Genomic DNA, 144179 nt, shown 5'->3' with positions numbered 1-144179 from the left:
TGAGGTTCTCCAACCTATGGGAGAAGCACTTGACCTAGGGAAGAGGCCCATGAATTTCTGAAGGCAAGGGGAATTTGGGATCTAATCCTGCCTGAGAAGGCAGCAGGCAACTCTGCTCAGGCCACACAACAGCTGCACAGACCTACCATGCCCCATCTCCTGAAGGTATGTGCACAGCTTCTGGGCAACTTCAAGAACACCGTATCTTAACTCAATATATAATCTCTCTCAGGTTAGGACAGTTTTGATTGATGGCAAGTGTCTCAGTTAAGGTTGCTGTGCTGTGATAAAACACCATTTCCAAAGCAGCTTGTGGAGGAAAGGCTTTATTCGGCTTGCTCTGCCATATCCTAGTTCATCGCCGAAGGAAGTCAGGACAGGAACTTAAACAGGGCAGAAACCTGGAAGCAGGAACTGATGCAGAGGCCATGGATGAGTGCTGCTTACTGGCTTGTTCTTCATGACTTGCTCAGCCCAGGGGTGGCCCCACCCACTGCTCCTCGTCTTCATTCTCTGCAAGCTGAGAATTCAGAGGCTCACACCAAGACTTTGAGAAGGGTCCCTCAGTCACATGCAACCTGGCCAGTGTCCCTAGGGTTATCCTGATGTCTGTTGGAGCCTCACTGCCATGCCTGCACCCATGCCATCTGCCCTACATGGAGTCAGCCTCTCCAGCCTTGCCAGCAGTAAGCACTGCCATGCTATGCCTGCCGTTCCTTAGGAGGGTCCCTGATGTCCCACATAGCCCTCTCAGGTCTCCTTCCTGTTAGAGATGTTTACATTTTATATCACACACACATATACATACACATACACACACGCATACATATGTACACACACATGTACATACACACACGCATACATACGCACACACGTGTACATACACACACATAGACACACACATATATACACACATATACATACACATACACACATACACACATACACCAAAGCAAGTCCCTGGGTTTTATTTTAACCTATCAAGAATGTTTGTGCAAATCCAGCCCTTTTGTTAAAAATATATGATTACTTTGGAAAAAAGTTTATAGCCAACCACCTTTATTTGCAAAATCTTTACACACGCAGACACAAGTTTTCCTCAGCCTCGGGGAAACGCAATCCTATAGTGATGTGGTCTGCTCTGTCCCTCTGCCCTCACCTTGAGAATATTCTGGAAGCAGGTTTCCATGGCTCCCGTTTTCCTCTCTCTTCCCTCCTGCCACAGACCTTCCCACCGTGTGTGGTGCGAGGGCTCCCTCGTGCTTGTGTTACACAAAAGCAGACGTGAGAAATGAACAACGGCTGCTTCACTAGAGGTGGACACAGGAGGAATTTAGTTGGCTTCTGAGTTTGCAGGGGCTTAGTTCGCGATGGGCACAGAAGGAAGGGAGATCTCAGATCTCACCGAGTCAACCCACTGGCTTCACCAACACTGTTAGCACATCATCTCCTGTGGGCACGAGTTAAGCAAACGCAAGGAGGAAGTTACTACCTCTTCCGGTCCTGGTAGTAAGCTGGACTCTTCTGCTTGCCTTTACAGCCTGCTTAACCTTTTTTTTTAAGAGCCTATGTGTGACATTGACAACGTGGCATCTAGGACTCCCAGGATGGCTGCATCAAGAACTACAGGAGGGCAGCCGTGACATTAGAGCATCCCCCATGACGGTTATAATCTCCACCACTAGGGCTGGAGAAATCCTGGGGGTCTCCAGAGCACAGCCATTTATCAGTCTCCCGGGCCACCTTCCTCGATAGTCCAAGCTTCTGCCACACACCCCCTGTGTGTCCTTCCTTCCTCTACGTGGTGGCTTTCCAATCTTTTTCTAATCAAGTCTAGCCCGACCAGCACACACTTGCAGGAGTGAAATAAAACTTGGTAAAAAACAACACACTCTGATGAGCGATTCCCGATGGAAATCGGCAAGTCCTGTTATGACAGAAAGAGATGGCTCTGTCCTGCTCCACCCCGTGACTTTAAACTGCTCGTTAGGACTCATTAATTTGATTTCACAACCAGCTAATGGGTTGCGACCTGCAGTTTGCGAAATGCCCTGTCGTCTGCAACCTGGAAGCGGTGGGCAGTGCCGACACCAGCCTCTGGCTTGTCTCTGCATCTCCTACCGTCTTTCTCACAGGATTCTCTGTCTAATCATCCCACCGTGCAGGGATTCTGCCATCACCTCCTCCTGGTCTTAAGTATTGTTTCATCAGCCCACCCAGCCCCAGGTCTCTGTGCCCAGCAATCAACCCACAGATGGCACCTGCCTGACCTGGTCCCCCGCTCCTTGACCTGAGATGCAGAACCCATGTTTTCCTTCCCCAAAGCCATGTGTGCCTGAAACGCATCCTTTACTGTGGCTGGAGAGTGAGGCAATGCTACCACAGGGGACACAGCCACGCTCAGACCTGGACGATGTGGCAGTGCAGAATTCTCTTTAACTCCGTATTGTATTTTCCAAGTTGTTTCCAGTGGATTGTGCTATTTCTTGGAAGTACAAAGGAAACTAAAGTTAGGATGAGAGCAAAATAAAATACGATCCCTACAGCCTATCACTCTGTCTATCTCCTTTGGTAGGAGCCCCGCTACATGTGGCCTTTCACAAGGGGTATGTCATGGTGTATGTGCTTGCTGTCTAATGCCTGCCGCTAATAGCACAGGCACCAATGGAGCCTAGATGTGCTGGTCCCACACTACACTGGGGCTCCATGCCACAAGGTCATCACTACCACCAAAGGCCATTTGTGGGAATCCCTAGCCTGCAGGATTGTGTCTGATGGTTTTTTACCTTCAGTGTACGATCAGCAAATCCCACCCTTGCCCTTAAACAGAGCTCTGCTCATCCATTCTCTCAGCGGACTTTTCCTCCAGCAACTTCCTCACCAGAGAAGCTGGCAGTAGCGGGGCTACCTTGACCTCCTGTCCAATGGGAATGCTTGGGGTCTGGTGACACCAAAATTGGGGGAGAAGAGGAACGGTTAGGCAGATATCTCCTCTTTCACCAAGGGAGGGTGGCCTGGCCAGTGACCTAGGTAGAATCTAATCTGCTTGCCATAGCGGCAGCTTTTCTCTCAGAGATCACAGTGATGATGCCGCCCTGGGGCTCACGTGAGATAAATCTTGGAGGCAATGTTGAGTGAAGAAGCCAGCAGGACAGCCCAGTGCAAAACAGACCCCTCACTCTCTACAGCTGCAGGAAGTAAGAACCCCTCTGCTGCCAAAGCAGTCCATGCAAACTTTGACTACCCTGGGGGAGAGGGGAAGGAGTTGGAGGAACAAAGGCAGCTGCTGAAAATGAATGGGTCTATGTCTCCTAGAAGTGGCTCCAGGACAGGCATGCGGAAATCTCATCAGCTGGCTCTTGGTACCTGAGAAGCTTCCTCCGGCTTCCGTTTTCCCCTCTCCCAATATGGCAGTCTGTGAGAAGGCTGAATTCTTGCTGACAGCCTGATGTAGTTAGTGTTCTCCCCACCATCGTGCTCAGATACACTGCAAGAGGAGAGGGAGGGACAGCCTCTCTCCTCGCCGGCCCTGTAAGGAAGCTGAATGTGCCTACTCATGAATGAATCCTACTGGACAACACCTGGCCCTGGGCCCCCTGTGGGAGGACCTCACCCCCTGCCCAGAAGCTTTCTGCTTTAACGCTGCAGGTGCAACCTTTAAGAAATCACTGTGCCCTTGGAACATTGCCTCTCCCTCCTCCCAAATTCTCACTAAAATCACGGTTGGGTGTGGAATGACGCCCCACTGGGTAGTGAAGATGAGAGCTTGGTAGTTGTCCTTCATGTAGCTCCTGGGGAGAACGAGCTGGGGGAGGTTTTAAGGAGAACACTACCCACAGATCAGGAAAAGCCCCCTTTCCCCAGTATGTACAAGAGCCTGAGGCTGTGATGTGGGATTTCTTTTTGACTCTTTGGGGGCTTCCCCTTAGCTCCCAAATAAATACACAGAGACTTACTCTTACTTATAAATGCCCAGCCTTAGCTTGACTTGTTTCTAGCCAGCTTTTTAACTTAAATCTTCAAGTTTCCCTTTAACTATGTTTCGCCTCTGAACTGTTTTACCTTTCTTTATTCTATTTCCCTTTGTTTCCTTCTTACTCTGTGGCTGGCAGTGTGTGGTTAGGTTTCAGGTCCCAATCGGTGGCTTAAGTTACCCATTAGCCCATTTCTCCCATGTGACCATTTGCACTTACACCTTATAGCTCCTTGGCCCTCCCTCCTAGACAAGTGATTCTCGTACCCGTGTGACGGCCTGATGTGGCATGCCAATGCTGCCATCGCACCTAGCTGTCCTGGAAGGAAGAAGGGATGGACAAGTGCCACTCACAGATGGGTCCTGTTGGTCAGAGCCTCACCCTGTGGTCCTCTCTATAAAGAAAGCAGAGAACTTATACGTTTGCTTAGCAGAATGTGAGCATCCTAGGAAGACAGGTGGGCTCTGGAAGGGACAGTGTATGTGATATGGGAGGGTGATCCCCCCCCAGCTTAGGCTGGCAGGAAATGACATCACATGGTTACGCAAACAAAGAAGAACTTGCCTGTTAGAAACACAAACCAAAGTTTTTCATGGTAGAAATGACGTGACGCCCAAGATTTACTTAGACTAGCAAATGCATGAGCCGTACTTGCAGAACGAAACAGTAGGTCTTTTCACAGGTCACAGGATTTGTTTCCTCCTGTCTAGAAGATGCTAGATCTGTTTTTCTCTGCTGGAGCCCCTCCAGTCAGGCAAGAACAGCATCTGTATAGACAAGACCTCCAGACTCCCTGCCTAGAGTCTGCCAGACATCTGACTGGGGCGGGAGTGAGGCAGGCGGCAGAGAAGGCAGACGTGCTTCTGAGCACTGGGCCGGCCTGCACCCAGGTGGGATAACAGTAGGTAGTGCGTAAGGGTAGGTAGTAGGTAGGGCAGCAAAACACAGCTGGTAAACTTGGGAATTAAAAAAAAATCCAAACAAGTGCAAGACCTGAAGGTGGCCACCTAGACGGCTTTGAGGCTGTGTTTGTTATAAAGAAAGTGTATCTGATTTAAAAAAAAAAACTATTAATTTAATAAAAAGAAAACAATAAAGTGATCTGAAAAAGGAAGTCTCGCCAAAGCAACAGTTTCTTTTGCATGACAAAAGAAACTGATCTTAAAAACAGAAGGAACAGCACAGGAGTGACAGTCACTGCTGGCCCAGACCTCTGCCACCACCACTCTGCAGGGTTTGTCAAGGACACAGGAGTCTTCACAACCAGACACCAAGCACAGTCACCCAGCCCTTGAGACCCAGGGCTCCACAAAGGCCCATGCCTGGAGTGAGGTGCCCCCGGGTGGAGCACCGGCTCGCAGCACAGTTAGGTTGCCGTACAGCGCCAATCATCCAGCGCAGGCTCAGGAAGGACCTGTTGTTAGCCCCGTGCTTTTCCCAGATTGCCGGGCTGCTGGCAGCTGGATTCCTGGATCCCGTCTGCACCACCCCTTCTGGCTCCTGCCGCGCTCAGAGTGGAAACACAGGTTAAGAGTTTAACTCTTGCACGGTTGGAGTTTAAAAATGAAGTCTGGCAAGTGATTAAACTAAATTGCAGACCTAATTGCTTTCACTTAAAACAATATTAAGGCAAATGTGATATTGTGTTTAACTTGGAGGAACGGCGCCATTGGCAGCGGAGTCCAATTCTGGTTCTTCACAAGGGAGGCCTTGCCCTGCAGACGGCTCACGCAGAAAGCGTAAGGGGCTGAAATCCTAAGCGGTATTTCAGCTGGAGCAAATGGCCGGCCTCAGCTGTCCGCAGGTGGCGCAGGGATGACTGCTGACCGTGATGAAGGTGGGGCTTAGCAGCAAACGTGTGGGCCGTGAAGGAAAGAGCTCTGGAAGATTCCAAAGGACACTTAGGTCCAGGCAGGGCTCTGGAAGGAGCCGGGAACACTACGCAGAATTACAAACGACTCGAGGCTTCTATTCTTAACCATCGTCCTCCACATTTTGCAATTTTTATGTTCACTCCCATGTCAAATTTTATTCACGGTTGCCAAAACAGCTGTTCACACAGTGGAGATGAGGCCCTGGGGTTTCGCCCCTCCTAGCCCGCCTACAGTGAGGCAACAGGCCCCTGCACAGGGTCTTGGCCACACCCAGGAGTGCTGCAGAAGGAGTGGCCCCGGGGACCAGGCAAGAGTCTCACTCATGGAAAGCCTCCCACAGCCCCGGGGCTCCGACCTACAGTGCAGCCAAGGCTTCTCTCTTCAGTGGTCCCACGCTGACTGGAAGAAAGAAAAATATGAGAAGGCTCATTAATCTGGGCCCTGTTTTATTGGTCCTTCTATTTCACATTTCCAGTTTGGAAAATACATGTTTTATGTGTTCTAGGCACCTCATCACTGGCTGAGATAGGATGAGAAACGAAAGGAGGGGGAAGGAACTTTTGCAGTCGAGAAGACAAATGCTGCTCAATTGCTACTCGCCCAAGACTCTCCACCGAGTCTAAATTCAATGGTTTAGCCTCAGCTCCTCCGGTCTAACTTCAGATGTGGGCCTCTTCCGCTGGTGTCAAGTGCTGGGTGCCAGGTGCCCTCTGCTGCTGCCGGCTCCAGCTTGTGTTCCATAGAGCACTCTCCTCCTGGGTGTGGAAGGAAGTAGATGTGCAGGCATGGTGGGTGGTTGGATGGGAAGGTTTGCTGTACAGGAGCACGCTGAGTGAAGGTTTCGAATGGATCTCTGTGGGAAAGCACAAGCCACAAAGCCTAGAGAGGACCTTCCCTGGACAAGTAGATGGTGTGACATGCACTGTCTGAGCATGGCCTCGGTTTCCCAGAGGAGACAGTAACAGTCACCACTCCGTTTTGGGTCGGGGCCATGGCCCTAGCACAGGCTCTGGTTTGGCCATGGTCTCTTTCTGCAATGGGCCAAGAAAAGCTATTTCCATTGAATTGTGAATCTGGGTTTACTGTGGCTGTGCCTTGAACAGCAAGAAGCCAGGCTCGGGTACGTGGGGTTTTAACGTGCCCCGGCTGTGCTGGCCTGTCGCCTCTAGCCACGGTGATACTGCTAATACAGTACCAGCAGCTGGAAGCCATTCAGTCTTCTAAATCGGCATGAGAAGATGGAGAAAAAAAAATCCAAACCTGCCCGTCTGCCCCATCCCACAGCTGTACTCACGACTCAGTGAGACTGCCGCCCAAACAAAGCCACCTCCCTGGCGCTGGCTGGCTGACAAGAGGAAAGAAAGGAGATTGCTGTAAGCCCCAGGTATTTTGGTGAGCTGGAAGCTGGCTGGAGCGGACTTGGGCGCCAGTAACACCTCCAGCTGGCGGGTGTACTTGGCAGCGGTCCTCAGAAAGGCACCCTGGAGAACGTGGGACGTCCTTGGGCCAATGACTTTCCGGCTGCCCAGTAGGAGCCGTGTAGGAACCTAGCTCCAACATGGGCCAGCACAGAATTTCCTCAGTGGGTCCTCTGCTCTCCTGAAATGATAGCGGAGAGAACAACAGAGAGCCTGGGCAGGGAGCTGACCACTCGACGTACTAAGAGGCTAAAGACATGGAGAAGCCGCCTCTCGGCCTGTGCCAGCTGGACTTAGACAACACCCCCCCCCCCAGCTCCTCTACCCTACTCTCACCCCTCCTCTCCACTTGTGAATATCCAGCATTCCTACTTCAGAGGCCAATGACACCTTGGGAACTGGGCCACCAGAAGAAGAGAAGGCGCCAGGATGAGGCCTAGGGATAGTGATGATGATCATGGCAATGCTGTCAATCATGGTGGAGCTAGAGATGGCGGTGACCATGGAGATGGCTGTGATAGGGATGGAAATGGTGATTTGCTGCTGCTGCTGCTGGTGGTGGTGGTGGCTGTGGTGACGATGGTGGCTGTAGTCATGGAAGTGGTGGCAAGACTATCATGATGGTCAAAACCGTGGTAGTGGAGGTGGTGACAGTGGTGATGGAATTGGAAGATAATGGTGGTGATCGTGGTCACAGTGGCAGTGGTGGTGGTTACAGTAGTGGCGGCAGTGACGGCAGCGTTGGTGGTGGAGTCGGTTGGGATAGTGGTAGCAACAGTAATGGTGGTGATGATGAAGGCGAGGATAGTGGTGATGGAAGGAATGGCAATAGAGGCCTGGCAGTAGTGATGGTAGCAATGGCGGTGGTGATGGTCATGGTGGCGATGGTGGTAGCAGTGACAGAGGTGGTTGTGATGGTATGGTAGACAAAGATGTGGCTGTAATGCATACGGCGGTGATGGTGGTTAGAATAATGGTGAGGGTGAAGGGGGTAGTGATGGAGTGGCGACCAGTGAAGATGTTGATGATGTTGGTACGGTAACTGGTTTCTGTTGGCTCGATGTGGATAAAGGCAAGTGCCACCTGTCCCTCTTTGTGTGCTCCCCATGTATGGATCTCCACATGTACCAGCATCCTGTTGTGTGGGCAGCATGGCGATCAGCCGTCCTCTCTACTCTCAGTCTGAGAGAAGAACCTACAGTCATTGACCACACACGAGCACCTACAGTGTAATGTGCACACCTGCCTGGGGCTAGCTACGGCTATAAATTCTGTGTCAGATTTAGAGATTTAGAGTCACATAAAAAAAAAACAATATAAGATGTCTAGTAATTTTCACTTTGATTACAGATTGAAGTGTTAATGTCTTCTTGGGATGAGTTAAATAAAACAAAAAATTAAAAGCATTATTTATTTTTACTTTTTAAATGTGGCAACTAGCAGACTTACAATGGATATGTTTGTTGCTTCCATTAGCTCTCCGTCAGGCTATGTGTGTGCCGAAGTTGCTATAAAACCTTCTCTGCCTGCTGAGTTTATGGGCGTTGTGTCTAATCCCCACAAATGTGAATATGGGTCACCAGGAGATCTTCACAGTTGATATGCTGAGTGATACTGAATTATTGGGGTAATGCACTTGACTTGGTGTTTTTCTGTTGTTTTTTTTTTTAAAAAAAATGTCAATAATACAAAACTTCAGGCAGCATATGGTCTAGAAATAACTCTTTGTGCAGATTCAGAACCAAATGCCCTACTTGCTTCTGAGTCTACTGTGGCCTTTTGCACGTGTGAGTTCATGTGGTCATGCGTGAGCAAATGAGGTGGCTCTAGCAGTAGTGAGATGTCCACTGTTCTCAAGTGCTGGGAAACTACAATGGCTTCTGGGACCCAGGGCAGAGTCAGCAAGGCTGTTGACGTCATTGCTCTGCCTTTCAAAGTCTGGACTGGAAGCCTGTAGTATCTCGACTTGATGGTTCTTTGCATTTGGCCATGTGCTGTGATGGAGGGAGTGATGGAAAGCAATGAGGAAGCCAGAAGAGGCAGGGCCACCAAAAGCAGACCTGCAGAAAGCCCCCAAGGCGGTCAGGATACCCCTCCTCTTCTGTAGAGGACCAGCACCCACCCAGTACAGTCAAAGTGATTGTGGAATCGGCTATGGTTGCTGATCCAAAGGTGCATGGCCAGGAGCTGGTCCTAGGTTCACACGGACATACCCATTCTGCTATGAGCTTGGCAGGCTTGTCACTGTAGGAGAACATTCTCATGATGGCCATGGAAGGCTGCATGCTTGTAGCTACTCTTCATTCCTTCATCGGGTCTCAGACAGGAGGACCCTTCGTTGCATGTCATGATGGGCAAAGCCTTGGGCACTCCTTTCCCCCCTTCCATCACTTCTGCATGCTGGTGGTGTGTTTGTGCCAGGTTTAATAGAGAAGTATACGAAGACTCCCTCAGATGACCTAGACGTAGAATGTTCTGGTCCTAGACACATGCCTGCTTCATTCTTCACAGTGTCCAGAGCCTTACAGCTCAAGTCTCGCTTACATCAATGCATACATGTGCTCCCTTTATCCTTCAGGGTCCCACTGAAAGTCACATCAGCCTATTTTACAGACAGTAGGCCCACTTTCCGATTTGAAATGTCCAAGTCAGGTTGGGTAGCCACCTACAGTTCCACACTCACCAGGAGGGACCTGGATTATACCAGGGGCTGCACCACCCACTCCACCACATGACCTGCCAGGGAGGGTAGAGCTGGGGAGGACAGAGTCTCTTTCACAACCTCATACAAAGCCAGCTGTGACAATACTTTGTGTTCCCGTGTCTGGGCCCAGTGCTGTGAGAGACAGTATCTAGCAAGAGTCCCTCAGAAACAGGAAGAGCAGCGTTAGAAGAGGGTCCCAGAGAGCCACCTGCCCAGCACCAGTGAGAATGCCCGGAGAAGGCTCCATCTGTGAAGGGAAGTGGCTTTACCAGACCTTAGGGCCATTGTACGGGGATTCTGCACTTCCAGCCTCTGGAGCCTCACGAAACCATGCCTATTGTTTATAAACCTTCCATACTATGGTACTTTGTGACAGCTCCACAAAGGGACTGAGACACAATCAGCAAGGGTTGTGCACTTGATGCTCACAGGGCTGTACTTGAAGGCTTCTACCATCTCAGGGGTCAGGAGCACTTCCTCAGCCAAGGTGACAATGGCCAATGAGGAGGTTTCCCCCTATCGTTAACACATGACTTTCAGATGAGCTGGGTTCTGCATATGCCATTGGCCATGGCATGAGAAGCAGGGTGACTGGAATCCTCAGCTCTAACTCCATTCCTCCCAGAGCCAGCTGTGGGCAGTTTAGCAAAGGGCTTGTATGCCCCAGCAACCAACACGTCTCTGCAGACAGAAGATATCCACGGGGGTGGAGGGCTGGCTGGGGAAGAAAGCTTTGGAATGACCTGAGAACAAACATAGAACTGTCACAAGAAAGGTCACAAGAAAGGAGATGTGACCAGAGTCATGTGTAGGCCATCAGGCCCTACATCAAACAGAAAGCCACAAAACTCAGGAGGACCAACTTAAATACCCAGAGGCAATGCAGATTTGGAGACTCTCGGTGTGTGGCAAACCAGATCTGTGTTTCTGTTCCCTCAGTGTGATTAAACAGAGCATATAATGTACATGGGTCTCATCTGAGGCCAGGTGCAGAGGGAGGTTCACCCTAGGTTGCATGTCCATATGCTGGGGACCAACAGTCTCTTTCCTGAAGGCCCTGCAGATGAGACAACTGTCCTACCCTGGGGACACAGTTTGAAGGAATTTCCAGTGGTAGGGTCCCTTCCACCTCAGTCGCCTGTGTGTCAACTCTCGGGGGCATGGTAGAGGGATGGGACATCACACAGGGCCAGTGGGAGCTCCCATGGACACAACAAACAATTTCCCTTACCCAATTCTGCTGCCTGAGTTCCTACTTCTTTGGGCCTCTGAGATGCTACCAAGTAGAGATCTACTTGGGACAGATAGGATCCTGATCTAAAAGCACAGAATTACCTGAGTATTAAGACACTATCAGCCTCTCACACATTAGCTAGAATAATTCTGCTTGTTGGCCTTTTCCCAGCTCTTCAAAGCCAGCTACAGTGTTGGTCTGGGCTTTCAGATGGATCCAGGGCCAAGCTGGAGGGCTGTGCCTAGCCTATCAGATTCTCATGGGATAGGAAGCCTGGCCCCAAGATACCCTGCTTGGAGGGATAGACCTGAGCTCATGCTTACAAAAGAAGATTTGGAAGCATGTAGCTTATGGTGGAGAAAGTGTCTCTCCAGTGGTTCATTTTGGGGGAGTACCCTTTATTACCCTGACCTGTAAGGAAATAGTATCTGTTGTGTGGAACTGAAGCGGTTCTCATGGAGGCCAGGAATAAATTAGCTTAAGTTTCTCTCCAAAGTTAGAGACTTGAGGCTGGGCATAGTAGCACCTGCCTGTAATCCCAGCAGTTGAGAGGCAGAGGCAGGAGGGTTGGTAATTTAAGACCAGCCTCAGATGTGGTAAGTTCAAGGCTAGCCTAGGCTACATGAACCCTTACCTTTAAAGAAAAAAAAACTAAAATAGAAAGACAAAAGGGGGAAGAGAGAGAGAGCAAGAGAGAGAGAGAGAGAGAGAGAGAGAGAGAGAGAGAGAGAGAGAGAGAGAGAGAGAGAGAGAGAGAATAATTGGGGTAGCAAGTGCATGCGCACAAGGCATACAACATACGACAATCACACACAGAATCTACTCATGCTCATGTTCGGTACTTTCAGGCCCTCCTGTCCCAGCTTCCTCCCCACCGTGTTCCAGGTCATGCTTTTTCCTGCCTTCATTTTGGTGAATCTACTTCCATGAATCCAAAGGATGACAATGACCTGAGCTATGTTTCACCCATAGGCTCTTTCCTCTTCCTAAGCAAACATAATTCAGTGATAGAAGACTAGACTTGCCAAGCATGTGTGAGGCCCTGGATCCCATCGTTGATACAGGAGGAAGAGAAGGGGGAGGGAAGGTGAATGGGGAGGAACCGCTTCAGTGGGAACAGGATGCAGTGTCACAGGGGGCAGCTGGCGCATATATAGGACAATGGCCCTGGTCCCATCCCTGACCTCTGATGAGCTCACAAGCCCTACCCCTGATCCCTGGATGGGGTATCCATCCCACTGTTCCTCATTAGCCATCTTTATGTTGATACAAAAACACACTTCCTACCTCAAATATGAGCCCAGGAGCTTAGGTTCAGATCACTCCAAATACCAACTTCCAGTGTGGTACCAGTTTCTCAGAGTCTTTATAGTCACCGAACAAAGGAAGACCATAAGCGCACATTTCAAATGTGTTCGTGGAAACATCAGGAAGGCAGGTCACAGAACAGCAGGGAAACCTCTGGAACAGGCTGATCGGCTATCAGATGATATCCTTCCTTTAGGCTGGTGGAATCTAGTAGTTAGTACATTCCAAAAGGATTTACCTAATGGCCTCAGTTAGGGTGAACCCAGAGACAAGCAATGAATGAGTAAGAGATCTAAAAATAGTACAACATAATTTGGTTCCAAACCTGCAATAATCCAATTCTCTATAACCACAAACGTTTCTAATGGGTCAGACAGATTTTTGGATCGTTTGTACAGGTAGGACTTTTTTCCCCCTCTGAGAACTCCAATTCACACTTCCAATTCTCAGACAAGGGTCCCCACTGTGTTGTGTTCCCTTGAGAGTCCTCCATCTCTCTCAGGGAGCCAAGAGAAGTCAGTCTAGGAGGGATCCCTAGAGCTGCAGATCCATCCCAAGCCTTCCAAGAGTAAGAGAGTAGAGGGTAAGTGCTGCACGGGATACTGCATGCATCTCTCTACACAGAGGATGCTGTATCGGGGTACCACACAAGTCTACTATGTGGGGGTACCACACAAGTCTACTATGTGGGGGTACCACACAAGTCTACTGTGTGGGGGTACCACACAAGTCTGCTGCGTGGGGTACCACACAAGACTGCTGTGTGGGGGTACCACACAAATCTGCTGCATGGGGTACCACAAATGTCTGCTGCATGGGGGTATCATACAAGTCTGCTGTGTGGGATCTTGCAGGCAGGCCTAGACCCATGCAGGCTGCCTGGCTCCTCAGTCCGGGACTCAGAACTACTTGTTCCATGTGATGCACAGTTGCGGTCCGGCCTGCCAGACGGCTGACCTCTGATCCTTGCTATCCTGCAAGTGTCCAAGAACAAACCTGGATCATCCTGAGAGCTGTAGGAACGTCAAGTTACTACAAACCGGGTGACTTAAAACAGCAAACCAGTAAAACATTTTTGTAGCTTTCCTCTTTATTTTAAAGATCTCACTTTGTGGCTCAAACCCTCTGCCTTAGTTTCTCAAGCGGCTGGAACCACGGGCTTACGTCACCAGACCCCAGATTGACACTCACAGCCCAAAGCAGAAGGGCAAATTAAGATGTGGGCACTGCTGCACTTGGATGCACTAGGGACGTCATCCCTGCCTGCCTCTGTTTGGATGGCTACCAGTACTGCTTGGCTTGTGGTCACCTCATCCTGGCCTCTTCCTTATCATCACACAGAAGCTCTTTGAACCCGTGTCCATCTTCATTAGACACTGGTCGCTGGCGAGGGCCTTCCATAGTAAGCTGATTCTGATACATCTGCAAAGTCCATTGCTGGAGTCTGCACTGGGCGTTTCCAAGTTCTTGGCATCTTGTTCAAAGAACTGGAAAAAGTACGCCCTGAAAGCCAGGAGGCAAGGGGTTTTATTCAGAAGCAAAGTGAAAGTACAGAGCATTTAAGATGCAAAACAGCAGCGGGCCCTGAGCAAGATTTTCCCATGAGCTCTAGGTTACTTTTCAGGACTTTTTTTGGGGAAGGAGGGGTGGTTGCTAGGGGTGGTTGCTAGGGGCAGGACTGGGGATTTTTCTGCTCTGATACACTCATGAGGGACACACTTGGGTGATGTAACCCTTTCTTCACTCACCACACAGGTCCTTTCCCATAATGCATCTGATTTCAATATCATGTATGCACAGTCATGCATAGCCATGAGATGCTAAACGGGGGGGTCCCTAAAGGTTCACTCAGAGGACACAGGTCATCTTTTGAGGCATGCGCCTAAAACTAGTCCACACTGGCTCAACAGACTGACTCTGGTTCCAGGTTCCATTCCAGGCCATGTTTAGCCACAAAGGAGATGTAATTAGGGGTTACGAGGGTATTACTAGGAGCCGTTGGGGTCGAGTGACCAGTTGTTTTGTTTGCTAGGTATGTGTGTGTAACTTGATGGAGGTGGGGGTTCCAGGTTGCTAAGCTATCCCCACAAATTGTCTGCCTCAGATCCTCCTATAAGGAAACAGGTACCTGAATTATGGTGTCTACGGGCCTGCGTGGTAGCACAAAGACATGATTCAACCTCCAGCAGCATCCTTACAAGTTTTCCTAGTACAAGAAGCGGGGACTAGGTTGCTTTGATGTTTAAGCAGTCTCCTCCGGCTTGAAGCCTGGGGTCCCCAGTCACTGTCCTCCAGAGGTTTATCTACATACAAATGGTTTCACTCTGGCTGCCAAGAAATCTGACAGCCCCCTCAGACTGTGATTGGAATCCCAGGTGGGCTGAGGGCTACTGGGGCAAGCCCAGTGCCATAGACCCGCCCTCTGCTTGTCAGCCATGACGGCCAGGTGCAGGTGATGTGGCTGGCCCACATGAACACACCTAAGTATTGCCCATAGCTTCCTACTTTTTCAGTTCACAAGCTTTTGCCCTGGTGCTGGAGGGTGCTCTAGGCCACCAGGGAAAGGAGCCACCGTCCAGGTCTCATGACAAACATTTGCTTATGTGCTCTACTAAAGGATGGCTCCTCTCCAGCAGGGTACTTCAGTAGGTAAAGGCACTTGCTCATAAAACTGACTTCCTGAGTGTGACCTCCCCAAACCCAGATGGTAGAGGGAGAAAACTGGCTCACACAAGTTGTCCTATGGTCTCCCCCATGGATGGTGTGGCATGCGTGGATCCTCTTCACCACACACACACACACACACACACACACACACACACACATTCCCTATACCCTAGGAATGACGCAATGCGGTATAATGCCACCAAGATTCTTTGCCACATCCCCTGCCTCAGTGGCTTACTGAGATGGGCCATATGAGGATTTGACTTTTTGGTTCTACTAAGTGGACCTCAAATCTCTGAGGAGCGGCTTCATTAAGAGTTAATTAGGAGAGGAGAGGGGAACTAATAACACAAATGAAGTATCTCGGCATTAGTTCCTGTGGCTAAGACTACACCCAAACCACCTCTGAGGGTCAAAAAAGCTGTTCTGGGGTACTCCTGTATCTCCGCACACTGCATAGGCCCTCAGACAGGCTTGGGCATAGCAAGGCATTAGGAGTGAGGCATAGACAGGTGAGACCTCTTTAGATGTGACAGACATTAGGCAGGTGAACTCGGGGTTCCCTCAGACACTTCATACTCTTTTAAATGATCTACCCATAGGCAGCACAGCACCCCAAGAATGAGACACTATGATATCCCAGGGCATCATCTGGCCTTCCTGAAGACATGTAGTATATTCCTTAAGAGCCTTCAAGCTCAGGACAACTTCCTGGGGATTACGAGCCATCCCACTCTTCAGAACATCCCACTCCAAGAAAGTAAGCATTCAGAGGGCTCTAGAAGTACTGGCCCAAAATACAGGGGGCAACTGTGGGAGGCATTTCCCTCTTATTCTGATGGTGCAGGCTACTCTGTAAGGGCTTAAGAGACAGGGTTGCTGGGCTCATTCATCTGAAAAGTCCTAGCATGCTGAGCTGGCACTGGTAGTGTAGGGACACCAGGGGATTCCAAGTGACACATGGTGACAATGGATCCCAGATCTCACAAGGACCACAGTATGGAGGGTAAAGATACAACATACCCCGTATCCCAAGGAGCAGGCACCTGTGGAGGATGGGGACATGCGAGAGTTTCATAATCTACCCAAGAACGAAGGATGAGAAGCTGAGAGCCATACTCCACATTTCTGTCCCTTGGTGGCGTGACATTTGCTAAAGAACTCCTGGCATTGGTCCTTGAAGCAAAATGGAGGAAACTTCCATTTCCAGTGTTTAGAAACTGTGCGCTATGATGCGGGTTCCCTGGACTACCTGGAACGTTAAGGCATACTGACCTTGGGACATTTATGCTACATCCCTCTATGCGGGTCTACAGTGTGGCTTTCGCTTCCCCATTTGGTCCAAGGGCTACGTTCACCATTGGTGATGGGCTCTGCCCCTGTGGATAGACAGTCTGGGGCCTCTGCCACTGATCCAAGAAGGTTTCAGCCTCACAGCACTCTTGGGAAAAGCTACCTCCTTCCCAGTAGGTGTCTGACGTCACATCTGACGTCCACTACAAAGCCAGTGTTTGCCCCACGGAACCATGGGAGTCCTGTCAATGAGGCCGCTCTGGTCACCGCTTCTCTTTCCAATCTTGCCAGAAGTCTCAGGCCTCCCATGGATCCTGTTCCCTCCAAATTGTCACCTCCGCCCTTTCTGGGTAATCCAACCTCCTGCTACCATGATCCTCACTGCCTGCATTTGATGTGGTCACAGCACACCTGGCAGGCCACCTACTTCAGCTCCTCCAGCAGGCAAGAAGTTCAACCTCCAAGTTCCCAAAACCCACAGCATAAGGCTCAGAATGCAGTAAACCTGTCTCCAGTTCTATGAAGTCAATGTTTATTAAGCTTGTTTTGGAGCCAAACCGGTCTCCTGCCACGGAGCTGAATTGCATATAGGCTGCAGCGGAGCCGGCTCAGACAGCCTTCCAAAGAGGTGCGAGAGGAAGGCAGGCGGGAGGCCCCGCGACTGGGCTCCAGGGCCCCACAAGTGCGGGCCAGGGTTTTATTTGCTAAGCAAACCTGCGCAGGCGAGCCTGGCCCCTTCTCCAGGGTGAGGCCCGGCCTGGACGTGAGCATCGCAGGCTTTCTGTTTTGTTTTCACCAGAGCCTGTCTCCAGCCTTCCTCGCCTGGTTTTATGTAAACTCTGGGGCCCTGCTGGCTGAGAGCGGGTTCTGTTTTTTTCGGCAGCCCTGTGGCTTTTGGACTCAACAGACTTGAAATTAGTTCATGGCGACCCAGACACACATCACAGCTCGGAAACCACACGGGAGCTATGCTGCGAAGGCTGCCGCACCTCGAAGCAGCCAGAATGAAATTTATAACAGTGACCTGGGCCTTGTCAGCCTCATGACAGTGTGTAAAGTGAGTCGCTGCTTACTCACCAATTTGCTGGCGAGGCCGGTGGATTAGGAAATACATCAAAGGTCAGACAGTGGGAGTACGTCTAGACGGGCTATTTCAGATTCGACACTCCTTGTGTTTCTTTAGCAACCTTTGCAAACACTGATTTTTTAGCAATGTCATAGAGTTTTGCTCACTTCTGCAGTCATAGAGACCACTCCGAGTGACAAGCACCGCATCCAGTTCATGTGTTTCTGCAGTGTCCCCAAGTTCCTCTATTTAGAGACAGCAGGGACGGAAGGGTAAGTCCTGCCCAGCCCTCCCAGGGTCAGGCTCCTGGAGAGGCCAGGCCTCCAGGATGTTCCAGGCCTACGGCCAGAGTGCCTAAAAGAAGTGACTATGTTCCCCCGGGACTGTGAGGGTAAGCCTGGTTTGTCACGGTTTTTGTCAGCCCTCACGAGTTCCATGTAGGGTTTTCTGAGGGCAGAGGAGCATCTGTGAGAATTGACCCATGTGACTTTGAGGTCCACACCCTTCCTACCTTGAAAGGATGTGGGGAGGGTGGAAGGGTGGAGAGATGTGTGAGGGAGAGTGGCCTCCTGCTTGAGCGCCCTGGGATTCCCAGGACGACCCATCTCTAGGGTTCTGAGTCTCAGGGCCGTGGGGCCATCGCTAGGACATAGGTGGTCGTAATGACTGGGTGCTGTGGGTGGAAGGCCAAAAGCTGCTCCTTACTCTGTAGTACTCCAGCTGGCAACACAGGGTGTTTCTCATTGGTGAGCTTGCTGAGGGTGAGGAGACCTGGACCAGAGAGGCAACCAGGCAAGAAAAGGGGGAAAACCTGGCCAGCAAAACTGAAGCACGGGTTTCCCATCTGCGTTAACTCTTGTTCCCTTTTCTACTCACCCGCTCGGGATGAGCTTACATCCCATTGGCTCTGGCCCACCTCTAAGGGAGCTGCTGTAGTCCAGGCTCTGGCAGGCCAGCTATTCCCGCCAGTCCCCAAACCAGGCAGCTGTCTGCTACAGGTGTAACTTTGTCATGGGTGGGAGTAGCAAGAAAGGTTAAAGGAAATGGCAGATACAAACAGTAGAACCTGGAAAAAACAGAAGAAAACAAAACAGGGGTGCAGGGCAAGAAGGCATCCCAGGCCTGGAATGGTGGTTCAGTTCTGCAGTTAAAAGAACTGCCTGCTCTTCCAGAGGACCAGGATTTGGTTCCCAGCACCCATGTGCCAGCTCACAACTGTCTGTAACTCCAGTTCCATGGGATCTGGTGCCCTCGTCTGATCTTCACGGTACCAGGCACACCGGTGGTGCATAGACATACATGCAGGGAAAACACAGACATTTTTTTTTAAATCTTAAAGAATAGAAGGAGGAGGAGAAACAAGAGGAGGAAGAAGAAATGCAGTGGATAACATAATACTAGCTAGGTGCAGTGGCCCATGCTTAGGATCTTAGGGCTAAGCAGGCAACAAGATCACCACAAGTTCCAGATCAGTCAGGGATACACAGCAATATCATGCTGAAAGAGAGAGAGAGAGAGAGAGAGAGAGAGAGAGAGAGAGAGAGAGAGAGAGAGACAGACAGAGAGAGAGACAGAGAGAGACAGAGAGAGACCTGCATGTCAGAAAATGTTAAAGCAATTATGTGAACGTGTGCACTGCCCTTAAGAGAGAGTACCAGTTCAGAATGATCTACATATATGTACTTCCATGTGTGCACATGTGTGTATGGCTTGTCAGCATGTGCCAGTGCATTTCCACAACGCCACTGGCATTCTACTGGAATCCTCCAGGGGTTAGAAACAACCTTGTGACTGGGGTAGCAGCCTGCCTAAAGACAAAACCTCAAACCTGGGTGTCTTTGACTAGTACTGCTGACACTGGACCAGGAAGCTGCTGAGGTGTCATTATAGTTAGGAGTGTGGCATTTAAGGTGTCCTTGTGCTGCCCTGGACTGATTCCATAGAACAACAGCTATAGGGGAAATCATACTGTCTCAGCACTCTGACCGCTATTTACGGATGAAGCAACCTCTTCCTAGTGATAACCATTACTATAGCTCATTGCAGATGTCTCCAACGAACCCTGAACTCACCCCCACCAGGAGCCCCAAACACATAACACAAAAGAACCAACAGCCACCAAAAACGAGGGGTATGAATCCCTATATTCTATGTCCATCGGCCAGTGCTAACTCCCTGACAGCAAACTTGACAGCTACCTGGCTTAAACTGTATTCACCTGATAAAGTGTGTCCGAGATGGCTTGGTCTGCTATGCCTGTCACTGTATCTCCTGAAGTATCCTTTCCTTTCTTCTAGCCATGAGGACAAGACTGTTTTAACCCTCTGTTCAGAGCAACACACAACATCAGAGATCAAACAGCAAGAGGAAAATTTAGACCTTTAGGCTGAGGGCAGAGCTCTCCTTTCCCCACAGCAGGAACATAGCCAAGTCTGGATGAAGAACACAATGCAAGAGGACCACCTCCCCCAAACCCCATTAGAACTACTCTAACAGGAAATTCAAGATAAATAAATTATTCTGGCCCAGTACTCTATCTCCTTTTACACTAGCCCTCATCAAGGTAAACCACAGGTTATGGTTCTGAGCCACCCCAAAGTAGGGACTTCTCAAAGGAAGACAGTAAGACACAGCCTTCACTTTGGACACCTAAGGATGGGTAAGGAAGTACAGACAAGTGACTAAGCCTGTGAATGAAGGAAAGAGGATCTACAGCAGTGCAAGAAGCTGGAATCCCAGTGTAGCCCAAGGGCCAGGCCAGACCCTGCTCACCACTGCTTACCGCAAGCTCTTAAGACCCAGGAGTGTGAATGGGATAAAGGTGGAAATAGAGGGGATGGGGGAAGCTGGCATCTGGCCTCTGCAAAGACACGGGCAGAAGAACTCAGTGCGAGTGAGGTGCCAAGAAAATCTACCTGCTGTAGTATGCCCAGGAAGTTGGTCACAGGCATGGAGCAGAAGAGGAGAGCGAGCAGCTGTGGATGGAAATCCAGGGGACAGGGTACTGGAAATAGAGGGCTGGGAACATGCTCAGAAACAGGAGCTAGGAACAGAAGGCTAAGTGTAGGGGACTTAGACTGGGGGGCAGGCATGATGGGGACAGGAGGGAGGAAGAGGCATATGATGTGAGTTTTTTAAATAAACTTTCCCCCCAAACAGTGTGATTTTGCTAGTTCTAGGCCCATGTTCAAGTCTTTTTGGCTTGGATATAGGAGGTGACCCACTAGAAGATGTGTCTGGAAGACAGGAGGGCCTGTCTGAAGCTGGAGTGTCAGACTCATTTCAGAGCTAGGGACATATAAAAGGGCAAACCACTCCCAGTTTTCTTTAGGAAGAGTAATCGGGCCAATTAAGCAGTGTGTAGGTTCTGTCTGGAAGGGCAGTTTTGGCCCAGGAGGTCCTGGCATTCAGAGGAGAAGGCAACTATTGGTGTCCCTTGGACATGTGTGGATCAGTCCTTCTGTATGTGACTCATACCTGGAGAGCAGCTGGAGGACACACCCTGCTCCATGGATGGAAGGAAGCATCTGTTCGTTGGAACTGCTCTTGTGCCCCTAGGTGGGATAAGATGTGTCTGGGTGCAATATTGCCTGGGGAATACCGCTGCTCAGCCTTCCTGCATCAACTGCTGACGTTTGCTGACACAAAGTATCAAAGACGATTGTAACAAAAAAACAGTGACCACAGGGTAGGACCTGAGGCAATGGGCTCGTCCACAGCCTAGGCACCAGTTAGAGTTAACAGCTATTTAGGTTTGCAGAGAAGCCCCTAGTCCCAAGAAAGCTAGGACATCTGGTCGAACTCCCCTACCACTCATTTCCCATTGCTGCCTGATCCTAATGAGCCTTGTGTTCCTCTGGCTCCTGCTGGCCTTTTCTTACCACACAGCAGGAGCCATCATTGTGACACAGCGACTGGCAAATAGGTAGTAGCCATTGTATGCTGATGTACCCTGAATCCATGCCAAGCTCAGTTGGCACCCTTCTGGCATCTTGAGGTGACTCACTCTCAGAGCTCTCCCCGACTCTTTCCTGTAAGCACATCCCTAGGCCAACTGGCCTTTTTTTCTGGCCACTTGCCAGTTGACATCCTTTCTTTTCTAGGAGCTCCAGCCGGACCTGCTGTCCAGACAAGAAACCAAGCTTGTGATCTCAAGGCCTTGGGTTTCTGTAGTCTCCAGAACTATGGAGACTGTGGGTTATGATGTCTGTGGATGTCTTCCTGTTCCTGAGTCTGTTCAATGGCTGCAGAGCTGAACATGTGTACATACCACTGCCTGTATCACATGTTCAGCCAACACAGATCATGCTAGAAGGAGCTGCTTCCTCTCATTTGTGTGGCTTTCACCAAAGTAACCTGTTGCAGAGGCCTCAAGGAAGACATTCTCTACCTGACTGGAGCCTAGAGAAGATGCTCGATCTGAATGCTGGCTTGTTTCATTTTACAGATGTTGTGAGACATGTTGTCACCTTTCTTCCTTTTCTCCCTCTCTTCACTTGCTTCTGGAATGCACAGTGAGCCCTTGTTGCTTCTAAAACACCTATCTGCCATGAGTAATGGCTCCTACCAATAATCCCAGCAGGTGTGAAGTCAAAGGACCTCCAAGAGTTCTGGGCTAGCCAGGGAGACAGTGTGGAGACTCTGTCTCTAAAAGCAACAACAAAAAAGACCACTGGAACCTCACTCCAGTCTTGCCTGGGAGAAAGTGGAGCAAATCAAAACACCCAGGCTAAGATCCCGTAAGCATCAAAGGGAGGTCCCAGGCTCTGGGCTCCAGCAGGCCTCATACATAGTTCAGCTGTTTTTGAACAGAGCAGGTGACTGACTGGAGTCTGAATGAACCTTCCATTTTGTTGTTCTTGTTTTTTGTGTTTTGTTTTGTTTTTCAAGACAGGGTTTCTCTGTAGTTTGGGAACATCTCCTAGAACTAGCTCTTGTAGACCAGGCTGGCCTCGAACTCATGGAGATCTGCCTGCATCTGGATCACGAGTGCTGGGATTAAAGGTATGCACCACCACTGCCCAGCATGAATCCTTCCTTAAGGACACAATGGCTCCAAGTTCCCCTACCCTTCCTCTTAGTGGGGTTTGCCTTGGCCTTGTGCCCCAACCTTGTCTGGTCTCGCAGGTGTTTCCCTAATAAATCTGCATATTTAATCCTGCTCTGGGAAGGATCTGCCAGACAGGGCCTTGCAAATTACATTTACTGACAAGTGGACAAAGGGAAAGGGGTCTGCTCGTCTCAAGCACACCCCTGGAGGCCACAGGCAACATCAGAATGGCTGCCAGTTTTATCAATGATAGAGTGAATCCGTGTGAATACAGGGAGCTGGAGGTGCCCAGTGTGACACAGTCTCTTCGTGGGAAGCACGTGAGCTCCTGGTTTTGTAGCCTAGTGGCTTGCTGGTGTTCCATCTACCTAGCTTTGGCTCCTGCTCTCAGCATCTGGACCCAACACACCCTCATCCACTCACTCATGGGGAACTTTGGGTGTGTAGAGTGTTTCCATCGAGCACCACAAAGGCCATGCCTAGCTGAGCAGGAGGGCAATAAAGGCTCACGTTTCACAGCATGGCATGAAGGAATGGGGACAGTCAGGCCCAGAGCACCGGTGTGTGGAGGCACACTCTGGCACACCATGAGCTGGGCTCCTCTCTTCCTCCCAGAAGCCACAGGCCCGTCTTTCATCTCGTGCCTCCCAGAACCTGGTGGTTTGGGTTTCCCATGCCTTGGCAAGCTGCCAGAGGCCTCCATCCACAGGCCCAGGACTGGCTCGGGCACAAAGGAGCTCTGTTGGTAGAGCATAGGGCGGAGGCCCCAGCTGGCTCCAGAGGGGTCTGGCCCAGACCAGTATTGGCAGGAAATCACTGGCAGCCTTGGGTACCAGAGGGAGCACTGAGGGCGAGAGCAGCCTCAGTCAGGATTTGAGCCATGGCAGGCACTGAAAACCCCATAGCCTAGTAGCCCAGGAGGGGCTTCCAGTGAACAGCTGAAAGACCTGAAACACACATACACACACTATATACCACACACACATACACACACTACACATTACACACACTACACACACACAATACACCACACACACATGCATACATACACACACTACACATTACACACACACCACACACACATGAACACATACACACACTACACATTACACACACACACCACACACACTATGCACCACACACACAAACACACCACTACCACCAGCAGCACCACTGGCAACAACAACAGCAGGCTCAGAAGTCAGAAGGGGTGGAGCTGGTCCCCATAAAATAAATAAACATTAGCACTTACAGGGAACCTGAGCCTTGCTGGGGAGGGAGAAGCTAGTGGGTGAGAGTGTAAACATGTGGGAGATATTTGATCTGCTCCAGCAACAGGCACAGGCCCTTGGCATGTGCATCCCAATTACGGCCACGGTTCTGTGCTCCCTTCTCTTGCTGTGTGGGTGCAGTGTCGTAATGGAACTTGCCCCATGCCTCTGCCACTAATTAGCAGGTGACCTTAGGCAACTCCCCTGAACCTCGCTTCCCTTGTCTATAGGGAGAGGAATGATTAATGGAGACACCAAAGGGAGGGGTGGGGGCCCAGCCCCTGGGAAGACTCTGGCTTATCAAATGACCAAAGAACAAAGTGCAAAAGGGGGTGGAGGACTTCAGGGCTACACATCGTAAAGGTAGCCCCCATCTGGCGCTGTTGGTGAACCCAAGCCCCTTTGATACAGATTCTAAGGATCAAGGTTGTCTGAGAGACGCCAAGCCCCGCATCAGCTGGGATCTTGAGAGAGTGCCACTCCAACTGAGCCTCGGGCTGCTCCCAAAGCCTAGTGAGTTCCTTCAAGGACTAGGAGGAAGCAGACTGCAAACCCTACTAAACTAGGCAGAAGAGAGGTAGGGGGCACCCTCCTCAGCTGCCCTCCAGAGCGCCTTAGCACCCACATCTTCTCTGAATTCACCCTTAATCAACATTAAAGCCATAAATGCGGTACATGATGAGGAAATGTCCTTAAAGAGCTCAGAGCTCATCATTAGTGACTGTCCCTGATCACAGCTGAGCTCTGCATGCCTCGTCCTGTGTCCTGCAGGTTCCCTTTCCCAACCCCCATAGGTAGCACCTTTGTGCCCAACATCAGAGGAGCCACCGTGGTAATGTGATGTCCTTAGTACAATGCCCTCACTGTGCCCTCACTGTGGAGTCCCAGCAAGCTGACTCCCGGACATTCTGGTCCTCCCTGATGGTGGAAGGCTGTTACTTTCTGTTTTCATGGGGGAATTAACGAAAATCAAATATGCATCTCCCTGTTCCATGAGATGCTCATGAATTGTGTCCTACCCTCGGAAGCTTGTTTGAGGACACAAAGCCTTCCGTTTCCTCCCCTCTTTCTGCTGCCTTCATCCTCTGCCTCCTGGGTCAGCTCTGAGGGCTGGGTGAGGAATTAGAAAGCCTTGCTGGCTAAGATGGAAAAAGTCCTGCACACTGACATATGCACGCTGCGGTATGGTTAATAGGAAGACAGTGTTTGGATGCTGTGAACTCGCTGTCTTTTCCACATAAAGTGAAATAAATGCAGAAGGTGAGTTCTATAGATCACCCCTGCCCAGCCCTTTCTGGAAGGGAAACTCTCAGGACCTGTCCTCAGACATCATCACTAACTCAGGTCGGAACAAAGACATGGACACACTCCTCATATCTACGTGTATTGTTTTCTCTCCAACTGTGTGTGCCTCCTTTCTGGGAGCTTGTGAAGCCTATGAAGTATGCAAGAATCACAAAGATGAGCAGAGTCAGACTCAGTGAGAAGAATGGGGCCTGTTCACGGGAGATCTGTTTACGTACCAGCTATCAGTAGTGACTACCCAGACCGCCATCTGTGCCGCTTCTGTGCTTCTGTACGGGAAGCCATGGTGTGGATGGCTGAGCAGCTGGGGCCAGTGCCAGAGTCACGATCCTCAGCTGGGGATCCATTCCATGTGCGTCTGATCAACTCAACCCCAGGAAAAGGTGTTGGGACTGACACCACCACACATGGGTAGCTGGACAGACTCCATGTGCTCCTTGCACGCATGTGTTCCTACCCTGGCATCAACCCCATTCCCTCCTGGTGCAGCAGGTCCTGTTTTGTTTTTCTTTCACTAGAAAGTGTTGTGCATGCTAGGCAAAGGCTCTGCCAGTTCACTCTGCTGCTGAATTCTGTTCCCTGAAGACAGAAGGCAGGTGGGCCGAGAGGGGAAGCTCCATAAGCAGCCCCTGGACAAATGGACATGAAAGCAAATGCATGAGGAATCGGGATTAAATGGGCAGGCTCCAATATCTTCAAATTAAAATGAAAAGATTCTCCATTGGCCTTAGCAGTCCGAGCACTGTTGGGAATCCCAAAGTCTCTTGAGACTCAAGGCAAACTCGTATCTGTGACAGTGACACGGAGTTGCCATCCCATTCCAGGTAGAAGTAAGGGGAGTGTGGAGAAGACAGGTGGGACCAAAGCAGTCCCCAAAGCCACATCTCCAAATTCCTCCCCACTGTCCTACAAACCAGCTCAAAGGGCCCGAGAAGCACATGGGTCAGCTTTAGTCATCACCACGACCCCACATTTCTGAGACCAATTTTATACCTCAGTTATTTTTCCATCACTAGAACCTAATGCCTGACATAAACAACCTGGGGGAGGGAAGGTTTATTTCGGCCTGTGGTTTTGGACACTTTAGGTCTGTTAGGGTGAGGAAAGACCTTCTGGTGATGCTCATGATAGTAGCTATGGTAGGATTCCACACACTGCAGATTACCTGGAAACAGAGGGGACCAGAAGCAGGGACAACACTAACCACTAGTACCCACTTCCGCTAACTAGGCCTTAAGGCTACGGAGTCTTCCAAAGCAGTACTGCCAGCAGTGAGTGCCCAAAATATGAGGCAAGAACTAGGACATGCCGGGTTCAAACCATAACAGTAAAGACAAAATAAAGGAGGGAAAAATAACTTGAGACTTCTGGTGTCCTGTTCTGCATGCCAAGTGTTGGGAAGTTGCCTCTGCAGTCCAACACCAAGAGAAAAAAAAAAAAGGTCGAACAAACTAAGAAGTCAGCTGTTTTTCTTAGAACCATGAAATAGATGAGGTCACAGAGAAACGGTTGTCCTAGTCATGAAGAAACAGGCAGGAAGTCACAGCTCACCCAAGCAGAACTCTCTCCAGAAAGTGAGAGCCAAGTTAGGAACCTGGACTGTGATTGACACCTTGGTGGAAGCTTAGCCTTGGAGAGAAAACTGGAGTACCTCGTCCTGAGGACACTCTTGTGAATTTCCTCCCGAGACTCTACCAAGTCCTTGGGAATGTCAGTGGAAAATCCCCTGATGCTCTGGCAGAGGGTGGGAAAAAAGCCATGCTGGCATACACCTGCGCTCTACTCTAAAGAAATGGCCTTCAGAGGAAACTGACCAGAGCCCAGACTGCTGGGATCCTATGAGCATCAAACCCACCAAGATGAAAGGAAGTGTACAGCTGGAGTTCCCTCTAGCCTTCCTTTTCCTCATGTTTGTGAGGTTCACAGTCCAAGATCACGGGATCAGTAGGGGTAGGACCACAGCCACCTAACTGAAGGCATGTTTATGGCAGCTTCTATCCCCTGTATATAAAGTCCTTCCACAAAAAAAAAATCTCAAAGTTTGAACCTGGCCAGGAGTATAGCTCAGCTGGTAGAGCACTTGCCTCGCATGGACAGAACTCTGAGTTCAATGCCCAGCATCACTGGGACTGAGTGTGGCGGTGCATGCCTATAATCCCAGCACTCAGAAGACAGAGTCAGAAAGATGGGGACTGCAAGAGATTCCTTGTGCACAAAGTTGTAGCATAGACTACAACAGCCTCTGTCTCAAAAGAAAAGAGATGAGGAGAATCCCAAAGCTCACAAAGGATGGACCACAGTTCAGAGAGACAGAGAAAGTCTGAGCTGCGGGCGGAGGGTTGCAAAGACCAGGCAGGAAGCATAAACCATGATTATGGATAAGATAGACGGCAGGTCAGGACGATGAGCAAGGAAGGCAAAGAGGCAGGAATTCTACGAAGAACCAAAAAAAATGTTAGACATAAAAACTGCAACACATGAGGATTGCCTCCAATAGACTTAATGGAGGACTAGACAGGAAAGCTCTGCACCTGAGCACAGAGTAACAGAAACCTTCCAACCAAGAAACATAGGAGGAAAGAGGGATATCCTGTAAGTATGGTGGGAATCCCAGACAAAGAAAGAGAAGACAAAGTATCTCAAAACAAAAATGTCTGAGATGAAACGCAGAAAACCCCACACAAGATAAATACAAACAAATAAAAACCCATATCTAAAAGCCCCACTTAGAGTATCATTGTCAAGCTTCAGGAGGTCAAAGGTAAAGAAAAGCATTGGGACTGGAGAGATTGCTCATTGGTTAAGAAAGTGGGCTGCTCTTGCGGAGGACTTGAGTTCAGATCCTAGCTCCCATGTCAGAGGATTCACAATGGCTCCCGGGGACCTGACAGCCTCTTCTGGCCTCCACAGGCAGCTTCCCTCATGTGTACATGTCTATACACAGGCACACACTTACATAAACACAATTTAAAAATAAAATACAAGTGCAATAAAAGAGGCAATGGAAAGCAGAGATTAATTTGAGTGGGTAATACTGCAGGAGAGAGAGCGAAGAGATATAAATAATATTAAGGATGTTTGAGAAAGTCTAGGGAAAGCGTATTATGGTATATGCACACGCACATACATATTTAATGGAGTTACACCATGGTGATAATGGCCCCAGCCAGCAAAGGCCACAGACTGTCTCACAAAAACCCTACTGTCCAACATGAAAAATCTCCATTCCAGTTATTGGTCAGGAGGATCTAAGAGATTCCCCAAAAATGCAGGCTAATGCCAATGCCCTTGGTTGAGTCCCAGAACTGGGAAGTGAGATCTCACTGCTGGTGGAGACAACACACAGTTTGGACACAGGACTTGGCAGAAGACAGATGGTACAGACCTGGAAGCCCCTCCTCCCTGAGGACTAGCTCTCATGGCATTAGAAGGTCTACAAGCTCTCAATGGAGAAAAACAACCAATTGTCCTATCTAGCCATGAAGCTTACAAACCACAATGGCTGGCCATTGCAGGGCATCCCGGTGGTGCAACAGTGCCACTTTTATCTTGTTGCTAATCAACATTTATCTATTTGGACTTAAGGCTGCCTCAGTAGAAGGCATTTCATGCCTGGAACTGTAAGCCTAGCCAACTCCCTGTGGTTGGTGAGATCATAGACCCTAAAGGAGAACCTACTACTGTCATTTTTAAAAAAAAAAAAATATAATTTCTAGTTGTATTCTAAATACTTTTCCTTATCCCCACAGGTAAGCATAGTTCTCACTCCTCATCAAACAAGCCTCATTTTATATCATATGGAGACAGCATTATAGGTCCACAGCTAGTCAAAACACAGAGAATAAGTGAGCACAGAGTACCCATCTCCAGCTGATACATCTGCAATGTAGCCCATATACATAAGGCTCGGGGAACACTGCAGAGGGGTAGGAATTCCCCTGAGGGGTGGAAAGATGTTAAGAGCCAGCAAACTAGGAATCCTGCTGTAGATAGTGTCTTCTAGACAGGACAGAGAAGCTGCACCCACAGACTCTCAATAACATGGTTATCTAAACAAGACTGGCACAGTGACAATACCGGATGGCATGCCCTCATGGATGGGGGGCATGTTAGAAGGTCCCATTCTTAGATGATGAGCTGCAGGCAACCAATGACTGCTGAGAGAGGAGAAATCGGTTGTTTAAAAAAAAGAGACTAATTCCCAACGGATTATTCAGTCCCAAGTGGTCGGCAGTAAATACATGTACATACAAGAGATACTAAATAGACTCAGGAAGTGGGTTTCTTGGGGTGAGCTGCTTGTTTTGTGTGTGTAACAATAATGATTGAAGAAGAGAGGTCATGATTCTGGGGGAGCACAGGAAGAGGTGTAGGGGAGAGGAGGCAGAAAAGATATAAAATCAGCACGCGTGTATGAAATTCTCAGAAAAAAAACTTGGAAAAAAGTAAATTAAATAAAATAAACCTTTAATGAGAATCATTCATATGTAAGCAAAATAAATGGCAAAGTGGCCCAGAGACAGAAAGGAAGAACTCTGGTTACTTTGTTACTGTGGGGTATTCAGCCCCATACAAAGCATAGTGGCCCAGAGACGGAAAGGAGGGAGTGTGGTTACTTTGTTACTATAGGGTATTCAGCCCCATACAAAGCATAGTGGTTCAGAGACGGAAAGGAGGGAGTGTGGTTACGTTACTTTGTTACTATAAGGTATTCAGCCCCACACAAAACATAGTGGCCCAGAGACGGAAAGGAGGGACTCTGGTTACTTTGTTACTATAAGCCCCACACAAAGCATGTGCTTGCAAACAGGATGAGATTAACGATAAATCTATACTGCAAGCCAGGGAAATTTGCAAAATTTTTTAATGTAGCTGATGTGCTAAGAAGGGAGAAAAAAACGAAGCAATATAAATGTCCCCAAACTACAAAAGTTAAAAAAGAATAGAAGGTGAAAATAGGGATTGGAAGCAAGATCGTGGCAACAATGACATGTTTACTCCACCGCTTCGTTGGTCACTTTGAGTGTTGGTATGTAAATGTATTGATTAAAAGAGAGGACAAAAATAAGATCTCCTGAGTCAATTGGGAGCATGGGGGTGTAGTGGAGAGGAGAGGAGAAGGGAAGTAGGAGGAAGACATGAAAGAACAGGATGGTCAAGTTGAGGGAAGGACAGGGAGAGAGAACAAGGGAAAATAGATCTTGATAGAGAGAGAGAGCCATTATGGGGTTAGTAAGAAATATGGTACTAGAAAAATTCCCAAGAATCCACAAGGATGACCCCAGCTAAGACTCTAAGCAATAGTGGAGAGGGCACCTGAACTGGCCTTGCCCTGTAATCAGATTGATGGCTACCTTAATTGTCATCATAGAACCTTCATCCAGTAACTGATGGAAGCAGATGCAGAAGTCCACAGCCAAGCACTGGGTCGAGCTCCTGGAGACCAGTGGAAGAGAGGGTGGACAGATAATATGAGCAAAGGGGTCAAAACCATGATGGGGAAATCCACAGAAACAGCTGACCCAAGCTAGTATGAGCTCACTGACTCTGCACTGACAGCTGGGAACCTGCAATTAGCACTGAGCTAGGCCCTCTGAGTGTGGGTGACAGTTGAGTGACTTGGACAGTTTGTGGGGTCACTGGCAGTGGGACCAGGATTTATCCCTAGTGCATGAACTGGATTTTTGGAGCTTATTTCCTATAGAGGGATACCTTACCCAGCCTAGATACGGGGGAGGGGAATGCGGGGGAGGCGCTTGGTCCAGCCTCAAGTGATGTGACAGACTTTGTTGAGTTTCCATGGGAGGCCTTACCCTCTCTGAGGAGTGGATGTGGGGTGGGGGTAAGGAAAGTGGAGGGGCAACTGGGGTTGGTAAGTAAAATAAAAAAAAAGATGTTTTAAAAAAGACAGAGATTGGGGTAGAGAGATGGCTCAGTGGTTAAGAATGTTGTCTGCTCTTTGATGGGACCCAGGTTCAACACCCAGCACCCAAATGGCAGCTCACTGTAACTCCAGTTCCAGAGAATTCAACAGCCTCTTCTAGTTCCTGCACAAACATACAAGCACAAACATACATGCAGGCCAAGCACCCACATATATATAAAAACAATTCTGGTTCTTCAAAAGGACAAATGAATCAATAACAATCTAGTCAGGTTGAGAATAAAACAGGAGGATATGAATTTAGTACTGAAGTGGACCATGGGACATCACTGCAATCCCATGAACACTGAAAGAATAATAATGAATTTCACGGGTATACAATTCTTATAATGTTGACTGTCTAAATAAAATAGACCAATTTATTATTTTATTTACTTACCTTTCTCTTTGTGTGTGTCACGTGTGCACACATACACATGCATGCTCACGCTCACAGGCACATTGCATCCCTCAGAGCTGGAGCTACAGGTTGTTATGAGCTCCTGACATGAGTACTGGGAGCCACACTCCAGCTCTTTCCAAGAGTAACAAGCACACTTAACCGCTGCTATCACCCCAAATTGACTAAGTTCTTGCAAGACGCAGTCTATCAAAATTCCTTCAGGAAGAACTACCAATCTCAGTAAACACATATCTATGAAAGAAATTGAATCAATAACTAATAACTTCACAAAAGAAAGTCTGACTTAGAAGAGCCTTCCAGTGAAATTTATGTAAAATTTTTAGAAATTATTCCTGTTCTCTTGTATCTCTTTCAAAATATAGAAGCAGAAGAAACAGCTCGACTGTGAAGTCAGCATCACCTAACGGCAACACCAGACAGAGACATCACGGCAGTCACAGCTAAAGACCTGCATCTCTCAAGGACACAGATTCGGAAAAGCATTAACAAACTATTATCGCCCACTGCCAGGAAGGATTTATCCTGGGGATGCAGTGCTGATCAGACACTCCCAAGTCAGGTAATAGAACCAATCACACTACCAACTAAAGAGGACAAATCATGTCTTCAAATCAATGTACTTGGAAAAACACTTGACAAGATGCAATCCCAGGAACTTAGTAAACCAGGAGACAGAGAGGACTTTTCCATGATTGACAAGGAATATGAAGAACTCCTCTAGCAAATAGAACATTCCAAGAGTGAAAACCTTGAAACTTTTCCACTAAAATCAGGATCAGGACAAGGAAGTGCTTTCCCATGGTTTCTTTTCAAGATCCTACTGAAAGCTCGAGCCAATGCCACAAGATAAGAAAAGGAAATAAATGGTATACTGATTGAAAGGAAAGAAGGAAGGAAACAGAGAGACCAACAAATGCCCATGAATATGAAGACTCAATATTGTTATGATATCAGTTCCTTCCAGCTTCCCTGTCTACAGTCAACATAATTATCACCAAATCCCAGCAAGTTATTTTGTGTAATATTGGCAAACCAATTTTAAAGTTTATTTGGAGAAGTGAATAACTTGGAATAGTCAACACAATACTTAAAGAGAAAGACAAAGCTGGAAAGCTGACCCTTCTCAACTTCCAGAAGTACCAAAGAATCACAATCATTGGGACAGCGTGGTATTGGTAGCAGAACAGATGGGTAGACCAGTGGGCCAGAGAATGTCTTGGGAAGCCTGAGATAAGGTTCTGTGCTCTTGCTCTGTGTTTCTGTGTGATGTGACCTTGCACAAATTTCATAATTTGCATACTACTTTAAAAGAGGTTGAGTATAGGCAGCTGGGGAGAGGAGACCCCATCATCAGTCACAGTGGGAGCACAGAGTCCCACTAGGAGAAAGACTGTGGAATCTGGACCCACTGCCTCTGGCTGCAGCTCTTGGAGACTCCATGGGTACTGGACTGTTCTTACTCAGAACTGTGTGGTGCTGTAACTGACCTTGGAAACTGTTCACTGAGGATAGCAAGAGCCATCTTTCCTTCTAGGAACGGTGTCATTCTTACATGGCACCAGGAGTTCCTGCCCACTGTTGAGTTGCGAAGGAGACAGCTCTCAGACACAAGGTGGAAGCAATGCCCACATTCTTACATACTGAGGGAAGTTTGTTCGGTTTTATTATTGTTGTTTTGAATCTAGACAATGCCCTCCTGTTGGTTCCAGGTCAGGAGACAGGTCTATGTGTGAAGTCTGTGCAAAAGACAGCCTCTCGGTGCTGTGTGGTCACTGTTTGGCACCTCAGCCGTGCAGCCTGAAAGATCCCAAGGGCTGGAGCTGCCCAAGAGCTGAGATAGGAGTCTCAGAGAACTGGGAAAAGGTCGCAGTGCAGGGGTGAGGGTGGGGGGCTTTTTCATAGTGCCGGGATGGGAGCATTCTCTCAGTGCGCGGTAGGGGAGCATACAAAAAGCATCTGGCATGGTCAGCAAAAATACCTAGAGGTCTTCAGAGTAAAAAGCAACATGTATAGAAAAACTTGGAGAAGAAAGGGGACCTAGATGTTGCTCTTTCTTGACTTAGATTAGCTGAGTTTAACAAAACTTACGCAGCACAAAACACTTTGCCCAAAATGCCCCGTTCTTTAGGAAGGTGCCAGCTATCTTCACGGTTCTGACCACAACAGCCTTGGCCTACCCCACCCACATACAAGGCCAAGAATACTTCCTTCTGCTCCTGGCTGTCTGACCTCACTAACAGAGTCCCTTGACCGAGTGGCACAGCCCACTTCCTGCCCTGTGGGTGCTGACAGAGAGAAGCAGGTCAGACATTGAATAGCTTGGAGGCTGGGCTTCTCTGGCCTGAGGCTGCCCTCACCACAACCTGTCCTTGTTTTGCTAGGTCTCAACCCTTTTCTGTTCCCTGGGAGTCCTCATCTGGGGAAGAGTACCCCAGAATGGGCAGGGTGCTGAGGAAACAGGGAGTCAAAGTTCACCCTCCTGCAGTTGGATTGCACTACCCATGGGGGGCATGCGTGCACCACTAATGGGGAGCAGGGTGGTGATGGGGTGGGAACAATTTTGGGGCTGAAAGGCATGTTAGGGTTAAAACAGAAAACTCAGAACACTGTGGATGTGAATTAAAATGACTGACAGCTGGATATGAGTTAGGCAAACGGACCACCCGGGCATCTCCACAGCAGGGCCAGGGAACATGCAGAGGAACACGTGTTAACATGAGCATCTCCATGGCAGAGCCAGGTGAACATGTGGAGGAACATGTGTTAACATGAGCATCTCCATGGCGGGCCCAGGTGAACATGTGGAGGAACACATGCTAACATGGAAATCTCCATGGCAGGCCCAGGTGAACATGTGGAGGAAGACATGCTAACATGGAAATCTCCATGGTGGGCCCAGGTGAACATGTGCAGGAAGACATGCTAACATGGAAATCTCCATGGTGGGCCCAGGTGAACATGTGCAGGAAGACATGCTAACATGGGAATCTCCATGGTGGGCCCAGGTGAACATGTAGAGGAAGACATGCTAACATGGAAATCTCCATGGCAGGCCCAGGTGAACATGTGCAGGAAGACATGCTAACATGGGAATCTCCACAGCAGGGCCAGGTGAACAAGCAGTGTAAGAGGCTTCCCAGTTGGCTTGGCTTGTGACATGTTCAGAGTATTACTAACCAGTAACAGTAGACTGTCACCTCGGTCTTGTCAGTTCCCACCACAGGTCCCAACTAAAAACAAACAAGCCCAAACTGGACATGAGCTAAGGGACAGCCCTTCAGGGCTGTGTCCACGGGGTGCCCAGCTCCAGCTGATTAATCTACACTGCAACACAAATGCCTAAGGCTCAGGGGAAACTGGAGGAGAGAGAGTATGAAGATTTTAAGAGACAGGGAACCAGGATATTACACTCATGAACTCATGAACTCTCAACATAGAGTTACCTAAACAAGGCCCGCATGATCACAGCCCTGGCTGACCACGCCAACATGGAAGACACCAGGCTCCACCTCTAGATGAAAACCCACAGGAAATCCATGGCTACTGAGATTGAAGAAACGGCTTCCTCCAGGGACAAGCTCCCCGATATGCTCTCCAACCCCAAGAGCTCAGCCCTAACGCATGAATCATTAAAATGACTCAATGGGTTGTGTACGGTTTTATGTGCATGCATACGAGTATGCATGTACATAAATACATACGTGCAGCATATATGTTTGACAATAATAATTAGAGGTAGTAAACTTGAGAGGAAGTAGGAAGAAGACGTGGGAGGGGTTGGAGAGGGAAAAGAAGCTATGGAAATGATGTGAATACAGTACTCAGGCTCCAAACTCTGGAAATATTGAAAATTAAATTTAAAAATTCACTCCCAAGGACACTCCCTTTCCCCCATTTTAATGACTCCAACAGGAATTTTAAACTAAGAGCCTGTAAAAGTGTGGCTCATACCTTTTTTTTTTCTTAAGTAGTAAAGGGAAAAGCCAGTTGAAGTAAACATCCTTCTACGAACAGCAACACCAGAAACACCTCCCAAGTTTGCCCAGTGGAGGCCTCCGTTGGGGAAACTGAGTCCCAGAGGACCACCTGACAGTCTGGCCTGTTTCTTTATTAACTTGCCTTTCAAACTGTCTTCAGAGAGAAGGCAGGACTCTCTCCCATGCCCACCCCACCTGAAGGCAATGTCATCAGCTAAGCAAAGTGCTGCCGGCTTTCCTGTGTGGGAGTCTTCTTCGGGGCCAGCCTAGGAAAGTGTCTCTGGGGGACAAAAGTCTAAGGACTGCCCTGTCTGCTTCCCATGTCCCAAGGCCACCAAGCAGACAAGCCTGTAGGATGGCCACAGAGGCTGGGTTCACTCTTTGTATTTGCTAACACCTTTGGAGAGACTTCGCATCCTTGGAGGGTTTAACAGCCCAGCAGGCGCCCCAACAGCTAGCTGAGAATGCCCCCTCTCTCCTCCCGTGAATTTACAGCAAAGTCCTGCTGGCTTGAAGCTGGCGGCTCCACCGCAACCCCTGTAACTTGCCAGGGATAGATAGCAACACTCACAAAGGCAGGGCTTTGTTTGAACTATGCCTTATTCTGAAAAAAAAATGAAAAGCAATTATATTTTAATAAATGTGGCTGTGCTTACAGATGGCACTTGGTTTCACAACAGAACCTGTATGCGCTGGCAATTAGCAGCCGGAAAATGAGCAACACGGAGCCCATTGCCGGGCCTGCGTGATGTTTTCATTACAGGAGTTACAAATCACCTATTAATCTTCCGCTAAACACACAGCAACACGCTCGCATTCCTCACCCCAAAGTCAGTTCTGTGAAGCCGCTTTAAGTAAACAAAACAGGATGCCAGGAGGCAGCTTTTCAGCACGGGATTCGTGGCATCACTGGATCCCCTAGTGTACTGGAAGATCAACCCACAGGAGCCAAGTGTCATGGAGTGGCTGAGACTAGCCGGCAGAACCCAGCCCACCCACAGCCTACCCAGAAGGCCAGTGTGTCTGGGAATAGTCGCGTCCACAGGGATAAGCAGCCTCAGAGGTACAGAGGGCTATGGACGGCTGCAGGGAACAGACGGAGCCCTGGGTGAACGTGTATTATTGACAAGGACCCCAGTGCCTCAGACCGGTGGAAATTTCCTTGGGACGAGACTCAGAGGAACAGCAAAGCCTTCCTCTGACCCAGTTATGAGTGTTTACAAATGTTTGACCAGTTGGTGCAAAAACTAGCAACGGCAGCTCCCTCCTCCAGATGCTGCAATCTGAGACTGCTCCCCTCTAGAGACCCCCCATAGAGACGAGCTAACCTCTCCTCCCAGTGTTGCTGAGGTTAGACCACTCCCTCCGAGCAGCCACGGCTCATCTGACCATAACTTTTCTGTACCTGTGTCTGTATCTCTGCCCTTTCTTCATTCCTTCATTTCCTTAGGCTTTCGGGACCAAGCTATGTAGGATGTGGCAGACGCGCCTGCCTGTGTACGGACGGTAAGTATGTATGGGGATGGCCAGTCCACCCAAGGACAGTTCAGTCTACTAGGTGATTTCTTGACCCCCTAGCAGCCTGTGTCAGAAGCCAGGGGCCGCTGGAACAGGCACACTACGGCGTGTTCTGCTCCCACCTTGCCACTGAACCAGCAAATGGTACAGATGTAGACGGGGTCTTCGGTTTACGAAGCCTCAGGTCCTGTACTCACACCCTGGCTTTCTGCCTCCTTCATCCATGCTACACATACTACTTACATGTCTGTAATAGGCCAGCAACAGCAGAAGATAATGAGTAGGCAGAAAGGAATGCCAGCTTCTCCTTCACAGAGCCATGGCAGCTGTAGATACGGCTGTCCTCACTCTAGCCCCTCTTCAACCTCCCACGAGCAGCTCCTTCAGGGACCCAAGGCCTAGCAAGCTCTGCCCTAGGCTGACTAGTTAACAATCAGGGTGTGCACATAGCCTCCTGCCCAGGTGCTCAGACTCCACAGCAGGGTATATCCCATGACACGTCCAGGCCAGAGGAGGGTAGGACACTGTAGGTCCTTCTGCTATTCACTAGCACGAAGACCAGGCTGGGAAGGAACACTGAGGATTTGAGTAGGAGCTCCCAAGCACCAAGATTGGATGCCTGCCCCCTCCCACACGCAGTGGTAACAGGGGGCCACCCTGTCCACAACTAGAGATTATGTGCCCCCACCCTGGCCCTAGGGGTCAGAATAATCACTCAGATTTCTCTCCCTGAGGTCTTGAAACACTGCATGTTTATTCACCATGTAGCCTGTACACCACAAGGATGCCAGAAGATTCAGCCTAGGAGGAAGGTGGCCCCTGGGTAATTACTCCGTCCTATAGGGTCCTGGGTCACCTCCAATAGACTGTCCCGTGAGAGAACTGAGCCACATTGCTGTATGCTCCCCTCCACCCCCACCCCAGCTGTGCCTGTTGGGAATTTACCTCTCGACCTCAGGCCCCACAGGGAGCTATAAGGAGTTCACACAGGGTCAATCCACCACGTTGGTCCAGGAGCAGCTGAGCCAAGGGAGGGAGCAAAGTCCATAATCTAATGAAGTTTCCCGTCTCTGGCCGCAGTGATCGCACGCTAAGAGCCACTCTCTCTTAATTAAGCTCAGCTCCGAATGCTTTTAACCACGCAACGTTCAAAGAAACATGTATCTTTCCAAATTAGCTTTGTATTTAAGAATGATAAGAGAGCGAGGGTGGTATTAATTAACTTACAGTCAGCTGTAGAACAAATTTGCCAGGTTCTTATTTGCTTCAAAGGGAGCCAACATTTATTAAAGCTAGAACAAGCCTTTAACACTTCCTGGGCACGTCACAGCCATCACCCCGTCCACTGCACAGCGTTTAGGAGCTGAGATGAGAAACTGGGGGTCTCGAGTGAAGTTCCTCCCCAAAGTCCAGCTAAAGAGCTGAGCTTCCCACCCAAGTATCTCTTGCTCCAAAGCCCATCCTATATTTTAGAACATTGTCAAGAATAACTACATTAGCTGCACATTGTTAAAGCAATACAATATAGGAATCTGTCTAAAATATAAGCTTTGAAAAGGCAGAATGAAATACTTTTTCAAAGAATGGAATTTTCTTTTTTATTTTCATTTATCTTTATTTTATGGATGTGCTTGCCTTCACTTATGTATGTTAAGTGTATCATAAGAGTACAGTGCTCACAAAGGCCATAAGAGAGCGCCAGACTCTCCAAAACTGGAGATGCAGATGGTTGTAAGGTGCCTATGTGTAGTGGCATGTCATTTGTATTTTAATTAAAAAAAAAAAAGCTTGCCTGAAGATCAAAAAAGAAAAACAGCCACACTGGCCAGTTTTATAGACCAGGCAGCAATGACACACATCTTTAATCCCAGTAGTCACACTAGTTGGCCATAGAAACTGGGTGGTAGTGGCACACACCCTCAATCCCAGCACTAGAGAGGAATATAAAATGGGTGGAGACAGCTCTCATGCACAGTCTCATTCTGAGATTCCTGAAGGCGGGATCACTATTTCGGTCTGAGGTAGAGGTAAGAGCCAGTGACCAGCTGTTTTGCTTTTCTGACCTTCAGGTTGAACCCCAATTTGTGTCTCTGAGTTTTTATTAATCGTGCTTCACATATGAGTGCTGGGAACTGAACCCAGGTCCTCTGCAAAACCAGCCTGGGCTCTTAGCCTCTGAGTCATCCTTCTATCCCCAAAGGATTGCAGTAGAGCAGGGTCTGTCTAAGAGAACTCGTCAGGTCTTTAGCCCTTGGCTGATGATGCGTTTGTTAAACACACCAATCTGGACAGACAGCACTCCACCTTGAAGCTGATCTCAGGCCTGGCCATCTGAGTGCACACAGAGACAAGAAGAAGCCCTCAGGAGGTCAGAGAGCGAGTACAGTAACTGAGGTATCCTACAACATGCAGGGTAAGGTACCATGTCTCCTTGCTTACCCACCAGAAACAGAAAACAAAATGCAGTAACCAGCTCAGCTTGGGAAAGATGGTGCTCAGGGGGAACAAGACTGCAATGCAGCCACCCCATTCACAGAGAGATGAGAAGGGAGAAGGTAACCAGGCTCTGTGGTGAGTCCAGCACCAAGCAAGTTACCACTCCCCTGCGCCAAAAGCTTCTGCATAGCCAAAGCTGAGGCAGCATCATACTGGAAGCAACAAGTTTTTGTTTTGTTTTGTTTTTGTTTGATTTGGTTTGGTTTGGTTTTTTTGAGTCAGGGTTTCCCAGTAACTTTGGAGCCAGTCCTGGAATTCATTCTGTAGACCAGACTGGCTTCAGACTCACAGAGATCCACTAGCCTCTGTCTCCTGAGTACTGAGTTTAAAGGCATGTGCCACCACCGCCTGGCTGGAAGCCACTCTTAACAGAGAAACACAGCACGAATATCACAAAGGAAGAAGAAAGAGTACACAGGGGTGATGAGGAGAGTGAGCTGGTGACCAAGACAACCCTCAGCCTGGAAGGGCTCTGGAACCTGGCGCATTACAGGAACCATGCCATAGCACAATGTCTTTGACACTCCAAAAGAGACAAACGCACTCTGTGCTCTCTGAGCAGAGTAGCAACAACAGAATCCATGATTAATGAGAGAAGCGTGCACTCAATTATACATGGCACCATTATTGAGGATTTAAACTTGCTTTCAAAAGAAATGAGCAGCCATACTTCCTACATGGTTCCAGAAATAGCCCCGTTTTTACCACCGCTGTCCCAAGAAAGATGAGAAGTGTCCTGTGAGGGAAAAGGGCTCACGATGACACTTGTCCTCACGCCTATCCCTAAACCGACGTCCTTGCCTGCAGTGCTCTGGGCCAGGCTTTGTAACCCATATTCCCTAGAACTCACCTCTCTAGCTCTGGCTGGTACCTGAAGCAGGGCACAGGCTGGCCAGGCAACTGTGTCCTTGGCAGTAGAGGCTGGGCTCCCAGGAAACAGTGCCCATTTCCTTCTCTTGGTGTTCAGCCTGGATTCCAGAGGAGGCTGTTTCTAACCTTAGACTAGACTGGGCTTTGCCTATCTACACCATCCTCATCCAGGCAATGAATGTGTGGTCCCTTCCACCCAAGATGCTCTTCATTTTGCCAAAGGTCAAAGCAGTCATTCATAAAAGCAGACTTTTCTTCTTCTCTTGAAGAGAAACTAAGAAGTCAGCTGAGATAATCTGGATGCTTGGCAGGGCTGTCCCAGCTTTAGGAGTCTACCAACCACTGCACTTCCCACAACTTCCTGGCATCTGAAGTGCTTTCTGCCCCACTCCAGGGAGCTGTGGCTCTCCTTCTCTCTCCTCCCTGGACACCTTGGTTAACTGGCACTGAGAACCCACAGCAGGTGGAACCATGTGGCTATGTGATTTTGCAAAATGTTATGTCCATCTTGGGGAGAACACATGCTCTGACTAGTCAAAACTACTTGAATAATGCCATCCACACTGATGGACATCTGCAGCAATCCACAGACGAAAGGACTGGGCTGGCTTCTTTTCTCATGGGTATGCCATCTAACAATTTCCTTGTGTGCTTGAGGCAAGCAACTGTGAGCTGTGCCTTTCCAAGACTGTCCATCAGATCTTCCTGTCAGTTACCCAAGATGTAAGAGTTCAGGCCCTCCCCTGGTCTGGAGATGCAGCCAGATTAAAGCCTCAAGTGAGGCCACAGAGTAGAGCCGTAGAGACCGGTGCTGTCTATGGCACTTGGTGCATGGTGTTTTTCTTTCACCTCTTCCCGTAAGAAGGTAACACTGGCTGGGGCGGGGTGGTGTTGATGGTCCACAGTCCCGGTATGATGATAATGCAAGTTTCCATCTAATGCCTCTCCTGGCATCTCTAGTGGGCCATCAAGGAAGATTCTGCCTCTCCAGATGATGGAACTGACAGAGATGTAGAGACGCGATAGCTAGGGTGAACCTAGTGGTCACATCCCAGGACTGCATGGTGTATTCCCACCCAACAGGCAATGCCACTGGCCGTTCAGACGTGCACACTGGGCAGACGTGTCTTCTGCGTCCTCAAGGATGACAGGTAAACTAGAGAGATCATCCATAACAAGACTAGAGCCTTCATAGACATGTGCTGCTCTCAGTCTTAATCAGACACGTCTTTGTACAGAGGGCAGCAGCTAATGGGGACTCATAATTGGTCAAAGCACTTAGAGTAACTGTTGCATTCTGAGCCCTGAACAGAACATCTATGACACCAGCTACATGCCCCAGGAAAGGTTGCATCAAAGGGATAGAAGGCCTGTAAAAGCTGGCAGATGAGGAGGCACGCTGCAGAGCACTGTCCTCCAGATGTGGCATGCTGTTGTAGTCACGAACCCATAGCAGCTGTGGCTCCTTCCACAGGGATACAAAAAAAAAAAAAAAAAAAAAAAAAAAAAAAAAGAATAAAAGCAAGGGTTCTGTGGTGGGTGGTGGAGGGAAGTAAAAATGATAAAATTATCATGATGCCCTGATAGCAAAAAAATTTAATAATTAAAAAATTTAAAGAAAGGGAGCTTTCAAGTAAAACATGTTGTTTTGGAAAACATGTATCTACTACTGCTAGCTTCCCAAAAGTTCCGAACTTTCCAAGGAAGTGGGCAGCCACTCTAAATGTGACTGATAGTCCATAAAGCAATGCATCACCAGCCAGAAACCCAGGAATCCAGTTTTTCCAGATGAAGAAGCCACTATGTCACAGCCACGGTACATGAGTCAGGCCAGGAGGCGTTCGTCGATGCGGACAGGAAAAGCGATTCCACGTGGCTTCTGAGTCCCCAGACAGCTGGCCGTGAGGAAGCTGCCCTTGTCAGTGCTAGGTGATAGCAAAGAAGACTTCACGGAGACACAGCCAAAGCTGTGCAGCTGCACAAATGTGCTGCCCTGTCCCAACCAAAGAAGCAGGGTGCGCGGTCTGCAGAGAAGCCAGTGGACCATAAGCCGGGCGAGAGAGACTCGCCATTGTCTTTGCTAGTGTTTGCTGTGTCTCATGGTAACCCTTAATGGAGTTATTTTCAAATGCTTCAGTAAGCCCATGCTCTGTGTATTGGTCTTCATTCTAATGTGACATAACCCACCAGGTTAGGGATAGCACTTGGGGCTTTCAACAGCACAGATGTCTTGACACCAGAGGGATGGAGACCTGCTGGGGACAGCGGCTAAGCACAGATCAGTTTTCCACCAGTTCATCTGGGCTCAACCTCTGGCCCACATGCTCTAAAGTGTGTTGGAGCAGTCTTGAAGCTGGGGCTGAGCTCCAAAGCCAGCACACTCTGGGGGCCTTTGGTGCGTGTGATGACCACCAAGTCCCCCACCCTCGTTGGAGTTTTCTCACAGACTTCTGCCAGCGTTCTTCTAGACAGGAAGTCAGGACCTCCTGTTTCTCTCATGTTGGTTCCTTGCATCATTACCCCCAATGGAACAAGAGATCTCTACACCTGGTCCTTCAGTGTCTAAGTTTGAGTAGAGCATGGCCCAGCAAGCCTCCATAGTGCCAGTTCTGACATTACAAACACACAAGAGTGTGACATGTAATGACTGACGAGCATCCAAAACCAAGAGACCTCTGGATTAGAGTGACTTCCAAAATCTGAGCTGCCAGAGGAGTGCGATGGGCCCCCATGGAAGAGCATTCACCTCAAGTAGGACAGTGTCTTTGTGTGGGCCCCTAGGGAAACGCAGCCTCATCTTGCTGGCCTCTCAGATTCAAACAACAGGAACTACAAGAGGTAGGGAAGAGGGAATCAGGAGTGTACTGCCAAGACACTTCGTGAGGTCCCCTGCCTAGGTCTTGCTTCCAGGCCCACCTTAAGGATTAGAGAATATATATGCATGATTGTATATGTCTATGTTTGTGTGTGAACATAGGTGTGGTTTTATGTGTGCAGATGGATGTGTGTACTTTGGTGAGAATATGGGAGATCAGGTATATATATGTTCGTGCATGCCTATGATTACGTGTGTGTGTATTGTATATTAGTGTGTGTTTCTGTTTGTGTATCATAGGTGGGTATGTGGAAATGTATGTCCCTATGCACGTGTCTGTGTCAATGTGTACTTGTGTGTGCACATGTCACATGTGAACACGTGTGGTACGGGGGTTGGCTGTGTCTCTGGGAGTCTGCCTGAGTATGTCTGTACATGTGAAGGGTGTTAATTCTCAAGCACGGTTTGGTATGCAGAACTAACCACTGTCTCCACGAGGCAGAGCCATGTGGCAGGGCTTTCAGTTGAGGCTCATAAATAATGTGTTGCTGATCAACACCTTCTGTCTAAACTGGATTGAGCCAGTTTCTTGTGGAAAATCATGGTTCAAATTCCATAGGCTCTGTCCCAAAGGTCTCAGATGTCTGGCCCATCCCTGTAAGGCCCAGAAAATATGTCATAAGGCTATTCCTTCAGGTGTGAGCCCAAGTTCTGCCATCTTGGAGCTCAAATCACTTCACCAGAGTGGGGTCACTGCCAGTCTGTGTTTTCACAGACCCAGAAGTGGTGGTTGGACTTGGAAGTTCCTCCAAAGAATTCAACCTAGCTTATCTGTTGTCATGGTTGTCATCTAAATAAAAAGTTACATATGTGCTAAACACAAAGCGACTCTCAGAAACATCCACGGCAGCTTAGAAGGAAAGCTGTATATATTTTATTTCATACAGCAATCGTTACTCATCTAGTCTGTCTTCCTCTACATCTTCTCTACATTTTTTAAATATCTTGACCTTACAAATGAAAGGAATTTGAACATTGCCATCTTTCTAAACCATGTCTTCTCCCTTCACTGAATCCCAGCGAGTTTAGTTCCTCCTCTCTCACCCTGTAAGGGGCCTGGCGTGTTCTGTGATTCCCTGGAGATGGAGAGTTGAGTTAGGAGACTGGCTGGCCGTCACACTGGAAACACAGGCTGGTGGGCACCAAGCCAGAATCTCAGTTGATTTACTGCATATTGCTGAGCCGCAAATAAGGACTTGTAATTCACAAAGACGTGAAGAACCCCAGGGAGACCATGCTGAGAGGAAGACATGCACGAAGTCTGTGCTGGTATGATCCCCTCCGATAAAGAAAAAACAGAAGGGCATCCAGGGAGGTAGAGACGGGGACCCCTGCAGTGGTGTGTTACATGGAACGTGTTGAATGGTGTTCTTAGGACATAGGCAGCTCACTATAAACGCATTTTTATTTTAAAAGATTAAAACACATATAGACTTTCATGATGTGCAACTGACCTTGGAATGCAAAGGACAGGTGGATACTAGGGAGTGGGGAAGGGCGGGACCAATGCGTGAAGAACAGAATTGCTCACTACAGGTCCCTGGAGTCAGTACATGAGAGTTCGGTGAGGACTTACTTCAATCTTTCTGCATGTGTGACTTTTTTTTTCAATAAGATGCCTCCTAAGTTTTGTTTGTTTCATTTGAAAGCTATGTGTAAGGCTGGGTGCACCATCCCACCAAGCTCAGCATCTCCTCCCCTTTCCCCACAAATACCCACTTAGCTCTCCACTGTAGTCCTGGTGTGATGCTGGAGTTGATGCTAGCCCTGGTTCCTAAAGTACTGTCCAGCAACACGGTATCCCCTTGCCTTTGATGGGCATTTTGATGGACCTATGCCCAAAATGAGTTCAGGAAGACCACCCCTTAGCTCTGGCCTCTGGTGCAGGACCTTCATGCTCATGACCCATGTTCTGTTAGAAACCACCAGGTAGTGACTGGTGGAATTAACCTCAGGATGGGTGAGAATACAAAGATCAAATAATCCTTGAAGCCTGATCCCCGTGAACCTGTGAGCTACGGTCAGCCCAATTGTTATGTGCCCCTACGCATGAGTTTAAATTAACAGGAGCCCTTGCTAGATACGTGCTGAAATTACAGTTCAGTTTCGTGCAGCCTTGAAAACTCTGCCAGGGCCAAATGAAGCACTAAATGGTACCTTCAAGGGGTAGGCTTCCTAGTTTATAGAATCTTACTGGTGCCACTTTATGGATGCCACTGGCTGCCATTTTTTATCATTTTTATTTTTCTGTGGTCAGAGCTGACTACCTTCAGGACTATAGATTCTTCACCAGAAATACAGTTTTCCTTTACGTACCTTAATTCTCTTTAAAAGGATGTTTACACAATAATAAAAACATCATTTTCCTGTTCTAATACAAGAGGCAGGCAATGGCTTATTCCTACCCGTGAGGGAGTTAAGACTGTCGGCCTAATCTGAGAGCTGGGCACTGGGACTTTCCTGTTGTGAGAGTCCCTGAGCAATGCTGACTGTCTCACCCACAGAGAAGCTATTTCTGGGAAAGAAGAAACAATCAATTCTCTAAAAAACACCCAGGATCCAGCCTTGCTTCCCCTTTCAAAGAAAGAACAGAAGTTTCCTCTTCCGTGTTCTTGTGGGAACCAATGCAGGTGCAGGGATGCGAGGAGCCCTGCTGGTGGTGACAGGGCCAGCCAATCTGCCGATGAATAATCCCCAGAGTCACCATGTGACAGCCTGAACCCTGACTGTCCACCATCGGTAGACAGTGGTTAACACTGCAGTGGGCTCTTCCCTCCTATTGGAACTAGGGGTGGGGGCCAATTTTTCTTCAACAAATATCAAGAAAAGCAAGACAAAAACAGGAAGGGGGGATCTGCAAGCCCCAAATCAAACATCTATAGTGTATGGAATGTTCCATTTATAGCACGTAAGATGTTTTATCTACATTGTATAGGATATTACTCGAGGAATGTCTTTTATGGATTCTAGAGATAGAGAAATAGTTCCATCAGTAAAGTGTTTTCTCTGCAAGCTTGAGGATCTGAGTTCAGACCCCAGCTGAAAAGCTGAGCAAAGAAACACAGGACCAAAATCCCCACACTGAGGAGTTAGAGACTAAAGAATCCCTGGGGCTTGCAAGCCAGTCGGTCTAACTGAATCGGGAGAATGGAAGGTTCAATGAAAGACCTTGTCTCAAAACTTCAAGGTAGAGAGAAACTAACTAAAGGAGACAATGTTGACCTCCAGATTCCACACAATGTGCACCCACTCACACATGCACACACGGTGGGGTCTGCAGTGTTCTCTAGCAGGCAACACAGGGGCCATTTCCAAAGTTTGGACGCTCATGAGATTATTCACATGCCAAGCAGCTAAGATCTGGAGTAGCAGGGCTTCCTGAACCTGCTCATTCCTAGATCTCCAAAAAACAGTGGTATTTCGGAGGCTCATTCCCAGTGTAGCCACAAGACTCTGGATCTTATTGTTCTTACCATATACCCAGAGGTAGAAACTTACAGAGGTAATTGTCAGTGTCTTCAGGAGCTCTCTGCAGCAGCTTCATCACAAAACACAGGGAAGAATCCATTCTAAATCTTTCAATAACCTCTAGGCTTGCCCACATGAGCCTTGCCCCTCCACATGGACTTGGGTGCCAGCACGTGAGTCCCAGCAAATTACACCCTGAGCAGTGACATGCAGTCACCATAACTCAACTCATTCCTCAACTGGGCAGGTTAGGGACAAATCTGCGATGCCTGGAGTCCCATACCACCATTGTTCTAGGAACGGAGCAGGGTCCGTCTCCTGACCACGGCCAGACAGGTCCCCTGCCTCTTATCTTTCACACAACAGCCTGCTTTGCCCATGAACACCCACTCTGCAACAGACTAACTGGTTGTGTTTCCTCTGGTTTTGAGCCTCGTTTTCACTCCGTTTCTTCTGGTTAAAATTTATTGGGTTTTGTCCATTTGTGTGTTCTCCCTGATGTGACCTGCCTCTCATCCTTTCTGGAGTTAGTCCAGATTTAAATCGTTTAGTCACATTAGTTGATACACATTCTTGTTGTCCCCACCTTGAGACAGTCACTTCAAGCTGTCTGGCCCTGTACACAGGTCTGGAGACAGATACTGCCCCATACTTCAGGAGCAGAGACTCCTTTGCTTGTACTCCAATTCACAGAAGGTCATAAAGATGCAGACAGCCTCAGTGGCTGAGCCAGTCCCACACCACCCCCCTCCACAGCTGGAGAAGAGGTAGCTGCTGCAGATCCCAGCAGTGCCCGCACCATGTACCCTGTGTTGAAGGCTGCCATCCGAAAGCTAAGTATAACCTATTACACTCATGGCCACAGCTGTCAGGGTCTAGAGAGTTCCACCCACTTCTGGGTCCACACTTGAGAGAAGCCCTGTGTTTAGAGATCCTAAGAGGCAGGTGGCAGCTGGCTGCCCCTGAGACTCCCGGGCCTGCTCCTAGGGAAGCTGCCTGCCAGTTGCTGTGTCCATTTGCTCAGCTGGCCATGTGGAGGCAACAGAGGGAACTAAGAGATGCCTGACTGGCGAGGTAGCAAGTGCAGTGACCGTCCAGCGGAGGCTCTCATTTGTCATGTCCAAATAAGCAGGTGTCACTCTTCCTAACGGAACCCGAAATCACAGCCTTTCTTCACGTCTCTCTTCTGCCTGATTCGTGACAGCCGAGTGGGCTAGCGAGGTTTCTGTGAGGTTATACCATCCTTGAGAGAAGGAGGGCTAGCTCATGAGCCGTTCGAGAGATTGGGGCACAAGGGAAAGTCTGGTAACACCAAGAGCTCCCAGGACAGGCTCACATGCCCCTTCCCGGACCACCAAGAGAGTGAAACTTCAGTAGAACAGACAAAACAACCTCCTAGCAGGCATCCAGTGTAATCTCGGGGCCCCCACCCAGCACAGGTGTACCCAAGGACTGTTACCACAAGTGAGCCCCAGACCTTGAGAACAGCAGAGGGGTGCAGCTTTCTTCTCTGTCCCATTGAGGGAGGCTGGTCACCTAAGAGACACAGGCTGGAGGCTGTTACCCTGTTGATCTTGAAGGATGCTGAGTGGACAAAGGGTCAGAAAACCCCAATCTAGCAGAGATCTCTGCTGTTTCTCTGCCATGATTTCTTTTTTGTTCTGTTTTGTTTTTGTTTTTCAAGACAGGGTTTCTCTGTGTAGCTCCAACTGTTCTGGAATTCACTCTGTGGACCAGGCTGGCCTTGAATTCACAGAGATTCACCTGCCTCTGCCTCTCAAGGGCTGGGATTAGAGGAAAGCACCACCCTGCCTGGTTCTGCCATGTTTTAACCATCCCAACAAGATCACTCTTGCCATGAGCCACACCCTCGGAGCACAATGGCCTACTTTTAGCTCCAAATATAGGAGCATGTCTCCATGCAAATATCAGTGTCCTTACCTGCATCTAACCAAAGTTTTCTGTACCTGAGGAACATCTCCATAGGCATTAACATCTGTGGTAGCACCTGTGAAGCCCCTGGGCAAGACTGCCTTTAACTTAACCTTAATGCTGAAAGTTCTGCTAACTGACCATTTGCTGTGGAAACCCAAACTATAACCAGCCTGGTATATGCCTACCATCACTAATAGAGGCTGGCAGATGGCCAGGCATCCAGGGTATTAAAATTACCTATTATTAATGGGCTGATGTTAATATGTGTCTTTAAAACAAATAGTACAGTTTTATGAATTTGAACGCTACAGAGCTTGGTGTGTATATATTTAGGAAAGTGATGTCATCTTGGTTAACTATTTATTCCCTTGATTAAGGTGAGGTTTCCCTCTTTATCTTTTCTGATTAGTCTGACTTATAGGATCAAGAAACAAAATCCTTTCATCTGTTGTCTACAAGAAACACATCTCAACTTTAAAGGTAGGCACCACCTTAGAGTAAAAGGATGGGCACAAGTATCCCAAGATGTGTTTCTTGTAGACAACAGATGAATGCATAATGTTTCTTGATCCTTTAAGTGAGACTGTGCCTTTTGATTGGAGTATTAAAGCCATAATATTTAAAGTTATTATTGAAGTGTGTATGTTAACTTCAGTCATGGTGCCCGGACTCTCTGACTCCTGCAAACACCAAGACTTCACCTCTAAGCCTGGCCCAGGCAGTCTTGCCAAGCCAGAGCAGCAAGAGCACAAGCAATGGCTCCAGCCTCTTGTCTGCCTCAGGACAGACATTCAAACAAACACTACTTTGTCAAGGAAGCTGGCCAGACTAAATGGAGTCCTGAAATACAGACAGCACCTGAGCAGAGGAAATACAAATACAACCAGGTGTGAGACGTGAAAACCTGAAGCAACTGAAGGAAGCAGGAGGTGTGGGAAGAAACCTTAAGCTCGCTGCCCAGATGGGCACCACAGCCGTGCAGCACGGAGCAAAGGCTGTGCTCTCATCAGAGCGTGCAAACACACACAAGCAATCCCTGAAAGTCAAAGTGACTTTCAAGAGCTGACACATGAAGGGAAAAGACACCCAGACCCATAGGGGAGAAGTCCTGAGCGGCCACGCATGGTTCAGACGGACATTCCAGAAAAGGCCCAAAGACGGAAAAAAGAAACCACCAACCCAGAAGCCATGAGAAATTTTATGGGACTAACGGGCTCGTCCCTTGGCAGGAAGACCTAAAGGGCTTCTCTATGGATGAAGACCACACACTCATTCTTTGTGGAAACCTACAGATCACCAGAGACAGTGGGACACACAGTGACTCTGAACAGCTCCAGAGCATTCCTGGAAGCTAGCAGATGTGGTATGACCTTACATCCCAGATACATCAACCGTCCAGACTGTCTGTCTAGCTCCCTGCAGGGCAGGACAAGGCTTATGTCTACATCTCCTGGAGGAAACCATGAGAGAAGAGGCTTTAGCCACACCCAGCGAGCCCAGGGAGCTGCGCACTAGTCATGAGATGGGAACATGACAGAGCAGGTTGAAACAAAGGCAGTCAAAGGGTGGAGGAGGGTTGAGGCGTTGAGTATTGAGATTTGAGGCCCGGGGAGTCTAGGCATAACGGGGGGATCTTTAGAGCAATGAGACTGGCAGGACATAGTGGACAGGATAAGGGAGGTTTTGGCAAAGAGGTCCATTAGTGCCTATGCAGAAAGTAACATGAATGGGAAAATAGAAATGCTCACTCCCAGAGACGGAAACGCCATTCTGTTTGCTAAGTATTTACTGTTTATGAGAGGATGCAGACGGGACAGGAAGAGTAGAAAGGAGTTGACCTTTGCTCTCCAATCAGGGGAAGGAACACATAGCATTCACCTTATGATACAGGCTATGACTGGGTTGCTTTTGTTTGTTTTTCATGCAGAGTCTTGCTGTCCGCCCTGCCCAAGCTGGTCTTGAACTTGAAATCTCCCTATCTCAGCCATCAGAGTAGCTGACACCTCAGCACTTGACTTTATGGCCAATTATTAGAGACCCCAACTGTTAGAAATGAAACAGCACAGACTCGGGAAGAATGTCCTAAAGGAGGAGCACTGAGGCTGCTGTTTGTAGAATGTTCCATAATAAAGACTAATCACAACATCCAATATGGCCCTTATGAGGGCCTGTCCCAGCAGAGGGTGTGGGCCCAGGATAAGAGTGTGTTCCTAGAGCATCATAGGCGCTGGCCGTTCCCAGTACAGGTAACAGCAACTTGTTTCTCATGCGGCTGTGGGGCCTTCGTGGAAACTGTGATTGTCCCCGCTGCTTTCTCACAGTCCCTAGGAATGGGAGGTGCTGCCTCCCTTGTGTAAACGTAACCGTAGTTTCAAGTCCTGCTCAGTCACAGAATTGGTTTAGAAAAAGCATCATGTGAACTTTGTGGGATCTGCAAGCCTTCTTCTGGGGCCACATCCTTATCAGCAAGGGGTTTAAAGTTCACAGTTGGGGCAGGAAGACACTTTCTTGAGATTCTCCAATGTGGACAAAGTGGATGTGGTGCCTCATCTTGGCCCTATTGTGCCCCTGGCATCAAACATTTGAGCACAATTCAAATTTAGGTTTATGGCTTGCACCCACCTGGAGCAACCACTTCGGGCAAATCACAGAATGTTAGTTGGGCATTGCCTCAGTTTCCTGGCGTAAGAAGTGAGAGCAGGTGCTTTAGGCCAACAGGAAATAAAAGAAGTTGTAGAAACAGGCAGTGTAAAGGCTTGAGCACTAGTCTGAGGCTTGGAGCACTGAGTCTGAGGCTTGGAGCACTGAGTCTGAGACCTGGAGCACAGAGAGTCTGAGGCTTGGAGCACTGAGTCTGAGACCTGGAGCACTGAGAGTCTGAGTCATGGAGCACTGAGAGTCTGAGACTTGGAACACTGAGAGTCTGAGACCTGGAGCACCGAGTCTGAGACTTGGAGCACTGAGAGTCTGAGACCTGGAACATGGAGAGTCTGAGACTTGGAGCACTGAGTCTGAGACCTGGAGCACGGAGAGTCTGAGACTCAGCCTCCCTGTTCTAGGGAGGGAACCAGGGAACTGCGTCAGGAAACAGCCTGTGCTTGCTGTCTTGAATGCTTTGGGGGCCATCTTCACCCAGTAAACTCATTGGGACTGACACTGAGTCACACACAGTGGATGGGTGCACCATGTGAGTGTGATCTATTGTGTGTATGTGCCATAAGCAGTTTGCTCAGGACATTGAAGTACTTCTTCCAGGCAGCACCTGGCCAAGTCATTCCATGAGTAAAGTTCCCTTAAGTCACAGGTAAAGCCTCCGACTGTGGCCTTTCACATCAGAGAGCTCTAAGGTAAAACTATTAAGAAAAGAAGACAATGTTTCCTTGGGTGTCTATGACCTTAAAAATAGAATACAAAATCAAGAAGTCATTTTCCTAATAGGACAACCTGTCGCAGGCTGGGGAATGAGCTGACTACAAGCCACATCCCATTGTGGGTGTCCTAAATGCTCGGGGCAGCCCATGTTCTCGGTTCTTGAAGGATCTGGTGCCCACACGGCATCGGATGTGGCATGCTGGCCACTGGTCTGGTCTGATGGCTGAGAGCTGCGGTGTCTCCCATCAGGTCTTCTCCTTTGTTCTCAGGAAACTCTGCAGTGGCCAGAGACTATTTTTACTTAAGAGCTGACTCACAGAGAATCTGGGCCACCTAAAACGTGCACTAGTGTGGCTTTGGTGGTGTGATGACACCCAGTCAAAGACTCTGCATAGCCAACCATAAGCATGCCACTCAAGTTCCCATTAAAACACTTTTTCTGGTTTCCTCAGAAAAAAAACAAGCCAGGTATGATCCAAATTTTGGGAAGCACATGAAAAACAGAAGGAAAAAAAACTAGGTGCTACCCACTGAAACGTAGCTCATGTTGGCATTTTATATGTGCACTTCCAAATGTGTGAGTGTGAAGATGTGTGTGTGTGCGTGTGCGTGCGTGTGTGTGTGTGTGTGTGTGTGTGTGTGTGTGTGTGTTGAAGTCAGACTGCCAGGGTCAGAAGCCAGCCAGAGCCTGAATGGACTTGGGTGAGATGTTTCTCTCCAAATGCTGGTCTCCCGAGTGTCACTTGGGAAGATAAGGGAACCTCTTTGTGACTTCAATGTGGATCCTACACATGGGTGCCTGCAGCAAGACTCAGCACCCAGAAGGTGTTTAACAGTTGATTGTAGAGCTAACACACACGCTGTATGGACACCATGCCTGGTCTTTGCACACAGTCTCGTCATATCCCATGATAGTACAGACTTCAACAGTGTGTGCATGCAGGCATGTGAATATGTACACCTTCTCATTTATATTTGAGTGAACATATATATGTATCTCTGACATATGGAGGTCAGAGGTCAACATCAAATATCTTCTCAGTCACGCTCCACCGAAACAGTGTCTCCCACCGACCCCAGGGCTCACTGCCTTGGCTAGACTGGCTGGCCAGTAAGCTCTGAAGATCCATCCACCTCCACCCTTCAGTGCTGGGGTTACATATGTGTGCCATACCTGGCTTTTTATGGAAGTGGTGGGCATTTGAACTCAAGTCATCATGCTATGATGGCAAATGCTTTACCAACTGAGCCTCCTCCCCAACCGGAAAACATAATTTCAACCTGTGACACTATTTCCTACCTGTTGGAATTTCATGCTGTTTCTAATTATAATGACACTCTTAGAATGCAGGGTAGAAGTACTGCTGTGGATAGAGCATGCATATGAACTTGCATGTGTTACACCAGCCCTGAGACCCCACTGAGGAGCATCCTTGGTGCACTGCCTCCCCATTCTTGCCAGCTCCCAAGGCTAACAGAGCTTCATATTCAAAAACAAAGCCAAGTGTTGGGCAGGGAGTTTGGGATGGAGGAGAGAATTTGAGGCAGGGTGTTGCTCATTCTCCCGGGAGACTGTTCCTGTGTCTGGATTTGTCCTGGCCTGGAGCACCTACCTCCTTCCCAGGACTCTTCAGGGAGCCCTCTCTCCTCAGACAACAGGCCTAGTCCTTTCGGGCAAGAGTACAGCAAGACACCATTCCTCGTGCATCAGGAACTCAAACAATACACAAGGACGCAAACCAAACCACCGAGCAACCTCCGCCTTTTGCCAGCTTTTTCTTCTACTTACTACGGACTTGGATCTTACCTATGCTGTCACATTTCTGACTTAGCTCCTGGTCCATTTTGATTCAGGAAATATACAAATTGTTAACACAAAAGGACAAAGGTAGTGGGTGTTAGAAGTGGTGACATGTAGTGGCACTCACCTGGCTGAGGCAGGAGAGACCTGCAGATTGAGGGACAGCCAAGGAAGACAGTCTGGGCTGGGAACTGAATGAGTGTGTTTCATGAGTACACGGAGGTCTAGTATGGCATGGGCCATCGCTGAGCTGTAGTCCTCTCCCCGTGGCACAGTTACCACCCTCAGAACTGCTGAGCCATGACTGTAACCTTCACAGAGTTCACAGACAGCATTGCATTATCTTGGAATTTGATAGGAGGTTAATACTGTGTTCCATATGTCTACTTAGACTTCAAACCTTTAAAAAATGTTAACATTGCAATGAAATCTAAAGTACTTTATGAACTTTCATAAGCATAAACTACCTGAAATAAAAAAGTGAAGTATAATAAGTTACATAAGAATTCATCACAAAAAAATCCAGTTCTATAAGAAACCTAATATGGCCCACTTGGCCGCAGTCCTCTGTGAGTGACCTGACCTTTGCCAGCATGACCGTCACACACCTGGACACCACAAGATGAATAGATGGAACCCAACTTCTGCATGAGGCGAATGTGCACCTACTCCAGCTACCAGCACCTACCCAGCACCCACACAGCTCAGCTCACCAGAGAAACAAGACCTACTCCAGGGAAAGAATTCCAGTCTGCTTTCCAATGAGGCAGCCAGAAGTCAATAGCATGAGGAGCAGCCTTGATACAATGTTAGGTCCCTTCAAATGCCCTTGTGAAATACCGCCTCTCCCCGTGTTTAGACTAGGTTTTCTTCCTGTAAGAACGCAATTACACACAGGTAGTATGTGTTCCTTCTCGCTCCACTCACCCTTAATCAACCAGTCACTCAACAGCTACTTACCACGTGCTATTTAATGTGGGCCTGGAAAAAATGCAAAAAAAAAAGTCACTTGTCCTCAAACTGTTTGTCATCAGGTAGACCCTGACGTGAGAGCAGAGTGTTAGGGGGCAGGTTAGAGGGGCATGCCTCTTTCTGGAGTACTGGGCATACCAGTAAGTCTTTATTTGTAAATACCTTCTTTATGCTTTCTGTGAATGATGAAACCGTCAAGAGCTGACTCTTCCACAGGCCCTTCCCTTGTGCCTGGCAGCCACGATCAGGGAGTTGTCAGCCAAGCAAACCTATGACTACCAGCCAGATTTCCCTTGTGACACCCAGATTGCTTTGAACACAATGTAGCTGTGGTTCTCAACCTGTGGGTCGCGACCCCTTTGGGGCCAAAGGACCCTGTCACAAGGGTCACATATCAGATATCCTACATACCAGATGTTTGCATTATGATTCATAACAGTAGGAAAATCACAGTTATGAAGTGGCAATGAAAATAATTTTATGGCTGGGGTCACCACAGCATGAAGGACTCTATTAAAGGTTCAGCCTCAGCATGGCTGGGAACCACCGCCCTGTAGTCACTTTGAGTGTGGCATGGGCCATCACAGTTGCATAGAACAGCTGTTCCGTCCACTGCAGACAACTCCAGAGAGCCCATGCTAGCCTTGGAAAGAGCGCTCTAAGCAAGATGGGTCTCAAAAAACTCTAGATGGCCATTTTCCCCTGGCCAGAGTAGGGCCACTTTCCATTATGATCCAGCAAAAGCCTGTGATTGGTGCAAACACAGACCTTCATTTGCATGAGGGACTTGCCATGGGGGTGTGGTGAGACATTTATACTTACCCCGACGTAGCAACTTCAGGCCCAATGAAAGGTTTATCTAGAGTGGTCTTTCTTTGATGTGGGAGGGTCTTCTGTTTTGTGTTGATTCCATTGGTTAATAAAGAAACTGCCTTGGCCATTTGATAGGCCAGCCCTTAGGTGGATGGAGTAGACAGAACAGAATGCTGGGAGGAAGAGGGAAGTGAGACAATTGCCATGCCTCTCCTCTCTGGGTCAGACGCCATGGAGCCAGCCACCAGGTCAGACATGCTGAATCTTTCCCAGTAAGCCACCACTTCATGGTGCTACACAGATTATTAGAAATGGGTTAAGCAAGATGTGAGAATTAGCCAATAGGAGGCTGAAACTAATGGGCCAGGCAGTGTTTAAATGAATACAAATTGTGTGTTGTTATTTCAGGTGTAAAGCTAGCCATGTGGGATCCAGGCGGAATGAAAAGCAGGCCTGCTCACCTCTTCTCTACATTTCTTTCACTGCATTTGGCCTTCATTATTTAAAAAGACAGCTAAACCAGTAGCACAGGGAGAGGACCATACAGATAGCAGCCTAGCAGTGGCGGGACCAAGGTGGAAGCAGCCTCTACCTCAGGGTCAGCATCAGTGGCAACAGGTAGTAACAAGGTAAGGGCAGAGACAATTATCTGATAAAAGCATCTTAAGGAATGGTTTATTTGAGGCTTAAAGGTACAGACTGTCATGATAAGAAAAGTGTAGCTGGTTCATGAGGCATCTGGCAGCATTACATCTAAGCACAGGGTGTCTCAACACGTGTTGTATTCAATCCAGGACCCCAGCCTGTGGCATGGTGTCTCCCATAGTGAAAGGGGACCTTCTCTTCTCAACTAACCTCACCTAGACAACCCCTTACAGGACTGCTAGATGCTTGTTTCCTATGTGATTCTAGAGCCAATCGTGTTGACAATCAAGGTGAGCTACCACACAGACCCTCTGTGGAAGAATAAGGGTGTGGAAATGAAGTTTGGGTGGTGCTGAGGTCAGTATCAAGCACAACCGTCAACTTCCCCCTACCAGTGGCCATCCTTGGGGCCATCATGATTAAAAAAAAATCCCACAGTCTGCTCTGTTGAGGAAACTGAGTCTGTAGAAGAGGCTAGCTCAACATCTGCACCATGACATGGGGAAGACAGATACTAACCTCAGCATCTCAGTGTCCTTGTGAAGAAGGAGCCACACTCTGTCCAGGAAAAGGGGGGACTATGAGCTTCTTTGCTTTATAACACTCAAGGGACACCAAGTGGCAGGGAGGCATCAACAATGAAGTGATTAATATTCAGGTGATTATTCCATGGGGAATGGTGGATCCTGGGGAATGGGAACTCTAAGACCCACTGCAGCTTGTGTTTTAGGCTTAGCATGTTGGGATTCCCAGCCCCGAGAGGTGAATCCCCAGGGAATAGGTAGGAAAAGAGACAGGTCCCCAGGAAATAAAAAGAGGATTCTTAAGGAACAGGTATGAACCCCCAGGAGCAGATGAATCCCCAAATAACAGGTGGGTGCCCAGCACTCTGTGCCAGTTCTGATTGGTTGAGGGCACTCTGGTCTTGGGATCTGTGTGGTACAGTGAATTTCCCTTCTGGTCCTGCTAGTGAGGAATTTTGGTGACTGGTGGCCTCCATACCACCCCCAACACACACACACACACACACACACACACACACAAACACACACACACACACCAAGCTCAGCTTTCTTATCTTTAGATGCTGAGGGGAAGGAGAATGTGCCCACCCTGTTGGGTCAGGATCAACATTTCCAGTGTAGCATGACCAGACGAGCAGCAGACCTACTGTTTCGTGAGTAAAATCAATCGTTTTCTTTTTCTGCCACCCCATTTAAAATTTATAGGCCCAAATGAACATTAGAATCTATAGGAGAGGCAAACTAAAAAACTTATTTTTACTAAATAGGTCTTTCATGGAAAATAAAAATATCTGTTGTAATTTCCCCACATGTAGCAGCTAATTCTTTCTATGTGCAGCTGGGATGTTCATGGGGCAGCACAAACTCCCAGCCCCAAGCAAAAGCTGCTTCCAAGGCTGTCATCTGTAAACTGAGCCCTGAGTGCTAGATCCAGCCCAGTAGAGCCAGGGCTCCTCCCTGGCCTGTGGTGCTGGGAGTCCTGCCCTGGTAGCCCTGCCTGATCCACCCTACTACCCCTTAACACATGCCCACGGATAGCTCACAGATCCCAAACCAGGACTATGGACTCCTCAGCCCAGCACCTTCCTAGCCAAGACCTCCCACTTCTAGATGACGGAGCTCGGTCGTGAGAGAACAATGAGAGAGGATGGGCCCTGCCCTCTGTCTGCTAACCCCTCTCCTCAGCCATCCCAGAAATTGTCCCAAGCCTGTCATCACCCCCAGAGTCTCCACCACTAATCACTGACATGCCCACCACGCTCCCAGTGTGCCCCGTCACACTTCCACACACTTGACCTTCCTTGATGGGTACCGACAGCTTACCATGTCGTTATCCTTTCCCTTTTGATTGGGGTACAAGTATCCTTACCGCCTCAAAACTGGATGGGCTACTCAGTGATGAGAGTCTTCAAAAGGTAGCCATACATGAACTGAGCTTCTTGCCCCCAGTCCCAAGCCCAGTCCTACCCAAAGGCGGGTCTTTGGATCTCCCTTTACTCACGTGGTGCCTTTAGAAGTGGCTTCTTCTCAAGCAAATAGATCCGTATCTATCATCCTATACAAAGCTAAAGTCCAAGTGAATCAAAGACCTCAACATAAACCCAGATACAGGGAACCTGACAGAAGAGAGTGTGGGAAATAGCTTTGAATGCATTGGCACAGGAGACCACTTCCTGAACAGGGCTCCAATAGTGCAGACACTAAGACCATCACTTATTAAATGGGACCTCATGAAACTGAAAAATTTCTGTAAGGCATGGGATGCCATCAATAGGACAAAACAGGAGAATCCCCTTCAGAAAATTCAGAAGATCTTTCAGGAAAAGATCTTCACCAATCCCACATCCAACAGACGACTGATTTCCAAAATATATAAAGAACTCAAGAAACTAGACATCAACAAACCAAATTATTTAATATAAAAATGTGGTACAGATCTAAACAGAAAAATCTCAAAGGGCCGAGAAACACTTTAGGAGATGTTCAACATCCTTAGTCATCAGGGAAATGCAAATTGAAGTGACTGAGATTCCACCTTAAACCTGTCAAAATGGCCAAGATCTAAAACACAAGTGACAGCTCATGCTGAAGAGGGTGTGGAGCATGAGGAACGCTCCTCCACTGCCTGTGGGAGTGCAAGCTTGCACAGCCACTTTAGAAGTCAGTATGGCAATTTCTCAGAAAACTGGGCATCAATCTACCTCAAGACCCAGCTATACAACCCTTGGGCATATACCCAAAGGATGCTCAATCATACCATAAAGACATTTGTTCAGCTATGATTATAGCAATGTTGTTTGTAATAGCCAGAACCTGAAAACAACCTAGATGTCCCTCAACTGAGAAATGGATAGAGAAAATGCAGTCCATTTACACAATCAAAAGTATTATTCAGCTGTTAAAAACAAGGACACCAGGGAATTTGAAGGTAAATGAATGTAATTAGAAAAAAATCATCCTGAGTGAGGTAACTCAGACCAAGAAAGACAAACATGGCTTGTACCACTTATACGTGGACATTAGTTTTAAATTAAGGGATAATTATGCTAGACTCCACAGACCCAGGTAACGAGGGGTCATGGGGGGAGTACCTGGATCTCCCTGGGAAGGGGAAATAGAAGAGAATTCATGAGTGGACTGCAGACAGGTGGGGATGAAAACAGTAGCAATCAGGTTGGGTGGAGGTTGGAAGGGGAGAGTATCGGAAGAGTGACTGGAGAGTGGGGGTGGGCAGGTATTTCAGGGGCAGGTAAAAACCTGGTGCAGGAGACTCTCCCAGGAATCTATAAGGATGAAGCCAGCTAAGCAACAGCAATAGCAGATACATAGTCTGAACTGACCTTCTTCTGTTACCAGGAAAACCTTCCAGTGGACGGATTGGGATGCCAGCCCAGTCACATGACCTTCAACCTACGGTCTGTCCTCCTATGGGATGTACTGCCTATGGGATGTGCTCTAGAGCTTGAAGGAGTGGCCAATGACTGGTCTAGCCTAGAACTCATGCCAGGAGAGTAAGCTCAACCCCCTGACACTGTCTGGAGTACCAGGACCCAGAGGCTGGATGACCCAGAGACCTAGGGTAGAAGCAAACACGACTGGAAGGGAAAAATGTCAATGTAACGATGCCTAATGATGTTCTGTTATACTTATAGCTCGGTGCCTAGTCCAGCTATCACCAGAGAGGCTTCACCCAGCGACTAATGGAAACAGATGTAGCCAAACACTGGGCAGAACCTGGGGAGCCCTGCAGAAGGTGGGCAGGGAGGACTGGGGGAGCCAGAGGGATCAAGGACATCACAAGGAAACTCACAGAATCAACTAACCTGGGGTTAACTCATAGGGGCTCACAGAGACTGAACTGGCAACCAGGGAGCCTACATGGGACTGACCTAGGCCCTCTGCATATATGTTACAGTTGTGTAGCTTGGTCCTCTTGTGAGACTCCTAACAGTGGGAACAGGGGCTGTCTCTGACTCTTTTACTGGCTTTTGGGACCCTGTTCAGTCTCCTTGCCCAGCCTCAATCCATGGGGAGGTGCTTAGTCACTGCAGCTTGATGTGCCATGTTCAGTTGTTACACACAGGGACCTGCCCTTTCCTAAACAGAACCGGAGGGCAAGTGTACTGTGGGTGGGAACAAAAGGGATGGGGGAGGGACTGGGAGGAGAGGAGGGACAGAAGCTATGACCGGGATGTAAAATATATAAATAAATTTTAAAAAGAAAGAAATTGCCTCTTCTGCTTTGTAGGGTTAGAAATTGGCCCCACGAAGGGAAGAGAAACCACTGTGACCTAAAGCCATTGCCTGTGTGACCACTTCCTCTCCCAGAGAGGACAGATTTCCTGAGTCTCCAATAGTGTCAGGGTCAGAAGACAGAGACACACACAGGGCTCCATTTGCCCTCCCCTCCTATAACAGGGGCATTTCCTCTCTGACCAGCAGAGCTGTCTCTAGGCAGCAAGCATCTCTGGTGCCTCATTCTGAAGCGCAGACGAAGGATACCCACTGAGAATCAGTATCTCCAGCCAACAGCAAGCTTGGAGTACTCCACTGCCTGTGCATGTGGCTTTTAAAGCCAATGGATGTCGCTGGGCCCACCCTGTTAGGCACCCAATTAGTCTCGCAGCCCGGAGCCTAGATGTACCAACATGAACCCTGGTAGTTCCAAAGACAAAGCCAAAAAGACCAAGTTTATCAGTTCTACAATAGGCAGAGTCCCGAGCTATGAATAGTTAAGAATGTGGCACCAACACACGGTAGTTAAAGCCCGCCACCACCTCGGAAATCGCCTCGATGTCTTTCTTTGATCAGTTGAGATTCAACAGGTTTAGTTCCTGCTGGGGACAGGACACTAGACGGTGCTCCCAGGCACTTCTGGCCTACAAAAGCAGTAGCAGACAGTGCTCTTAACAAAGCTGACTCTGTTCCCTGTCCCCAGCCACCACTGGTAGAGACTCAGACACTGGGTGGTGTGCATTGGATCCCTGGAGGGCCCTGCTTTCAATGCCCTGGGGCTGTGAGCACCATTCTTGGTCTTTAAAATGCGGAAGGCTGGGGTTAAAGCACCACCATTGTGGACAAGGGTGACCAGGAAGGGGTCCATTGTTCAGGAACAGAATAGCCAGCAGCGGTTGGAGGCTTGTCCCAAACTTATGTTGCACATAAGAAAGAGCCCCTAGTCCACAACCTTCAGCCAACGGGAGCTGAGATGGTCAGACTTCATTGGGACAGGAGGCAGCAGTCAGGAGCTGAGGCCAAATGCCAGAGACCTCTTCCGGCAGGGCCCTGCCTCCTAGATGTGAATTTGGACAATGCAGTCCAGGCTCCTGAGGCAGGGCCCTACAGACGCAGAACGTTGACACGCCAGCCCTGGGGCCTCCCGCTGTCAGCCACACTTTCTTTTCCTGTGGCAGTCGGGATGGTGAAGACAAGTCGTCTCTAGAGACAACCTCAGACTTCTGTTTTCCAATTGGAAACAGCGCTACTGGCTCTAATTTTCTGTGAAATTAAGCGACTCTCTCGCTCTCCTCCAGCGCTCGGGCTGCCATCCTGTGGGCGACAGCGGAACAGGCGCCAAGAGCGGGTTTCCACTGGAGGAGGTGCTTGCTCTGGGAAGGCTCTAAGCACCCTTGGGAAAAGCTCCGGTACTCTCTGGCCCTGTAGGTTGAGCCTGGGCAGAGGATCTTACACAGTGGTGATGGCCTCCACCTGATGTATTGAAGACCCCGGGGTGGGCTCCCTACCTGACCTTACAGAGTGCAAGTGGGCTGGGTTCTGTAGCAGACCTAGAGAAGTGGTAAGATACAGCCGGGCTCGCAGCCAACCCTTTGAGTCACCCAAGGATTTAAAGGCTCTAAAATTCTAGGGGAGTGGGTTCTCATGAGATATCTGGGAACCAACTTCAGAAAGAAACAGCCCCTGCCGGGGAAAGGCAGGCAGGTGTCTCCCAGAGGTGTGAGCAGAGGTTTTGCATGCCAGTCTTTGTGGTAAACTGGAAGGGTTCCACTGATTCGGTTCCACCAATTCTGTCCTTCTCTGTTGTCCTTACAGAGGCAAACTCTGCCACTGTGTGGAAAATTTTGGCTTAAAAGTTTAGGTTTTGGTTTTCTTGAGAAAAAGCATCACAATGTAGCCCTGGCGCCCCTGTGTCCCAAGTACTGAGATTACGGACATGAACCGTCAAGCCCACTTAAATCTGTTTATAACAGTTAGCTCTTCAGCTAAAACTCCTAAGTAGTTCTATTTCTCAAGAAGTTTGCTGTGCGGTTTTTTGTTTGTTTGTTTGTTTTAAAGCATTTAATTTAGTTTAAGAAAAATGAGCCGATCACTCTGTATGTTCAGACCCTGCTCCCTATTCCAGGGTGTACAGGGTAGCAGGGGCTTAGAGTCCATGTTCAGGGAACTATCTGAATACCTGCCCATCCGACAGCCACACAGACAATTGAGACCCCTCTAGAGGGATCAGAGCTTATGAACAATCTTTCTGCCTTATTCTCTAACCCTCAGGATTTTATCACTTGGAAAACAGCCAGAGATGGGGGTACAGTGGCTGGTGCCGGATCTTTGTGAAGCTAAGACAAGAGGATTATTGAGAGATCAAGGCAAACCTGAGCTGTCTAGTAACATCGCAGGGTAGCCTGGGCTACAGAGTGAGACTCTGTCTCAACCAGAAATAAATCAATCCTTCTCATCACTGATAGGGCATTCAGGGTCTTTGTGGAGTTTGGTTCAGTGACCTATGTCTTCTCTGGGCCTCCTGCTGGAAAACTGGTCATGACTGTAAGTGTTGTGGGTCAGAACATGGCTTTGCTAGGATACGGGAACAGGCCATCCCTTTCAAATGCTTGCCTCTCGCTGACTTCATCTCTAAGTTCCCACACAACGCCCTCCAACTCTCAGAAGCATGTAGGGCAAGCTTAGGAGGAAGCAGATATCAATGCAAAATGGACAACTACAAGAAGAACCACAAAGAGTGACACAAGGGGAAGGGAAGTCAAGATGACAGATTTTGATGGTTTCAAAGTCATGGAAGAAAAGAAACTGACAAACAGAATAATCAAGAATGAAGCTAAGAAACTTCAGAAAGAGGCAATGTTGGAAGCTTCTCCTGGACACTTCCCCCCCCGCCCCAAAACAAAAAAGTGTCAGTTGCCCTTAATGGCAATGGCAACAGTTGGCTATAGCAACTGCGGTTGCTGCTGCAGCTGCTGCTCCCGCCGCCGCCACTAAACTACCAACTGATAAGCGCAATGGGGACAGGCAAGAAGGCCCCTGTCCAGAAGGCCAAAGTCCAGAAGTCTGTGACTCCTGCAAAAACTCAGAAGGGTCGGAATATTCCAGCCCAATAAGCACCTGCTCTGAAGACATCTGGAAGAAAGCGTAAGACATTTTTAAGAGGAATGGGGGTTCTTCTGGCAATAATAATAATTAATAATAATAATAATAATAATAATAATAATTAGCTAGAGTGGAACACTCAGAATTCTGAAACCAAGCCACAAAGGGCTAGCCTTTCCTGGAATGGAAAGATGAACCTTAGGTGGTTTTGAAAACTATGTTAAAATATATAGACTGTCCGGTTTTCCACCCTAACTAGTTCTAGGCACACAGTTCAGCAGTGGGTGTACATCAACATGACTTTGTCACCATTACCGTCACCCGCAGAACTCTTCCTGTTGTGTATAGAAGAAACTCTGTCCCCTTTATACTTTGGCTCCCTGGACCCCTCAGAGCCACCATGCCACTCTGTCTATGAGTTTGGGGAAATCACATACGTGTGCCTTTTTTTGGCAGGCTTATCACAGTGCTCTCAAAGCTCAGCCGTGTGTCTTAGTCTCGTGTCTTTTCTTTGTAGGGAGGAATGCTATTCTGCATTGTGTGTTTGCCCACTCAGCCGTCAGTCAACCGTGTTTGCTTGCACTGTGGCTACTGTGAACAGGATGAGTGGACAACTCCATAAACCCCAGGCTTCATTTCTTTGGGTCTGTCCTCAGTCTGCACTGTGTCTTAATAAATGATTTTTATCTCCTTAAGCCATTTTGCAAAGTCTTACATTTATTTATCTGAGATGTATCTGTAATAAATATTTTTCACAGTTGTAACTATAGATACCTCTAAATAAGGTTTCTGCTGATAAATACTCCAGGTCTTAAGAGAGATATAGAATGGAGGGGAGGAAAAACAAAGGGAGAGAGGCGGGCAGGTCGGGGAGGAAGTGGAGGTGTAAAACCCTGACCCACATCCCAGGGCTGAGCTCTGTCAGGCTTCTCCTGTGGTGGCCCTCCTTTTTCTCCACCATCTAAAGCCCCCTTTCTTTCCACTCTCCTGTGGTCCTGTTAGGACAAGCCAGGTCTGTCTAACTTTCATTCAGCCTTGGGCTCCTTCCCTCCTCTGAAACTGTCCACTGATATTTCGGGAGCATGATGGCACCTGCTCTCAAAATTCATCTTCTTCACTAAGTGGAAAGGCACAGGTCTCGTTTGGAGGATGTGGTAAACAGAGAAATAAACTCCACACTGCACGAGCAGCTGAAGGTACCATTGTGCCCCAGTGTGGTGACAGTTAAGAATGCAGACCCGAGAACGCCCATCAGGGCGGGTGTGACAGACTTGCACAGAACCTTGTCCCTTGTCTGGAGTAAGGGAGTGACAGCCATGTCCCACCAGCTCCCCGAAGGCTGTGGCTTGTGTGGTACCTAAGATGAGAGGCACCGAGACCAGGGCTTGCTTATCCATCGACTCGGTACCTCAGTAAATGTTTCTAAAACGTCTTTCCTCTTCGCCCCCAAGAACTGTGGGCAGATGCTTAATAATAGGACAAACCCTCTACGAAATGGCACTGTGCAATGCTGTGGCTGTCCACATACACACAAGCGCAGCGTGGGAACTCCCACCCCAGAACCTGCAACTGTGCTGAGGAGTCCCAGCCGACCCACATCCCTTCCATCTATGCTTCTCCCAGAGAAAGCGGGTGGCCGCCCTGCCTGAAAGCAGCCAGCCACACGCAGATGTGTGCGAACAAGGGCGGAATAATTCTGAGACAGGGTAACCGACTCAGAGAAAATCTGTAGGTGACCCAAAGCTGACTACTTTTGGTAACCTCTTTGGTAAGTAGTCACATTGGCTGCTCAGATGGTCTGTTTCTTCCAGGAGAAAATGAGAAATAATAGAATAATATGACCTCTAGTCACTAAAATCGAACAACCCAAGAAGCCTTGGGAGCTCACACACACACACTCACACTCATGCATACATATACACTCAAATACACACGCAACTGTCCATGGCAAAGGGGAGGCAGTTGGGGGACAAAAAGCTCCTCCCAGTCCTGATGTGGAGTGAAACTGGGAAACCCCAAGGGATTTACTAACCTGATTGTCAAGTTTCGGAGAATCTAGCTAAGCCTCAAGAATGACTGTGTAGCCCACAGATCCTGCATCCCCCCCCTGCTCCTACTGAGCCCCCAGTGACACCCATAACTCCTAGCTCCCAAGGATGGGTGCCTAATTCCATCAAGAGCCGCTTCCTGATTGCATTAGCTGCATGATGAATCTCCATATCATCCCGGGGCGGACCTTCCCTTCGCTTATCTGATGGCATGAAGTAAATCAAAGGCCGCCTGCTTCAGAGGCCTGAGAGAGGAGCAAACGAGGTGGAATTATTGCCCCCTGGGCGGTGAAGGATTCTCAAATACCACATTAGTTTCTACCCATTTCCAGAAACGGAATTGCCACCACCTGAGTTAAGAGGCTTCCGCTGCCCTGCCACATTTCCCATCACTAGAACCTGCAGCTTCCACCCACAAACTGGGCCACTCGTGCAACAGCAAAGCTACCCATCACTCCCATTTCCCTTACATTTGTTTGTTGTTGTTTCAAGACAGTGTTCACCATGTAACTGTGCCTGGCCCGGAACTCACTACGTAGACCAGCTGTCCTCAAACACACAGAGATTCCCCTGCCTCTGCCTCTGGAGTGCAGGGATTAAAGGTGTTCGTTATCACACCCAACCTACAGCACATTAGTGCTTAACAGTCTTTTCTTAAAAGATATTTAGTCTCACCCTCAGTAAAATAAGTAGCATCACTAGCTAAATATGATTCTTTCTAGCACACATTCAAAAAAATATATACATAATCAGCCCAGCGTGACAGATTATTAAATAAATACTATGCTTCGCACACTCCTTAAAATGCCACCCCAGGGCCACAGCTGCAGGTGTGGTGTGTTCTGGGAACTTGGGAAGACAAAGCTTGCCTTCACTCACCTCCCCACCTTGGGACCACAGCGCAGTCCACACTGAGTACAGGGCTATGGAGAGAGGCCTCCATCTAGCGGCCTCTTCTCTCATTACATCGGAGAGGTGCATCCTTCTGTCCCCACTGGGGAGAAGAGGTTTTCCTGGAGTCTTTGACGGAATCAAATAAGGGTGATGTTTTCATAAACTTGCAGAGATGATGAAAGGCGCTGGAGGGAACGGTTTAAGGAGGGTACAATATGGAAAATTCGTACTTTGTGATTTAAGAAGAATATTGTGAAAAGTTTCTAATGAGCAGAAAGGAATGATCCATATCTTACGGCAGACTTCCCCAGCCCAGCGAGGCTGTTCTCTTCACCTCGTTGCAGGAATGGGAAGTTTGACATCCAGGGACCACAGCCATCTCATGTGTGTTTGTAAACCATGTCTCCGATTCTGGGGAAGGAGTCCACCCAGGACCCCTTCTCTGATATTCTCTAGGTTGTTGCTTTTTAAGGCCACCTTCCCCCACTGAGATTCCAGGCTTGCAATTACAGATCTGAGACATGCACACAGGCCTTCGCTCCTGCTCCACTGGGCTGGTGGGCGTGGTTAAATTATGATGCTTTATTCTAGGGGAGTAAGAAACATCTGCTTCTTGATGGGAGCCATGTGTTATTCCAAGACACTACGTCAGGCATTTTAACACGATATGTTCCTCGCAATTACACTCAACCACACAGAATACCGAAGCAGGATTCCCACTAATGTTCTCATCACACACCAACTCAGGGATCTTCCTCTGCACCTCCGTGGGATTGATCAGTGCAATTATCCTGTAAAGGTCTTTGTCAGTGGATTCAAAATAACCAGAAACAGTAATTATTATTATTTAGGATTCAAGTGTTAATTTTCCAGCTGAGATGCAGCCTCAGCCACACAGCTACAGGTGTGGATAAGAAAGAAAACAAAGTTGTCTGAACCCAGCAGATCCTCACATCTTCGGAAGGGTCCTGGGAAGACGATTTCACTGCTCTACCAGAATAAGCTGCCTGTGCCAGTGTTGAAGATGCTGCTACGGGGACTCTGAGGACCCTCAGGCTTGGCAAGTACACAGGTTGTCCACCCTAACGGGTCCTCCTTCTCTGTCAGATAAGGAACTATCTCCACAAGCAAGCTCAACGTGCTGTCTGAGGCAGGAGGAGGCTGGTACTGCCTCTAGGACACAAAACCCCAGAAGAGCTGAGCAGGGCTGGAAAGACAGTGTGAGCAGCAGCTGGGGATGAATTGGAAAGCCATGTCCCTGAGGAGCCCTGGCCCAGACTCTAGGATGCTCAGCCTGCCTCCGCTCTAGCTCCCCTCCTCCCTCTCCCTCTGCTTCCTTGCCTTGCCTTTCACAGCTGTGGATACTCAGAAGTCCACCTGCAAAGCAGACCCAATCTACACAGGACAGCCTAGGAAGCAAAGAATCATCCGGTCTGAAAAACCTTCGCTACAGAACCTGTGGGAGGTCCTGCAATAGACTGACCAAGGAAAGAGACTGGATGCAAAGGAGACAGGAAAAGAAGACAGGAGTCATGAGGAAATGGGACAGCACCACCAATTGTACCCCAAAATAAAACTAAAAAGATGCAACTGATCAGAAGTGACTCAAGAAGAAATAAAAAGCCTAAACAGCCTATAGCAAGTAAACAAATGTAACTGTGACTAAAAGTCTATCCACAGAGGAAAGCTCAGGGCCCAGATGGATTCAGAGGTTAGGCCTCTCAAGCCCTAAAGATAACACCCATCCTACACAACGCTACATGACACTTCTGAGCTCACTCTATGAAGCAAGTGTCACCCTGAAACCCAAGTTCCAGTGCCATGAAACCATATTAGAAGTCATGGCCAACTGCAAGACAATGCAAGTTTAGTCTAACATCTGGAAATCAACCAATCTGTAGAAAATATGGGGAGAGAATGCTGAAGCTTAACATCTGCTTGTGATCTTTAAAAGTCTCTCAGCAAAGACTGGGGAAAAGGGGATGTCCTCAGTCTGTGAGCGGTAGTGTACAAAACCCACAGCCGACATAAGAAGTGATGGTGAAGGCGGATCTCTGAGTTCGAGGCCAGCCTGGTCTACAAGAGCTAGTTCCAGGACAGGCTCTAGAAACTACAGGGAAACCCTGTCTCGAAAAACCAAAAAAAAAAAAAAAAAAAAGAAGTGATGGTGAGAGGCTGAATGCCTCCCCTTCAGGTAATAAAACAAGAAGTCTGTTCCTATCCTCCCGCTCAGCACTGTGCTGGAAGCTCTGGGCTTCTGGAAGGAGAGAAGGAAAAAAGAAAATGGTCGGAGCCACAGATCATGAAAGAAAATTTAGCAATCAACCCAGTCTACCAACCAGCAAAACCCTAAGGAATTGATAAAAGAAAAAGCCTACTCAACCCAATACACAGGGTTACAGGACACAAAATCCATTGCATTCTGGATACTATCAACAAGCGAACGAAACATCCAATGATGAAAATAATTTCATTAGAAACAGCCCCAACTCACCAAGGGCCTGGGAGAGCTGGCTCTACCCCCACCTGAGAGGAATGATCGCTGCGGCTTGGGCTGACCAACTCAGCTACCACCCAGGCAGACATCCAGGGCTTGGAGTAGGCAACACCCCAACATCTACCCCATCTATGACCTGCTGGAGTGTGTGATGGGACTGGTCCTGCGGAACCATAGCAGCAGGATCTCCGTGGCTCAGGACAACAGCGGATATAGAGAGCAGTGCCGATGCAGGTCCAGTATTGATGGTGTGCCAAAGCCAGAGGCCTTGAACCTGACCAACAACCTATTACACGACGAACATTTGTAAGTAAAGCTGTTTGGACAGAAGGGTCTACTGTGTGACACACCGCAGCTCCCAGTGCCACTGGGATCAATGAAGAGGTGATGGAGAGGTGGGAAAGATGGAGGAGTAAATTGTTTTTCTTTTGTATCATTACTGTTTATTTTTATCTTATTTTTATTCTTTTTTAGCTTTCCCTTGTGGTGGGCACTACAGGAGGGAGGGGCAGATATGGAGGGCCTGGGAGATGAGTGTGGTTGGAAGACATGATGTGAAATTCCCAAGGAATCATCAACAACAAAGCAAATAAAACAAAAACAGCCTCCAAAAGAACAGTGTCCTGGCATGGTGAGCAAATGCCTTCAATCTCAGCACTCGAGAGTCGGAAGCAGGCAGATCTCTGTGAGATTTGAGGCCAGCTTCATCTGCATCCCGAGTTCCAGTCCAGTCAGGGCTACATGGTGAGATCCAGCCTAAAAAATATTAGAAAATAAAATGCTTTTTATTAAATGTAGCAAAACCATGCAACATTTGTTCTCTGATAATTGTGAAAGCATGAGAGAGCTAGGCCTACCACAGCTTAACATGGCAAACGTAGAGCTAAACAAATAGACAATTTACACCCACAGATTAAAAGATTTAATAATGTTTATATGTCAGTTCTCCACCAATTACTATAGCTCAATGCAATCACTACCAAAACGTCTACACGCTCTTGTGGAAATAGGTAAGCCGAGTTGTTCATTTATTTGGATAGGAAAAGGGTCTGGAACAATCAGAATATTAAGAGAAAGACAGAATTCAAAGAATGCACAGTGCTGAAGCTCAAACTCATCGTAAAGCTAGTGTCCTAGGTAGGTGGCCCTGCTGTCAGAACAGGCCTCAGGATCTTAGCACAGAACTCAGCATGGTGGACACCAGTCCTACTGGCGTAACACAGTGTTGGAGAGCCACTGGGCTGGGGTGTCTTTGGAGAGGACTCTGTCCATCCTGAAGTGTCTCCTTGCACTGCTCTGCACTGTCTAGGATGCTAGCCTAGTCTGTTTTTAATTACACGACAATGGTGCATCTTGAGACCTACTGTTTATCAGCTCTCCCCAGTGGATTGAAACTCAGAAAGAATGAGATGAGACGCAAATTAGAAGGTAAGGTGTTTATAAGTCATACGTGAATTTATTCAGTGAGACTCTTTCCTCTGGACCGATCTTTAATATTGTTCATCATAAAAAATTTCAAAGACAGGCAAAAAAAAATTTAACATTCCTGCCCGCCTTTCACCAGTCCCCAGTGCAAATCCACCTGGCTTCAGCTGCTCAACTGTTTTCTGATCCTGACTATCCTGAGGCAAGCCCCACTTGGCATCTCACTCCATCTGTAAGAGCTCTGGCAGGCACCTCTTAGAGACAAGGGCTCTTAAATCAAGGTTTAAGCCACTGTTAAGCTCCTGTTGGGTTTTATCATATAAACAGACACCTTCCAAGGGCTGCACGGATTCCTAAGTTCAGCCCAGGAAGCCAGAGATCTCCAACAGGGCCTCTGCAGATGACCCATGTGAAAAGAGCAAGCAAGGGGGCTTTAGACACCTGTCCAAAACCAGTACCTGTCCCAGCTGGAAAGCACACATTATCGTACGCAGTGGTCGGTGAGCTTTGGCAGTACACCTGCCAGAATCAGCCACTTGTTACATGTTTCTCGGGGACAGGGACAGTGTTGGAGAAGCTGAAGGCTGCCCCCACCACCCTTTAGCCCCACAGGCTCTCCCTGGAAAGCCAGTTCCAAACCTGGCAGAGCACTAAATGAAAGTCTGCGGACTGCAAGGGTGAAAATCTGAGTCACTCTGGAATTTCTTCTTTTCCCAGTGCCTGACTAGAAAATTAAACCCAAGCTAGGTGGAAAGATCCAGAGTGTAATATTCTGATCCCCCAACCCCATAGTATTAACATATACATAGTCATGATCCTGTGGTTAAATCAAACCCCTCACCAAAGTTTGACACTAGACTCCCAGTCATGAAAAGATGCAGCTTCTGGGGTCCAGAAGTGCGTGGGTGAATTGTGGAACTCGCCCTGTCGCTGTCTGTCTGCTGCAACGGCTCAGAATTTGCAGAAATGATTAGAAAGCAGTGTGTTCTGCCCTCTACGCACTTCGGCCCTGCACAGCACACCGGCTGCTCTCGCGGTGACAAACCCCAGCTGTTGTCACATTCCCTCATGGCTCCACCTTCTCTACAGAGCAGATTCGCAAAGTGTGTACTACTGCCTCCTTTAAAAACACAAGCAAATCAGAAAATGTGGTATATCCCTTTCAGTAAAACTTTGTGTTTGCAAGATTCCTCTGTTTCCCAAGAGCCACTTCCCTTGAAAGTTCCATGCTGTGTGACACAACCTATCAGGACACACTGTGCCATGGGCAAGTGGAAAAGTCTAAAAAGCCTGTGTTGTATCTCAGAGTACAGCTATCTTGAGGCTGATCCAGCAAGTAACAACACCTAAGACACAGCCTGCTTGTGTTTGTAGACTCTTACCCTACGGAGCTCTCTCCTCTCTCTGAAGCCCAAGCCAGAAGTATCTCTTCCTCTAGATTTCCTTCCAGTAACAGGAACCTTCTCCAGATCCTCCGTCCTCCTCCAACCCTTTCCTCAAAATGAGAGGACTGTGAGCACCCACTGCCTCAGAGGCTAGGACCATGTCTTAGGAATGAGATTAAAAAGAAAAAGAGAAAACGAAGGCAGAAGAGAAGATGGGGAGGGAGAGAAGTCAGTGTCCCTTTGAATCTTTGCAGCCCAGTTCCAGACAGAGAAGGAAGATGAGAGGAAGTGTCCGCTCTTGACAAGAGAGCTTCCACTCTGAAAGCCCTCGCCCAGCAGAAAATGCAAACTCTAGCTTAGGATTCTGTTTTCCATGTCAACATCAGATTGGAAGGAACAAAGTGGTGTCTTTAAAACTCCCAACCAAGAATAGCCTTATGACCTGAGTGTGTCAAGGAGGGGGATGAAAAAAATACATGAAAGTCTCCACTTCCGCAGTGATTAATTTTAATTGTCAACTAAATTGGATTTAGAATCATCATGGAAACACACCTGTGGGTGTGCCTGTGAGGGTGTTTCCACGAATGTTTAACTAAGCGGGAAAACCCAGACTGATGGCTGGCAGCACGGTCTCATGGGCTGGGGTCCTGGACTGAATGACTTGAGGAAGAGCTGAGCACCGGCATTCATTTCTCTCCACCTCTAGGTCCTGGATGCACTGTGAAGAGCTGTCCAGCGTTGCTACCAGCATACCCTTCCTGTTCTGACGAGCTCCGTTCTCCAAGTGTGACCTAGAAGGGACCCTCTCCTGCTGCAATTACTCTTGTCGGGTGCTTGTCCCAGCAATAGGAAAACAACTAATATTGAATGTTTACTCTATGCTGTATTCGAGATGTGTTCATGTTGTAGACTGTCCCAAATCATTATTTCTTTCTAGTGGTGGAATAATGTACTAGTACATGTATGAAGAACAGGTCTATATATTCACCTGCTGATGAATATTCAGATTATGCCATCATTCTGGCTGCTGTAACATGCTACACTGGATGTTAGACAGGATGGCCGAAGGGTGAATGACTAAAAACCACGGATGACCAAGAAGCTTTGGACAGGAAAGTTGACTTGACTGACATCACCTGTGGAAGCTTCTGATCACGTGCTCCACACAAACCCCACTGGTATCTACCTCTTCCAGACTGCAGGGAAACCAACCTACAGATGGAATTGTCCATCCCTCAAAGTCCCCTTTTTCCCCAAGCACCGTTGTTCCTACTGTCTCAGTACAGAGCCCAAGGCTTCCTCTTTAATGACACTAATGTCCTTTTCTCCCCACCTACTCTGTCTGCAACTTTAAACTCTCTCACCTATCTCTCCTTGTCAAGCTGCAGATTTCCCAAAAGTGCCCTCTCAGTTGACACCAGAGCACAAGTTGGCAATTAAGGTTAGTCTTCACATGTTGTGACTAAAGTCTAAGGCTATTTATTATTTGGGGGGAAGAATTAAAAGAAATTAAGACAGAATGAAAGTAATCCAGTACACTGGAAAGTGACATTCGTTGTCTTACTTTCTCACTTAGAAAGTACTGATTTTCAGAAGTAGATGGTAGGAAGTAACCTTTAAAGAGCAGCTAGGGTCAGCCAGATGGCCCAGCAGGGAAGACACTTGCTGCCAAGCCTGTTGACTTTAGTTCATTCCTCGGGACCCAAATGACAGAAGGAAGGAACCAATTCCCTGCAAGTTGTCCGTAGGCACCACATGTTCCCATACATACATACAGCGCACACTAAATAATAAAGTTTTGTATTTTTTTAATTTACAAAGGGTCAAGGATCCAAATAGAACCAGGCTTTCTTTATTCTATGGAATTAATTCACCTTATCTATTTTCATGCTTCCAAGCAATTCTGGTTTATATTATGAAATAAGAACAAGTGCATTATTAGAGTGTTTGACTCACAAGACTCATTGCTAACTTTAGGGGCTATAGCTCGGTGGAGAATACTTGCTTAGCATGTACAAAGCCCTAGTTTCCATTCCCAGCACCGCCAAAAAATTCCTGCAATATCTATTTTATTATGACAAAAAATTAACTAAAACCAGGCTAAGTGATTTTCTAAGCAGTCCCTAACTTTCCCTTTTTTAAAACTGTAATTGTGGTTATAAAAAAAAATCTACATCAAACTTCCTATGCACACCTGGTAAATCGCCAGACACTGCGGTGCATCCACCTGCTGAGGGACCACAGATCTCTAAACCTCTGCTTCTAATACCACACCTACTTCCCTTCTTGCAACCACTATCTCGTCAACTTTTTCTTTAAAAATTGATTGCTTTAGGCATGTCATGGGTGGATTTACACAGTAGAAGTCCTTTGGTTTGTTTCATTTAATGTTATCTTCGACATTCGCCACATGATAGTTTGAGCCGGAGCTTCATCGTTTGCAAGGCTGAACAGCGTCCCATAGAATGTGTATGGCAATTTGGTTGTCATCATGCAGCCGTGGGCTCTTTGGTGGCTTCTCTTTGGCTGTTACAGATAATGCTTCTATGAACCTGGACATGAAAGTATCTCTTCTAGATAGTGCTTCTAATTCTCTTGGGTAAATGCCCTTCCTGACCCTTATATGGGATTGTTGAGGTACATGGCAATCCCAAATACCTCCATAGTGATAGCATTTTACACACCTGCTAACAATAGAACAGGCTTTCAATTTATCGTATCTTTGCCAACACTGATTTGTTCTTATCGTGGCCCTCCTAATGGGTATGAGGTGATAGTCCAATAAAGTATTGGTTTGCATTCCTCTAATTGAGGCTAGCAAGTGAGCAACCTAATAGCCTGCTTGACTTGAGCTATACACACACACACACACACACACACAAACACCTTTCTTAACAATACACTTAGAAACTTAAGATTTCTCCTTCATTGAGCTGCATGCACACACCTCTCCAAGAAGAAGCAATTGGGGCAGTCTATGGTGTCTTGAATGAGAAACATACCCCATAGGCTCAGATATTTGAACACCAGGCTTCTGATTGTTGGTGTAATTTGGAGACTATGATGTGGAGCCCTTATAATGTGGAGCCTTGCTGGAGGATACACACCACTGCAGGAAGGCTTTCATTTGCACCATTTCCCATCTGAGGTTAAGATGTGTTGTCTCAGGTTCCAGCTCTGGCTACCTGCTGCCATACCTCTCCCACCACTATGGAACTAGAACACAAAATAAAGTTCCTCGACTATAGGACAAAATGAACTCTCACCTCCATCAAATACTCTTGGCCATGGTATTTTATCATGGAAACAAAAACTAACTAATACATATTCCGGTCCAAAGCTCCCTCGCCAACTTCAATAACTCTCTCTCTCTCTCTCTCTCTTAGTTGCTGTTCTATTGCTGTGAGGAGACACCACGAGCAGGGCAACTTATTATTTTATTGGGCTTACAGTTTCAGAGGGTGAGTCCACAGCCATCATGGCAGGAGCATGGCAGCAGGCAGACAAGCCTGGTGCTGGAGCAGGAAACTGAGAACTTACATATTGAGACAACAACCATGAGGCAGAGATGGAGCTAACTGGGAAATGTTGTTGGCTTTTGAAACCTCAAAGCCCACCTCCAGTGATATACCTTCCCCAACAAGGCCATAAATCCTAATCCTTTCCAAACAGTTCTATCAACTCTGGACCAAGTATTCAAACTTAGGAGCCTCTGGGGCCATTCTCATTCAAGCTACATTCTACTCCCTGGCCCCCATAGGGCCATATCATAATGCAAATTTCATTAAGTCCTAAAAGTCTCAATAGCCTTTCAGCCTCAAGACTATCTAAAAGTACAAGACTTCTTCAGAGACTCAAGGTAATTCTGAGCTGTAACACTCTGCAAAATCAAAAAAAAAAAAAAAAAAAAAAAACAAGCCGGGCAGTGGAGGTGCACACCTTTAATCCCAGCATTCAGGAGGCAGAGGCACGTGAGTCTCATTGTGAGTTCGAGGCCAACCTGGTCTACAGGAGCTAGTTCCAGGACAGGCACCAAAGCTACAAAGAGAAACTCTATTTCAAAAAACAAACAAAACAAAAAACAAAAAAAAATACATAACTTCTACAATGGAGAGATTGGGGCATAGTGAGGAAATACTGAACCAAAGAAAGTCTGAAACCCAGTAGAACAAAATCCAAATCCTGTAACTCCCATGTCTTAGGTTAGAGGACCAAGATGGCTCCATCCTTCCAGCTCTGCTGACAGCAACACTTCTCTTGGGCTGGTTCCACTCCCTATGTGCAGCTCTCCTGGGCAGGCATCCCATGCTGGTGGCATTTCCAACACTTTAGGGTCTCCAACATAATTCGGGCTTCACTTTCACTGCTTCATTCAATGGCCTCTCAGAGTCTCCAAGCAGGGCCTCCCCAGCCACATGCTTGGCCTCAGGAGCTTCCCTTAACTGCGAACAAAGATTCCACAACCCTCTTTCTCCTTCATCCTTCATGATTCTACGGCTAGAACCACCACACTCCCTCGTCTTGACACTAAGGGTAGTGGCCGATCCAGCCTTGACTGGTTTGGGGTATGTGTAAAGCAATCTCTAGCTTCAAAATGAACTTCTTGGGGGGAAATCCTTTACTGACTATCTGATGCCTAGGTGCATCTAAGACATTAATTAGGATGCTGGGGATTTGAACTCAAGCCTTCATGTTTGCATTCTAACATCTCTCTAGCCATCTCCCTAACCCTACTAGGCATCCATATGATTAAAATCAGCTATATCACAAGAAAGGGCATGTACTGTGTACCGAGGTCTCCAAAATTTGAGCCTGTCAGTCAAAACAGAAAACCTATATGCTACCTTTAGTAACCCACTCCTCCTTTTAGATTCTGTAGAAGAAAGGTCCAAACAGTAGCCCGGTGTTCTTGAGCACTCTAGTTCAAGTAGCCCACCGCTCCCTCACAGTGTGTCTGTTCTTTTGTTTTGCCTTTGAATAAAACTTCTTGTTGCTTTCCTATTTGTGTGTGCTTTTGAACAAGATTTCAAGAACCTGGTAACCGTCAGGACAACTCCCTGTGACATCAGTAGTAATTGTGAGCACCTTTGAATTTATTATTATCTTGGTTTTTTTGAGACAGGCTCTATGTGTCTGTCTGGCCTTGAACTTGTAATCACCCTGCATCCACTGGATCACCTGGGTTAAGGGATTGTGACACTCAGTTCTGGAGATCAGACCAGCCTGCCCATTTTAAAATTAGGCTGTTTGATTGCCGTTAAGCTACAGAAATTCTTTGCATATTCTGGATATTGGCCCCTAATCATATATACACCTTTCAAATAGTTTCTTGTTTCGCAAGCTGCATTTTCATTGTTGTGTCCTCTGAGAGCAGACATTTTTCAAGCTTGGTATCATTTTGTTTGTCTGTTTTTACTTTTGTTGCCGGTGGAAGTGTTATATCAAGAAATCAATGCTAACACCAATGTCATGAAGCTCTTCCTGTTCTAGAAATTTTGTGGTTTTAGACCTGTCTTCAACCCAGTTCAGGCTCATCTTCGCTTACCTTATAAAGATGTGCACTCACAGCTCTTCTGGAAGCCACAAGTTTGTGCATGAGACAGGTCTTTAGCATGGGCTTACAGACATGCAGATGAAAGTCTGCAAGCCTGAGAGTCTGGGCCTGTGGAGGTGTTGTTCTTGCCCCGCAGCCCTCTTGTCTTTCCTCTTAACTGCCTCTTAGTTTTGACCTCACTAGCATTGACCAGTATCTGTCCATCAGAGAACAGAGTCTGAACCGATAGTTCTTAGCCAGGAAAACGGATGAGGTCATGCTCCAGCTTTTGAAAACCAGTCCAGGTAAAGTAAGTCAGGCTGGATTCAAGAGAGGTGGGGCCTACTACCCCTGGGTCATAAAGATTAATCCATCACCTACATATCAGGTCTCAAACTCAGGATAAATGGCTAAAGTGCTATTAGCATGACCAGGTTCTCCCAGCCTCCCTCAGCCACTACCTGTTACAAGGTCCTCCTGGTTGGTATTCTCAGCCCCCATCCTAAACTTCTCCAGCTCAGACCCTTGGTGGGGTGCCCTCCTCCCAGCTGCTTTTTCCTATATAACCCATTTTGGCTACACTAGTTCTTTTTTTTGCCTCTTGTTCTCTTGGCTACTGCTCCTGGTTCACCTGTCCCTAGCCCCTCCCCCTCTCCTCATAAGGCCTGGTTCAGTTGGCTGGTCTTGTTCAGTCTGGACCCTTCCAGATGCCTCTGGCTATGATTTTCCTCATATCTACTGTAAACTGCCTCCACCATACCAGGGGCAGTCATGCCTTTTTCTTCCTTTCATTTATGGTGTCTTTCTCTATAGACCTCAAATTCATAGTTTAAAACACAGTGACTCCAGTGTGACTGACTTGATGGCAGAATCTGACATGATTTGTGTTTCCTTCCACTTACATTTCTTCTTTAACATTTCGTGATGGTGCTGTCTCTACTTGCAGATGATTACATGTACACATCAATTTCTTAAAAATCTGAAAAATCATGTACTCAGAAACCCACCCATTCCTAACATTTTAGGATAGAGGGTTGTAGCTTATGATAAACTTTCCTGGCTATGGCCTCACCTTCTGCAAACAAGTTACCTTTCTTTCTAGTGAGTAGCAATTCTTACTACCTGTGTGACGCTCACAATTCGGCTCAAGCTTGTATAAACAAATAACTGCCAGGTAGGTTTGGGCTGTAGGACAGAACTCACATTCCCAGGGACCTCAAGTCTCATAATCTGGCTACACTATTTCAATTTACTTCCTTGTACATTTACTGGTGGACCAGTAATGAGTAACTTGAAGATCTTTTGCTTCTGCACACTGCAATCCTTACTTGGTGTCTTAGGGATGCTACTGCTTCGAGGAAACATTGTGTCCAAAAGAAACTCAGGAGGGAAAGTGTCGATTTTGCTTTTGTTTACACTTCCACATCATTGTCTTAATTTGGCTTACTATTGCTATGATGAAACAGTTTGACCAAAAGCAAGATGAGGAGGAAAATGGTTTATTTGGCTTGTGCTTCCACTTCCCAGTTCATCATTGAAGGGAGTCAGGCAGGACCTTAGAGACAGGAGCTGATACAGAGGCCATGGAGGAGTGCTGTTTACTGGTTTGCTCTGCCTGTTTTCTTTTAGAACCAGCCCAGAGGTGGCTCCATCCACAATGGGCTGAGCTCACCCATATTAATCACTAATTAAGAAAATGCCCTACAGACTTGCCTACTGCCCGATCTTATGGAGGCATCTTCCTCTGACAACTCTCATGTCAAGTTGCCAGTAAGTCTATCAAAGAGAGTCCAGGTAGGAACTCAATCAGGGCAGGAACTGATGCAGAGACCATGGAGGGATGCTGCTTATTGACTTGCTCCCATGGCTTGCTCAGCAAATTTTCTTATACACTCCAGTACTACCTGTCCAGAGATGACACCACCCACAATGGGCCGAGCCCTTCCACATCAATCACTAATTATGAAAATGTCATAGAGACTTTCCTATGAGCAAATCTTATAAAGGCCATTTGCTCAGCTAAAGAACTCTTCTTCCCAAATAACTCTAATTTATAACCGCAATGTATAATGTCGGTAGAGGAGCTATCAATGAACTATGCCATCCCTTGAAAAACCTATTCAATATAGCAAGCAGTTTTAATTTTTTTATTATCCTCTAGGGTTTTATCTAAAACAACAGACTCCTCGAACGCTATTCGCCACACTTTGGGCAATTCGTTGGAACACGGCCCGTAGGAACAAAGGCCCGGTGGTTTTGCATAAGTTGTAGGCATCTTTGGGACAAGATATTCAAGCTTTACGAGCATGCTATTTGATAGGATTCGGAAACTGCAAACTCTCCAGTCAGAGAGCCTCCCGGCTCCCACTTGCAGGCCTGATGACTAATTAGCACACGGCAGCCCGGGAAGGGTGAGCGGGAGAGGTGGACACCCTACACCAACCGCAGCCCCACGCTAGGACCTCCACTCTCAAAAGAGCGCCAGCTGCTAGCGGCCACTGCGCACGCTCCGCCGCCGCGCACTAGACGAGGGCGGAACCGAGCAGGTCCAGGCCCGCCGCCGAACCGCCAGTAGAAACTCAGGCTCGCCACCCCAGCATCCACGGTACACGACGGTGGGAGTGAGCTAGAAATAAGCCACCCCAGCATCCACGGTGCACGACGGTGGTAGTGAGCTAGAACTAAGCTGGCAGTGTCGTAGCGTGCAGGCAGCACCGCCGAGAGCGACCCGGAGTTTCTCCACCTCCCACCTCGAAGTGCACGACGGGAGTGGTGGGACAGGTTCGCGTTGCATGTTGGGACTGGTAGTCTCTCGCTCCATCGGGACTACCTTGTGCTATATAGCACAGCCGTCCGCACTAATACTAGTATCCGAGGTCTCCCGTAGTCGGAACTCGCAGTGTATGCCGGGAGTAGGCACAAGGCTCGCGCTGCATGCCGGGACCAGTAGTTTCGATGCGTCGGGCTTTGCAGCGTGTGACAGAAGTCTTATGACAGCGATCCGCGCGGCGTATCTGTAGACTCAGTACCGCGGACCAGCGGCCAGTGGGTGTGGACCGGCACCACCCGGCTTCGCGTGGGCCGACTGTTTACCCGCGGCCTGAGAACACGCAATCACGCGGCTGCACGTCGCCGGCCCCGCCCCCGTGACGCAGCACGCCTCCCGGAAGTGAGTGCGCAGCGAGCGGCGGGTGAAGCCGGTGTCGGAGCGGGAACCGCAGCGTCCGCCGCCCGCGGTGGGCGCCGCGCCCTGACCGCCTGTGTTTTCGTTCCTCACCTCCGTTGTCCTGACCGCCCTTGCCGCTCGCCGGGTCGCCATGGAAACGCCACCCGCAGCCGGCGTTCCCACCGAGGGCTCTCCGGCGGCCACCGGGGCAGAGGTGCGCTGCCCGGGCCCCACGCCGCTGCGTCTGCTCGAGTGGAAGGTGACGTCCGGCGCGACCGTGCGCATCGGCTCGGTGCTGGCAGTGTGTGAGGCCGCTGCTTCTGCGGAGCCCTCCGGGCCAGCCCCGACTCACACCGCTTCTGGGGGCTGCGTGCGCGCTGCGCGGGCCGAGCGCAGGCTCAGGTCGGAGCGCGCCGGCGTGGTCCGTGAACTGTGTGCGCAGCCAGGCCAGGTGGTGGCCCCTGGGTGAGTGTGCGGGGACCCGGTTCCCAGGGCTCTCAGGATGTCAGGGGGGTGTCTGGGCTACAGCTGCGATCGGGCGTGCAGGGACTCCCGAAGGTGCTGCGGGGTGAGAATGTAGGAAGAATGGTCGCCGTTTGTGATCGTTGTCAGACCCGAGATACTTTGTGTTTGAAAAGTTCTCGGTGACCCAGGGTTACCCCTTTGGGAAATGTTTTGCATTCGTTCCTCTTCTATAATTGATGGACTCCACCTTTGTAAGTGAAGGCAACTTGGGTGGCTGTGGCCGCAGGACTACTCAGGCAGGTTCCAGGCTCGTTATTGAAATAGAAGCTGTCGGGCGTGTGTGTTTTTTTTAAACGCTTATAAAATTCTGTGAAACGCGGCTGTAAAACCCGGTGGTTCTGCATCATAGCCACTGAAAAGGCAGAACCCAGGCTGCCTCGGTGATGGGTACTTGGTCCTCAAGTCATGCGAGGACCCTTTAGCTGTCATTCTTGTCGTTCTACAGGATCTTGAATTGGTTTGATCTGCCACTGTCTGGCTTTATGTCTGATTTTACCAGTGTTGTGTGTTGAACCTGAGTTAACACGTGGGCATGTGTGTCACATGGCCATGATTGTTTTGATTGTAAAGAACAGAAACTACTGGGGGAGGTGAGTGTTCCTGCCCACAGTGGGTTGGGCTGGGAGCTTTCCTCTGAAAACATCCTTTCTGTTCCTTTTCTTGTGTCGAGTGCTCACCTCTTTGACTTGTACCAGTCCTGCCTTTATTAACTATTTGCTGTCCACCATTCTCCCTAAGGAAATTTCCATTTTCCACCGGTCTTGTCACAGACAGAGAACCCTGCCTAGCTGTCTTTCTGGTCACTCCCTAGAGCATCTTTGGAGATGTTGCCTGGGGTCTTGGCCTGTGGACCTTGGACCTACTCCTGCCCACTGTATGCTGGAGGGTGAGGTTGCACAGCCAGCCGGAACTTGCTTCTTTGGGGCTGACCACCGAGGGAGCTTTCTGCTTGACCTTTGGAAGGACAAGGCTGTGGGCTTGGTAGGCACTGTTCCTACATCAGAGAAGCTGCTCTCAGCTTCACCTGGGCCCTCGCTAGCAGTTTCTCCTGTGGTGGTAGCCTGCTTTTGAGTCGACTGGTAGAAAACGCCCACAGTGAATGTCTCATTCCATTTTGGTCCCCTATTACAGAATCACTGAGGCCTAAACAGGTACCATCAGTCTCATAACTAGCTAGTATACATACTCAGGCTCAGATCCACCTACCCGGGTCATTGACCCAAGGAGTCAGCAGAGTGGTCACTGTGATGAGTTCCCAGCTGGTATTTGCCTCTTCTCTTTGATGTTTGAGATCTTGGAGCTTAAAGCAGTGGCAGTAGCAGGACTCTGGAACCGATGAGTTGTGTCACTTCTCAGCTGGAGCATCGAGGTGTCCTTGAAGTGACTCTCGGAATCCGGAACCGCTCGGGGTACCTGTACCACCATTTCAGTGATGTCAGGTGAATTCCTAGTTCTGGGAAAATCGCTAGCAACATCCCTTTCATTTAAAATGTTTCCTTCCCGTTTCCTATTGTGTGCATTTGTGGCAGCATTTTGTCAGTGTTCTGGGGAGTACTACAGCAAGGTGACATGCATATTTCCCATAGTATTCCTGTCTGTATACTTGCATGTACATGAGTGAACAATGTGAAAGGACCAGGAAGAAGCAGTTAACAACACCTAATTTAAAGATCCCTTTATTCTTTATTCCTTCCCTGTGTCAATCCTTATGGTTTCTTTGGAATAAATTTCATGACAGTGGGTTGGTTGCCTTTCCCAGTTGAATTCATGGAGCTGGGATTGATAGGTGTGCAGTACTTTTGGAACTACTGGCTCTTGAGGACACCATTTAGGACTCCCCCAAAATATACTTTTGTGGAACAGAGTCTTAAAAAAAAAATTGCTGAGTTAAGTCACTTTGTACAAAGACCACTCAGTAGAGAATTGTCTGCATAAGGCATCAACCTGGCAGAAGTGGGATCCACTGAGAATGGATGTCTGTGCAGAGGATGCTGTGGGTGGCACTCAAAAGAGCTCTTCATTTACAGTCTGTACAGCTTTGGTAGCACAGATTTCGGCTAAGTGGGCCTTTGCCCCACATTTTAGTTGTACAGATTGAGTATCTTTAATTCTAAAATCCAAAGTATAAAATATTCCAAGATCCAAAACTAGGGCCTATTTACTTTTGAGTTTCCAGTGCTTGACAACATGTGAGGCCTATGCAAACCTACCAAACTCCAAATGGCCCCTAGAACTGCAGCATTTCTGGTCTCTAGCATTTTGAATGAAGGAGTCTCATGGAAGTCTTTCTAAAGGACATGCACATTCCCCTGTTTGAGAAAACAGAGAATAATAGATAGCATTTAATCTGGTATTGAATGATACTTGCCAGGACTGTCAGACCTCGAACAACAAAAAACTGTCTGGCTCACATTAGGTTCCCAGAGTCAAGGCCTTCTGTTTTTAGAAGGGTCTGTCTCTGGTTTTGGTGCAGCCTCATCCAGGAGCAGTTCCATCTCAGCACTGGCTTCACCCCAGGTGGGGACCCTGGAAGGGAGGGTATCAGGAAGAAGCAGCCATTCCTGGTAATCCTAACTAGATGCTTACTTCTTTAAGACTACTAGAAGTTTGCTTATGATCTCAAGTTCTGGTCATCCAGCAGAACCTCCTGCCTCTTCCTCAGTGCTGGGATTACAGGTGTGTACCACTGAGTCTCACTACATAGTCTTCAAATCACATGGACGAGCCAGCATTTCCTGACATTTGCATTAAACCTTTGTAGAGTGATTTTTGGATGGTGGTCCTCAGAGCTGTCCCACACACATACTGAAGTCACAGCCACTTATATAGACTTAGGATTGGTCATTTCGGAACTGATTTGAGGCTACTCTTGCCCATCTTCAGCTTGCCTGTTAGCAGAAGAGACATCTGTTGATGAACTTTCCTCTCCTCTGCTTGAACCCCCCCCCCCCCCCCGCATTGGAATTTGTGCCTCTAGTTGATCAGCAAGCTCCACGCATGGCTGAGAAACTTGGTTTTGAGTGTCAGTCATTTAAAACTGCCTAAACAGTACACAGCTGCGTAGTCTGCCAAGACATGAGCATTGCTTCTGAGCCAAACTAGACCCTAGTCCTCATCTGCATGCCACAGTTTGGTTCTTACCGATGTCTCTTTTAACGTCAGGCCACTCTAAGCCCCTGAAGGCGGCATGAAGAGGTTCTAAGCCAGACATCTTCGTGGTTTTCCTGCCCATTATTGTCATGATTTCTCCCAGGGTTGGCTGGCACCATACTTTTGAAGAATGAGGGAAGAGAAGATCACCCACTGCCTGGGTGGTATGGCACAGCTGAGCCCTGATATGTGCACTTGGTGAGAGCAGACCTCATTGACACTAGCTTGTTTTTGCTGAGACCATAAAGCTAGGCAGAGAAGGTGGCTTGTGTGTTTAATAAAGACTAAGAAAAATGAGACACCTGTGGCTGTAGTTGTCACAGTTGTTTTGGTCATTAGCAACTTCCAGTCATGCGACATCTGAGTTTGTTTGCAAAGATCCGTGTCTGGTTGAAGTGGAAGTGCGAGGACAGCGTCCACAGCATTTCATCCTCTTGGGCAGGTGAAGGAGGAAACTGAAGGTGTACAGTTCACGCTGCTTGGTGGGCTACCGTGTGGAAGGTGTTGTCAGTGAAAGGCCGCTTAGTGTACTCCCTAGACCTTCTCATGGTGCTAGAGCTTAGTAGAAACCTGGAGAATGATACTCTGTAGCAGTTTATAGAGCGAGTGATTGATTCTCTGTCGGTTTGCCACTTGGTAGTGTTTACCTGGGTTACAGTTAGTGTGGTTGAAAACACTGGTCATTCCCCATCTGTCAGAGAAAACCTCTCAATTGCTCTGTCTTATTGCCCTGATCCTCTCTGCAGGACTTGTTTGCTTGTTTCTGTTTTTGTTTTTCTGGACAGGGTTTCTCTGTGTAACCTTGGCTGTCCTAGACCAAGCTGTAGACCTGGCTGGCCTGGAACTCCCAGAGATTGGCCTGCCTCTGCCTTCCCAAGTGCTGGGATTACTGGCTGCAGGACTTCTTAAAGTTCCCAAAGAGGTTTGAGCAGAATGGGAGCATGGGATGGAAGAGGGCGATAAGAACCCCGCCTCAAGTTGACTTCACTTTGCAGCAGAGCGAAACAAAGCATTATATTGTGTTGTATTCTGGTTTTGAAGGAACTCATCAGGTCTTTTTAGCTCCTGAGTTTTGTGTGCAGGCTTTTAAGTAGCTTGATGTGATCATTAACAGAGGCCTCTGAGGTAGGTAGGCTTTGAAGTGTGCCTACTTAGGATCAACACACTGGCTCTAAGACTTGTATGTGCACTATGAAGTGAATCGCTAGCCCTGTGTTTTCTTTATTTCATTTTAGAAGAGATTAAACAAGGGGCTTCAGAGGTTAAGAGCACAGACTGCTCTTTAGAGGCTCTGAGTTCCGTTTCCAGCACCCTCATGGTAGCTCGCAACCTGTGACTCCAGTTCTAGGGAACCCAACACCTCTGGCCTCTGCCAGCACCAGGCATATATATAATATACAAACATACATGCAGGCAAAATCCCCATACACAATAAATAAATCTTTTAAAAATGATTAAATGAAATCCTCATATTGATGTGGAGGAATAGGTAAGTCATTTTCATATATATTTTAAAATTATGCATAAATACTTATGTCATTGCCAAACATAACAAGTGATGTATGTCCATTGTCCCAGGAAAAGTTAATTTTATTTGGGGGAAGACAAAATAGAACAAATCAATTTTGAAATGTTTAGAAATACTTTAAAGATACACATCTTAAAGTTTATAAACTGAGATCTTAATGGATTTTTTTTTTCGAGACAGGGTTTCCCTGTAGTTTCTAGAGCCTGTCCTGGAACTAGCTCTTGTAGACCAGGCTGGCCTCAAACTCAGAGATCCGCCTGCCTCTGCCTCCCGAGTGCTGGGATTAAAGGCGTGCGCCACCACCGCCCGGCTTCTTAATGGATTTTTAAATGTTATGTATACACATAATTTTATTTAATTAAAAAACTTGAACTACTTATTTATTTTATTTAACTTTTTTTCATTTATTTTACATACGGACCTTAGATTCCCCTCCCTCCTCTCCTCACGTCCCCTCCCACCCCACTCTCATCAATACCCCTTCCCCATCCACTCCTCCTCCAAACTTGAATTATTTTTAAATTTATTTAATAATTTGTGTTTCATAGTAGTTTTTAAAAATCTATTTTCACGTGGCACATTAAATTGTGGATAATGTTGATCTCATTTACGCACTGTGTCCATGTGTGTGTCGGTGTGTGTGTTAACTGTGAACTGGTGGGGATGTAAGTCTTGTGCCTTTAGGTGGCAGGTGCATGCTGCAGCTTTGGAGCTTAAGGAGCATCGGTGGCTTTGTGCAGCTGCAAGCATTTAACCCTTGACTGATGAAATTCTGAGACAAGTTTGCTGGTACATCCATCCTTGGAGGTCTGTGTTCCTGCAGAGGTCATAGGACAAGTGGCAAGTGGATGCAGCTTCTGTGCTTTTAGAGACTAGCAGTTCTGGACCAAGGAGGGGTGTCTTTGTGTCGTCAGAAGTCAATAGAGATGTTTTGAGTCTTAGCTGACCCTTAGGAGATTCTTAGATGGTTTGGGAAATTGAACTTCTTAATTTAGTCTTTCTCCAAATGTTTTAGACTGTTTTTTATAACTGCTGCCAAAACCTGACCCGTCGAGTTGCTCCAGACTTTGTCCTGGCCCTATGTCTCCTAAGACCCAGCACAGCTCTGGCTGCAAGTTGGCGTATGAGTATATATTCCCCATGTGGCACCTCCACCCCTACGGAATGACTATAGAGTAAGAAGTGTGGGCTGGAACTATTCATTAGGGGTGGGTGTCTCTAGAACACCGAGAGCACGAGTAAACTCGATGAGCCCAGATGGCATATACTCTGGTGACGTTGGTCTCATGTCTATGTCTCGGCTTCCAGTCTGAGCCCTGGGACATTCTGGATCCTGTGACTGTGCTACAGGTGTTCTGTGCCCTATGAAACAATTGAGCAGTGATATATGTATTATCCAGAGTGTCTGTAAACATGGTCGTGTGTTCCAAGGCAAAAGTTGCCTTCTAGAATAAGATGAGCAAAGCCTTTTAATTCTAGTACAAATTGTTACATGATTTACTCATACAGTGAGGATGTTAAGTTCACAGTGCCGGAAGTACAGGAGGCCAGACTGTGCACTGCACGCACTGTATCCTCACTCTGGCTTCACAGCCTTGCTTTGTCTGCTTTTGTTTTTCCCTGCCTTTCTCCTCTCTTGCAGAGTGTCTGCAGAAGCACTCTTCACTTCCACGAGAGTTCACCATCTGTGTTGGTGGAATTCTTTCCTTCAGTGCTTACTGACTTTAACTCAGCAATTTGACTGTAAGCTTCCCTTCTCATCAGGTCCTTGAGAACAAGGCTGTGTAGCCCACTGTTTAGATTATGGCCATGTTTCTTTTGTGTATGAAGCTGAGCCTATTCCCAGAGGAATCTTTGCCAGTGGCTTTGATGCTGGGCCCATGCTCCAGGGAAGACCAAACTGAACAGGTTACTCACAAGGTAACGGTTGGCTTTGTTATCAGCTCTGTCCTCACAGCAGACTTCTCTATAACTTTACCCCTGTCCTTGATGGTAGCTCAGTGCGCCATGTAAAATGTCACATAGTTTCTAGACAGGCACAGGAAGTAGAGAACCAGGCTGACTCTGCACATGGAGGGCAGGTGTCCTGTGTCTGGACTAACACTAGTAAGGTAGGACTTGGTGATCTGCTGCTGGTGGGGGGTGGAGCTTGCACGTCGCATGCTTCCTGTGCTGCCTGTGTGCCATGTGGAAGATACTGACTTCTTACCCAAGTAGAATTTAACAGCTGTGCCTATGGAAAATGCTGAGCTGGTCCTGATGTTTGTACAGAAAAATACAGGGAACCTCAAACAAGCACTTGGAGAAAGAAAGTTGAGAGCTTTTATTAACTGGTTTGGAGACTTGTTTTAGAGCTACAATAATCAAGGTCCCGTTTAATTTTATTGTTGAGTTGTGAGGATTCTTCGTGCTAGATAGTAGCTCTTTGTTCAGACTGTGGTTAACTTTTGGGACCTCCCTGACCAAAAACTCAGAGAGATCCTGTACCTGCCACTGGGCTTTGTGTTTAGCTGTTTTAATAAGTCAGGTTTGGTATAAGGTATGAGCCTTAAATCAAAGGTCCTCTTTGTCTTGCTTTTTCTTGCCTGTGGTATCCCACGGCGCAGTGGAAAAGACGCTCCTGCCTTCACTGGATCATGGTGTAGACCTCTGGGCCTATACCCAGCTCAGGGGAGTCCCTCTCCCAAGGACAAGGACAGGGATGGGTGCAGAGACCCTGTCCAGTAAGTCTGAACCTGTAACTGTGTGTCTTGGGTCTTGGCCTTCTACATCTTGTGAAGTACCCTGCGTGGCAGAGCTTTGGTCTAATGTTTGTCCTGCTCTTGTCTTTCAGAGTGCTGTGAGGTGGGCAGTGGAAAGTCTTCTCTGGCCAGGTCCCTGGGAGGGCCAAGGGCTCTAGCTTACAGTGTGATAGATCAGGCCCTTGGGAGCTTCTGCTAGTGACAGGCTAGACCAAGCAAGAAGCACAGTGCTCTTGAGTGTAGAGCAGGGCGGGACCGGTTTTGTTTTCTGGAAGGTGACCCTGCTTCTGGAAACTGTTAATTTCATGACAAGAAGCATGGGCCTGACAAGCACCCTACTGAGCCATATTTGAGAGATGTGAATCTGCTGGGTTATTAGCAGGCAGCCTCTGCTTTTACAGCCCTGAGATTTGTCTATAGGAATCCCTCCCTGAGACAGTTGTGTGTGTATGGACAGAACAAGAAAAACAGTTTCTGTTTACTTAAAAATTAGGAAGTGGGCATGGTAGCATATCCCGGGGGAGGAGGAGTGCTGCAAGAGGATGGAGAGTTCAAGGTCAGCATGGGGTACAGGGTCGAATACTGTTTTAAAGGGAAACACACAAACAACTGGGGACATTGTGATAATTTTGTCAGAAAAATATCAGATGAATATGAGCTGGTCTAGACTGGGAATCCTCTGTGGAAGGGAACAGGAATTAATTTTGGAACTATACCAGCATGTAAAGCTTTTGATATGCTCCCTCCCAGATACATGAGAGGATCGTGTGCAGATAGTTATTGAGACCATCTGTCTGTCATGTCGTCTTTTGATTAGACCGCTGCAGCTCACTCTTCCTCTTGCAGTGTCCTGGCTAGAGTAATTGGAGAGTCAGCTGGAGCCAGCCTGAAGACTCGTTCCCATTCAGGTGCCCTTTCTCAAACCATGTGATACACCGAGAGATTTTTAAACATGCATTTGTTAATGTTTGCCTCTATCTTGCAGAGCACTTCTGGTGAGACTGGAAGGATGCAGCCATCCTGTTGTCATGAAGGGCCTGTGTGCCGAATGTGGCCAGGACCTGACCCAGTGAGTATACATGGGGAGTGAGGCTCCAGAGTCTTTGGCTCTCAGGTGGGTGAGCCCATGGGTACTGAGGGCAGTGGTGTGTAAGGCAGAATATAGGGTCCTGCTGCCTTTGCCCAGAGCTGGGCTCAGGACATGGCCAATTTCCCAGGAAAGAATCCTTTTTGTTTTCAGCCTTTGCTTGCTGATTCCCTAGATTCTGCAGGGTACTTCTCCAGTGTTTCTGAAAGGCATATGCTTTCTACATCTGGAGCACACCCCCTCCCCCATTCAGGGTGTGACACAGCTTTGACACCGAACCTGTATAGCTGACCACTGATGCTAAGTGATCTCTAGTCATTCAACAGTATAGGTTATGGGTGGCTGTCACTATTATTATTTGTTTTCATGTAACTGTCGTTGGTTTACATGAAGAATTGACTCTTGCACTGAGCCTATGATTGGCATATCTGGCTGAGGTGTGATCTAGAGCATGGTTTCTCATGGTTTCCTATTTTTAAAGACAGGCAACATTCACTTGCTGTCTGCACAAGAGTGTGCTAAGGTGGGAGTGTTGGTCCACCTCCTGCTGAAGGCATGCCACTCCCGGCTACATGGGCCCTCCATACAGTTCACCAAATGCTCTTTCCACATTTCCAGGTTGCAAAGTCAAAATGGAAAGCAACAGGTACCGCTTTCTACAGCTACTGTCTCCATGGTTCACAGTGTGCCGGAGTTGATGGTGAGCTCTGAGGTGAGAAGAGGGGCAGCTGCTGGGCTCTTTAGGGAACCCTGGAGCATGCATTGGTAGATAGCATTCTATAGGCACCCCTGTCTGGAATACTGCTTTCTAAGACTTGGAAGCTGCCATTTTTCTTTTCGTTCATTAACAACTGTGTCTACGTGGTTGCTTTCAAGCCCCACAGCTCTTAGTTCTGTGTGCCAGTGACCTTGGTCTGCCAACACAGCAGCAGGGGTGGCTTCAGTTCCCCTTGAGCCAGACTTTCCTTAGAAATGTGGCGATAGGCTGCTAATGTGGAGGCCGTCGTGGTGGCCAGGAACTTGTCTGTGTGCTTTTCTTAATAAAATTGAATTTTATTTTTAATCCAAATATACACACTTGTGTCAGTTTTCACTCTTCCTTTTTATCTTTAGCAAGCTGAAAAACTAGGACGGGAAGACCAGCAACGACTACATCGAAACAGAAAACTGGTCCTCATGGTTGATTTGGATCAGACTCTGATTCATACGACTGAGCAGCACTGTCCCCAGATGTCTAACAAAGTGAGTGATGCCAGCCTTTCCCATGGTAGCTTTCACAGCAGCCTTAGGCTCCACGAGTCTATTTTAAAGTACATTACCTTGTTTTAAGTGAATTCCTGTGATCTCCTAGATAGGGGAAACAGGCTCATCACATATCTGTGTCTGTGGGCTGGTCCAGGTGGCACTGAAAGCGGCCCTTACTGTAAGCGTTGAGCGCTTGTGTGAGGTCTCATCTGCTATGTTCATCCAGGCTGTGAGGACACTGAGTGCTGTGAGGGACATGGTCGGGAAGAGCTGTTCTGTGCAGTTCCTCATAGCTGTGTATCTAGAACAAGAAGATGTCTGGGTTTGTGTTGAAGAGAACCTAGGAGTCACCATGAGGAAATTGAGTTCTCCAAGGTGACAATGGAAGTGGCTAGGTGTGGAATCACATTCAGGTTAAGCCTGAGTAGGAAAGCAGTCACTTGCTGGGAAGTTCAGGTTCAGGAGTGGAAAGCTTTTAGGGTTTATTAGAGAAAGATGGCGTAAAGCCTGTAGTCGTGCATACTATGAACAAGGAAGTCCTCGCTAGTGTCAGGCTGCTAGTTTTTAAAATACTAGCTGTTGGGCATGTGGCACATAGACTTAGACTTTGGGTACCACTGCAGCTTTGTATGTGTCCTGCTGTGCCAGGCCTCGGTGTGAGAAGATACTAGAAGCTGATCAGAGCCTATAGTATGGTCGCCATAGAGCCAAATTCCTTTACATGAGTGAACTCTGTGGATATAATGGTGATAGGAATAGTGGCCAGACAAGAGTGTGGGTAGAGTTTTATGAAGACTAGCCTTCTATGACTGGAGGTGTGCCTCCACGGCACAGCTTCTACAAGGGTTATATTAGTTATCTGTGTGTCTCAGGGGGTCTTACAGGACATTTACAGTCCTGTGCACAGTATTTGGTGTGATAGAAGTTCTTACTGGATAGTATATCATTTCAGTCACACCACAGTGAACATTTGGAAGGGCACACAGGTAGGAGGGGCTTTGCACTTGTGCATCTCAGCTTGTGTTGCTGTGGCTGTTTCTTTTATTGTTCCTTTGGAGTTACACATTTAAATTAGTTTAGTAAGACAACTTAAACCAGTTCTCACTTGTAGGGATCTGGAGAACTTCAGTGTCTCACATCTGTATAGGGCAATGGTTCTCACCCTGTGGGTCACAGTCCCTTTGGGGGTTGCCTAAGACATGGATATTTACAGTATGATTCACAACAGTAGCAAAATTGCAGTTATGAAGTAGCAGCAAAAATAATTTTATGGTTGGGGTCACCACAACATAAAGAACTCTAGTAAAGGGTCGCAGATCAGAAAAGCTGAGAACACTGGTACAGGATGATTTAGGCAGAATTAGCCCTCTACTAGTATCAATACTGCCAAGATGCCTCTAGTCTACATCTAAGGTCACCTCTGGCCAGGGCCTGGGCCACTACTGAAAATAATTGTTGGCCTTGGGATTCAGCATCTGAGTTCAGTTTCACATGTCTGGACACTTGAGGGAAGGGCTATTTATTCTTGCCTACCATTATGGAGACTGACATTATAGCTGTTGGACTTCTTACTGTTGAGATGGGGGAAAGCTGATTATAGAATTTTTCATGGTGTCTTTGACAGCTCAGTGTCACCAGCCTGCTGTGTTTATATTAGAGCTAGTGAGTATCTGTCCTAAGTAGTTTACCTTTTTCATTGTTGAGGAAGTCAATAATATTGCTGAGAAAATAATGGTAAATAGAAGTAAATGGATCATAGCTTCGTTTCCTAAGGAAAACACGCTTATCTGCAAAATAATAACCTGCCTGCAAGGTGATCTAGAACACTAATTCATCACTCGTATATCTGAGTGACGCTGTGTGTCAAGCCATTAGCAGCAGCTCAGGAACCACCATGGCTGTGTTCAGAGCGATGGCTGCAGCTCTGTTGTTTGACCCATAAGAACATGTGAAGCAGCAAAGAAATAGGCTGTAACGAGATAAGATGATGCCACAGATAACATACAGACTACCCTGAGGTGTGACTTGACTGGGTTCTCACCAACAGCCCTCGTCAGGCTGTCCTGGTTGTGGTTATCACAGGTAGTTAGCATGGTGGTTGATCCTGAAAAGTCAGAAGTGTTTATAGTGATTACTAGTTGGCAGATAGTTTATATAGTGAGGAGTGTCATGGACAGTAGTAATTACGAGATGGAGTTGTTATTATAGTGGCTAGTTGTCATAGTTAGTGGCATTCATCATCGTGGGCCTTCCCATGCCTTACCCCTGCAGGATCTGGATCCCATGTGCCCTGTACAGACCTTCCCCTGCCCTGGCTTGTATGTCTGCAGACCCTTGCAAGGTCTCAGATGCCAGCTGCATGGTTCTCCCTCGTCCTCTTCTCACTCTTGCCTGTTCTCCACAGGGCATCTTTCACTTCCAGCTGGGCCGGGGTGAGCCGATGCTGCACACCCGCCTGCGACCTCACTGCAGGGACTTTTTGGAGAAGATCGCCAAGCTGTATGAGTTGCATGTTTTCACTTTTGGCAGCCGTTTGTACGCCCACACCATTGCAGGTCAGTCAGGCACAGTACATGGTCCACAAACAAATAGATGGCAAGTTGTTTCCTGTTTTCAAGTACGTTTTCTTCAAAACAAGGAATGGTGCAGAAACTTCAGGCTTAAGACTGGCGGTTGCAGTGGGAAAGTTGACTGGGACCATAGGTGAATGAAAAGGGAAAACGTACATGGCTTTGTTTTTAAAGGTAGTTCCTTTAGCTGACTAAAGATGGCTTTGGAGCTCTGCTGTCCCACATGTGTGCCAAATGCCATCATGAGTTACTAAAGAACTGAGTGACCTTTGCTTGTCCTGGTTGGACATGAGCTGCTGGCAATGGCCAGCAGGTGGCAGCACGGTCTGGGGAATGAGTTCTAGCTATCGCCAGATAGGAAGTTACCACTGAGCCACTGTCCATTACAGTCACTTCCTGAATTCCATGCCAGCAGGCCCAGGCGGTTGCGGAACTTGTTCAAGTGAGCACCTTAAAATTCAGAGTCTTGGGGCTAGGGAGACGGTCTCATGGGTACAACTCTTCTTCAGCTAGCGTGAAGACCCCGGGGCAGATCCTCAGCACCCATTAAAAATCAAAATGGCCAGCTGGTTTCTGAACCAGTAGGATCAGATACCCTGTTTCAAAACAAAACAGAAAACAACAAGGCAAAAAGTGATACAGGAAGAAACCCAATGTTGACTACTGGCCTTCGTACATGCATGCATGGGTGAGTACATCCACCACACGTGCACACACACTTCAAAGATACAGATTGATCTGTCTTTGTTGATGGAGTTGTTAGTTTATAATCTTCTTTTAGTCTCTAGTTTCTTTGTAACCTATGTTTTTAAATAGGCTTTGTTTTTTCAGCTTCAGGTTTGCAGCCAAATTACCGAGATTTCCATGTCCACTCTCCCTCCACAGACTCTGCCCCCACTGCACACACCCTACCCTAAACACACCCTGACTCCCCATGGTCAGCAGCTCACACCAGAATGTGTGCTTTGACAGTCTGCACCGATACTGTGTTTGTCACAAACTTTGAACCCACATTTAAAGCTGATTCCTCTTGTCCATGTCAGGGTTTTAAGGTTGTGACTCCTGTGTACCTAGGACATAGGATTTAAAGATTTGTATGATTGTGTAATAGGAAGGTAAGCTATCTCAGACCAGTAAAGAACCCCGTGCTCTGCCTGCATATTCTAACCTTTAATCAGCAAGGTGGTTATTAGGAGGTGGCCTTAGGAGGCTATGAAAGTGACCTCAGGGCACTCGCTTGTCCTTTCCACCCTTCAAAGGCATAATGAGATGGCACCATCAGCAGAACAACTACCACCTGTCACTGGAGCTGCTGATGCCTTGATCTTGGGTTTACAACCTCCAAAACTGTGATGTGTAGATACCTGTTGGCTATAAATTACCCAGCCTGCAGTAGTTGGCTGTAGCAGCCCCGACAGCTAAGGCATCCCAATATAAAAGTAGATCCACACCCAAGTTTGTGGCCTTCCCATTGAAACTTTGCCTCTCTAGGTGGTAATTAGTGACTCATGGGCTAATAGTGGTAATGGTGCAAGCTGTAGGCAGGTGACTTGGAGAGACACAGCAGAGTTTAATGAAGAAAACATCCCAGTTAAATGAGCACTTTGGTACTTTTAATTTTTAAGTTAAAGCTATTAGAAAAGTTAAAAATTAGAAAAATATTCATCACTATCATCAAGTCCACATGTATTCCCTCCTCTCTTGCTGGGTGTGGGTGTGTTTACATAGTCTTACATAGCCATGTTCTTCTCAGATAAGATTCTTACATCCTTGTGGTTGTTAATAAATCTGTATCACATAACTACCTAGTAACTATTTCTTTTTGAACAGTTGCATTCATTTTGCTCTTTCTTCATAAGAAAAATGTCCACTGAGCATTCAACATGAATAAACTTTTCTTGCTTGGATTGGCTCCTGTGGGTGAGCACTTCAACAGCTGTGCCTCCTGTCTGTCTAGTAGCAGCGTCAGTATTTCCTATTTGGGGTTCTTTTAGATCTCATCATAGTTATTTAGGGCAGTTGCTGGACAAATCCTAGAGCAGTGGTTCTCAACCTGTAAGTTGAAACCCCTTTGGGGGTGGAAGAACCCTTTCATAGGGGCCACATATCAGACATCCTGCATGTCAGATATTTACATTACTGTTCATAACAGTAGCAAAATTACAGTTATGAAGTAGCCATGTAACTAGTTTAAAGTTGGGGATCACCACAACCTAAGGAACTTATTAAAAGGTCACAGCATCCGGAAGGTTGGGAACCACTGGCCTGGAGTCACTCCTTGTAGATGCTGTTTTAGTGATCTGACCATATGGATCCAGCAAGGACCAGAATGAAGGAGGATTAGAGACTGACTGTGTCAGTACTGAGGAAGAGGACATTTGCTTCAACAAAGTCACATCCTGGGTCACACACTCATTAGTCCTTTGACACTCAGTCACTGTGATACTATCAACAAAGCCCCAGTGATGAAGCTAAGAGAAGAATGGATGTTGGCCTGCTTCAGAGCAGAAGCAGGAGAGTGTGGCTGCCTGCTGCTTTGATAGTGTCTGTACTGATGGTGCTGTTGACAGTGCCACACATAAGAGCCAGCTAACAGCCCTGCTACTGTTAGTCTTCCTGTGCTAGGCAAGCGCTTGAAGCCTTGAGCACCTATCCCATTTCTAGCGGTGACTCTAGGGAGGAATTCCAGTGTCTAGTACACCTGAAGCATGTTGGACAGATCACACAGCAATATCAAATGAAAATGTAGACAGTATCTTTGAAAACATAAGTGTAAAATTCTCCCAGGAACACTGCATGCCAGAGCCTGTGGACAGGGTGTGAACTCTAGTGGCAGTTAGACCTGCGGGTCCTAAGTCCTTAGTGTGCCGCACAGTGCACATAGGCATGACTGTGAACACTAGCGACATTAGTGGGAGGTAGTTCAGCCTTTAGGAAGTGGGGTCTAGTGGGAAGCAATGAGATCATTAGGGCAGGATCTTTAAGGGAATACTGGGATCGTGCTTCTCCTCCTGTGCTGAATAGCGCAATTGCGTATTACAGATTGCTTCAAGTTAATGTTACTGTAGACAGCAAATGTGGTTTTGTCTTAGAAATTCTGGTGTGTGTAAGAGAAGAACAGACCCAAGTGAGCAGGTCTCAGCTGTACTGGTCACAGTGTGGAGTGCTGTGTGCACAGCATGACCTTTGTCCTTTCTATTTACAGGATTTTTGGACCCCGAGAAGAAGCTTTTTTCTCATCGAATATTGTCTAGAGATGAATGTATTGACCCGTTTTCTAAAACAGGAAACCTTAGGTACGTATTTGGCTGAATTACTATAGGGATAGTTTACTATTCTGTTTCCTCTTTAAAATTTGAATTTTGAGCCAGGCAGTGGTGGTGCACGCCTTTAATCCCAGCACTCAGGTGGCATAGGCAGGTGGATCTCTTAGTTGAGGCCAGCCTGGTCTACAGAGCCAGTTGGAGTACAGCCAGGTGTACACAGAGAAATTCTGTCTTGGGGAAAAGAAAGAAAGAAAGAAAGAAAGAAAGAAGGAAGGAAGGAAGGAAGGAAGGAAGGAAGGAAGGAAGGAAGGAAGGAAGGAAGGAAAGAAAGAAAGAAAGAAAGAAAGAAAGAAAGAAAGAAAGAAGGAAGGAAAGGAAGGAAGGAAAATTAAACTTTGGGACTCAGCTTCAGAGGATTAGTCCCTGATCATCATTTGGGGAACATGACAGCAGGTGGCATGGTGTTGGAGTACTAGCTGAGAACTCACATCTGATCCACAGTGAAGCTGGGCCTGGATCTGGATTTTTGAAACCTCAAAGCCCACCCCCAGTAACATACCTCCTCCAATAAGGTCACGCTTTCTAATCATCCCCAGACAGTTCACCAACTAAACATTTGATCTAAACATTCAAATATAATATGTGATCCTTTGGGATCTTCTTATTCAAACCACCATAGACCCTTACGGTACCCAGTCCCGAACCCTCCAATCCTGTTCCCTCCTCTGCACCATACAGTTAATGCAATTACTCTGGTGGCTTTTTGTTGCTGTCAGAAGTGGTGCAGTGGCCATCTTCCCCTGCATGGGCTAGATGCTGGCTTGCTGTTTGCCTCTCACCCATCCATTTGCCTTCACCACTGGCCTAGGAGAACAGACCTTGAATTTCAGGCCTGTGTAGAGGCCTGGCTAGAGTTCAGTATTGCAGAGACAGGAAGCAGTGACCGCGAAGATGCAGGTTTGGAAATAAGGTAAAGTAACCTAGAAAAGGTGAAGGGCCTACAGGAAGCAACAGTGTGACCCAGCAGCTGTTAGAATGTCAGTTTTCTCACATGGCGTTCTGAGTTGAAGGGTGAGGACACCAGTGCCAGCCTCTCAGAGTTAATAATTCCATAGCGATTTGCCTGGTTATTCATTCCACCAGTATGTGAAACCCAAGTTAGGTAGCCGAAGTGTGGCGTCTTCCCTGTTTCTTTTGTGTTCTCTTTCTGTTTGTTTCCTGTCGTCTCTAAGCTTTTGTGACAGGGCTGGCGCTGCCTCAGTCCTCCTTAGAAAGCAGTGTTATAAATGAAATTTTCGCTTTGCTCAAGATAATTTTCCATTTCTACCAAGAAAGGACTGTGTCTGCCATTCTTATGTACCAGGTGGCGTTGTTTCTGTAGTGTGTTTCTTTCCACCTGGGCCATGGCAGTTTTGTGTGCCAGTTGAAGGGGTGTGGCTGATGCAGGCATCCTCTTCTAAAGTTTCATTTTCATATGGAGACATCCACAGAGAAAGCCGTGCGAGTTGTTGTTAGCTTTAAGAGAATGTGGGTTGTTTAGGTGGAAAAGACCTCCCTTTTGCTAGCTAGCATACAGGGAGCAAACTGAAAACAGGAGCTATCATTGGTGACCATCAGCCTGCAAAGCTCCTGAAGGACAGTTGCCAGACTCCAGTGGATCGCCTGGACCCATGCTATGCTCCGTGACAGCTGGAGGTCCACTCTAGGGGTGGCTCTGTACCCTCGCTGTGTTTGTGAATGCAGTCTGACCCATTGGCTTACAAGAACTGACTTTTCAGAGTTGTGTTCTGACCTGTGACTGAAGAATTTACCATTTTTTAAAGATTTTTTTTTTTAACGGAGGAGCCCTAACAGTGAAAGAAAGAAAGAAAAGAAAGAAAGAAAGAAAGAAAGAAGTATTTTAATGTTACTTTCTCTGGAAAGAGGAAAAGTTTAAATTTTGACATAAGCGAAAGACCCTGTTATAGCTTGCTTCTTAAGGCGTCTACTGTTAATATAGTCAAGAGTCGTAAACTGTTCTATTTTGCAGAACAAGAGATTATTGCAACTGGCAGATTGGTATGTGTAAACTGTGTGGTTTTGCTTGTAGAAATCTCTTTCCCTGTGGAGACTCAATGGTTTGCATTATTGATGACCGGGAAGATGTCTGGAAGTTTGCCCCTAACCTCATAACTGTGAAGAAGTATGTCTACTTTCCTGGCACAGGCGATGTGAATGCACCCCCTGGGGCCCGGGAATCTCAGACAAGAAAAAAAGGTGGGTGCTCTCCTTCTCAGTGTGAAATTAGTATTCTGATAAATGTTTATCTCTTACTTTTTATTTCTATAAAGACTTACAAATTCAATATTTACTTTATTCTTTTTTGCTTTTTATTTGTATTTCAATTTTCCTGAGGCAATTGGATTTATGTAATGAAAAGTGGGATATTTAAAAATTACAATAGAGCTGATGTTACAGTTCCATGGTATACTGCTTCCTTCCTCAGGGCCCTGGGGTCAGCCCCCCCAGTACTGGAGGAGGAAACACCATACATACTGTTCTAAGATTTTGCTGACCGAGTAAAATTAAAGATGCTGTCTGAGTATCCAGCTGTGGTGCTGCTGTGTTTCATCCCAGGTTTCCTTAAACACCACCACCTGTGGTTATATATCTCACAGAGGAAGTGCCCCCCACCTCGTGTGGGGTACAGTTGTTCCCCTTGTAAGACAGCCCCAAGCAGGGACTCGACTCGCTCTATTGCTTGTTTGGTGTCCTGCGTAGAAACTGTTAGGCACATATGAACCAGCGTGTCCAAAGGAAATTTACGTTTCTTTATCCTTCCTTCCTTCCTTCCTTTTTTTTTTTTTTCTGACAGTCTTTTTATGTAGCCCAGACCCTTTCCCTCAAACCGAATATAGGGATTATAGGTGTGCATCACCAAACTCAATTTAAAAGTTTGGTTTTAAATTTTTATGATGAATTTCAGTTTTGAAACAAAATGTTTAAAGGCATGCCATTACTTTTATAATCTCTGAAGTAGAAAAAGAAGGTAAAAATTCTGTTTTAGGGCCTTGTAGAGGAGGGCATTGATTTGGAAGACCACGCCCACATGGGCTATAAAGTCAGAAGGTCTGTGCATGGCCACAGACCTGAGCTACTGATTTTGTCCAGCTGTTGGATCAGAAACTTCTGAGGCCTGAGCTAGAGGGTGGGTAGTCTAGACTGTTCTGGAGAGGGTACGGTTCAGTTTTGAAAGCCATTACCATTAAGTAGCAGTGGCTTTTCCTTTTGTGTGCATACTTAGTAAATCATTCTTCTAAAGGAGCTGGCGTCTTGGAACAAGCTCTGTCGGTGAAGGGTCCTGAGGAAGGCAAACCTGCTTGTGGGCTCGAGCAGAGCAATGGCCTTGGGAAGGCCTCCCGGGAGCTCAATGGTGGCGAAGTTGTACCAGGAGCTTTTTCCAGTAAAGCAGATGACAAGGATACCTGGCCCCTCACCCGGTCCTCTCCTACCAGCAACCCTGGTGGCCATGAGCTGACAGAAGCTTCAGAACTCCCCGTGTCTTGTGAATGGGATAGTCAGACCACACCAGGGGCACAGCCCACTCGGGGAGACTCCGCCCAGGACTTGGACTTTGACCTGTCCAGTGACAGCGAGAGCAGCGAGAGCAGCAAGTCAGACAGCCGGAAGTCCTCTGCTTCCGATGGGGAGAGTGAGGAGAAAAGTGGCCGGAAGTCTCCAGCCACCCAGGACAGAACCAAAGTTCCACAGCAAGGGGGTCCCCCTGGCACAAGTGGGGGGAGACCTGCAGCAAGCCCTTTGGGAGAGTCTGGACCTAGCACTCACCCACATGACAAAGCATCAGACCTGGATACCCAGGAGGAGGGTGAACGGGACAGTCTCTGTGGCCTGGGCAATGGCTGTGTGGACCGGAAGGAGGCTGAGACAGAGTCGCAGAACAGCGAGCAGTCGGGTGTGACTGCGGGCGAGTCCCTGGACCAGAGTGTGGGGGAGGAGGAGGAAGAGGACACAGATGATGATGACCACTTGATACACCTCGAGGAGATCCTGGTCCGAGTCCACACAGACTATTACACAAAGTATGACAGATACCTCAGGGAGGAGCTTGAGGAAGCTCCAGATATACGGAAGATTGTGCCAGAGCTCAAGAGCAAGGTACTGGCAGGTGTGACTGTGATATTCAGTGGGCTGCACCCTACAAACTTCCCTGTGGAGAAGACTCGTGAGCACTATCATGCCACAGCCCTGGGAGCCAAGGTCCTCACTCAGCTGGTGCTGAGTCCTGATTCCCCAGACAGGGCCACTCACCTCGTTGCAGCGCGAGCTGGTATGTGTCACCATCTCTGATCCCATGGGTAGGGCCATACAACCAGCAGTGCTCCCGGGTGGGCATACACCTTCTGTGCTTTGGCGTGGTCTCTTTTCGAGACTAGATCATAATGGAACACTCTTTATAATCATGACATTTTAAAGACAAGGTGACCGGCTGGGGTACAAATCAGTAGATGAAGTGTTTGTCACACAGGTATTAGAACCTGAGTTGGGATATCCAGAAGCCATGTAAAGCCAGACTCAGTGTAAATGTTTATGTATCATGTATGTATGATACAGTATGATATAGTGACAGACAAAAGAGAATCCCAGAAGCTCGTGAGCAAAATACCCTGGTGTAAGCAGACAACAAAGACTCTGTCTCAGGGCGAAAAAACAAAAACCAACATCCAAGGTTGTCCTCTAGCCTCCACATTCACACAGACACACTTACACAAACACACACTCAGGGTTGATAATCGAATTTGGGTAAAGTTTCCAAAGATGTCCTCTGACCTCTGCATTTGTGTGTGGCACCTTCACACACAGAGACACTTAAAAACACACATGCAAAGTTGATAATCCGCTTTGGGTAAAGGGTGGGTTTTTCTTTGCTTGTTTTTCCCTGTGCACATTACAGCTGCTGTGGGTCCCTAGAATAGTAGTCCTTAATGTGCTTTGTATAACACGGTAATGGATGTTGCTTTGAGAAAAGCTTAAAGAAAACAAACAACTAATTACTATTTTAAATAGTCTTCATAAACAACCTGACTTTTCCTTAATTAAGATTGCCCACGTTCTCTAGGCACTCCATGTTCCCTTGCTGCTTCTCAACAAGAGTCAGTGAGTTAGGGCATGTTCCGCATGGCTGTCAAGGTGGCTCATTCCCAGAGTCTCCCTGAAGCTTACAGTCTTATTTGCCTCTGGCTTCTGACCATACTGTCATTTGCTCTATAGAGCAGTTACCACAGATTAGTGGGGATCAGACAAACTTTCTGGCCCCAGCAACATCTTCTGTCTGAGGAGGGAATGTCGCCGTCAGCCTTCCTCAGGAACAAAAGCATTGAGAGCAGAAGTCAGGTCCCTTCTTGGGTTGTGCGTGTGTGCACCTGCTTGTGTAGGGACTGTCCAGTACTTGGTCCACATCTCTATTTTGCCTGATTCTGAAGCTCTCTTCTCTGTGGAGACCTCAGCCATAGGGACAGTGTGAGATGTGACAGACATGTCCTCATCCTTTTCCTTTGAAGAGAATGGCTTTCTTGAAGACACAGTTAGCCAGGGGCTCAGGTGACTACCTTACAGCATAGGGTCAGTGAGCTGTAATATACCAGGACAGGGCAGGATCCTCTGGAAACAGAATGAGGAAGCACTAGGTGGGTGATCAGGAGCCTGCAGGGGGCCCTTGGCACACACAGGAAGGACAAAAAAAAAAAAAAAAAAAAAAAGGCAGGGGACAGGGACATGCCAGGCGCTAGGCTGGTTAAGGAAGCCTTGGAGTTGAAAGTAGTAGAATGCCTCAGTGTAGGGAGAATCGACATGGCCTTCTGATAGATCTCTTGTCATGGGTGGTGCCAGAGCCCAGGTAATAGACAAGCCTGGAGGGCAGGGCCTCAGGCTGTCTGCAAGGATAACTTGAGGAGTAGAAAGTAGTTTAGGTACAAAAATCCTGTTGGCAAAGGTTCTAATTCCCAGTGGTGAGGATACTTGTAAGCCTGGTGTTTGGCTCCATCTTAAGGAATATGTAACCCCCACACTGGTATCCCAGGGTAGGCAGTCTGACATATTGTCTCTGCAGGCACAGAGAAGGTGCGCCAGGCACAGGAGTGTAAGCACCTCCATGTGGTCAACCCTGACTGGCTGTGGAGCTGCCTGGAGCGCTGGGACAAGGTCGAGGAGCAGCTCTTCCCACTCATAGATGATGATGCCCGAGCCCACAGGTAGGCTCCTTCCCGTCCCTCTCACCCTGTTCCACACTGCCATTCTTCCCAAAGTATCCAGCCACAAGCAGACATCTACATGTGGCCCCATGATCTTCCCAAGCGGGGCCAGGAGGTTCTGTGGACTCCATTCTACTTCATATCCAGCAGTGTTTGAGCTGGGAAAGTGAGTTCTGGCTGGAGACAGTGAGGAGAGCCTTGGTGCTGCAGGGTTTCCATTGAAGATTCAGGACGTGCTAGTTACTGTCCTGCTGCTGTGACACAGACCCTGACAGACAATTTAAAAGAGGGATCTGGGCAGAAGCTTGAGGCAGCTAGCCATGCTGTTTCAGCATTTAGAAAGAAAGAATGATAGATATTGGCGCTCAGCTAGCTTTCTCCTTTCCGATTCATATAGGACCTAAGCCCAGAGAATCCCAAGATGGTGCCCCACATTCTTTTAGGGTGAGTCTTCTCCTTGGTTAACTTAATCAGAATAATCCTTCACAGGCATGGCGAGAGTCTTCTTGATGGTTGTAGACCTGTCAAGGTAGGCATTATTAACCGTTACAAATGCCACCCAACTCCCAAGTCTGCAGTACTCCTGAGAGGTGTCTGTTCTTTCTGTCCACCCTGGCCTTGACCTCTGTGGTGTGACTTTCAACTCCTCCTTCCTCTGTGAACTCAAAGATGAGCAGCTGTTACCATCCAGAGAAGCTTCACATCTGGGTTTTCTTTTAGTACAATTCAGTGTGGGATTCAGAAGTATATCCTGGTTTGCATAGATTTTTGCAGGGTTGATATTGTCATACAGTTACATAAAGAAACCAGAGGAAGGGTGGTGGGATGAGGGCCATGGAGCCAGTCTGCAGAATTATGCCAAGAGGGAGGTATATGGAAAATGGAACAAGTGTATTTGTGATGAGAAACTTGGTTGTTGGGGGCAAGTGGCAGTCAGTTTCTGTTGAGAGTATCCTGGTCATTATCAGCTCAAGCAAATATCAGAGCGTGAAGCACAAAGAACTGAAGTTGTCCTGCTGAGGTAAAGCTTCCAGACGGGTCCTGCTCGGTGATGCTGGTGGTTGCTGGTGTTTACACATAGTTATGTTCTAGAATTGTGAGTTGCAAATCTTCAATCTTAAGCATTCAGTCGAGAATTGAAGAAGCATTTCTTCTGGAGCCTGGTCAGTAGCTTCTGGTTGTCTCTGGTACATATTGCTACATTCCTGTAGCTACATCCTTAAAATTGTTGGGCCTCTCTTTGCTCTTGTGTCCCTGGGCCATGTGTTATTGATAATACTGTTCATGGCCCTTGCTCTCGTCCCACAGGGATAACAGCCCTGCAGCCTTTCCAGACAGACAGAATGTGCTCCCTACAGCCTTGTTCCACCCAACACCCATCCATTCCAAGGCCCATCCTGGCCCTGAAGTTCGGATCTATGACTCCAACACAGGCAAGCTCATTCGAATGGGCACCCAGGGTCCTGCACCAGCTCCCTCTAGTGCCCCACTAATCCACGGAGAGCCTTCCTCCTTCAGGTATGTTGTGGCACATGTAAACTTTCTTTGCTGAGAACATAGTTATCTAAAATGTTAAGCTTTAGTTTTTGAACCTGTTACAATGGTTATACTGGACCACAGTGCGAACAAGAGACATTTGAAGCTTTGTTCAGCCCTGAGTTTGTGTTGGGCTACCTGTCTGACAATGGCGATTTCCAGTGCATAGAACACCTTTTTCCTTTATGAGTCATGTTTCTCTACAGAGTGCTCAGTGCTGGCAGGGTACTCAAGAGTATCCTAGGGGTACCCATCAGAGGCGGGTCCAGCGGGTGCTCTGACCTCTCTACCAGATCTGTCCTGTGGCCAGGCAGTCTTGGTCGCCTGGACTCTTCCACATACTGAAAGAAAACACTTTGTCAGAAGTGTGTGTGAGAACACTCAGCAAACTCAGTGTCATGTGTTGGCCAGGTTGGTGGTGCCCCACACATGAAAAACCCTTACCCTCTGCTTTCTCTGTGCAATCTTAGTCACCTCCATCCTTGTAAACCCATCAGGCTGCCCGTATATAGCTGAAGCACATCCTGCTTGTTTAAATAAGGAGTCTAGAGGTTGGGGCAGTAGATACAGTGTGCAGCTTGCAGTCGGCGTGCCATCACCTGCCCATTCCTTTGTGCTTCTCCAGAAGCCCTGAGATCATCTCTGGTAGTTGCCCTATGCAATCAACAACCCAGAACTATAATGATGTTAGTTCTGCTCTGATTGCAGTGGGCCCTGGAAGCCTGAGCACGTTTTCAGCAAAGTAGTTTTAGGGCTGAGCAAGAACTTAGTCCTGTGTGGCCCAACCTCAGTGACACACGGCAATAGGAAGCAGGGTTGGTGCAAACAAAAAAGCCTAAATACTCATTCAGAACTGGTGTGTAGTGGTGCTCTCTGCTTCCTTGGTGCACCTCGAATGCACTTGCTGCTTTGCGAAGCAAAAAGTGTCATCATTTACTAAAACTTGTTTTCTTCTAATTAGTTACTCACGTGCTGGAATGTGTCCACTTGCTGCTGCTTCTAGTCTATACCATCACGTTACCACAGTCGGGTGTCTGAGTTCAGGGTTACGAATATTTTTAACTGTGGTACAGCATAGCAGCTGTTTTGCAAAAACATGCTGCAGTTTGCCCTGATACCCAGAAGAGTAGATTTGTATGCCCTAGTGAGATGTTTGTGCTGGACATATCCAGTAGCTGTCCTGGGATGCTAATGGCTAGCAGGAGCTTTGTGAAGGCAGCCAAGCCTCTCTGTGGATGTGGGCTTACTAGTAGAGTACACTTCAACCAATGGCCTTTTATGTCCTTTCTGTCCGTTTCTGTGCTGGGTTCTTCCTTTGAGAAGGGGTATAAAGGGTTGGGTTTGTCTTGAGAAGGTTAGTTAAGTAAAAACTTAGGAAGCCCCTTATGTGCTTACATGAGAGATGCTTTGATTATTGCTACTCTGCCACTGCTTCCCTCCCTGGGCATGACTCCATTGCTTGTGTGGTGTGGTACTAGGGATTTTCCTCTGTAGCAGGCACCTATGGCTCAGACATTTATTCACTATCTATGAAATTAAGTTCAGTGGAGATTCACTATACATTGTTTTTCTTGACATTTTCACAGTTCAGTCTGAGCCTCCTTTCAGATTCTGTTGTGATTAATACCATTTGGCAAATTCTCCATATGCTGAAGTGTCACCTGGTTCCAGAACACAGGGACAGCAGCAGAAGTTTCGACACCTCCTGCCATAGCCACAGCCAAGCTTGGCTGCTATACCAAGCCTAGCGGGTATGAGGTTGCAGTCACATACATGATCGCGAGTAGTTTGTATGAGAAGTCTACATTTGGTTCAGAACACTGCATATGTTTACTGTCCTGAGGTGAAACAGTTACTCTTTTGCCAAAGTGTCCTTTAGAATGGTGAGGCTGTCCTCGTTCTTGAGGTCTTGGTTCAGGACTAAAGAGGATGAATGTGCAAGGGCACAGCTGGGGTGGGGTTTGTACTCCTAGGACCCCCATAAATGCTGGCCTCGGTGTGAATCTGCAGTCCTGTTGCTGGGCAGGTGGAGACAGGCATGAGCCAGCCCAGCTGAATCAGTTAGAGGCCTTATCTCAGACATGTAAAGTGGAGGGTGATTGAGGAGACACATGATGTCAACCTCTGGCCCCCACAAATGCGCGTCATGTGTGAACATGTTCATACATATATCACATCAAAGTGTGAAAGGATGCTATTACCTCACGTGGGCAGCAGCGATACCTCTATTCCTCACTCCTATCTGCATCTCACTGCTCTCTGCTTCTGTGACACAGCGTGATGCAGGAGAAGCCAGGGGGCACAGGCACCAGACACGCGTGTGGAAGGTTGGATGTTGGAGAGTGGGGTGGGATGTTCTAAAGAGTCGTCTAGTAAAGCTCCATGGCAGGAAGTGTACTAGAATAGAAAAAGTAAAATCACATGGTACAAAACAAGAACAAAAAAAGGAAAGCCATGTGGAACCAAAAGCTCAACCCCAGGTGAGGTGACGTGGAACTTGTTGGCTGTAGGAATGTGCACATCCTTCACGTGGTACACGGGTGCACTCAGTTGGAGGTCAGGGCAAGTGTGGTCTAAGGACTGAGCTAGAAACCTGGAGCCCAGGTGGTCAGTGCATGTTGTACCTAGGTGACCTCAGGAGGATACTCTGTGGCAATGGAGAGAGATTAGCATTCAGCTTGTAGGAACTGGAGGTGTACAGTGAACACTAGCCTCCAAACAGCACTAAATGCAAAGGTTTCATTCCAGTGCTGCCTGTCCACTCCAGCGTGAAGTGTGCTTGTGTCTCGCTGAGGGTGTCTGAGTGCACTCAGTATTTGGCTGGGCTTTCGGCAATGTTTACTGGGAGTGTGTGCCCTTTGACCCAGGTTCTACTTTAGGAACTGTGTCCTAGAAGTAAAAGCAGTAGCTGAGGACAATGGAGTGGCACACAGGATTTGGAACTCTTCTTTCTTGCTGATAATAATCCTAAAGCTGTCACATGGAACAAGCGATGGTGTTGGGAGCAGCCCCAGTGACCAGCTGGGCTATGGCTGAATTCACACTGGGTTTTCTGAGGCGCCTGTACCCTTCTGAGCTGAAGAGACACAGTGGGGAGTTGAGGCTGCCACAGCATCCAGGATTTGAGAAGCAATGCCGAGAGAGGGGAGGTCCAGAGGGAGCCTGGCGACTACAGACTACCTCTTTATTCTGGAGCTCTGAGTCCTTCTAGATCCTCTCGCCAACAGTATCTGTGGTGGGATTGTGCTGGGGTGGGATTATGTCATGGTCAGCCCAGAGAGGCAGATGGGTATGGGAAAGGGGTAAAAAGATGGAGAACTCAGGCAAGATTCAGGAAAGGTGGGGACCCTGGACACAAGAGCCTCGGTCCCTATGAAGTTAGGACACACCCACTCCAAAGCTCTATGTACCCATCCTCTGAAGGTTTTGTGGAGGACACTTTACATCATATAGAAGATTAATCACTGGTCCTAAGTGAATGACTCTGGAGGTCAGAGGTTGGGGTTGGGTTTGAAGTTCCAGGTCTCAATCTTTCTAGGGACCAGCCCTGTTCTGAAGCCATCTCACTCTCGGTGGACATGCCAAGGTTTTGACTTTTGTGTCAGGAACTGGGAACACCCTAAGATTTCCCCCTGAGCACAAAGTCTCAGTGGTCAAGGGGTCCACATTTCTGTTGCTGTCTGTTCTGCGGTATTATTATAACCTGATAAGGGGCAAGAATGAGCTGTGATTGAAGGCTATTTCTGAAATTCAGTTTCTAAATTGCAGTTGGACAGCAGTGCTTCCAGAATTTAAAGCAGCCGCAAAGTCAGTATGTGCTGGTGTGCACCTGCGCAACACCTGTGCAGTCTGCTTTCCACGCTGCGGAAACCAACTCAGCCTCTCATTTAGTTTTCCTTAACTAAAAAGCAAAGGCACCTTTTCTTAAGGTGAGTACAGTGTTAGGTACAATATTGTTTTTTAAATTATCTGGCTTTGTTTGAACTGTGTGTCAGTAGACCAGGGATATCCAAGACAAGTGAAAAGTAATTGTTGTCTGAAAAATAATTTGAATATGGTAGGCTGAGCCTCAATAAAGCTTTTAATACGACCGCAGAGAAAATGAGTTCTGAAATGTGAAGTCACCCTCATACAGCTCCAGGAGCTGGCCTCTGGCAGTGCATCCTTGGAGGTGACTGGTGATGTCCTCTTTTGAACCTGGAGGTGTCTTGTGTACCCTGTGCCAACTTATCCTGGTACATTAGAGGGTAGTAAGGAGTCATCAACTGTCATGGTTGTAGAAACTTAATGGAAGTGGCTGTGTATGCTCACACTGACACGTCTTCTCAGCATAGCTCACTTTGGAGGCTGCCAGTAACCAGGCAAGTGCCATCACACTCCTGCTGTCCACACTTGGATGCACAGGAACCTTAGAGCATCTCGAGGTCAACAGGTGTCGGAACTACTTATTCATGACCCTGACCAGTGTACATAAGGAAACATGGAGGCCCTGCCCCTTCCTCTTCCCTGCTTGTATGTCTGCACCAGAGAACTAGATGTCTGAGGGGCAGGAACATCCAAACACAGAAGAGTGCTCTCCTTGTGGTGTTTGTGTCCACTAAGGAGTGTAGCTGAGGAGGGACTTGGTCCCACTTGGATCAGACCCACTCTGCAGGGAGCTCTTCTTTGCTGAGTGGGGAAATCTAGTGTGTTTTCTAGCCCCACCTTATGGAGTACTCCCCTTTGACTTCTTCCATCCTTGTTGAAGTTGCCTTCCTTTCTGCTGAATCTTGTATGCTGAGCCCTTGAACAAGTAAGTGTGCTCTGGTTCAGCTCTCCATGCTGGGGTTGGCACCTGGTGACTTTATTTTTTATAGTGATACCCACCACAATTCCATACATCCACAGTACATCCTTAGCTATAGAGAATCCTCTGACCCATCCCGGCATAGTGGAGTGGTCCACTGTTCCAGCCATCTACAGCCTATGCAGTTCCTGCTTTGTCTGACACGGGGCTCCTGTGCCTGCTGAACTTCCTCCATGAGAGTGGCAGTTAGCCTCATCCTGGGCCTGGAACTCTACGCAGACCCATTGTGACAGGGCGCTCGGCAACAGCACCGAGCACTCTCCTTGATGATCATTATCACCCAGGCTGTGAAGTTGTAAGTTTTGCTTGGTACTTGGTGGCTAAGAGTACAGTGGAGTCTCCCAGACTTGTCACTGAGTGAAGTCAGGGACAACTGCAGGCACTCCTCAATGACACTCAAGATAGTAAATGTGAGGCTTGAGAGCAGGCTGTGTCCTGTTGGTAGGTGATGTCCATCTGACCCCACCTAACTCATCTGAAGCAGGGTGAGGTACAGGTCTCCTCTGGCCATGTGAAGAGGTGGATCCCTCAGCCTGACTGAACTTACTAAGATGACAGGGGCCCCATCTGGAAGTGTGAGCCCAGGGAGAAGCCAAGCATGGCTCTCTGAGGGACACTGAGCTATGTGCATTCATTGAATATGCTTGCTCTTCGGTGAAACAACCGTGCCATTGCCATTACCGTCCTCTATGAATTGTGTGGTGGTTGCTATAACGTGTAAGTCTTTGTATGTTTTCCCTTACGTGAGCACTTTCTCAGTCCACTGTGGTTGTCTTTGCACCTTTCAACTGAGCCTTTGATAGAGCGTTAAGTGTTTTTGTGAATTTTGTGAAGTCTACTTATCAGCTTTTCTTGTTGTGAATTGTGTTTTCATTTTTAAGTTTATTACTGATAGCCCAACCCTCAGGTTTCTCTGGTGTTTTATTCTATTTCATATACTAAAATATGATCTGTTTTCAATCAGGTTTGGGTTTTTTGGAAGGAGGGTGGTATGAAGGGGTGTGTGGGTGTGCACACAGATGAACGTGGAGGCCAGAGGTCAGTGTATCCTAGCATCCCCATCTGCTCTTACCTTACAGTTTAAGAGAAGAGTCTCTCACTAAAGATGAGCTCCCCAATTTAGTAAGCAGACTGATGAGTGAATTCCAGAGAGCTGCCTGTCTGCCTCTTGAGCACTAGGATTGAAGGAGCTTGTGTGGCCATGCCAGGCTTTTACAGGGGTTCTGAAGATCCCAACTCAGGTATTCAGGCTTGCATGACGCTTTCTTGAGTCACTTTTTATAAAAGTGGTGAGGTCTGTTTCAGCCTTTCTACCCCAAAGGTACATAAGGTACATGAGGATATGGGGATTGAGTGGTCAGCATTTTGAGACAGTCTCACTTTTTATCCCAGTGTGGCTTGAAACATGGCTATCCTCCTGTTGAAGCTTCTCCACTGCTGGAATTTCAGCTGTGCATCCACTAAGATGTGAGAGTTTGCTTCAGTCGTTTTTGCTGAAAATGCCTTTTCTCCCTTGACCTCATTTGCAGTTCTCAAGGTCAAGCGGGTACATGACTGTGACTGTGGAGCTCTTTCCTAGTTCTGTCTGATTCTGTTAACTTGAGGATGCGGCACCTTTCTCTCAGTCTTGCTGATCGGTTGTTGAAAGCTGTGGAGTTTGCTGCATCTCCGTTGTCACATGGGGGAGGGTCTCCTCCTCTCTTATGAAGTTTCCTTACTGGTGGCTATGATGTTTTGAATGTATGTATATATTGACTAATATGAACATAGTTTCTTCTTGACCTGCTTCCACATGGGAGAGTTAACCTTCTTTGCTTATAACCTTCTTTGCTTTTTTTTAAAAAAAAAAAAAAATTTCTACACTTATTTCTTAGAAGGAAGTTGTGTGGGCTTGTGGGATGTGCCACAGAGCAAGTGTGGGAGTCACAAGAAAACTTAGAGGAGTAGGTTCTCTCCTTTTACCGTGTAGTCTTGAGGGCAGCAAGCTCGGCAGCAAGTACCGTCACCCGGAGCATGTCCCTGGCCCATTGATTGGTGCTCTTGGAGTGGAGCTGTGTTTACTGGTTTGTGTGTGTTGGCAGGCACACCAGCCACAAGTCTGTGACACATTTCCTGCTTTGTGCATTTCCATGAGCGCTGTGTGACTTGTTTCACTAAGTGGGTCAAGTAGTGTTCTCTCCTCTCCCTACCTTTGTTGAGGCTGAAGAGAACTGGTGCCACACCTTTGAATGTCTGGGTGTTTCATTGATATCAACCGACCCTGGTGTGACTCTCTTTGCCCTGATACAAGAAATCTTGTCGGGGTTTTTAATTTTTATTTTTATTGTTTCCAGTCTTGCTGGAGACCTCGTTCTAAAAACCAGTTATTTGCACTTGGGAAGTAGAGAGGCAAGTGGATCAGAAGTTCAGAATCTTCTTAAGGCAGCCTAGACAAATTATTCTCTGTCTCAAAAACAAAGCAAACAACAGTTATTCAGTTTATTGACTTATGGTTGTTTCCTGCTGTTCAGCTCCATGGTTTCTGTTCTTTCTCATCTTCCTTTTGCTTGCTTGCTTTCTTACAATTTTTTTCCAACATTTGGATACTGTCCAGGAGACTCCTTCAGAGCAGGGTCTTCTGTAGTGCCCTCACCTGCTCTGTCCTGTGTGTGCTTCAGTCTCCATGTTTCCCCATGAGAGAGACCCGTGGTGGGCTCTGTTCCTTTTGCCTAAGGTAGTCTTGACTTAGCTCCATTTCTGGTAGTTTTCTATTCCAGTATAAAGACCCAGGCTAAAAGTTCTATTTCAATCCCTTGAAAGCATCTGTTTCCTCCTGGTCTTTGAATTTGATAGGCAAGCTCTCCTGTTGGCTTTCTTTTTCCCTATAGGAATAGGTAAGGCATCTTTCCTTACTGCTTCCAAGACACTTAAAAAGAAAAACTTTAATTGTCCACCACGTCTGCCATTGTGGAATTTGAGAATCTGTGGAGTAAAGGATTCACTCAGGTTTTTAGACCAGAAAGTTTTATGTCTTTTGCTAGGTTAGGGACATTTTCAGCCATTCCTGCTTGGGTTCATCTCTGCCGTTCTTGGGAGTCTGAACCATTTGTTCCCTCTTCCCTGAATTCTCAAAGCTGCGTTCATCTTTTCCTCTCCAGTTGTATTTGCTCTTCGTCCAGACAAGGTGATTTGTGAGTTTGCTGATAGCCCGTGCTGTGTGTGTGTTTTCGTCGTGCTCTCGTCCCTCGCTGCTTTTCTTCTTCTATTCTGTGCCAAGGGTTTCTTTTTTCTTTTTTCATCTCTTTCAGATATGTTTGTAATTGATGGTTAAAGTCTTTTTGTTGTGGATGCTTTAAAGTCTTTGAAAGATAAAAGGTCACTTTGGAGTTGACAGCCCTGTTACTTGTCCTTCCCACCAGTTGGAGGTCTTCCTGGTTCTTGCACAAAAAAATAATTCATATTGAAGCATCATCACTTTCCCGTCACGTTAAGGATTTGGGTCTGGTTTATCCTCTGTCTTACCTGACAGATGATATTGGAGTGGGGGAGGGGTGTTAGTGTTCCTAGAAAATGATACCAGGACTCCTCTTTCCTGTGCCTCTTCTTCTGCTTAGCATGGACTGTAGGCTTCCTACCTGTCTCCTGTCTTCATTAAGGCAGCACAAGCAAGACGGGCTCTTTGCCTTGTTTGGCTAGAGTAGAAAAGTTATTGTCTAAAGATTAATTATCAACTCATTTTTAAAAGAACATTAAGTCATTGTTAATACACATTTTATTTTAAATACAAAGTTGCTTCAGATTGAGAAGGAATGTAAGGGGAGAGTGCTCTTCTTATGACTGTCACACTTTCTCTTCTGGTGGCTTCTGGGAGTAACTGGCCTCTTGCCCTGTGGCTTCCCCAGGAGAGCAGGGCTCACAGGTATTCCAAGAGGTCCTTGGAAGCTTCCACACAGGTCTCTATGCAATGTCTTACAGGCCAAAGGCGTTTGCAGTTTTCATGCTTCTGGAACGTGTCACCCTTTCAGAGCTCTCTTGGCGCCATCAGACCAGTATAGCTATGAACTGGGCATGACTTTGGTAGTGTTGTCCTTGGAAGATCCACACTCGGCTTTAGTAGAGAGGTCTTTCCTTATACTTCAAACTTGGTAGAAACATTAGACAACCTTAAAGAGAAGGAAGCATAGTACACTTAATTTTAGTAAATTAAGTAAAAGGGAAACTCATATGAGCTTTGGAACTGCGGGTGTTGGGAGCAAACCGTGGCTATAAATGTGGTCAGCCAGATATCTGGGGTCCTGTTGCTGTTTCTGGAGCGGAAACATGGCCAGGGAAGAAGATGCTCTCTTCAAGTGCTCGTTACTCAGCATTGGACAGCAGCAACTTGTGGCAGCAGGTGGCGCCCTGGTGTTAACAGTTCTCCGGCAAGCCTCAAGTGTCTGGGTCTTCGGATCTCCAAGTGTTTACAAAGTTGTTCTACAAGTGAACAGCTCCCTGTAGGCCTAGGATATTTAGAATTCCTTAGATGTTGGCATCAGTTGGCATTGGAACTTCTGTGCCATGATTTTCTAGCTCCTGACAGCAGCTAGTATTAGCAGTGTCCAAGCCTGGGGTGGCTTAGGCTCTGAGGGCTAAGCATAACACTATGGAAGGCTTCAGCACCAAGGCCCATGATTTTCTTCTAGCTCTTCAGTCTTCTGTTCGTCAACCTCGGTCTCCCCTTGGTTTTATCCCAGCTGTTCTGAGCTCTTCAATTACCAACCCTGCCGCTTTTGGCATCTCTGTGTGCCGACTGTCAACTGTCACTGCCACTCTGCTGCCTCTAACCTGACTGGGACTCTGCTGCTTTCCTCATCTTGCCACTTACTAAAAGTAAGCAAATAAAGATTGAAGAGAAGCCTAATGCTGCAGAACTAGGTAGGAGAGCATCACAGGAGAGCACTGCCCACCTAGCTCACCAAGTGAGCCAATCAGCCTGACCTATAGAGCTGGAAGATGAAGTTTTCATGGTACTCATAGCATTGCCCTTTGATGCCAGTCAAAGGCAAGTCTCTGGTAGACCCCCAGGGAAATGGTGTCCCTTTAGTCTAGGTGGAAATTGTTTTAGGGTCTTCTGGAACTTACCAAGGCTTGGTGTATGATAGCAAAAACTCTAGTACAGGAGTTTGAAACAGCCCTGAGGCACAGCTTTCCAGCAGTGTCCATGGGGGTCAAGAATGGCCAGCACTGCATAAAGATAGTCCAGCTGTCTGTTTAAGGCAGCCAGGACTACAGGAAAGTCCATTTACCTCATCCCCAAATTCTTATATATAAGAAAATAACATCAGGAGGAGTGTTTACTGTAGCAAATTTACTAATAGTAGTGTTTCATTGTTGATTTAAGAGTCACCTCCTCTGTCTCAGAAAGGCAGTATTGAGCCTTTGCCACACACATCCTGATCGTACTTTCTGCTGGGCTGTCTGACTTGATCAAGCTGAATTTTACCAAGGATATGTGTAACATGAATAATAAAAATCCAGAAACAGATACTGGAGATCAACCCGAAAACCAGAAAAGCAAAGCAACCAAGCCACTAGAGAAGCCTTACTCTAGGCTGGGTGACTACAATCAAATATTCTCTCTTCCCATTTTATATTCCCTCTAGTGCTGGGATTAAAGGTGTGAGGCACCACCACCTAGATTTGTTTCTGCATTGATCTTGTGTAGCCCAGGGTGGCCTTCCACTCACAGAGACCTGTCTGCCTCTGTCTCCCAAATCCTGGGATTAAAGGTGTATGCCACCGTGCCTGACCTCTAGTGGCTTAGCTTTGTCCTTCTGATCTTTAGGCAAGCTTTATTTATTAAAACATAAAATAGGTATGAACATGGAGTCTTAACTTTGGAAAAGCAGAGATTGCACTTTTAAAAGTATCTAGATAAAAAATATTTTTCCCTCATTAGATAATATTTAGTTAGCCTAATACAGTTGCTTTTTAATTTGTGACTTTTGAGTTAATGCTCCATTATTCTTTTTCCTTACATTTTAATCTTTATCTATGTGTGCATACTCCCATGTGTGTATTTGTGTGGATATGCATATGCTATGGCGTCCTTGTGGAGGTCAGAGGACTTGAGGAGTCAGCTGTGTTTCCACCTTGTGGGTCCCAGGCATCGAATCAAGTGGTCAGGCTTGACTGCTAGTACCTTTATCAGCTGTTCCATCTTGCCGGGTCCCACATTTTTTTTCATGGTAGTGGGGTGGGTCTTACCACCTTATCTACAGTGTCTGTGATGGCCAGCCTGGGGAAGGAGCTGTTCTAGAGACAACTGTCTTACTCTCTAGCACAGGCTAGCCTCAGGCGCACAACCGTTTTCCTGCTTCAGCCTTCCAAGTCCTAGAGTGTGCATATAATTTTGACATGAACTTAAACATGCATAACATGTAGTCAGTGAGGTCCGGCACACCTAGGTGCTCATTACACACAGACGCTGTCTGAGCATAGCTGCAGTTTTTGCCATTAAGAATACCAGCTTTATGTTGACATGTTAGGGGTCACAAGTAGGAAGGCTTGAACTTGGTGCTTGTAGCTGATTGGTTACTACAGTACTTAATGAAGCTGTGCACAAGTGATCTAATGTTTCTTCCCTGGCCTCTGTAAGCAGATAATTCCACTCCGTTGATATCCATCTCTTAATTTACTGATCCTGTTTGGGTTCTGTTTTGTGCTCTGAAGAGCATGTAAACGTCACTTTTGTTTTCTTTTGTCTTTATTTCTTTTGATTGTGACTTTATTCGCGGGTAAATGACATTTCCTGATGATTTCTAGCAAACCGTTTGTCTTGAAGTTTTGTGCTCAGGTCAAGTCAGGTGGACAGGGTGGATTCTCTGTAAAGCAGGTGAGTGTGAGCCTCCAGAGGGCCAAGAACAGAGCTGAAGAAGAGCTGCAGGGTTTGCTAAACAAGCAGAGATAGCAGGTGGGCACAGTGGTCAGAACACCTTTTCTTTCCCTCCAAATGTTCTCCGTGTGTGTCACCTCGTTCAAGAGTCAGGGGTCTGCTGCAGAGCTGACAAGGTGCTATGGAACTGCTTTCCTCACGCGGGACTGTAAAATTCCTTTCAGAGCTGTTCAGCCACATCAGCAGCAGATGTTTGGTGAAGAGCTGCCAGAAGCTCAGGATGGAGAGCAACCTGGCCCTGCTAGAAGAAAGCGACAACCCAGTATGTCAGAGACAATGCCGCTGTACACTCTCTGTAAGGAGGACTTAGAGAGTATGGACAAAGAGGTGAGAATGTGATGCAGGCCCCAGGCCCTGGAGGCTGCGCCCCCGCACGGCAGAGTCAGTGGGGCCATGCAGAGTAGATCAGGTGTTGTGAGACAGCTCATGTTTTCCTGCTAAGTGGGATTTGTAACCATGTGAAATGATGGACACAAGAACATTTAAGCCCCCACTCCCAGAGCTTCGTGATAGTGTCTAGACATTCCGAATTGTCATAACAAGAGAGTACTTCTGGCATTTTGTGATACAGGAGACACAGTGCTTTTCAGGGTAACCTGTTAGGGAACAACAGTTCAGACAGAAAGTTGATGGAATTCAGGATGAGATAACCTAAGTTAGTTTGCATTCAGTTGAACATAGATTTTAAAACCATGAATTCAGACAAATTAACACCAGTTTCTTCTGTCATTTTTACACCACTAAATAGTTTTGGGTACATAAGTAGTTAGCTCTTTCAAATGGTCTGTTTGGAGAATTGAGTACCAGGTCTACAGGTGTGTTTTGTTTACAGCCTAAATACAGGGTGCGTATCCTTTAGAACTAAAGCAAAACTGACTCAGAGGTCAGTATTCTGCACTCTGGACTCACGTTCTCATACAAGCCCTGGCTCAGCCCTGGGCATTACTGGGACCCTTGGCCTTACACATCCCCCGGCTCTCGGGCTGGCCTGTGTCGCCTGCAGTGTCATTGCTTTGCGTACTTGCTCCAAGAGTTGAGCCTCAGGTCACGTGGACAAAAGCTGCCTCTCCACGTTTCCTGCAACCGCAGTTGAGCACAGTTACCTGGCACACTGTGCTGTGGGGACAGGAATGTTCTGTTGCCATTGATCATGCAGCAGAGAGATCTCGAGGAAGAAACATGGTTTTTCATTTATTTTTAGCAAAAGCAAGAAAATGCAGACAATATTTTCAGGGTGGAATTCCATCAACAGCTCAGATTTTCTCTCAGACGGTAACTTACTTCTGAGCTCTTTACCATGTCTGTGTTCTTGAACATTAAGTGTTTTATTTCATGAAAAGGTTTTTCTCAACCACTGCTTCCTTGTCCTCAAGGTCAGCTGACTCTTACTAAGCAGTGCCTGCTCCCCGCAAGCGTAGTTGGCTCTCCACCCTGCATGGTTTCCATACTGCTATTTCCCTCTGGCTTCCTGGCCTGTCGCAGAGGGCACAGCTTGACCACACTTGTGGTTTTATTCACTTAATGTCAAAAGACCTCAAATTATCCTGTGAAACAGCAACTTTGAGTTACTCCAGAGTCTTACCCTTTCGGCAATAGGAGCCAGCCTTAACCCCAGCCTTCCTTTCTCAGAAGTGTGCTCCTAAGAAGGAGGGGCTGGCGCTATGGCGTCACATGCAGGGGTGCTTGCTCAGGTGAAGGAAGAAAACTGGAGGCTTCACAGCCCTCAGCACCCTGCATGGGCCCAGAAGAGCAAACATCCTGTCCTCCAACAAAGACAGCAGCCAGGCTTCCCCATACATAGGCATAGGGAAGTGTTCTTGCCTTTTGTGTGACATGGACTCTTTCCAGTCTTCAGGAGAAGAAGAGAGCAGGTAGTCAGCCACACAAGATGTAAGCATCAGGCTATCCTCTCTGGCCACTTAGGATCTGCCTGAACCCGTCTGCATCCGTTCAGTGTCGATGTGCTTTCACACAGGTGCTTAGGTTCAACACTCTCTTCTTGTCAGGGTCCGTGCTCTCAGCAGACCACCCTGATCCAGGTGACCTCATCTTACCCAGCACATCCACAAAGACTCCATCTCCATTGAAACCATAGACACAAGGACCAGAGCAGGACTTGGGGTGCGGGTCAGAACTTGGGCCTCTCTTTCTGGCAGAAACACACATTCACATCCCTCCCTGTGGCTACCTGGGGTGCTTCCATGGGTGAGTTGGCAAGGTTTTTTTCCATACTACAAATCAAACATTTACTTGCAGTAAATCATGAAGAAATTTATTTTAAAACACTTTTTTGGTGTTTTATATACACACACACACACACACACGTATGTATGTATGTATATATATGTGAAATCTTGTCATTTACTAAAGGTGAAATCAAACTTGCATGTTACTAAGGTGAATTTGCTTATTTAGAGTGTTCATGAATACATGTGTTTCCATGCCTGTGGAGGCCAGAGGACAACCTTGGACATTGTTCATAAGGTACTCTCCACCTTGGTTTTGAGATGGGCTCTCTCACCCACTAGGCTAGACTGACTGGCCAGCAAGCCCAGTGGGTCCACCTCTCTGCCTACACAGCTGGATTATAAATGTGTATCACTATGCCTGACTTTTGTTAAGTTGTAGGGATTTCATTTAGATCTTCAGGTCCTCATGCTTGCATAGCAAAAACTTTACCAACTAAACTATAGCCCCAGCACTGTTTGTCTTGATTAAATATTTGATACTGCAGAATATGGAACATCCTCCACATTTTTCATATTAGTTGATGTTTTGATTTTTTAAATCATCAGTTCTTATAATACTATTTTACCAAGCACACACACACACACACACACACACACACACACACACACGTGCGCGCTCATGAAAGAAAGGACTGACGGAGGAATGAAGGAGGGAGGGAGGAGAGGAAGGATGGATGGATGGATGGATGGACAGACGAACACATCATATAATGGCAGTAATATGCTTAGGGCCATTTAAAAAATTTGGGGGAAATTTTGTGCTAATTCCAAACCAAAGTTCATTTGATGATTTTTTTTAAATGAAATTTTAAAAAGTCAGCAACTCAAACACCATGTATAAAAATCAACATTCTAATGCAATCAGTATAATTGAAAGTACACTAATTTCATATTTGTTTCCTAATGGTGGAAAAATATTGTTTTCTGAAAATAGCTCTTTGTGCATACTCATAAGCAGAGCGCTTGCTATACACAGCAGCAGCACTGCCGCTCGGGCAGCGTCCACTGGCATGGTATATTGTGTGTGCACAACTCTGCTAGTTAAACTGTCAACTTGACACAACCCAGAGTCACCCAGAGAGTGAATCTTAGTGAGGAATGGTCTCCATCAGGTTGGCCTGTGGGCATGTCTGTGGGGGGTTGTCTTGACTATTAACTCGGTTGGGAAGACCCACCCTGAAGGAAGCCGGCTGAGCTTAGTGCAAGCAAGCAGTATAGGCGCCCTCGTCTGCGCCTCTTACCGGCTGTGGTGCGACTAGCTGCTCCACCGTCTGCCACCTTGCCTTCCTCAGTAACGGACTGACCTGAATTGTAAGCCAAACAAGCCCTTTCTCTTATGTTGCTTTGGTTGGAATGGGGTTTTTTGTTTGTTTTGTTTTGGGGTTTTTTGTTTTGTTTGTTGTTTGTTTTATCGTGGGAACAAAAATGAAACTAGAACAGAAATTGTTACTACAAAAGTGGTTTTGTTGCTGCTATGAACTTGACCATGTGCCTTCTTGCGCTTTGGACTCTTTTATTGGAGGATTGTGGAGGATTTCGGAACTTTGGACCAGAAAAGCTTTTGAGTGCTCAGAGCTTACTGGCCTTTCCAGCAGGAGCTTAGAAGAGAAGATTGCTAAGAATAATGAAGGCAGAGGAGGAATGGTTCAGAGGGGAACGAGAATTTTTGTGTTGACTCAGTTGGGACTATTTGTGGATATGTTTGCTAAGAATCTGTGTGCCCGGGGCTGAAGAAATGGCTGTGATTGTCTGAGCTCAGCACCACTGAGGTGAAACCGTCCATGCCTCACTGGGACAATAGAAACGTATTTCCTCAAGGTCAGCGCACAGAAGCTGCCAGGCCCACTGCATCTTGGTAATGTATGAACATTGTCCACATGGTACTCGTTTTGAAGGCATAAAAGATGCAAGATTGAGAGAGCCATAGAGAGCAGCTGAGACTGGGTGCCTTGTGGCGGGGTCACAGTACCTGTGGAGGTCCTGCTTAGGAGAAAGACTCAGATGAGCAGCGCTTTCTCCTCCCCACCGTGTCCACGCTCCCTGAGCTGGTGAGCAAATCCTTGTCCTTGTCACCCTCTCATTCCTGTCTTGCTTCACAGCAGTTTTGATGGCTTACTGCCCAAAGCCCAAATACCTAATGGAGGCTCCAGTGCCACCACTATGAACAGGGAAAACCAGTGCTTTCCTGAGCACAGCACTGACATTGTCATTCCCTGTCCAGAACCACAGAGCCGGTCCTCGTTGCCCGGAAAGCAAATTAGAGATTGGAGTGGGACAAGAAAGGTACAGCAGAGACATGCGTATTTAACAAAAATCAACATTGTGCTTTTAGTCTTAGCTGCTTTGTAATCCTGTGTGTGTTTCTAGAAATATGTCAAAGCCAAAGATTCTACTGGAATCCCCAAGGCAGAATACCAGCCTGTAGAGCTGGGCGATGGTGGCGCACGCCTTTAATCCCAGCACTCGGGAGGCAGAGGCAGGCGGATCTCTGTGAGTTCGAGGCCAGCCTGGTCTACAGAGCTAGTTCCGGGACAGGCTGCAAAGCCACAGAGAAACCCTGTCTTGAAACACCCCCCCCCCCCCCCAAAAAAAAGAATACCAGCCTGGAGAGGGTCAGGACTACCTGCAGGCTGATTTTCTACAAAGAAACAAGTGGGCTTGGCGGGTGTAGGCTGCTCCATCACTGGTAGCATGGGTAGGTAACTAGGTTAACTAGACTGCCCAGGCCTTACCACTAATAAACTGCTCTGATAGTTACTTGTTCCGTACAGTCCAGAGAATGATCACTGATAGCCATACTTCTGGTTTTAAATGGGTGAGTTTATTAATTACACAGCAAACAAAAGAAGAAAAATAAATCTCATAGCAGATAGAGAGCAGAAATGGATAACCATCTAGTAGAGGTGACTGGAATAGCCCAGTTGAGAGAACAAACAAGAGGTAATGTCACCAAAGCAGGGGCGTGCAAAAATGCAGCAGAAATCATCTGGGGAGGCCCATGAAGGCAGCCAGGCAGAGGTCCTGATCCAGAGCTGGAGGCAGAGCAGAGGGTCCCCTTGGGTGAGGCTTAAAGGGGCGCACATAGCAAGCAGAAGTAGATGATATCATCAGTCCAGGCAGTTCCTGCATCCAGCAGCAGTGAGCAGGCAGGCTGAAGCAGTCAGCTAGAGCTCTTGATTGTGCTTCTCTGTGGAAAGGCTTCCCAGTCCCGCTCTGGACACTTTATCCAGAGGATCAACGATGCTAACTCACGTCTGCTAGGAATGCTTTATCTTCTGCCTGTTTTCAGGTTTCTCTGTAACAGCCCTGGCTGTCCTAGAACTAGCTCTTGTAGACCAAGCTGACCTCGAACCCAGAGAGATCCACCTGCCTCTGCCTCTCGAGTACTGGGATTAAAGGCATGCGCCACCACCACACAGCAAGGACATGGTTTTAATTCTTGAGCTGTTTGTTCTCTTCCCTCCCTGTTACAGAATTGAGCTGGGAAGGCCCCTGGGGGCAGGCATGGATTCGTGCCCACATGCGTGTGTGTAGTCAGCATTGCTAAAAGATGCTTTGTGTAGTGTTAGGACTAACCCATGCTACTGCGACGTCACTTTTTAAGAGTCCTATTCGCTGGTTCTCTTAGGGCACTGTATGTGATCCCATCACTAGTACATGAGGGTGGGGAGCAGGTATATTATCCCCAACCTTCTTTTTGCTGCCGTATGTTTGTATCCTGTGTCTGGCCCACACCTTCTGTCGTGTGGCCCTGTCTGTTGTTTACCCATCTCTTGTTTACTGTCTTGGGCAGAATGTATTTGGTCAGCCATGAGAACCAGGAGATTCTCTGACTTAAGCAAGTTGCAGGCTTCCTAGAGCTATGTTCTAAGAAAAATTTGGTGCTAGAGATTCTGTGTCTCCCATGTCTCTCATCTTTCCATTTTAGGAAGCTAGTTATTGTTACTATTGTGGACATTCTGTTTATCCTCAGATGATTAGCAGATATTACCGTTTTTTTAAGCTGAGTGATAATACCTGAAAAGATTTTATATTGTGATAATGAAGCAGAGACAGGTGCAGCATCGTATCTCCTTGCTTGCCCACTGCTGCTCTCGGTATTTGAAAATTGTTACTAAGGAAGGCCAGTCAGCAAAGGAAGCAGGGCAGTGCCCGCACTGGCTGTGGAGAACCATTGCCCATGGTTCTCCTGGGCCCAGTGGCACCTTCAGTCCCACCTCTGTCCTTGAAGTCTTGCTGCTTCTGCTTCAGGAACCTAAGAGCTTGTGGTGAGCGTTGCTGGGAGAGCTGCGTGTGCTGCTCCACACAGTCCATGTGTGAATTGTCTCCTGACTCAGTGCAAGAGTGGGTTTGTTGTTCTGTCTGTCTGCTCCCGTTATCTTTATAACAGAAATTAGTCCCCTCTTAGTGTTTGGGCTAAGACCAACTGTGTAGCAGTAATTCCTGTGGAACAAGAACCCGTGCAGGAAACTGAAGAGACAGCCTGACTGCAACTGTTTGCTGTTGACACATCAGAGATGTCTGACGGAGCGCAGCAGACATGTGAAGGTGTTGGGAGTGCTCTGCTACTGAGCCGCAGTCATTTTTACCTCCTGTCAGCTGGTGACTGGATCTTAGGCAATTATCCTAGAACACACCCTTTTGGTAAGCTATTTAGTTAGTAGAGGTTACTGAGCCACTTGGTAACAATGTTATTTGATGGTGATTTAAAAGTTCCTCATCATATGTTCATTTTTGCTTTTTTTTTTTTTTTTTTTTTTTTAAATCAATGAGTCTCATCTCTCTGGTCCTTTATTTCCTGGAAGTGTTGATCACTGAAGTTTTGGTGAGATAAGGTCCATTGCATGTGAAACTCTGTGTGCCAGAAAGAGTTTGTGGTTATCTTTTGTTTTCATCTCCCTGGTGTAAAGAACTTTCTTAGGGGTTTTAGAGTGTAACTTGCATTAAGTCATTTACAGAACATATGTGCTGCCTACAGCCAGCATCTGTGTGATAGTTTTAAATCCTCTTGAGCAGTTTCAGAACGCCTCAAGTTTGTTTTCCAAGTTTGGGGTTTTTCACATGTCATTAAAGTTTCTCTTTGGCCTTCAAAGTGTTTTCTGTTCATGAAAATAGCTTCTCAGTTGACATCATTCCCCTTAAAATACATCCCACCGCTGTATTAGTTCTATGATGCATAACAAGTACCACAGACGCAAAAGCTTAGAGCAAGTTCTGTCTTTCCTTTGTCCTGTTCTCAGGGTCAGGAATCAGGTGCAGGGAGCAGTGTCCCCTGCTGGTCCAGAGCCTTCTGCCCTGCATCTTCCCAGCTTCTCGTGGCTGCAGGTTGATTTCCTGTTGCTGTAGGACTGAGGTCCTGAGGTCATGGGCTGACTCTCTGGCCTTGGCATGGCCACTAGGCCACTGAATCCCAATAGAAGTCTCTTCTAGATATGACAGAGCAGCCTTGTGTGGGAATATCCACCATAGGAATGGCAATCTCCTCTGTTGCATTTGCCCTTGGGTGAGTTACAGTCCCTCCTGCCTTAGTTGAGTGCTTGACTCCCAGTGACTTTCAGATACCGTACCACTGAAGAGTCCTAGAAGCGTCCTGTGTGTAAAATAGAAGGCTTCGTCCAACAACAGAAAACCAGCCTAGTTACAGACAAAGAAGAATGACATATAATAAGGTTTTGAAAGTACCGTGAGGTGGCGCCTGTTTATGCCACTGAGTCATGGTCAAAGGCATATGTCAGGAACTGACTGACAGCTTTCACGTAAGGAGGAAACCAGGACAGTCTCAGGAAGTTAGTATGTGTCAGCAGTATCCTGGAGGCCCTGAAATTCTGTGTGGAGTCTCCTCTGTCCTTGGTAACATCTTCAGGAAACTTGCAGGCAAGACTGACTTAATGCATCTATAAATACATTGAGTTGGTTCAGAGTGTTGGTTCTTTGGGACAAGGAAGTAAGTACATGTATTTGGACTCCAAATCAGTTGGTACAAATTTAAGATTAAGAAACTTGTTCCTTGGAGCTCTTGTTCTCTAGTCAGTAATCAGTTGTATGAATGGTGGTGCTTTTGAGGCAGTGCTGGTCCTGTTTGGTGACATGGGTGTGGGGCCAGTTCCCTGGCAAGTTCTGCACCAGGCTGGGGAGAGGCTGTCTGTCTGTCATTCTCTTCCAAGGCTGTCTATCAGTGTCTTGCAAGGTGCTTCCGTGACTGAAGAGCAGGAGAGGCTGCACTGGACTCTGGGCTTGTAGGCTAGCTACCGTATTCTGTCCCGTGTGTTCTGGCCACACCTCCTGGCTCTAAAGCTGTGATGAGACAGATTCTCAGAGAGCTTATCTAGCTGGGGGACCCTCTTATGTTCTGTATATTAATAGACACAGGAGTGTTTGGTGTGCTGTGTGGCCTTTTGTGAAGATTTAGTATTTAATTTCGTATCTGAATTTTTTCCATGTCACACACTTGTTTTTAAGTTTTTACAATTTAACAAAACAACTTTCCTGTTTTGTCTTTTAACTTAAGCTCATTACAGTTGAGTAGTTTTCAAAAGGTAGTTGACACATTTGCACAAGAAAACCTTTGGAAAAATTCATGTCATTTCCAAACAGAAGCTCGATTGAAACAAGGCCAGACTTGGTGTATGCCCACATTTTGTTTTGGCTTTTTTTTTTTTTTGGTTTTTCGAGACAGGGTTTCTCTGTGGCTTTGGAGCCTGTCCCGGAACTAGCTCTTGTAGACCAGGCTGGCCTCGAACTCACAGAGATCCGCCTGCCTCTGCCTCCCGAGTGCTGGGATTAAAGGCGTGCGCCACCACCGCCCGGCCTGTTTTGGCTTTTAAGATGTTTCTGTAAGTCTTTGGCCAGCCAGCAGAGCTAATGCATGCTCAGGTCAGCTGTCTGCCTCACAAGAATGCTGGCACCGATAGATGAAATGCTTTTCTGACCAGGATATAGATGCAGTCAGCCACACAGAGACACTGGTGGCCATGGATCCTCACCCAAGTTGCCCATTGAGCTGGCAAAGCTGTGCTTGGGTGGAAGCCTCAATGGAGTTGCCCATCAGGACTGTGGTGGGCAGGACCTACCACATTATCATTGCTGAAGCTCAGTAAACCACTGCACTGGTGAGCAGCTGGGCGCAGCCCCCTCTGCCCTGTTCTGCTCATCCCTACAATGCAGGAGAAAATCTAAGAACACGAGTTCTTGGGCCAGAATGCCAAAGCCTGGGGTTGATGGCTCCTACTCTCTGTTACTCAGGTACAAAGTAGCTCAGTGTAGTGTTGGACCCCAGTGAGGTTCCCCGTCAGAAGCCTGTCACCTGTATTCTGTTTGCGGTGTACCCCCACCCTGTTCTCTGCCCTCTGCCCACCCTCAGATCTCAGGAGCAGGAGGCCCAGGTTGGCAGGCCTGTTCCTCCTCCCTCGTACTGTCCTCGCATCGCCCTCGTGAGGCAGACGGGAAAGAAAAGCCATCTGAACAACTGCGCTCCAGACTCCAGTGTCTAGGAGCCACTTCCTCCTGGGACCTATGTCCTCAGGCTCTGGGTCTCACTGATCCAGAAGATGTTAAGTGAATGTCCAGCTCACAGAAAGTCCATCAGTACAGTATGTGAAAACTTAAGCCATAAACGAAAACCACCATCCCTTCCTTGGGACTCATGTGCATGCTCCGTGGGAATGTCTGGTCTTCTGCTGTCACTTAAGCGTAGCTCCAGACCCCAGCATTCAAGTAGAAATAGAACTAAACACCCGGCCCCCTGCAGAATGGTACTGAGTATGCCCTTATGTGGGGATGCTGTGAAGCTATTGTGGTTCTTCCTGGGCAAGTGGATCATGTGACTCTTACAGAAAGCTAACTTGCAAGACCACTGACTCTCCCCCTTTTGTCAGGTCGATGACATCCTTGGAGAAGGCAGTGATGACAGCGACAGTGAGAAGAAGAAGCCAGAAGACCAAGACAATGAGCGGGAGAGAGCATCAAAGCCCCGGAAGCCCAGAGCTCCAGGGGTCCGAAGAGAGCAGCCCCTGGGGCTGTCCCCATCTGGCGAAAGAAGCACCACTGGCATGCGAGGGCCCAGGTGAGGGTGGGCGCCTGAGGGAGGCAGTCCAGGCCTGCACCTGCCTGTCACTGAGGCCTGTGCTCTGTTCTGGGTGTCAGTGTCGTTTTCACAGCAGTGGGAAGGGAGAGGAGAGCCCTGCTTGGCCTTCTTGTTCTGGGAGAGCATTCGTGGAGTCTGTTCTGACAGCATGTGGTCCTAGCTCTATTGAAAGGTCTGACTGTCACACCTCGGGTCATTCTATGGGGGTTAGGGAGTGGCCTGAGGTGCGCCTTTGGCATTGCTTGTGGGAGCATGGTCCTTATGCTCCAGGAGCCTGTCCTTGAGCTTGTGCGGCATCCACTTATGCCAGTGGGTGCCTACTTGACTCTGATAGCACTTTCAGAGGCTTCATCCTGGGGAGCTACCTTGCCCTACCTTCTCCTGTATGTAGGTATAATACAGATGAGGTGTTGCCATGGGAACTCTTTCTAAGTATCAGGGGTCACAGTGATGTTTCCAGCTCGGTAGTGGGTGTCCTGTCACTAGTGGGCAATCAAGTGGTAGAGCAAGACTCATGCAGCTCCATCTGCCGCTATCAGAATGGCGTGCGGGGCCTTTTCAAGTGTTGGCGAGCATGCTCATCTTTCCCCTTTTCTTAGGATTGGCCAGTGCTTTTCAGTTGACAAACTATGTTCTTCAGCCTCTTGTCTGTTTGTGCCTTGATGTTGTGTTGCACACTTGCTAAAGAGCTTCTGTGCATCCTTATGGAGCTAGGTGTCCTGGCCTCAGGATTGTCAGTAAAACAAATAAGGGACCTAATAGTTCTGTTACAGTTTATCCAATAATATTCTCCACTAGTTTGAAATTAGTCTCTGGATATATGGTGGGCTTTCTGTTTTGCTCTGTTGATCCCTATGTGCTATTATTAAATAGTGGTATAGCATTATAATATCAAGCTGATTTGCCTTTAAAAGTTTGTTTTATCAAATTGACATGAATTTATTTAAAATCCAGAAAGCACTAAAAGGCATAGAATCAAAGATAACCAATTCCAGTGTTCTGCCCCAGCCTTGCCATGCCCTAGCTACATTCTCACGCCTTTATTGCATATTCACTGTTAGAGAGAGACCCTGCCTTACCATGCTTTAGCCGTTTCCTTGCGCCAATTCTGCCAGTGTGATCCTTTCAGGTTTAGATTATGCAGTATTTTTTGTGACTTAAATTGTTTCACTGAATCTAGAAGGCCATATGGTTGTAATTTCTTTCATAATCATCTTTGGTCTTTTCTTGATTTGATAGTTATCTCATCTTTTATTGCTTAGTGTTTGTGCCTGCCTGCCTGTGCAATGGTATACAGAGGGTATATGGGCACAAAATATTATGTTTTTGTCCTCTCAGAGCTCACAGCAGTGGGCAGGATGCAGAGCTCAGGAGTAGTGTGTAAGGGCCCTTTTTAGAACAAACAACAGAAGTAATGTAGCTTAATCAGTGTGCATACATATACAGCCTTATGGCGTTCCTGTGGTCTCAGTGTCAGGCAACCTTAGTGGCATAGCCCTATGGCGATAAAATAACCTCCACTGAAGATGTTTGTTACCATATTAGGGGGACAAAGGACCTTAGGAAGTACATGAGACCAAGTCCCGCTGCTCTCAGCACTCAGCCTTTGGGTGGGAATCCACTGAGCCCATATAACACAACTGGAACACAGTTGCTTCCTGGCAAAGGAAACCCTGAGTAATACTCAAATGGGGGTGCAGCACAGACCTAATGGAGGCAGAGATATGTCCAAGAACCCAACAGGCAAGGAACAAAGGAGGGCCCAGAACCTTGTCCACGCTACTCCCACTGCACATAGCCAGTGGCCTCCTTCAGCCCAGGAGCAGAGCTCACCCCATCCCCACTCTAGTCTTCCTGAATTTCAGTTCTGCACATAGTTAAGTGGTGTAGGAGGTTCTTCTGTTCATGTGTTGCTTTCATTGGTCAATGAATAAAGAAACTGCTTTGGGCCTGATAGGGCAGAACTTAGGTAAGTGGAGAAGACAGAACTGAATGCTGGGAAGAAGGGCGGGGTCAGAGAAGCCATGGATCCTCCGCCTCAGACAGATGCCGGTTAGAATCTTGCCTGTAAGCCACAGCCACGTGGCAGTACATAGATTAACAGAAATGGGCTAAATCAAGATGTAAGAGTTAGCCAATAAGAAGTTAGAGCTAATGACCAAGCAGTGTTTTAATAAACATGTGCAGGGGGAATAGGGTGGACCTTGCCTGTTGGACTCTCGGGCATATATCTGCCTCCATTAGGTCTGTTCTGCACCCTATCTGAGTATTACTCAGTGAGAAAGCAAGCTGGCCTCCAGCACAGTAGCTGTGCTGTGGTTGGGATGAGGCCTCTAAGCAAAACCACCTGACTTGGCCAGAAGAGTTTAGGTGGAGCTGTCCTGGGCGCAGAATTGGGAAGCATTCAAGATGGGGTAGCCTGGTATATGCCCACCCGGATTTCTAGGTAACAGCTCTGTGCGTCCTCTAGCGCCTAGTAAGAAGTCATTTCTATGATTGTTACTGTAGTTTTGACTAATTATTTTGGAATTTAATGGAATCTCTGATGGAGAGCCTTGTTAGCAAACAACACAGTTCTCACCCTCCTCACATTTGTTCTTCACCCCTAAGACCCACGACAGCCACAGCAGTTCTCACAGGGAGCTTGGCAAGTTCCCGCGGCCTTTCATGGCATGTCTGAGGTTCTCTGATAGCTGTCCCAGCCAACAGCCAGCACAGCCTCTATTGGAAACTGGATAGGAAGGAGATATTCTGGATAGAGTCTCCCACAGATAGAGTCTGTGCCTCTCAGACTTGGAGGTCTCACAACTGCCAAGTTTCTTAATTCTGTCCCTGAGTGTGATGAAGCTTCACAACGGAGGTGCTGGCTTGGTTTGTCACGTGGTGCTCTGCTTGGCAGCACATCCTGTCAGGTTCACACGGCCAAGCTGTTCAGAATCTTAGCACACTTGAACTTGAAAGTGACTAACAGGAGGAGGGAGCCCGGCTGTATCTGTGCTTTCCCACCGAGAAGTGATTCGGGCTCCTCTCAGCCACAGCAGCACTCTCTGTACACACCCTTAGATAAGAGACCAGCACAAGCTAGGAAAGTGCCTGGCACCCAGGTAGAGCACACAGCTGTATCAGACTTGGTCCTTCATGCCTACCTTACCTTCTAGCAAGAGCTTTTTACAGGGAGGGAGGGGGAGTATGTATCACGGGCAACAGCTGTCAGCTTTGAAATACAGCATGACTTTAGAGTTAGAGGAAAAGCGAAAGCAAGTACTGAAATGCCACAGCCTGAGGAGCTGTGTCTGTCCTTCCTTGACTGCCATGGCATTAGATGGTGCTTTGTGATCTCAGTGTTGCTTTTACCCTGTTGGTACTCCACACATACTGGCTTGCAGGAGGACCCTCTGAGTGGCAGCCTGAAGGCATGCTAGATGGGCACAAAGCCCCAGTGCAGGCTCTCCTGCTGAGTTAGCACTGTCCTGGGTATGGGGACACAGTGAACAAGGAAAATGTCACTGCTTTATAAAGGAATAGTCTGATACAAGTTCCCTCTCCTGGCCCCAGGTTCTGTTCTCTTGCATCTCTGCATGGAGAGTGAGTGTGGTTACGGGATGGTTGGCAGCTCTGCCCAAGCCTGCACCATCCTGCCCTTTCCCTGGAGCTTACTTTAGCCCAGCTCTCACATCCAGGGGCCTAAGTGGTACTGCAGAGATGCTCATATAGAAATTAGGTTTGGCATGATAATTAACTTTAGGAGAATGAAAGCAGAAAAAGTATTCTGGGGGACAAATGGCCAAAAACTTCCAAAATTTGATGGCCTTGATTTTTATGGCCCAAAAGTTCAACACACTCCATGTCAAAGAAGAAATCCACACCAGTGGAGCTCAGTTGTGAGCGTGGAAGATGAGAACACTTAAAGCAGGAAGAAAAGCTCGATGTGTTTCTGAAAGCTCTCTGGTGAGGTGAGCCTGCTTTCCAGTGTTCCCATGACACCGTGGCAGGGCCATCCAGGTGCTCACAGAGCAGTCACCTACCAGGACTCCTGCACCGACAAAACTGTGCCTCACATGTGGAAGAAGACTCCTTCCAGGAGCCCGACACTTTGGACTGAATGCATTCCGCTTGAGCAGCATTGTGAACCCCATAGGCAGGAGGAGATGTTCAACAGCAAAGGGAAAGAGTGCTCTGTGTAGGTAGTTCTTTCTTCTCCTGGTTGGCTATGCTGTGGTACATATAGCTATACTGCTGGGCCTGGGACATGCTCAAGGGTAGTGTTTGCCAGCAACATTGTAGAGGAAGTAGGCAGGAACAGGCAGTTAGAAGCTCACAGCTGTAGCCTCAGACATGGTGCTGACTTACCCATGTTGGTCCTTGAAATAGAGGCTGTGGTCCAGAAAGAAGATTGGGACCTTTGGGCAGCTGGTAGTGTATGGAAAAGTCGAGCCTGAATCAGCGTATCTGAAGCCGGGGAGGAAGGGCAGGAAGAGCTCAGAAACACTTCTAGCTGAAACTTACATTACCTGTATCTGAGTATGAGATTGCAGGCTTTTCAAAAGTTGCTGAGACAAGTATTTGAAAATCACATGAGCTCTGTCAGCACATTGTATGTCCTGACTGAAAAGGTAAAAATAAAATGCTGTGGGATCCCCGAATATCTGCAGTGGCAGAAACGCTGCAGGTCCCTTAGCAGCGGATAGGCAGCGGGCCATGTGGTGGCACATGGGGCAGCAAGTCCCGAGAGCTGCCAATCCCAGGCAGGGATGGCACACAGACCACACTGCAGGTCTCTGAAGGCAGCTGGTCCCAGGTGGCAAGCCACGTGGCAGCAGCAGGTGAGAGACAGACGATAGGCACGCCATGCAGAGTGAGGTTAGATATTTATTTAGTGGGTTATGGAGGGGGAAGGAAGAAGAGAAGAAGAACAGAGAGAGAGACAGAGAATCAGAAGCTGCCTCTCCGAGAGGGAGACAGAAAAAAGGAAGAGACTCAGGCTTCAGGCAGGAAGGAAGATCTGCCTGCCTCAGCAGACAGGGGAGGGAGTGGACATGGCTTGTCTCTTAAAGAGACAGATCTTTACATCTCTTTTTTTTTTTTTTTAAATGAAAAGGCGGGAGGTTAGGCACCACAGATTAAAGGAATTGGGGCGGCGGATTCTCAAGATTGCTTCCTGCTTATTTATGGGTGTTGACTTTGGGGGAGGACCTGAGAAAGCTGGGTGCTGGTCACATCCTGGCATAACTGGTCTGTTTGTTCCAGTCCGGTGTTAGTGGTATGGAAATGTCTGGTGTCTCTTACACCTGTTTAAGGTATTGGCGGAACAGAGGACAAAATTAAGTTAAGGAAAAAAATTAATACCAGGGAATTGGGGGGGGGGGTGTATCTGACCTGCTTAAGGTGGATCCTTCAATTTGGCTCCCTGGAACTCACAAGAATTTTTTGGGTTTGTGGAAACAGAAATTTTAGACATATACATTGTATAAACCATAGCATATTTATGTCAGAATGACCGTGACAGATATTTTTGCACAATGAAAAGTATTTTTAAGACTATGGAAGGCCTTTAACAGTGATGGTAAAAAAGAAAAGAGAAAGAAAAAACTGAGGAATCCTGGGCCCCCAGTAGAGTGCAGCGCTAGCGCAGGAGGACTGACCCCAGGTCAGTCCAGTCACAATTTTAACTAAGGGAAGCGATCCAGAGATGAATGTCAGCAAAGAGCTCAACCCTCCATGGTTGGGGGCTGTCCCCCAGTTTCTAGGAATACCAAAAGATTGCTGGGAGCTCACCAGTCAATTTCTCTGGTTCGGAGAAAGGGTTAAGCTGACCAGAATGGGGGAAACTCACCAATTGAAGCTGGTGGTGTACGTAGAACTCACGCTGTAGAAATCACACTGAGACATATGGAACACTTGGTTTTGTGGGAAAAAAAATACCTGCTTCCGGATCCCGACCCCAGGAGAGGAGTTCAGGGCGGAAGAGCCATCCGAGCCATGGCACCAGTGTAATGAATTAATTAAAAATGCCGTGGATCCCCAGGTCCCCGAGCGGCTGCAGGCAGAGGGCCATGTGGTGGCAGGCAGGGGGCAGCTGGTACTGAGAGCAGCCAGTCCCAGGCAGGGATGCACGAGACCATGTAGGTCTACAAAGGCAGCTGGTCTCAGGCAGCAAGCCACGTGGAGGTGGCAGGCAAGAGACAGAAGGATAGGCATACCATGCAGAGTGAGGTTGGATATTTATTAGTGTGTTATGGAAGCATGGAAGGGAAAGGGGAGAAGGAGAAGCACATAGAGAGAAGAGAGAGGAGGGGGGAGAGACAAAAGGGAAGGGGAGAAGTGGAGAGAGGCAGAAGCTGCCTCTTCAAGAGGGAGACTGTATTTGTATTTTCTGTACTGCTGCCTGTTCAGATCTGGACACTAGAATATACCTTACAAAATGTGTGCATGTGTGTAAGGGGAGGCACAACATTTTTCTGCATAGTCTTATTGATGTGCAAAGTCACACACTTTAGTATATGCAAAGCCACACAAACACAGATCTTTTGAGAAGTATTTCTCCATGCCTGTGCAGCTTACCCAGACCTGTTCCGTGTTCAGTGAAGGCAGTGGAGTAGAGCAGGGTTGCCCCATATAATGCTCTCTTTTCTCTCCTTTCTACCAAACAAACCGCACAGCAGTAATCAGCATGTGAGCAGTGCACACGGGACCTGTTGGCTCTTACTAGATTGGGTGCTGGTGTAGAACAGCACAGTGTTTATTAAAATAGTTCTGCACTTTTTGAATAATAAACCTTAGGCACTGTTCCATGTATGCTGTGACAACAGTGAGTTCAGAAAGCTGAAATATTGGGGAGGAAATTTACATCTATAATTCATGTTTATATCCTTCTACTGCATTGAATTTGATAGGCTTTTTCAGATTTTCCAAAATTAAATATGCTAATATTTCTCTGTGGAGTTGTGCAGCTGGTTGTGAGAACAAAATATAAATACTTCATGTGACAGTAAGAGGGAGGGAAACATAGCAGTTGCAGGCACTCATCACTATGGCCTACAGCGGTCTGTTGCTAATTTTCAAGGTAATTTTTAATTACCTAAATTTACTCATGGTGTATTTTAAACTGTACTACTGCAAACATTGTTTTAGCCTATGCGTTGTTTTCTGTAAAGTTCTACCTGGCTTCTTACAGGCTGAGGCCATGAAGGGCTGTTCTAGACTGGTTGTCCACAGTAGGGACTGTCACTCAAGAGCTCTCCGGTTCTCATTATGAACCTGCCAGCCGTCTGTCCCATCCCCTCGGACCTCCCCTCTTGTCTTTCCTTTCCCCGAGGTCTTATTGCCCCAGTCTGTCTGTTCTCTCGTGGTCCTACCAACTCTGTGGGGACAGATGCTCTGCTTCCTCCTTGGAGTCAGGACAAGCTCCCAGCCCAGAAACATGTCTTTGCTGTTCAGTTTGAGTCACGCATTTCTAACATCGATGAGCACCTGCAGTCCCTCTGCTCTGTCACACCGCGGGTCAGACACTGCTCTGGAGACTCAGCTTCTTGAGATTCCGACAGATAAAATGGCGTCCACCAGTGGGTTTCCTGTGAACATTAAAGAAAATAGCATCCAACCAACGATGCAGCAGTAACTACTCTGTCTTACCTGGTGGGGCTAGCTGGATGGGTGGAATAGCTTAAGCATCCCCTGTGTGCTACTCAGAGGCTGTGTGGAAAGGATTGTCAGGCTAAGGATCCTGGAAATGCCAAACCTGTTGTAAAATTCAGCTGTGATGTGTCTGTTCCTTCTCTCTCTATTTAGAATGCAGTCCGTCATTGACTTTCTGTCCAACACGGTGCTCCACCTTTCCTTTCCTTTTACTTACGTTACACACAGTGTAAGAACTGGTTTTTTTTAAAAAACTTAAAAAGCCAAATTGACCTTCAAAGGAGTATGGTATTTGTATTTTCCCTGTTGTTTTCCAAGAGTTAAAGCTTGGTGTGGTGGTACAGGCCTGTTATTCCAGGGAGGCAAAAGCAAGAGGATTAAGAAATTCAAGAACAGCCTTGGCTGCTCAAGGGAATTAATTCAGCATAGAGCAGCCAGCTTTTATGTGGCTGAGCTCTGTGCATCACACCCTAAGGAAGTGAGAATTTCCAGAGTCTAAACCAAGTTTCCCTGCTTTCTGGGGAGCCGCGGCCTGGCTCTAGAGAAGGAGGGAGACTTAACACTGCTGACATTTGAACTGGGGTGGGAGTCAGTTCCCATACCTGCACTACTTTGTGACTGAAATTCACAGCCCAGGAGTCATGAAATGTGTATTGCCATTTGCGAATGAAAAATCACCAGGTGACATCATCATTTGACAGTAGCCAGTTGCATCAGATAAAAGATCCTCCTTATATTAGTGGTGACCACCTCCAGCTGTTGCCTGTCCACCAGCTAGCAGGTACCCAGGATAGGCACACGTGGCCGTGCCATCCTCCCCTGTAGTATCTTCAGGTCCTGGGCTGTAACAGAGGAAATAAAGTTAGGAGGTGCCCTCCATATTTCTAACTTTAGATCATTTTGTCACTATATTTGATAGGTGTTTTGTTTTTGTTTTTTTTTTGTTTTGTTTTGTTTTTTGGTAGGATTCTTACTTGGTTGGTTGGGTTTGGGTTTTGTGACAGGGTCTTTATTGTGTAGCCCCAGCTGGCCTGGGATTCACAGAGATCTACATATCTCTGTCTTCTAAGTGCTGGCCCCTGCCTGGCTTCTGTTAGTAAAATGTTCTGTCTTTTCCTGTATAATATTGTGATGGTTTCTGCTTAAGCAGAATGCTTATTTGGTTGTTGTTGGGATGTGGTGTCTCCAGAACAGGCTGTTGCAGCTTTTGAGCCGGTACAGCAGGTGTCAGCCTTGGAAAGGCGTCTGGGGTCATTTTCAGTCTAGATTCAAAACTCGTGCTGGTTAGGACGTGAGCTTCTCGCTGTAGATTTCTTCACAGTCGCTCTGGTTTTCTGAACATACCTGCTAGGTTCCAGGATGGCCAAAGGTACACAGAGAAACCCTGTCTTGAATAACTCAAAAAAGAAAAAGAAACAAAGACACTCCTGGGTCTGTCAGGCTGAGAGCTGCCTCCCTGGGTTGTCTTCCGGGTGCTCTGCAGGCCACCACTAGGAGCTTGCCACGAGGCACGTTCACTGCTTCACTGCAGAAGGACACTGTGAGGACCCGTTCCTGTGCCGCTCGCTGTCTTTCTGACTTTTCCCGCCTGCTCTTTCCGGGTCCTACCAAGCACCTCGTGCCCAATATTTCCTCTCAGCTCCCAGCTGCAAACCTGTGCTCCCTCTGGGCATCAGTGTTAGTCCACGGCAGGCAGTTGTGCCGCTTTTACACCACTGGTGTCGTCAAGTGTGTACACATGTGCTCCTACATACTCCAGAACGCAGCAGCTTTCCCTGAGCGGAGCTTCTTGGGTTCCATGTCTGCCCAGCATTTTCTTCTCCTGCCCAACCACTGGGCACTCACTTGTAATACACCATAAAAAAAATGAGCCCACATGGAGCCCAGTCTTTTGGGTGGGGAGGCTGACTGTCCTGTGGTATTCATCCATTGGCCACTCAACTGTAGTTTGGGTCTGCCCCTGTCCTTGGGCTCACTCTATTTGAAGATGTTGTTGGAGACAGAAGCATAAGTGGAAGGGAATTTTGAGGGTGGACAAGATTTATTTAAAGCCCTTTGAGCATGGATAGCAATCACTAGTTGAAAATGCATTTCAGAATCTGGTGAAAATTGTCCCCGCTTCTGCCAGCTTTGAACCTCAGTACCCTGGGATCTATTTACCCACTTCTCCTGTCACCACAAGGTTGAGTGACCTCTTTCTCGGCTTGTTTTCGTGTACATGAGCATGCACACATGCACAGGAGCTGCATCAGCTTGTGCATGCACATGTGGGGGTGAGCACTGTGTGTCTTCCTCGGCCACTGCACCTCATTTTTAGATTATGGTCTCCCACCTATGGAGCTTGCAATTTCAGCCGGGCAGCCAGCAGGCATATCCTATGATCCAGTTTTCTCCACCGCCACCCCACCCCACCCCTACCTGGAAATATAGATGTGCACGATTGTGTCCAGCTTTTACATGAGTACCAGGGGTCCAAACTCAGTGGGTCCTTCCTGCTCTTTTCCCACTGAGCTTCTCATCTCCCCTCTTCCCCTTCAGCCTCCTTGGCTCTCTGGCAGTAATGTTTATCGTGGACCAAAACAGATGTGTGTGTTTCAGTGTCAGCATACTGGTAGGCCTGTTTCCTACAGGTAGCCTGAGTTCATGCAGCTCCCAGAACTCAAGGCGTCAAGTTCCTGCACTCAGCTGTAGGAGGGCATTCCACCTGGGGAGTGTTCTGTACCCTCCTTACCCTACACTTTCCAACATTCTGCTTACTATCTGCTTAAATTTTGATGGTTTTGTTCACTTGAGGAGTATTTCTCTTCTAGGTTATTTGTTGTCCTGCTACTTTTAGAGCTTTTCATACATTGTATCACATACATGGCCAAGTGTGCACCATCTGTCTTGCAAATCCAGTGTTTGCAACTTTGTGCTCTGTTTGGCTAAATAAATACTTGCTTTCCTGCAGCCAAATACAATTTGGGGAGGTTTCTTCTTTTGCTTCAAAATTCAAAAGGTTTCTTTATATTCCCTCAGGCGGTTCTTAAATTCTCTTTCTCACAAATGGTGCTGTAGCAATGGGCTATGCAACTGCAAAAGAAAAAAATCTCAACCCGTCCCTTACACCCAACACAGAACTGGAGCTTGGCCACGTGTCACACAGTGAGTGTTAGCAATGACAGAAAGTACTGGCCATAAATCAAAAGGTAACTTGTGTTTGTAAAGGAAACCTAGGAAGATAAGAAGATATCTACAGATGGAGTGATGAATGGGTACACACCTAAAGAGACTCCCCCAGACCTGAGCAGTGAGGCTGTACACGCCCTGGTAATAGCAGATAAATGTGTGCCAGTAGTCACTGGGGTTTCAGGAAAGCCACAGTGAGACTTGGTATACACTGGTTAGAAAAGGACCTATTTGTCAGCAGAGCGTGGTTAGGCCACAGTAAATGGTTTGGTGGATTTTTATAGGGAACTTCAGGTAGCTTTCCGTGGAGAGTTTGAGTTATAACCTGGCAGCTGTATATTCTTATGTCTGCTGCATTGAAACCACCTGAGAGCATGCTCTTTGAACCTGAAGGCTTGAAGCTGGGAGGGAGGGCTCTGTGTTCTTTGCTGTGCCCCATGTACAGAACTCAAGCATCTTTGTAACAGAGTTCACTGGTTTCTAAAGGTGTTGCAAGGAGAGGGCCAGCTTGTTTGTCCCGGCCATCTGGCTAGCTTAGCCCCGAAATAATCACATAGAAACTGTATTAATTAAAACACTGCTTGGCCCATTAGCTCTAACTTCTTATTGGCTAACTCTTACATCTCAGTTTAACCCATTTCTATTAATCTGTGTATCACCATGTGGCAGTGGCTTACCAGGTAAGATTCGGCATGTCTGTCTCTGGCAGCTCCATGGTGTCTCTCTCCTATTCCGCCCTTCTTCCTCCCAGCATTCAGTTCTGTCTTCCCTGCCTACCTAAGTTCTGCTCTATCAAGTAGGCCAAGGCAGTTTCTTTATTCATTAACAATGAAAGCATCACACAAACAGAAGGACCTCCTATACCCCATCCCCGCCACGGTATCCTGCCCACACAACTGGCTCTCAACTGCTCACTGAGCATATACTCCATGTACACGGGCTTTCAGTAGCATGGGACCAGACTACTTCGTCTTTGTCGTCATTTCCTCCGAGACGTCTGTCTGTCTGTGGTCAGGACCCCTGTGCACTATGTTCCTGGAGAAATCTGCTTTTTCTTCTTCTATAGTTCCTCTTAGTTTTAATTTTCTTATTCCAATGTGAGGATTCTGCCTTTTATGTCAGTTTTAAGATCAACCCTTCATTTTTGTATCTTTTAAAAAAATCTGTTTTTTTTTTTTTTTTTTTTAGTAGAAAAGTTGTTCTGCCTGAAGTTTCAAAAATAATATATGGATTTTGAATTTAGGCTGATAACATACATAGCTTTTGATGTAAAGGGCCTCAGCATATAGAAAAAAACCACATCCCTGTGTCCTCCTCAAAGGGGTGCAGGGTAGGGCTGAGCTGACAGATGACCTTGGAGGAACCAAAGCTCCACGGAGGTTTACAGTGTACTGAACTGTTGTGGTTGTTAGTGTTGCCTTTGTTGTAACACTGATGCAGTGAACCACCTGCAATAGGTACTTTTTACTTGGATACAGTCAAGGGGCATCTTGTCTAATGCATCCATCCCATTACCTTCTCACATTGTGCCTGCCTCACATGAAAACTACAAAGTTTTCCTAATACTAGCATCGGTCATTCGATGTCGTTATTGCTACATCTAGATATATTAGTTTCCGCTGTACATGCTATAGGTGTGTGTGTCTGTGTGTGCGTCTGTCTGTGTGTGTGTTAGCCAAAGAAACTTGTTCTGTGGCCACGATTACAATGTATTTCTCTTTCAGTTGTCCCAGGATTGGAGTCATGGGCTGATGTTTCTCAGTTACCCTCTAGATCAGTTAGGGTACAAGGTTATAGAGAGAGACTTCACCAGTCAGGGTCAGTATAACCTCAGAGCTATGGAAAAGAACGTGCTGAGCAGTCTGGTGCCACTCTGCTTCTGGTCCACAGATTCCCTGGCGACAGGTGGTGATTAGAAGCATGCAGTGCAAAAAAAAAAAAAAAAAGCTGGGCGGTGGTGGCGCACGCCTTTAATCCCAGCACTCGGGAGGCAGAGGCAGGCGGATCTCTGTGAGTTCGAGACCAGCCTGGTCTACAAGAGCTAGTTCCAGGACAGGCTCTAAAGCTGCAGAGAAACCCTGTCTCAAAAAACCAAAAAAAAAAAAAAAAAAAAAGAAGCATGCAGTGGTGCTTGCTGTTTGTACAAAGTGCTGGTGCTTGTTTTAGTTTGTGAAGTAGAGGGACTGCCTGAGGAAACGGGCTTTCAAACAAGTGCACCCAGTCAGCTGAAGTGACTGGATTCTTTTCAGAACTTAGCCTTGAGTGATAAAAGACTCCCCTCCTGAGTCTTTATTTAGTTGTTCCTCTATGGACCTGACCTTTGCTTTATGCTAGTACTGGAACTTTGAATAACAAAAGAAAGGAATGCACATATCACAAGCTTCTCTCTCTCTCTCTCTCTCTCTCTCTCTCTCTCTCTCTCTCTCTCTCTCTCTCTCTCTCACACACACACACACACACACACACACACACACACACACACACACAGAGAGAGAGAGAGAGAGAGAGAGACAGCTCAGACAGTTCCTGAGTGACTGAGTCTTTGCAGACTGTGGCATGGCACCCATAGCAGCTGTTCTTGTCACTGTGGTGGTCATTCCTGTTAGCCATGCTCGCTCAGCTTACTATCTGGGAGCCGTCCCCTGCGTGCCTTGTTGGGTTAGAACCAGCTCCAGTGAGGTTGGGAGCTCACAGGTGTGTGAGTACCCTGTCCGTCAACCCACCTCATCACCTCTTACTCTCCGGCCTTCTCCTTCATTGTGGCCTCTCCTGTTGCAGATCTGTCACCTACACCTACAGAATTCCTCCTTGGCATATACCTGAAGATGGGGTTCTCCACCAGTCTACACAGCTCTGCCACTCCCCTTCCGTCCAGATGGAACCATTGTGGAGTGGGGCTGCATCACATGCCCTCCCTGAGGCAGCGACCACAGGCTTGTTTCCTATGCCGACTTGACCAAGGGCTGCATGCTTGCCCTCTGCCAGAGTCTCACAATGGTCTTGCTTCTCTTCTGTCTTCAGGGGCCACAAGAGAAAGCTGAACGAGGAAGATGCTGCCAGCGAGTCCAGCGGGGAATCCAGCAACGATGATGAGGAGGGCAGCAGTTCGGAAGCAGACGAGATGGCCGCTGCTCTGGAAGCGGAGCTAAATGACCTCATGTGACCTGGACTTGCCACCAGTCCAGCCTCTGGCTTGGGTCCTCTTTCTCCGGAAAAACGTATATTTTGCAGAGCTCCACATACAGAAACACATTATTTTGCAGAAATAAGTGTTTGTAAGAAGTTTACTATAGGAAAGTCTACTTTTTTAAGCGACAGAATGTTACGAGGAGTTGGTTGTTAAGCCAAAGAGCTCAGCAGGGCCTCTCGTGGCGAGAGTGGCTATGTGATGTCTGGTCATGTAGTAAGAGGCCTTGGGGGCTTCCCTTCGAATATAACAGCATATTTAGTGTGAGGACTGGGGACCCAGTAAGACTTAGAGAGAAATGTAGCGAGAACCTAGCATCTTGGGCTTTTTTCACAGCTGACACGATCAGAATCTTGAAGGATTTCTAAGTGCGACAGCAATGTGCATCCACGTGTACAGGACACCGAGACTCAGGCAGGCCTGGGCCCAGCCACCCTCAGTCCCCATGACCTGCTCCCTGATGCAGGTGCTGTCTGCAGCCTGGGCTGCCTGGGCCGGAGCCTGCGGCATGGGCAGGGTGACGAGAGCTCATCTATGCCGCCCTAAGAGATGTAAAGTTTTTGTATATTTCATATTCCACCCACCAGATTCTTCTTCCATTTAATAAAATCCTTTTTGTAAGTTCTCTCCTCTGGTCCATGACAGCAGTGCAAGCGGCCTCTTGGGATTCCCTCAGCCCGGCTCCTGAACCTGTTCCCTGTCAGAGCTTGTAGGACAAACACAGCATGCTAACAGATAATTAATAGCAATGGAGAAGTAATTCCCTGGGACTGGATGGTGGAGCTTGCTGTCACCCACTCGTTGCTGCCCCCATCTCTTCCTGTTACTTGGGGAAATTTTTCAGATGCTTGTACCAGCGCATGAAGAACATGCAGACTTGTTCCAGCATGAAATGGACACCTGGGGGAGTCAGGCTGGTGCTCGGGGCCACAGCTGGAGAGAGGGTTCATCATGAGATGTAGCTACTGCGCTTTACTGTGTTGTTGCCAGGATCAGCAATGTTGTAAGTCAGTCTGTCACTCAGGTGTCCTCAGAAAAAGCCGGGGTTGGGGGACATAGCCAGTAAGAGCCAGACATTTATTCTCTGCAGCAGCGTCTTCTGCTAAGCTGTGGTCAGGAAGGCATGCTGGGTCCATGAGGTCACTGCCATTGCTGCAGAACTGTCCTTGAGATGGTTCATTCTGTCTCCCGCCTGTTCTCGTCTCTCCTACAAGAATGACGTGAGCAGACAGCGAAGGGCGAGCAAGAGGAGAATCTGCTAACATGGGATCGACAGTTCCAAAAGGAACCTGGTCACCACACAGATGTGACCATGGAATGGAACTTGAGAGGTCTGCAGTCTTGGTTGTGTAGGTGCTGGCCGAGAGGTGGCCAGCATGAGTTAGGAGGCGTGAGCTCCAGGCTGCAGCCAGAAAAGCAAAAACCTCGGGGGTCGTGAGAACCCAAGGCATTCTTCCCTCTCTTACTCCAGAGCCTATACTTTCTGTTCCGTAGACTCCACGTGCGCATATGCAAATAAGTATAAAATGAAGAACTCAGTCAAGGGAGCTGTCTCCCTGGGGGAAGTAACCTGCCCAAAGCTTCCCAGTCAGGTCAGCCACCCACCCCCTCCTGGTGGTGTTAGGAAAGCAGATACCTGATGGTTAAAAGGTCACAGCAGGGCAATCCATTTCAGGTTGCCCTAAATTTTAACTCGAGGCTGTCCAAAATGTGGGTCTTAGATTGCCGCTGTCACCAGCCAGCTGTGGCTAGCGGTGGGACCTGGGGTTTTGTTGGTTTCCCAGTGGGGATTTTCATACTGCTTTCATGCAAACTGGAGCCCCTTCTACCAGTGTGCCAGGGCTGGAGTGCAGCCAGGGTGAGTTTCCTTCATAAAGACACCAATGCCTTATGCCCCCTTCCCGGATTAATCACTACATTGGTAGTGAACTCTGGGATCAAGACTGGGGCATCCATGCCCAGCTATACCTCGGGAACATACTCCAGTGGGCTCAGCTCTGTGATTGGATAGACTTGATGTTCAGAGACGTTAGGGACGGTGCTCCAGGTACGGCTGCATCTAGGTGTTAAATGCTTGGACATCATCAGGAGCCAGGACTCCCTCTGGATTACCTTTCTACTCTGCAGGGCTTTCCCGTTGCTTGGTTAATATGGTTTATACTCTAACCTGAACGGTGTGGACAAGGAATGAGGTCATTGGAAGACCCCTGTGGGCCCAGAAATGAATGCTGAGCAGGCAAACACCCAAAAGCCAAGCTCACCAGAGTCCCTGAGTACATTTGTTTACTCCAGCGACAGGAGACAATATCTCTGTGCCTTCCAGTCAGTTGGCAGAGCCGCGCTGGGTCGGAAGTGAGAATAGATCATTAAGATCAGCTTGGAATATTGCAGACCAGCTCTCCACCTGGCTTTCTGAGCAGTGCTGGTCAGTGTCAGCGTCTTCTCGCAGTATCATTCTGTCCTGGTGGCATGGTCATCTGGGTTGTCAGCTGCCATTCAGCTCCTGTACCCAGACCATGTTTATGGCTGTCAATCACTGATGTTTATGTTGCTATCAATCATGCATTTCATCCCATTCCCTAGCCCAGATGAACAAAACCCTTCCTAACCTGGCCCCACCTCCACCCGCCCCTGGAAGGTGAGTAGGGAAACTGCTACGGGGTGGCCAGTCTATCTGCCTCCAAGGAGCTCGGGGCAGGGCACCTCTCAGACCACCACCATCTGTCTGTGCACCTGTCCCCAGGACTTTACTGTTCTGTTTGAGGTGTGGCTTAGTCCCAGAGCATCCCACATACACAGAGATGCCTAAGATGGACTTTGTTCCCCATCTCAGTGTTGGCTGCCTTTGCACATCAGTGCCAGGGCTGGGCCAAGCAGGAAGTGGGTGTTGAAAGCCCTTCCACAAGGTTTTTCAAGATTCCATACTGACTCCTGTCAGAACTAGCCATATCCTCTGGTAGGCCCTGACTGCTAGTCCCCTGACCTGCAACCCTCTTGAAGACCCGTCTAGAGCTAGCTGCACACCTGTGGCTGTGAATGACCATGAAAGCCCTGCAGCAAACCCAGGTCCTCTGCAGGCACAGGTCATAGCTATTCACTCACAGTTTGTACATCTATTTGAAATTAGATATTAGTAAGTTTAATAGCTTGAACTTGTTTCTCTGAAGGTTTTTTGTTTTTTGTTTTCTAATAGAGTCAAGCTCTCTATGTAGTCTTGGCTGTCGTGGAACTCACTCTGTAGATGAGGCTAGCCGTTAACACTCAGAGATCCACCTGCCCCAGCCTCCCAAGTGCTGGGATTAAAGACATACACCACTTCCTGACTGAAGTCTTTTTTATTACCTAGAGCTTGACGAGAGTTGGGTGAGGTTGTGCACTCATGAAGTTGAATCACAGCCCTGGAGAAATGGTTCAGTGGCTAAGAGCACTGACTGCTCTTTTAGAGGACTTGGGTTTAGTTCCCAGCATCCACATGGCAGCTCACAACTGTAATTCCAGCTCCAGGGGACCTGGCAACCATGGCAGAACACCAGTGCACATAAAATAAAAATAAATTTTTAAAAATGCATTGCAAGGAAGTTGAATCATGAGGGCTGCTGTGAAGTCAGGATCAGTCTGGGCTCCATGAGACACTGGCTTA

At 47.6% G+C, this 144179-nt stretch overlaps 1 protein-coding gene and 1 pseudogene across 5 annotated transcripts; both read left to right on the top strand.

The window, feature by feature from the left end:
* Positions 1 to 61485: 61485 nt before the first annotated feature.
* On the top strand, positions 61486 to 64975 carry LOC119815390 (annotated as a pseudogene).
* Positions 64976 to 80588: 15613 nt separating this feature from the next.
* Positions 80589 to 141164, top strand: Ctdp1 (CTD phosphatase subunit 1). 5 transcript variants are annotated; one of them, XM_038330230.1, is made up of 13 exons: positions 80589 to 81027; positions 89492 to 89575; positions 90212 to 90305; positions 90707 to 90835; positions 93243 to 93393; positions 96614 to 96704; positions 98764 to 98930; positions 99979 to 101001; positions 102781 to 102922; positions 104231 to 104440; positions 116382 to 116544; positions 126341 to 126528; positions 140374 to 141164. In XM_038330230.1, exons 1-13 carry the CDS (start codon positions 80714 to 80716, stop codon positions 140513 to 140515), a joined length of 2898 nt encoding a protein of 965 aa, XP_038186158.1. In that variant the 5' UTR covers positions 80589 to 80713; the 3' UTR covers positions 140516 to 141164. The 5 variants fall into 5 exon arrangements, with proteins under 5 accessions (XP_038186158.1, XP_038186157.1, XP_038186156.1 ...); XM_038330229.1 differs by having other exon boundaries at positions 99976 to 101001; XM_038330228.2 differs by having other exon boundaries at positions 99958 to 101001.
* The last annotated feature ends 3015 nt before the right edge of the window (positions 141165 to 144179 follow it).

The sequence above is a fragment of the Arvicola amphibius genome, chromosome 5 (genome assembly GCF_903992535.2).
Source record: "Arvicola amphibius chromosome 5, mArvAmp1.2, whole genome shotgun sequence".
In the NCBI taxonomy this organism is placed as follows: Eukaryota; Metazoa; Chordata; class Mammalia; order Rodentia; family Cricetidae; genus Arvicola; species Arvicola amphibius.
Note: the sequence above shows the minus strand (reverse complement) of the source record. Positions and strands in the feature narration are given on the sequence as shown.

Coding starts and splice junctions, on each gene's coding strand:
- Ctdp1 (XM_038330228.2), top strand. CDS start 80,714: ATGGAAACGCCACCCGCAGCCGGCGTTCCCACCGAGGGCTCTCCGGCG. Junction 90,836..93,242: donor GTCCCCAGATGTCTAACAAA/GTGAGTGATGCC, acceptor TGTTCTCCACAG/GGCATCTTTCACTTCCAGCT. Junction 101,002..102,780: donor CCTCGTTGCAGCGCGAGCTG/GTATGTGTCACC, acceptor TTGTCTCTGCAG/GCACAGAGAAGGTGCGCCAG.